Consider the following 128,927-nt stretch of genomic DNA (forward strand, 5'->3'; position numbering starts at 1 on the left):
TTACCTCCCAGTTAGTTAGCATATAGTGCAACAATGATTTCAAGAGTAGATTCCTTAATGTCCCTTACCCAGTTAGCCCATCCCCTCTCCCACAACCCCTCCAGTAACCCTGTGTTTGTTCTCCACATTTAAGAGTCTTTTAAGTTTTGTCCCCATTTTTTTTTAATGTTTATTTTTGAAAGAGAGATAGACAGATTCTGAGCAGGGGAGGGGCAGGGAGAGCCAGAGACACAGAATCCAAAGTAGGTTCCAGGCTCTGAGCTATCAGCACAGAGTCCGACGCGGGGCTCAAACCCACGAACCACGAGATCATGACCTGAGCTAAAGTCGGATGCTTAACCGACTGAGCCACCCAGGTGCCCCAAGAAATAAGTGGTTCTTAGAAAGAAAGAAAGGAAGAAAGAAAGAAAGAAAGAAAGAAAGAAAGAAAGAAAGAAAGAAAGAAGAATGTCATTTTTATGTCTTTCACCTAATATTCTAGAAATAAGTAGTTCTGGGCTAGTAAAGAGGCCCTGCCATCCTCAACATGTGGCTTTTGTCTCTGGGTCCAAGCTGGCTGCTCTTGTCCACCCCACCCCCCCTTCACTTTTGTATCTGGACCAGAAGGTTAGAAAAAAGAACAAGTTGAAAGCATGTCAATTTTTTTTAAAACTTTTTTTAACATTTATTCACTTTTAAGAGACAGAGAGAGACATAGCGTGAGTGAGGGAGGGGCAGAAAGAGAGGGAGACACAGAATCCAAAGCAGGCTCCAGGCTCTGAGCTGTCAGCACAGAGCCTGACATGGGGCTTGAACCCACAAACTGTGAGATCATGACCTGAGCCAAAATCGGATGCTCAACCGAATGAGCCACCCAAGTGCCCCTGAAAGCATGCAAACTTCCTTGAGGAAAAGAGCGGGTAGTGACAGAAATCACTTCTCACGTTGCACTGGTCAGATTTAGAAAAAAATGGTCAGGTAGCGGTAATACTCTAGCTGGTTGGCCTAGTAAAAACTTCATTGTTTTTATTAAAGTACCATCATCAGTCTCTGCTCCATGTAAGTATGGTCAAAAGAGTTGATTAGAGTATCTTGTTTTAGTAGCTCTAAGAAAGACATTCCTCAGGAGCTAAGACTCCAGACTTTGAGAAAATACACTTCAGGAAAGGATCATAAACACCTTGAAGATGAAACCATGGTGACCCCACCTCAACAATGTGTTGTTTGATGATCAACGATATGCACCAGGACACGCTTGCTAATTCTTTAATTTGGAGAAGCTATACACTCTTACAACTAATAAAATTATCTAGGAATTTGCTTTAAGATGATCTGGGAGTGGGTAGGCGAGGAAAGAAGTGAGCATCTGTAAAAAATGAAGCAAGATTGATCCTGAGTTATTTTTAAACCTTTTGCATATGTTTTAACTTTCCTATTTTACAAAGGTTTAAGAGTCAATGAATAATAACTGCTAACATCCATATAGGGAACTGCAGATTTTCAAACCTGTTTCATGGGCATTATCTTTGTGAGATTTGATAAAATTCCACAATAATTTTTTATCATTATTCTCCTCAATTTACCTTGACGAACAGAAAGTATGGAAAAGGTAAATGCTACAAAAGTCTTTATGAAATTCAAAATGCATGTTAAAATAAAAAGTTTAAAAGTGTTTGAGGGTTGCCTGGGTGGCTCAGTTGGTTAAGCATCCAACTCTTGATTTCAGCTCAGGTCATAATCTCGGGGTTCGTGGGATAGAGCCTGCATTGGGCTCTGTGCTGACAGAGCAGAGCCCGCTTGGGATTTTCTCTCTCCCTCTCCCTCTGCCCCTCCCCTGCTCACACTCTCTCTTATTCAAAATAAATAAATAAACTTAAAAAAAAAATAAAAGTGCTTGAAAACATGTAACTTTAACTATTTTCACCAACTTCTTACTTGTATTTAAGAATAAAATTATATCATGCAATACCAAAGCATGTCCTAGGAAGAGAATAACATAATCTCATGAGTTAGAATGTGGTGTAGTATAAAGAGAAAGAGCTTTGGAGTGAGGAATCTGGCTAAGACCTTGCTCTACTCTACCAGCTATGGGACTGGGGCCATGTCATTTAATTCCGCTGCAGCTCAGTTTTCCAATTTAACAAATGGGATTAATATTTAAGTTGAGGTTTTTGTGAGGATAAATTCACAGTAAATGTAACTATTATTATAAATAAAGAGATAGAAGTGCTAATGTTTTCCTTTATGGCTTAGATTCCCAAGGTAGTGCTTTAAAGAAAAATACTCTCCAATTTTCCTTCTAGTTTTGATAGAATTCTGAAGGTGTACACATCTAAAAAGATGCCTATATGAACATTAGGAAGAAGGCAAAAAATTCATGTGTACTGCATTACTTATTGGCCAGTAAAATAAGTGTTAGGGAGAGCCTGTAGAAGACAGATGGATCTTGCAGAATGACAGTGGATTATTGTAAATTCAGTTAGATAGTGATTCCAGTTGTAGCTGCTATTCCAGATGTGTTTATGTTACTAGAGAACATATAAACTGAGGCCCTTATACAGAACCATTCCTTGAGGGGGATCTGTCACCTAGCTGGAACAGGTTATTATCAACATAATGTTGAACTACTTCCACTATGGGAAGACCAGCACTTTGTTCTCACTGGAATAGACACTTAATCTCTATATAGATTTTCCTTCTCTGTACATAAAGTTTATGCCAGAACCACCATCCATGGATTTATAGAGTGGCTTATCCACTGTCATCGTATTCTACACAGCATCACTTAAAAAATTTTTTTAAATGTTTTTATTTATTTTTGAGACAGAGAGAGACAGAGCATGAGCAGGGGAGGGGCAGAGAGAGGGGGAGATGCAGAATCTGAAGCAGGCTCCAGGCTCTGAGCTGTCAGCACAGAGCCCGACGCGGGGCTTAAACTCATGGAGTGTGAGATCATGACCTGAGCTGAAGTCGGATGCTCAACCGACTGAGCCACCCAGGCGCCCCCACACAGCATCACTTTTGATGAAGGAAGTCTTTGTATAGAAATGAAATGTGGTAATGGTAGTTTCCTCACAGAATTCACCAATCCTACTCTATCCCCCATCACCCTAAAGCCACAGATTTGAAAGAATGGTGGATTGGCTTTTTGAAGACTCAAATATGGTACCAGCTAAGTAACACATGGCATACTTTGTGCAGCTGAGGCAACATCCTCCAGGATGCAGTATATGTTCTAAATCAGATAATGTATGTGGTGCTTTCTCCTATACAGAGAATTCATGGGTCTGGGAATAAAAGGGGGTAAAGATGGGAGTGACTCCTTTCATTATTATGTTATATATATATATATATATATATATATATATATTATATTACATATATATATTTATTAATATATATATGTATGTTATATATATAATATTATGTTAATAGTATATTGTATATATTATTCATATATAATGAAAGGAGTCATTCCCATTTTTACCCCTAGTGATCCACTAGCAAACTTTTTGCTTCTTGTGACTTTGGGTTCTGTTGGTATACAGGTCTTAGTTCCAATTGGAGGAATATTTTCACCAGAGGACACAAGAATGGCTCCATTAAGCTGGAAGTTGAGACTGCTATCTGTTTACTTTGGGCTCCTCATGGTAATCAATCAACAGGCAAAGCAGGTAGTTACTTACTGTTCATGGTGTGGTGATTTGATCCTGACTACCAAGGGGAAATTGGGTTACTCCAGCACACTGGGGATAAGGAAGAGTACGTTTGGATTGCGGAAGGTCTCCATTTTACATGCTCTTACTCTTCCCATGTCAGGTGGTTTAAGCCAAGGGAGGAACTACAACAACTGAGTTCAAGTAGGATTAATGATCCACACACTTCAGAGATGAAGGTTCGGGTCACCCTACCAGGCAAGGAACCATGACCAGGTAAGAAGCTTGAAGAGGGCAAAGGAACTATGGAATTCATAGTAGTTATAAATACCAGCTACAACCGCATGACTGGGAGTAAAACTCAGGACTGTAATAGTCATAATTATTAAACTGAGAAAATTACTCTAGCCAAATCAGTGGTTATACAAACTTCTGAAGGCTTTACAGCATTTACCAACTATTTGAGTTTATTCTGGAATTTGCACTTCTAAAAGGAAAAGGATTTCTTAAAAGTCTACTTTTTTTCATCACCTACAAGCATATTATATAATATTAAATCAATTAAATGCTGTTCACTAAGGGTTGTGATTTACTATTTTACATACTCAAACTTAGTACACAGCTAAGGCAGTGATGACTTCCTGGTATTTGCTTTAGGCAGAGATTCCTAAGTAGTATTCATCACTTTATATTCTGGTTATTTATTCACTGATACATTTCCCAGGCTAGACTACAAATTCCATACGGGGATATTTTTCCTCTGTTTTATATGCAGCACCCATCTAATGCCTAGACCCTAGAAATAAGCCATGTGTGTGTGTGTGTGTGGTGGGGGGGATGTTTTCAGCATGTGTGGTTGTATAAATGAATGAACTAACGTTACAGGTAATTTGAGTAATTCTGAAGTGACTTCAGAATTGATGATTGTAAGTAAATGTCCTTATAATCATTTAAGAAAGGTATAACGAAATAATTTTGGTATCAAAAAGATGGGAGTCTGAATGCTGTCTTTGCAATTTGTTAGTTATTAAGCACTGGGCGCCTTAATTAGTCTCTCCAAGTCTAAATTTCCTCTTTTGCAAAGTAAGGTAACATTTTGCAGCATTGTTATGAGGGTTGGAGGTAATTTGTACACCTGACACAGGGCTTAGCTCAGAGTATGTGCTCCAACTTCATTAAAGATAGTTCTATTATTATTTACTACATGTGTCCAGGAGTAACTAAACAACTCTTTGTATGAATTAATAAACTCAAATTATTCAGAAAACAGAAAACAGTTTATGACATTCTGGCTCATAGCTGGAATTGTTTTAAAAACTTAGAATACTCTTATAAACCTTGGGAAATTTCCTCAAACTTTGGGTTTTGAGAAATCTTCATCTATAAAATTGGTATCTCAACACGTATCCTACCTATATTACAGAATTATTAGAAGAATGAAATATGCAAATGAGTTTTATAAACTATAAAATGCTAAACAAATGCTAATTATGGTTATATCTTTGACCTAAATGCTTCAACCATAATTGTCAGAACATTTTTTTTTTGTCATTGCACTATTATAGCAATGCATTTTTATCTCCTTGTCCATTTCCCAAAGAGAAATCAGAGCTGAAACTTGCCACTTGATTCACAAAGCTATCTTGAGGCCCAATGACCTAGTGTTTGCTACAAATTCATAAAACTCTCATCCTTAGAGACACATACTGCAACTGCCAAAAGAAGTTTTAAAGGCAAAATGTTACGTATTTTATATTCATCAGCGTATTCTGCTGGTTGAAAACCTACTGTTGTTTAAGTAAACTTAGAAACTTTAAAAAAGTCAGCAGCACATTTCATCAGCTACCTAATGTGCTATTGACTCTCCCCATAACCTTTACCTTAGAGACTTTAGAACAAGAGCTTTTTATAAACAAACCAAGATGGCCCTAGGCAGAATAGGGACATTGACTTTGTGTTTTTATGCGAAGTGGGGGTCATGTTGTTTTCTGTTTTTGTGTGTGTATGTGTTTTTTAATGTGGCTTTATAGCTAGCAGTTCCTAAATTTAGCTGAGTATCAGAATTGCCCAAGAATTCACCCCAGTTCTACTGAGACAAAATAATACAAGGAGGAATCCTAGAAACAGTATTTTTAACAAATTCCAGGTCCTTCACATGTAGTCACCTAAGTATCTCTGTCCATGGACCACTGGGAAACTGGCTCATCTTGCCTCAGTGTTGCTTTTCTCTTCTCCACTTCAGTGCTCTTTCCTTTGCTAGTGGTTCTTTACTCTCCAGGGTCCCCAAACGTCAGGATAAAATCTATCTGATATGTCATTAACACCCTAGTGTGACTTAGTTTAATGTGTCATTTCTTCAGAAATGCTAATGGTGTGATGTGAGAGTCTATGATAGGTTGGGGTGGGGGTGGTTGAGGGTGGGGAAACTTTGCTTCCTGGCCCCCAAAATGACTTTCTTAGACAATAGCTTCCTTTAAGGTCAGCCTTCCCATAAATAAAAACTTTTAAAAAGGCAGCCTTCCCATAAACTCAGTCCTATATGTAAATCACTATATGGAGATGAATTTGAGGAAGAGAGTGAAAATGAAGTCCAGTGAAAATGGAAAATGGGGATAGCACCTGGAATCTAGACTTGCAGGTCCCTATAAACCTTGCTGGTTTTGTTTTTTGTTTTTTGTTTTTTTTAAATTAGAGTAAATGTCTGTGATCTTTCTAAGGAAATAGTGGATTATTCTCACTAGAGTTATTTAACATGGGATGTATCTCCACTTGGCAGAGATGCTGTAAACAAGATTCAAATATTGGATCAGAATCTCTCAATAACCTTAAACTTTTTTCTATCTCAAAGACTTTATGTTCTCTGATATAGTAAAATTATTTTTTGGTTTGATATTTCCCCAGTTTGTAACAAGTTGGATTAAAGTCTTTACTTCTGATACATGTCTGTTAGCTCCTTTAGCTTGACCTTTACTTTGCAGCCTATGTCCGGGACTGCCATAAGGCTTATAGAGGGCACTTTCAGGAAAATAGGATTTCCATCATTAGTCAAGATAGGTCTCGGGGCGCCTGGGTGGCGCAGTCGGTTAAGCGTCCGACTTCAGCCAGGTCACGATCTCGCGGCCCGTGAGTTCGAGCCCCGCGTCAGGCTCTGGGCTGATGGCTCAGAGCCTGGAGCCTGTTTCCGATTCTGTGTCTCCCTCTCTCTCTGCCCCTCCCCCGTTCATGCTCTGTCTCTCTCTGTCCCAAAAATAAATAAATGTTGAAAAAAAAATTTTTTTTTAAATAAAATAAAAAAAAAGATAGGTCTTGAAACATGTATATACATGTTTATTGCAGTATTATATACTACAGTCAAGATATGGAAGCAATGCAATTGTCCATCAATAGATGAATAGATAGATGTGGTATACATATACAATGGAATATATTATTCAGCCATAAAAAAGAATAGAATCTTGCCATCTGCAACAATATGGATGGATCTAGAGGGTATAATGCTAAGTGAAGTAAGTCAGTCAGAGAAAGACAAATATATATAGTTTCACTCATATGTGGAATTTAAGAAACAAAACAAATAAACACATTTAAAAAGAGGCAAACAAAAACAAACTCTTAACTGTAGAGAACAAAGTAATGGTTACAAAAGGAGGTGGGTGGGGATGGGTGAAATAGGTAAAGGAGATTAAGAATACATTTATCATAATGAGCATTGAGTCATGTATAGAATTGTCAAATCACTCTATTGTACACCTGAAACTAATACAACACTATATCTTAATTATACTGGAATTAAAAATAAACAAATAAATAAATTTAAATCCTTAGATACATTATTAACAAATACATATTGAAGTAGTTATATGACAATTACATTTTGATTAAAAACATAAATAAATCCTGAGGTAAAATCAGAGGGAAGAAACAATTAAAATACAACAATAACCATTTCCTTTAAACAGTATCTAAGAAAATAAAAACACACAACTTACTAGGTTTTTCCTAAGTAGTAGATACCTCACAGTTCTATGTGGTAGTTAATGTTACCTTTATTTTTACAATTTGGGAAAGCAAAGCTCAAAGATTGACTAATGACCAGTTACACAGCTTGACAGTGACATAGCCAGAATTTTATGAGAATGTGACTCTGAAGTCTTATGTTTTTCCTAATTAAGCTATGTTGTTAAAGAGGAAAACATTATTCTACAAATATCATTGCTGATTTACCTTTTCCTCTCATACCTTTTTTTCCCCAGTGTCCTTTGTTTCTTGTGACAAGGATCTCATTGGTCTCTTGCATTTCCTTTTCCGTTAGCTCTCAGTTTAGGAACACACTGGCTTCAGAATATTCTCTTAGCAGGTGGAAAACTTGTCAAAATCCCAAATACAGCGGAATTACCAAATTTAGAAGTGAGGAAACTGCACCAACCATCTCTGAAAGGATATACAACAACAATATCTTTGAGAAGCGGATGACTAGAGATGAGTGGCTAGAGGCTACCTTACTCTGTGTGTGTGCATATATGCATATGTGTATATATAATCTTGCATGGCTTGACTGTTTTTTAAACACTGTGTTCATGTATTACCTATTTTAAAGAGGTGATTGTTCAGAATGATGCCTATTAACAAAGGCTTCTTGGTTATTTAGTATCTTGTGTGTCATTTGATGTTCAGAGACTGGGCTTTGGTTGTACCCTAGCTTTTGCCCTCCTAGGAAAAGCTAGTTGATGTGATTACTTCTCCTTAGCTGACTAGTAAAAACCACTACCACCTTATCTTTGTAAATATGGCCAGAGGCGGGGTGCATGAGTAGTTCAATGAAGCATCTTGATCTTGGCTCAGGTCATGATCTCACACTGTGAGTTTGAGACCCCCGCTAGTGTTCTCTCACTCTTTCTCTCTCAAATAAATAAAAAACTTAAAAAAAATACATATATGTATATATATACATATATATATACACACATATGTATATATATACATATATACATATACACACATATGTATATATATACATATATGTACATATATATATATATATATATACACACATATATGTGTATATATATATATATATGGCCAGAGGTGCTCTATTCCATCATTCCTCTTTCTAAATATCCCCAATGAGCTTTACGCAGTATCATCTCGGCATTCCTGTAGAATTCAGTTTTGTAACCACCTCATCTATTTGGATAAACAGTTCCTGTCAACTGTGTTGACAATGTGTTCTGAGAGCTCCCTCAGGAATATAGGTCACATTTCCAGTCTTGTTCATATTTGACATGGGAAAAATGGGCTATTATCAATATAAATCATACTCTTATTTTTATTTATATTACTATTTCTTGATAGTACATTTCATTTAAACAACAAATTTCTTTTCTAGAGACAAATCTTAACAAGCTAACTTTAACAAGTGCAGAAACTGTAGTATTTAGAAGTTTATTGGTCTGTCACGTGCCGAGCATAAAGGGTATATTTTATTTCTTGACAGAATGGTTTTCCAAATGCAATCTATGGGAGAGACCTAAACATTGTTTAGCATGGACTTGTTAGTAGTGTCAATTGACAAAGCAGACGCAAGAAACACATCGCTGCAGCAAAGACAAATTTTTGAGTTTGTGGCTCCAGTCGATCAATTTTCCTTGTCAGATAAAAGAATGAAGCAATGATAGTGGTGATAAAATGCACCTCTTTGTCTTTCCTTGGAAGTAACTTTCCTGAAGTTCTCTTGCATCTAGTCAATGTAATAAACTTCTTCCTTTAATCTTGGATGATGAATAGCATCTTAACCACAGGTTACACAAATGGGCACCATTTCTTTATGGTACTTCACTTCCATCCCTTTTCCTTTTGCCACCCTAGTCTTATTGACATCCTTGGTTCATGATTTTTTTGTTCCTTTCAAATGCAAAGAAGGCTGTGGGGTGGGACCTTTAAGATTAACTCCACTTCATTGCATATCAGAAGAAAAGTATGTTCACCTCCAAGAATTGAGGGGCACAGAGAATGTGTTCCTTCAGTTATTTATTAGTAATCAAACAATCATCCCCTTCCAGCTCCTCTCCCAGCTCACAATAATGTGCTCTTTAGAGTTAAGAGGACTTCTTTTGAAAATTCTTTCCTAGCAATGAGAGATGACTGTTTTTCTGTCCTCCTTATTCTCTCCTAAATCTAGTGTTTCTTTCCACCAATTTAGACTAGCTCTACCTCATAAATCCTTGTCAAAGAAATAGGTTGACACTCTGTCAATGCTACTCGGCATATAGTACTATAATAAGTGTCAAATGACCATACCCAAAGAACAATATGCTTTATGATAGAAACCATGGAGGAACTCTCCTCTATATAAAGCTAATCTCTGCACCAGAGCTTTGATGCCTAGTCCCTTTCACCCTTCTAGGAACACTCTCATCAATTATGCCTATTTTCTCCTGGTTACTCAATTAAATCCTTATCGACTGAATCCTTGCCCAACATCATTTCAACATGTTCTAATCGAACCCAATTTAATCCAAACAAAGCAAAATGAAACGCACTTTTGACCTATACTTCCTTTACTGACTTACCCCTTTTTCACCTACAAAATCAAACTTATTTTGGACTTCTATCTCCATTTCCTCATCCCTGCTTTATTCTGGCCTCTGCTATCACCCCTCCAAACAACTGTACACAAGATTCTTGAAGGCTTCCCATAGCACTAAATCTAAGATACTTTTTTCTTGTTCTCATCTCATTTGACAGGTAAGTAACGATCTTAGTAAGGACTTGACACTGGTGAATACTCCCTACTTCTTTCCAGAAATACTCCGTTGGCTTTCTTTAACTTGCTCTTAATTCTCTTACTGATCCTTCTCTCTTGCAACTTCATTTTCCTCTACAGGCCATTCAATATTGTAGTATCTCACTTCTTTTTAGGCCTTCTCTCTCTAACCTTGATCCTAACAATCTCATCCAAATCAGCAGTTTCATTTATACTGACAACCCCCAAATGAATATTTTTAGGACAGATTTCTCTGGCTTAACACAAAATGGGGTTGACTTGCTTCCAATATCTCTACATTGAATTCTAAACTTTCCCCACCCATCTCTCCCAACTCCAAATAACAATAAAATTACGGAAAACAATATTCCCCTCTCTAATGTGGCTTCAAATCCTGTTGATTCTACCTTCTAAAATCTCAAATCTTCCCTCTTCACTTCCATCATCACTACCCTAGTCAAGTCCCTCGGTGTAAATTATTTGTCCAAAAGTCTTTTTATTTCCATGATAAAAGTTTAGTCCTAGAAAGTGCTATACTTATTTGGGTTATAATTTTATTTTACTTTATTTTATTTTATTTAATTAATTTAAATGTTTATTTATTTATTCTTGAGAGAGAGAAAGCACCGTACAAGCAGGGGAGGGGCAGAAAAAAAGGGACACAGAAGGGGGCGCCTGGGTGGCTCAGTCAGGTTAAGCGGCCGACTTCGGCTCAAGTCATGATCTCACGGTCCGTGAGTTTGAGCCCCGCGTCGGGCTCTGTGCTGACAGCTCAGAGCCTGGAGCCTGTTTCAGATTCTGTGTCTCCCTCTCGCCGACCCTCCCCTGTCATGCTCTGTCTCTCTCTGTCTCAAAAATAAATAAAAAAAAAAAACGTTAAAAGAAAGAAAGGGACACAGAGAATCCGAAGCAGGCTCTGTGCTGACAGCACAGACTTGCCACTCGAACTCATAAAGTGTGAGATCACGACTGGAGCCCACATCAAGAGTCAGATGCCCAGTCAGCTCCCCAGGTGCCCCTAAAATAATATTTAATGCAACTTTTAAACCCTGGTGTTCCAGGGGTCCTGGGTTCCAGAGTAGCTCAGTTGATTGAACATCCAGCATTTGGTTCTGGCTCAGGTCATGATCTCATGGTTTGTGAGGTCGAATCCCGGATTAGGCTCTGTGTCGACAGTGTGGAGCCGGCTTGGGATTCTCTCTTTCCCCTATCTCTCTGCCCCTTGCCCGTGCTCTCTCTCTCTCAAAATAAACAAACTTAAAAAAATAAAAACCTGGTGTTCCATAAGTCATTAGTGTCCATTTACAAAACTTATTGTTCTTTTTATATTATCTAGACATATATAAATCTAACCATCACTTTGATATTTGGTCTGTAAGCCTATTATTATATCCCTGACTGCACAGGGCATAGCATCATGCCCAGAACACAAAAAAAACACTTAATGATTATTAGATAAATGAATAATTGTTAAAAATTAGTTTCTATTCTCCCTTATGTTCTATTTTAATAGTGTTAAATATTGGGTGTTACTCCTGATTATAATCTGCAAAATTTCATTCTATGCATTGAGGTTGCTAATCCATTCAGATTTGTGTATTATGGAGGATGGCTTCAGCTATTAACAAAATGAAGGCAAGAGTAAATATGGGCAGAATCCCTAACATGTTCACGGACTGTGAATTCAGATGAATACTGAAAGGGTGATTGACATGATCCTTGGGGTTTGCTTTAAAATATTCCAGCAAAGAAAAAAAATTGGGCGTGGTGGTGATAGATAAAACAAGACTGAAAAGTGTTGATAATTTCTGAAATTCTGTCATTTTATTATACTTTGAGATTTTCTTGAATAAACAGTTTTAAATCTTTCAGCTTTTCCTTTTTTTTTTTTTAACTCTCAGAACTCCCTTTTGGTTAATAATCTGTGATGGATCCTGGACCCTGGAGGAGGAAAACTTCACAACCAGTCCTTTTGCAAACCTCTGCCTGTCCACCTGTGAACACGCTAACTTATTACAGGAGGCTTTATTTTTGCTATATACATTATCAGCAGATAAGTATCTATACATTTCCTTTTGAAAAGAAAGTTGTGGGGGGCACCTGAGTGGACTTCTGCTCAGATCAAGATCTCAGGGTTTGTGGGTTTGAGCCCAAGTCGGGCTCTGCTCTGACTGTGCGGAGACTGCTTGGGCTTCTCTTTCCTGCTCTCTGCTCCTCCCCTGTTCTCTTTCTCAAACTAAATAAATAAATAAACTTTAAAAAAAACAAATGAAGTTGGCCTTTGGCACAGATCTCAAATTTAGGGGGTACTAAACCTCCTCCGATATTATACCAACCTCTTTATAACCAGAGTAGCACAATTCCTCCCAGAAACGGCCCTGTTGCCCCTCACGTCACGCGTTTCGGGCACGGTGCGGGGGCGTCGCCAAGCTGGCGTTCCACGACTCGGCCCTCCCCAGAGCAAGAAGGCCTTCCCCTCGTCCACTTCGGGCCTCAGTTTACATCGAACGAAAGAACAACCGGGCGGTCGGACCCAGGCCCCGTGGCCCCTCCCGGCCCTCCGGCAGCCCCGCCCCGAGGGCGGAGACCGGGCGGAGCAGCGCGCTCTCCTCCGCCTCCTCCCGACTCGTTGCTGCCCCGGGTGCCGGCGGCGCATGTGCCTGGCACCCCCTCCCCGGCCCTGGATTCCACTCCCCCTCCGCTCGCGCTGCAGCCGCAGCCGCCTCCAGGCCCCGCGCCGCCTCCGGAGTCCATGGCCGGGACGCGCTGGGTGCTCGGGGCGCTGCTCCGGGGCTGCGGCTGCAACTGCAGCAGCTGTCGGCGCACCGGCGCCGCCTGCCTGCCCTTCTACTCGGCCGCCGGCTCCTTCCCCTCGGGCGTATCGGGCCGTCGCCGCCTGCTGCTGCTGCTCGGGGCGGCCGCGGCCGCCGCCTCTCACACGCGGGGCCTCCAGACCGGGCCTGCGCCCGCCGGGAGGCTGGCGGGGCCACCCCCCGCGGCCGCCTCCGCCGCCGCCGCGGCCGCGGCCTCTTACCCGGCCCTGCGTGCCCCTCTGCTGCCGCAGTCGCTGGCGGCGGCCGCGGGCCCCGCGCGGAGCTACAGCCAGGTAGGTGGGCGCAGCGAGGGGCCGCGCGCGGGACCCTTTCCCGGCCGCGCGCACGCGCTCCCGCGCCCCTCCGCGTGCGCCTCTCGTGCACGCCCGGGGATCCGCGGCACGCGCCGCGCACCCTCCCCCCCTTACCCCCGCCCGCCCAGTCCTCCTATTGGGCCCCAGAACAAGGGACGCTCTCCCAGGCCTCGGGTTTTCTCCTTGTTTTGTTCTCTCGAGTCTCTGGTCGGTTGGGCAGTGTAAGTGTGGCTAGGGGTGAATGTTGAGGCCTTGTTTCCCGCCGACCCATGGTAGGTTTTGTGAGGCTGTTGATGCCCCCACCCCGCATCCCTGTCGCTCTCCGCCCGCTGGTGGTGAAGTTGGGAGGCTGGACCCGCGGAGGGTTGGGAGTTTCCGTGCAGTCAGAGCACTAGGCCTAGGCGGCCCTGGTGCGCCTCGCAGCCTGCTGATGGGGAGGTTCACGCACAGAGTTACGTGGGCTGGGTTCGTGGGGAAGGAGCCTCGTCGCCAGCGCTCCCCTCTCCCTCGTGTCCCTGGGGAAAGGCGGGCTGCCCCAGTTTACTGAAGGTCACCTCTGCACTTCACCTCCTCTAGCCGAAGGTCCTTTGGGACCATGGGTCGCCGTCGACGGGAGGACGGTGTGGAGACTGAAATATTGGGGGAGGGGACCTGGAAGAGGGGACGCTTAGGGGTAAAGCCACGACTTGGGGACCCAGGAGGGAGGCTACAGTGTTTTCTTTTTTAAAGTCAGTGTGTGTCCTTTAACAACTCGGATTGCAAATATTTTGTGCCTTGTAGGAAGCTTTCTTTTCTGCTTGTTAACGTGGCGTCTGGGAAATATCAGCACACGTTTTGACTACCCACTCCTGATACCTTGGATCATATTTATCTAATTCAGTTTGTGCTTCTCCTTGAACTTAAGGGAAACTGGGAGGCTAATCAGCATGGCTTCTGTCTGCCAGTGGCTGAGCTAATGGATTTGAATCCTGGCCCAGTACTTTGTGCTGCCCTTTTCGTAAAAGCTTGTGATGCTTGTGGAATTCTGGGAAAATGGGGAATGTTGCCGTTATTAAAAAACACAAACTATCTCTAATAAGCCTTTGCTAGCTGGCTACTCTCTTGATTATTTTTCTGTGAAATTGACTATAGTATCTGTTGAGCCTTTACTAGTGTTGTTGCACACTGTGCTTACATTTATCATTGACTTCTTAAAATTCTATGTAAGTCTTCATGAAAATGAGAACATACAGAGGAGTGAAGTATCTCCTTAGCCCTATAGAGTGCAAGTCACTTGTCTTAAAACCTGAGTTGTCTTTCCACGTTGATAATTGTGCTTGTTGCATTTTTATTAAGTATGTAAGAGACTTCTGCTAGAGGTTTACATTTATCATTACTTCTTGCAGTTAGACGTAAGTCTTATTGTAAACGTGGGATGGTCCAAAGGAATCTCTTTCCTTAGGCCAGTAGAGTGCAAGTCTTAAAATTTCAGTTGTCGTTCCTGGTTATGGTTATAGTGCTTATTGGAATCTTATTAAATTCCAGCGTTTGCTTAGTATTGTAAAATAGAGTTCTTTGGGTATGTCTCAGGTTTCTGTCACCTTATACTACTACTGTCACCTTTTATGATCTTTCCCTTATTCAGTTGGTCGGATTTGCCATTTGACAGATTAATCTTTACACGCCTCCTGCTGTCTTGTTTTACCCAGTCCTATCTTTTATTAACTCCCCTTTGCCTACCAGGTTAAGGGAACACACTGAGCTTGACACTCAGGTGCCTCTGCTATATGTACCAAGTTCCTTTTGCCAGCTCATCTTCTTTGGCTCCTAATTGTCCCTTGCAGTTTAGCCAAATGGGATTATTGCAGGTTTGCAAATGGACTGTTGTTCATGCTGCTTCTTCCCCTCACCTCTCAAACTGGAATGCCCTATCTTTTATATACGGCTGTCAAAATTCTGTCCTTTCAAGGCCCGTCGTATATTATGTCTTGATTCTTCTGTTAATGCTCTGTTTTGAATTCCTCTAATAATCTTATATCTTAATTACAGCACTTAAAGCATCTTGTCTTGTAATGCTTGTCTTAGTTTAGATGGTAAGCTTTTTGAGATGAGGGCCTAACATGGCACATGGTGAGTAGGAGGCACTTGTATTTGTCAGATTGAAGGGACTCTTCTTGTCCTCCCTTAACTAAAATACTATTGTTATTGGGGCTGATGAATTTAAAAACAAGCCCAGAATAAAATTTATGTCCTGCCAAATCACTGGGATATACCTGCATGTTGCTTTAGAGTATACAATTTAACCAAAATAGGATGGGTTAGATTGGGGAAGTTTATTTCTTGCCTCTGAAATAGTAACTGTCTCCTAAGAATAACATTCGGAGTGTTAGTTTGCAGGAATAAACAATTTCTAAGTAGGTTGTCAGAGAAGTATTTTTACATTTTTCCATTTTTCTTGGAAGGAGTCCAAAACGACCTACCTGGAAGACCTTCCCCCTCTCCCTGAGTATGAATTGGCTTCGTCCAAGTTAGGAGAAGAAGTGGATGATGTTTATCTCATTCGAGCTCAAGGATTGCCGTGGTCGTGCACTATAGAAGATGTGGTTAACTTTTTCTCAGGTATATTTTATGTATGTTTGAAATATGTAATTTTGTCTGAGTTTTTTACTCAGACAGGTAGTCTCACAAAACCCAAGTTAAGCTATGCTATAGACGTCTTATTTGATATTTGGGAATTGCCTAGTTCTGACTGGTTTCATATCATACCAAGTAACACCATGTGTACCATTTGTGGCATATGCCAGGTTTAAAGACTTTATTTTTAAAAAAAAAAAATTTTTTTTTTTTTTAACATTTATTTATTTTTGAGACAGAGAGAGACAGAGCATGAACAGGGGAGGGGCAGAGAGAGAGGGAGACACAGAATCGGAAACAGGCTCCAGGCTCTGAGCCATCAGCACAAAGCCAGATGTGGGGCTCGAACTCACGGACCGTGAGATCATGACCTGAGCCGAAGTCGGATGCTTAACCGACCGAGCCACCCAGGCGCCCCAGGTTTAAAGACTTTAAATGCAACTAAGAAATGTGGTGTTCAAACTACATGGTAGAAACCGGTTTTCTCTGAAGTTCAAAAAGCAAAACCTGTTAACGGTAGCTCTTTATATGTAACACATACATTTAGAATACAGGATCACTTAGTGTCAAGCGATATAATTTCCTTAATAACATTTTTGGAATGTTTACATACCTACAGTTAGTTTTTAAGTTCTGTATCTGACTGTGATTTTTAATATTCCTCTTAAAAGACCTTTAGAAGATGCCACCTTAAATGTTATAAAATCATATAATAATATATTGTGTACTTTCATGTGCATAACATTGAGTGGGTCAAGTATTTTATGAAGCCAGTTACATCTTCAACTACTTGCCATTATAAGTATGCAGCATGGGGATCTTTTCCTTGGTAATGAAAAGGGGGCACAATCAATTATGGTAACAACATTATTCTTACATCATTTTAGAGTTCTTATAGTTAACGATTGTAACGAAAGAAAACACTTCTATATAAATCTAATCATATTTTAATTTTTTAAGTGATTTGAAACTGATTGTAGAAGCATTGGGAAGGGCATAATTTGTTCTGTGTTGAGCTTGTTTGCTGTTGTAATGATCAGGAGATTATAAGCTTATATGTTAAGGTTTGCTGTCCTTTTCAAGTGGAACATCTTCCAGACATCCACTTTATTAGCATTCGGACGCCTTCAGTGATGGGGGTTTCTGTAAGGAATATGATAGGCATTTTGGTTCATGCTTTGTTTTGTTGTTGGAATTGGAAGATTGCATTCTAGTGACTTTTATAATTGAAGTAAAAGTTTGATTTCTGGTTTTGATTTTACTCACATACTTCCAGACTGCAGAATTCGTAATGGTGAGAATGGAATACACTTCCTCTTAAATAGAGATGGGAAACGAAGGGGTGATGCCTTAATTGAAATGGAGTCAGAGCAGGATGTGCAAAAAGCCTTAGAAAAGCATCGCATGTACATGGGACAGCGGTATGTGGAAGGTACGTGAAGTCACGTTCTGGCTTTTTGCGATCAGTACGTTAGCCTATACTGTCTAAGGCAGTTCATTTGATCCTTAGCAATAATGAAGTAGTTAGATGTTAGGAATATACCCTTTTGTAGGCTGTGAAAATGAAGCACAGAGATAATCTCAGTTTCTTATTTATAAAATGAGGATGTTGACCAAGTTTACCTCACAAGATGGGATGTTTAAGTCACAGCTGGCACACAGTAAATAGTCAATAAATATCATTTGTTATTTTAAAATTCTTGGATGACCCAACAAGTGTGATTTTTTTTTTAATGTCTTCTTCTGTTATGTAAATTTGCGTACTTTTTGTGCTTTTACATTGCAGTTTATGAGATAAACAATGAAGATGTGGACGCCTTAATGAAGAGCCTGCAGGTCAAATCTTCACCTGCGGTAAATGATGGTGTGGTTCGTTTGAGAGGACTTCCTTATAGTTGCAATGAAAAAGACATTGTAGACTTCTTTGCAGGTGCTTTTCAGTTATATCATGTTTATGAATTATATCATGTTTATATCAGTATATCAGTTACATTATGTTCATGCCTTGTTTTTTCCTCCTGTTGTTTCCTTTTATATCTTAGATGAACCTTTTCTCCTAGGTAACTGCATTCAGTTATATTTGGTTCTTTAGGGGAGAACTCTTCACTCAGATTACCAATGTTTATAGATTATAGAAATGTTTTGACCTATCATGCTGATCTTTGGTGGACGCCACATTTCAAAATTATTTCATGTAGGTTTATTTTACTATTGAGAAAGGTAATCTCTCATAAGAGTGGCTGTATTTGTCTAAGACAGTAACAATTTATATGGTTTAAAAGCATTGTCATCTAATTTTACCTCTAAAAAATGTACCAATATTAGTCATGTTAGTCTAAATTCTTATTTCTCCTACAACACAATTAATGGCAAAAAAAGAGAGGAGAGATTGTGTGTTTTAGATGGACTGCATGGATTCTAAACATTCTGGAAATACAGATGTGTAGGTGTAGCTGGATAATAATTTTCTTCCCATTAGGCATGTATTCAGCTTAGAGACTAGCAAAATACACCTAAAATTTTAATAATAAAATTCAAAAAAATTAATAGTATGTGAATGAATGTGTTATATTCTAAGGATAAAAAAGACTCCTGTCAGCATTAATTTGTAATAATTTTTTGGTGTCCTAGGACTGAATATAGTAGACATCACCTTTGTCATGGACTACAGAGGGAGAAGAAAAACAGGAGAAGCCTATGTGCAGTTTGAAGAACCAGAAATGGCCAACCAAGCCCTCTTGAAACACAGGGAAGAAATTGGTAACCGGTAAGTGAAGCAGATTCTAATAATGTGGAAGTATCATACATTGGGTCATTTTGATGAATGCGCTGTGATAGAACTGTAAAATTATCTAAACAGCAGAGAGGATAGCATGATGACATACAAATGCCTGACACTTAGGATTAACAAATTATTAACATTTATTATATCTGTTTTTTTCAGTAGGCATCTTTAAAAAGCATTTTCTTATGTGATCTAAGTATTATCACATCTAACAAAATTAGCAGTAATTTATTATCTAATGCCAGGCCATAATCACTTTCCTAATTGTACCAAAAATGTCTGAGTTGGTGTTTTGTTTTTTTTTTTTTTGGGTGCCGGAATCTAAACATGGTTCACAAGGTGCATTTTGATTGTTATGTCTCCAGTTCTCTTAAACTAGGGCAAGTTCCCTTCTCCTTTATTTATTTATTTATTTTATTCTCTTCCCCTTTTTAAATGCAACTAACTTGAACTAACTTGAATAAACTGAATCAGTCGTCCTGTACAGTGTCTCGTGTTTTATATTGATCTTATTGCTTCTTCATTGTGTCACTAGTTTCTTTGTATCCTCTCTTATTTCCTGAAAACTGGAAGTTAAAGGCAAAGTCTTGATTCTTGATTCAGGTTAACATTTTGATATGGATACAATATAGGTGTTTTTGTATACTGCATATTACATCACATTAGAATGCATATGATGGATGGGTTCATTTGTGTCAAAGTTAGAGGAGTACTCAAAAGTGTCAAATTTTAGATTGCTATTTTACTGCTTTCTGGCTGTTTTATTTGGCTGCTTTGAGGTTTAAAAAAAAAAAAGAAAAGCCATTTTAAAGTTGTGTATTTCAGGATCTTTGTATAGAATTGATTCAAAGGTCTTTATTAAATTTTTAGATAAAAATATGTATGCAAAAATACCCTCTCCCCCCATTTTCTTTCAGTAGTTTTCATGTTTTCTTGTATGTCTTAGGACAAATACATCAATGTTTTTATGTGGTAATGTTATGGCAGTGTATAAATCTCTTCAATTAAGAAGTGGTGCCTATCTAATAGTTATGGATCTGTAAATACAAATGATTTTTGCAATTCAATCTTGATAACTTAATTTGGAAAAGCAGTCTTGAGGGAAAAAAAAAACACACAAAAAAACAAGCTGGTTCCAGAAGCTTGGATTTAATAGATAATCCCACTGCCAAGTAGATAGCAAGTCAGAATTGACATTTAGTTCATGAATCCTCATTGACATCTTGGTGTCGTTCTGGGGGAAGTTAACTCCTCATATACTGTGAATTTTTTAAAAAATAACATTTATTTTGAGAGAGAGAGTGCGATTGGAAGAGGGGCCGAGAGAGAATCCTAGGCAGGCTCCACGGTCAGCACAGAGCCCAACACAGGGCTCGATCACATGACCATGAGATCATGACCTGAGCCAAAAATCAAGAGTTGGACACTTAACCAGCTGAGTTACCCAGGCGCCCCTGATTTTTAATATCTTATACAGATATCATTAATTTTCACAGAATTGACTTGTGAGGCTTCAAGAGATTGATAATCAACTATAAAAAACAAAACCTTTCTTACCAGATTATTTTCATACACACAATTAATCTTTGCATAGTTGTCCTCATGAAGCAAGACAGAATAGAAAATACTGTTAAAGGGTGCCTGGGTGGCTCAGTTGGTTAAGCATCTGACTTCAGCTTAGGTTATGATCTCAGGATTCGTGAGTTCAAGCCCTGCATCAGGCTCTGTGCTGACACCTCAGAGCCTGGAGCCTACTGCAGATGTTGTGCATTCCTCTCTCTATACCTCCCCCACTCATGCTCTGTCTCTCTCTCTCAAAAATAAACATTAAAAATATAAAAACTAGATAAACATTAAAAAATTTTTTTAAAAAAGAAAGAAAATACTGTTAAAATGTATATGAAGAAAGCCGTTATCTTGGCAGGGATGTGAGAAAGATTGAATCAGTGACCTGTTCTGTTGAGAGTACTTTTCATGGGCTAATATCTATATCTTATCTTACTTTTCCTCCATCACTTGTGTTTCATAACACCTTTGTGTTGGAAATATATATGTATGTATTATTTTAAACGAGTTCAGTCTAAAGTTACTTTGCATTGCTTGTGCCTGTTTACTTTTGCTTTGACATAGATACATAGAGATATTTCCAAGCAGAAGAAATGAAGTCCGAACACATGTTGGTTCTCATAAGGGAAAGAAAATGACATCTCCTACTGCTAAGTATATAACTGAGCCAGAAATGGTCTTTGAAGAACATGAAGTAAATGAGGATATTCGACCCATGACAGCTTTCGAAAGTGAGAAGGAAATAGGTAAGGGCCTGCATCCTGTTGAGATTTAATGAATCTGTCCTGTGATACTAAAATATTTTTTATGAACATGTTGTATGAAATGATTAGATTATAGGACCAAGGAATTGAGTTGAAGATTTATCGGTCTTTGAGTGTAGTATGTACTTTGAATATGTGCAGCAGGGCTTAATTATTTCATAAAGTTTTTTTATTTAATCATTTTTGTAGATTCTGTATAAAAAGCTGGGTGGCACAAATATAAAAGGAAGTAAAATGTCAACATTTACAGGTGAGGGGTGCCTGGATGACTCAGTCAGTTAAGTGTCTGACTCTTGGTTTTGGTTCAGGTCATGATCTCATGGTTTGTCAGTTCGAGCCCTGTGTTGGGCTCTGCGCTGGTAGCGTGGAGCCAGCTTAAGACAGAGTCTCCCCCCACCCCTCCCCTGCTCGTGCTCTCTCAAAATAAATAAATTTAAATAAACAAAGATGAGAAAAGATGTGGGTAGAGAGCAGAAATGTTGACTGAATTAAAGAGTTTTGTTTGCCTCTGTATTTAATTATTCCTCTGATTCCTGACCACTAAGCAACACTGAAGTTTGATAAATCCTTTTTAAACTGGTGCTATGGGATTATCCCATTACCATATTTATTCTTTTTTAAGTGGCTATAACCCCCCAAATTTCTGTTGCCTCTATTTCTTCACTCATGATCATTTTTCTTCTCTTTGTTCTTATAGAAAAATCTGTAGTTTGTAATCTGGTATTAGTTTGAGGCACTAAATCTTTGCACTAAATCTTCATGGGGGTTCAGGTGATATTTGTTAGGTGTCACACATTTCAGATTATTTTTGCTTTTAAAATTAAAGCCCTTCCTGGGGCTTCTGGGTGACTCAGTTGGTTAAACGTCCAACTTCAGCTCAGGTCATGATCTCGTGGTTCCAGAGTTGTAGCCTCTCTGCTCTCAGCACAGAGCCTTGTTTCAGATCCTCTGTCCCTCTCTCTCTCTGCCCCTCCCTGCTTATGTGTGCTCTCTCTCTGTCTCTCTCTCTCTCTCAAAAAATAAAAAATAATTAATAAAATTAAAGCCCTTCCTTACTGGTTCAAGAAGAATTGAATAATTGGACATAAAGATTATGCCTAATTATAATCTGTTAATAAGAAGCCTTTATGTTCCTGATAGTGCTTTTTGTTCCACTTCCCAGAATTGCCTAAGGAGATGTCCGAAAAGCTTCCAGAGGCTGTTGATTTTGGAACCCCATCTTCACTACATTTTGTCCACATGAGAGGATTGCCTTTCCAAGCTAATGCTCAAGACATTATAAACGTGTGTGGCAGTAAGATACCCAATCTCAATAGGTTTGAACAAAAGTTCTAAAATTGAACTTATATTAATTTGGGAAAGAGAAGAAAATACCATATTTCTGAACTATCTTTGGACAGTAAGATGACATCTCCATTGTTGTAGAGGCTGAGAAGTGTGGGTTTTATTAAGGTCAAATGTATAATGATAAAGAGGATTTTACAGATACAAAATAATGTGGTATATGTTTAGTATTCTAATTAAGAAAGTTTGAAAAAACAAAACACCAAAAGACAGATAAACACAGACAAAAAAACAAAATAGGAAAGTTTGGGTTTTCTCCAAAATGGTTCATTTTATTCATTTTTGAGTTTAGGAAACAGACTCAGGGAATTTGTCACAAGGCAGTTATATACTAAACAAGAATCTAGTGTTCCTATGCTTAGAACCATGTAGGCTTCTTCGTCAGGATTCCCTAATTCTTGGAGAAAAGGAATTTTAAAAATACTCTTATAATAGATAGTATATGAAAACAAAAGGAAGCAATAGCCATATTGACTTCATGAACTTGAGGACATATACGTAAGGTAGATTCCAGCCTAGACTCTTCAGTTAGTGGTGGGGCCTCAAAATTGTCTTCATTATTTTAAAAAAACCCGATAGGAGTCATATCTTTAACCAGACGGAAGTTGCACAATCTCATTAAAGTATTACATTCGTGTTGCTTTGGTTTGAAATGATAACCATACTCAGTGTGGTAGCGGTTTATGTAGTGCTGGTAAAAAACCTGATTCACAGGTACATGTCTGATGAAAATATGGTAAAAACGAGTTATTAAGAAATGAAGTATATTTGATGGATGCTGTTTAGAAACAGGGAAGGATAAATTAGGGAGGAGTAATAAAAATAGTCCTTGTTGGCATAAAAAAGTTTGAGTATTCTTTGTGTAGTGTACTTATAGTTTACGTTTCCAGTGAACAAATATTTGAAATGTAACCTTGAGTTCCCAAAGGATCAGAAAAGCCAGAAGAGATGGTAGATGTGTAACTACATTGTTGCCTAAGGAGATTTCCTAAAAACAAATTTATTGAGCGTATGAATCAGAGTCTGAAAGAAAAAAATGCAGAACCTTAAGACTTCTAGAAATTGGGCCTCCTACCATTATGTTCCTTTTGGCTTCTTTTGTTGTTTAGTTTTTTGCTCCACTGAAGCCTGTTAGGATCACCATGGAATACAGTTCCAATGGGAAGGCCACTGGAGAAGCCGATGTGCACTTCGATACCCATGAGGATGCTGTTGCAGCTATGCTCAAGGATCGGTCCCATGTTCGTAAGTGCTGCTCATGGTTTCCATTGTCATTTTGGATGTCTGTCTTTGCTTACAAATGCCTTTCTGTATTTTGAGTTTACCTAGACTTTTTACTTGGGTAAACTTGCTCTGTTAATACTACTAAATTAAATGTAAAAAGGGCAAAACACTATATTGTAATGAAAAGCATTTGTTTGCTAATTCTGCATATTTCTATACAGAGTTAGGGTTTTTTTTGCTTGTTTTTTAGATTTTATTTTTGTTTTTAATTAGGAAAAGTAAGGACAAAGGGTTTGAGTTGCTGTCTGAACTATGAGAAAATGGCTGCAGTATTGTTTCTCCCTTTTTAAAAGCTTTATTTTTTTTTTATTTTGATTTTATTTTTTGAAGTTTATTTTGAGAGTGAAAGCACGAGTTGGGAAGGGGCAGAGAGAGAGAGAGAGAGAGAGAGAGAGAGAGTGAGTCAAGCAGGCTCCATACTGTCAGCATGGAGCCTTACAGGGGACTGGAACCCATGAACCCCTGAGTTCATGACCCCTCAGCCAAAGTCAGACGCTTAACTGACTAAGCCACCCAGGCACCCCTTCCTCTTCAGTTTCTTAAAATGAATCTTTTTTTGTCATTCTCAGACCATAGGTATATTGAATTGTTCCTGAATTCATGTCCAAAGGGAAAATAAGACTTCCAGGGACTCCAGATAATAAGGTAAATTTAAAATGTACAATTGTGGGAATTATTTTCAGTTGATAAATTAAGCATTAACTCATTTATAATATGGTGGAAACCATTTTTTTTTTTTTAATGAAGATCAAACTAATCATGATATTGAGCATCACAAAGAATCTTTTGGCATCATTCCTAATATTCATGAATCTATGTGCCTAAAATTAATTTTTTTTTTAATGATTTTATTTTTATTATTTTTTTTTCTGGACTTACCTATTTATTTATTTATTTTTTAATTTATGAAATTTATTGTCAAATTGGCTTCCGTACAACACCCAGTGCTCGCCTAAAATTAATTTTTACCTTTAATACCTATTAATTATATCACACTGAAAATGTGCTTACGTTAGTTTTTCTTCCTATAAAATTTAAACATATTTTCTCAGTTTCCAAGATATTAAGATGTTTAAAATGATTCTTCTGAAATTGGGGTGTACATTGTTATGTTCACTTAATGTAACACTGTCTCTTTTCCTAAAAAAGTGTTATGAAAATGGTTGTCCTAGGAAGTACATGATTTCGTAGTTAACCTATGACAAATCTAAATGTTTTGATGTCCCCTCCCTTGACTAAATGTTATGTGGTATCTTTTATTTCCCCCTAAAATCTTTTAATGTATTATAATCATTTTTTTTGTATATAGTGGTACATTTGAGACTGTTAACTAGAATGATTTCTTGGAAATACATGGAGCATTTCTTTACTATAGTTGTCATAGGCTATTTTTGAATATTAAGTCCCACAATCTTGTGATGTTAGATATTAGTTAAATCCATGTTAAATGTATTTTGTGCTTAATTGTGAAGATCTACTGTCTTCATACCAGGCTGTAAACACTAATGCCTAATAATTGTCCTTAACTTAATGGATTTGTCACCAAATGGACTTGCACTAAACCAGAAAGAAAAGAATTGATCATTTTAAATGGTCTGGGAATGGGTATGATATGGCAACGCTTTTTTTTTGTTTGTTTGTTTGGGCAACACTTTTTCATTGTGAGTAAATGTCCAACATTTTTCATTTTATTTTCAGGATGAAACAGGAAGCATTTCATTTGCACATCTTTCCTGGACGTGGAGTATAAAGTTCCAGTTTTGTAGCAGCAACTGCTAGAGAAAGGATTTGGGGGTTTTGGGTTAATTACTTATAAGACAAATTACATAGTGGACTATTTAGAAAGGAAAAGGAAAGTTTCAGTTTGGAATTATGAAATAAACCACAAATTTAAATTTTTGTTTAATCTTCAGGATCTGATTTAAAAATCTGGTTTTTATTTTATACGATTAAACACTTTCTTTTCATAGAAGTTATGTTACCCAGTATAAAGACTACATATTTTTTTTCAGCACTGTCCTTGAAAATCTTCCTCCCATTTTGCAGATGATCTGTTGGAGGTTTTGTCTTTTTGCCTATGAATTAAGAGCTCTGATTGTAAAACTTCTCTGGAATGAAATGCTGATTTATTTTAACCAAATAATCACCAAAGCAAGGAAAGGTTTCAGACCTTCAAACCATTATGGTTTGGCAGAGTAGTTATAATTTTAGGTGTATTAGATTACTTAGGTAGGGGTAGAAATTTAAAAGAAAGAATCAAAACAAAAAATAAGTACCACAGGTTAGTGAGTGTAAATGACAACAATTTGGCAGTTTTAGGTCTTTAGAAATGTTTTGCCTTTCTACGCCTTGTGCTAAAGGCATTTGACATTGGTGCCTGTAATACTAAAGGAGAGAATTCTAGTCTCAACTTAAAAGTTCACTGAACACCCACCCCCAACGTTTTTTGATTTTGGGTAAATCATAAGGTGTGTGTTAGTCTCAAAACTGTGAAGTGACATGTGAGAGAACAGTCCTGACTGGTGAGGACATTAATGGCTTCACTTGAATTTAAACCAGCTCCCTAGAGGAAAAAAATGTGTCTCCTCATTTGCTTTTTCAGTGGGATAGCATATCCCATATTTTAGAACAAGTAGGGGTGCCTTGCTTAAATAAAAATAGCATTTAATGTATAATTGTGTGAAGGGTTTATGGATAAAGCTGTACTTCTGTCACATTGTGACAGTACCTTCTGCTTAATATTAAACAGCTTGTTATTTAAATACTGGATCAAAATGGCTGGCTTCAAAATGTAGTCGTTAATAAACTAACTTTCTGTGCACCTGTGTAGGAGAAACAAAGTCCTGTATACTTTCTTTGCCTTGTTCCTGTTCTCAGGGTGACGACTGCCACATAGTTACCAGGAGATACAATTCTAGTTCTTAAAATTGAATTAGCCCAGATTTCTGAGAGGTGATATCTGGAAGAGAGATGATGCCTTCTCTCACCTAATACATAACCATATTTGATTACCAGCTAAGATATGAAATCACTGTACTGTAAGTAGTCAATAAATGAAGGCTTGTTTCAGGCTGCAGATTACGTAAGAGTATTTATTTTGGAGTGTGTGTATCAACCAAATATATTTTTTGTTACATCAAGTCGTGGTATAGTGTAAGAAGACATTGTTAATTTTCATTTGTGTTTTTATCATATGAGCTTGAAGTAACCATCTTAACATCTTCAGTATTACTACTTAAATAGAAATGTGTTTTCATATATGGTTGAGTGTATCAGGCTATCAGAACTGGTGTCTATAGTGGAGTGATCTATTACAATATGATCTTTTCTCTCTGTTTAGCAGTAGGTATCTAATTTGCCATGAAAAAAATCTGTAGGAACTGTTGGGATTGGGGTTGGTGAGAAATTCATTTGCAAATATTTTAAAGCCAATGAATTTTCATTTGCACATCTCTAGGAAAAGAATGAGAGCAAAGCTTATGTGGTGGGTAAGCATGAAGGGGTGTATCTTCCCACACTAATGACTGAGTACTGCGTACAAAAGGTGGCCGTTCTTGGGAAGTCATTTTATAAATTCAGACACTTTACTATACTCCTTCCTTGAATAGGTGATAGCTTGTAATTTAGGCTAGTAAACGAATGATTGCTGAGACGGCAAATGTAGTTACTGGAAGGGGAAGAAAAGCACATAATAGATTAAGAGTAATCTTTTATTCCATCCAATCAAAAGACATATTTCTCTCTCCTGAACTTTGACAAGACTGGATTTTGTATTATTATTAGCTATTGAAAAGAAGTAATGACAGTGAATTTCGCCCTTCTGCTTGGGTCCTTTTGTGTCTTTATAATCTCTTTTGTAGTAAAGCTATAAAAATAGCAGGTTTGGATATGGCCAGGTTACCCATCCTGCTTTAGATAGCTACTAGAATTGCAGGAGGGAACTCTGTGTAGACACCCAGGAGGAGATGGCTAAAGATCATGATCTGATTGATACACTCGCTGATATGAGAGAATGAAGCAGTGTCCCAAAGTGTTTGTCCTTCTGCCTGGTCGAATAAGGCTTCTGCCAGGTAGGAAAGGAGACTGTCCACTGTGGACTGGAAGTCTCTGTGGTGTAGGGAGGAGGAAGCAGGAGAAGGCCACTTACAACCACATGCCCTTTTGAGGCAATGGCCTTGCTCATTATTAATCAACATGCCCTATTGGCATCCTCTGCCATAAACAGTCCCTTAGCAGATTCTCACTTGGCGAGGTTTTTTTTTGAGTTACATTCTATTCACTAACATTCCATTGTTCTAAGAGTTTCCCCTAAATTATGTGAAAAGGTTCACATTCAATTGGCAGGACCTTATTATGGAGTAGAATGGTTTATCGACAGTAAAGTAGAGGCAGGCGTAAGTTCCAGGGGCTTTGAAAAAAATTGCTGTAATGTAGTAGGAATACATTTTCCCTCAATTCAGCAGATTAGAAGAGAATCTCTGAAGTTAGTAGGAAGGGAATAAAGCTGCTATAAACATTCATGTGTAGGTTTTTGTGTGTACATAAGATTTCAGCTCATTTGGGTAAATACCCAGGAGTATGATTGCTGGATCATATGGTAGGACTATGTTTAGGTTTGGAAGAAACTGCCAAACTCTTCCTAGGTGGCTGTGCCATTTTGCATTTCCACTAGCAATGAATGTGAGTTCCTGCAGCAATTTGTTCTTATCAGCATTTGGTGTTGTCACTGCTTTGGATTTGAGCTATTCTAATAGATGTGCGCTGGTTCTCTTGTTTTAGCTTACAATTCCTTGATGACCTAAGATGGTCAGCATCTTTTTATGTGTTTATTTACATCTTCATATTGCCTTTGGTGAGACGCCTTTGTTTTGGTTTGCCGCCCAGTATTTTAGTTAGGTGGTTTTCTTACTGGATTTTAGGACAGGGATATATATAGGAAGGTTTAGTTTGGTTCTTAAATCTGTATGATATGAAAATAAATGGTGGGGTAATTTGTAAATTGTTTATATTTTATTTTTTGAATGAAATAAAATCAAGAGATATGAAAGGGTAAACAGTGAAGCTCCCTCCCATCCTGTTCTTCAGCTACATAGATCCCCTTCTCAGGCAACCCTGCCATCAGTTTCTAGTGTAAACATCCAGTGATATTTACTGTGTAGATAAGCAAATATTAATAGATATTTTCATTTTAAAAATATAAATTTATAGTATACTATACATGCTGTTCTGTGCCATTTTTTTCCATTTAATACATGCTAAAGATCATTTTATATCCATATATAAAATCCTCTCATTTTTTAAAATGTACAGTATGGATGTACATAATTTAACCTGTCCCTTACTGGTGAACAGGAAAATTGCAATCTTTTGCTACTGTAATGCTGAAATGAATTACCTTGTAATAAACTTATGTCATTTTGTACATACATAAATTTCTCTAGGATAAATGGTCAGAGTATGTGCACTTGTAATTTAGATCTACAATTAAACTTATGTCTATAATTTGTTTTTTCTTAGTTTGCACCAGCAATGCAAGTGCCCATTTTCCCATAGCCTCATTAACACAGCATATTAGCAGTCGATTCTTGGCCAATCTTGAGAGGTTAAAAAAAAAACCCAAAACACAATGGTATTCTTCTGTGAGGTGGCGTTTCATGTTTAAGACTTGTGGGATTTCCTTTTCCGTGAATTGTCTTTTTTTTCTCTTAAAATCTCCATCTACTTATTCTCTTCATATTAATCTTAAAGCAGATCCAAGACATGGCATCATTTTATCTAAATATATTTCAGTATATATATTTTCTTTAAAAAGGACTTTAAAATAATACCACCATTCCTAAAAATACTAATTTCTTATCACAAATATCTGAAAAATAATGTTTTGAAAAGTTGATTTGAATCAGGATCTAAACAACAGTCCACACTCTGCAGTTGGTTATGACTTTCCCCTGTAATATTTTTATTATTATTAAAAAAAAATTTTTTTAATGTTTATTTATTATTGAGAGACACAGAGAGAGAGACAGAGCATGAGCATGGGAGGGGCAGAGACAGGAGAAGACACAGAATCCGAAGCAGGCTCCAGGCTCCGAGCTGTCAACACAGAGCCTGACACGGGGCTCGAACTCACAAACTGTGAGATCATGACCTGAGCTGAAGTTGGACCTTAAGTGACTGAGCCACCCAGGCGCCCGGCCTGTAATATTTTTTAATAAAAAATTTCAAGCATATAGAAAAGTTGAATTATACATATACCTATACCTACACCTAATAATATTTTGTCTTATTCTCTTCCTCACTTTATATCTGTATATTCATCAAGCTATCTTTTTTTCTTTATAGATGTCAAAGTTGCAGACATTGATCTTAAGCTTTGATTGATCTTAAGCATTGATCTTAAGCTTGATCTTAAGCTTTTTGGAATACATACTGTTAATTAGGGTTTTTTCTTGAAGTAAAATTTACAGTGAAGTGAACAAATGTTAAGTGTACCTTCCACTTGATGAGTGTTAATGTACAATTGTGTAACACAAACCCCTAGCAAGCTATGGAGCATTTCCATCACATCAGAAAATTCCTTTTCCCAGTCAATTCCTACACCACTCCCATCCTTTCTCCCTGTTAGAATTTTGTTTTCACCATAGATTAGTTTGGCCAATTCTAGAACTTCATATAAATGGAGTCATACAGTATGTATTCCTGTGTAAATTTTCACTCAGCATGTTTTGAGATTTCATTAATATGTTTCAGCTCTTTGTTCCTTTTCATTGCTGAGTAGTATTCCATTGTATGAACATTTCACAATTTAACCTTTCACTTAGCTGAACAAGTGGTGGACAATGGGCTGTTTCTAGTTTTTGGCTCTTATGAATAAAGTGCTATGAACATTCTTGTGCAAGCCTTTTTGTGGATCTATGTTTTAATCTTTCTTTTCAGTAGTAGAATATCCTAAATTGTACGATTGATTATCTTTTTAATTTTACTAGAAATTGACATACCTTTTTCCAAAGTGGTCATCCTATTTTATATAGACCAACAATATGAGAGTTCCAGTAGGCCCACATCCTCATTGTTTGGTGCCAGCTTGTAATTTTAGCCATTCTGTGTGTAGTGGTATCTTGGTTGTGGTTTTAACTTGCTGTTCATGAGATGTTGAGCATTTTTCATGTTTATTGGCCATACAAATATCTTCTAATGAAGATGAAGTGCCTATTTTCTTTGAATCCATGTTTCCCCATCCATTACTTTTGCCCTTATTTGAAGAAACAAGATTTATTTATAGAGGTTTCCACAAACTGAATTTTGCTGATTGCCTTTTTGTGTTTTTATATTGTGTTTGGGTTTTTTCTTAAAAGGAGCCCTTCTTCTTCTTCTTCTTTTTTTTTCTTTTAATGTTTTTATTTATTTTTGAGACAGAGAGCATGAGCAGGGGAAGGGCAGAGAGAGGGGGAGACACAGAATCTGAAGCAGCCTCCAGGCTCTGAGCTGTCAGCACAGAGCCCGACGCGGGGCTCAAACTCATGGAGCGTGAGATCGTAACCTGAGCTGAAGTCAGACGCTTAACCTACTGAGCCACCCAGGCGCCTCATGGAGCCCTTAATTCTTGCAAGGAGCTAACTCTATGAATACCTTTCCCTCTGGCACTTTGTCATTTTGGTTGCTTATCATGGTAGAAATTATTTTTATGGGGGCGCTTGGGTGGTTCAGTCAGTTAAGCATCCAACTCTTGATCTCAGCTCAGGCCTTGATCTCAGGATCATGAGTTCAAGCCCCTCATTGGGCTCCATGCTGGGCTTGAAGCTTACTTTTTTAAAAAAACAAAAATTATTATTATGTGGTGCAATTCTTAAATCTCCCCTTGTATGGCTTCTAGGTTTTGTGTCACAATTAGGACATCCTAGTGAAATGATTTTGAAAGTACCTGGTAACAAGGCATGAAGCCAAGGTGGATTGGAATATGGATGGACCTAGTGAAACTCACAAGGATCACCAAGATACATTTAAGAAGCCGCCTTCCAAATGATCCAGATTGAATTTGAAGTCCACAGGTGAAATTTCACAAGTATATTCAAAGACCCGTGATTGCAAAACATAACTGGTTCTAACTGAACTAAAGAGGCTCTCAACCTTTCTGCCACGTGACAGTGACATTAGGGAATAAAGACCAAGAGTTAAAGAGAAACTGAGTTATTCACAATTTCTGGTAGGCTGGCTGTAATTCCATCCATTTCTTGTCCTCTTGAGAAAGCAAATGGGGGAATACAAGCCCAATACAAGTTGGGCTAATTTTTAACCTTCTTTGACTTCTAAGAATAAATTTTTTTTTGAAGTTTATTTATTTTGAGAGAGAGTCAGTGTGCAAGCAGAGGAGGGGCAGAGAGAGGGAGAATCCCAAGCAGGCTCTGTGCTCTTAGTGCAGAGCCCGCGGGGGGACTTGATTTCATGAGCGTAACATCATGACCTGAGCTGAAATCAAAGAGTGGGATGCTTAACTGATTGGACCACCCAGGGGCTCTGAGAATAAATTGTTTTTTGATAGACCTTATAGTTGAATATGAATGGATGCTATTGTGTCGGAAAGCAGCACCCCCCAAATGGTAAGGCACTGTTGCTGCCTGGGGACTTGTATAGCTTTTCTACTGAACCTGCCTGTTGGAGGCCCGAGTGCTGTGTGTCTATCAAACTCAATTATTAACTTATTTTACATTTCAAGATAATACATTGTCTGAATAAAGTTTGCCTTTTATTCTAAAGTTTATTTTTTAATTTATCTTGAGAAAGAGACAGCATGAGCAGGGGAGGGGCAGAGAGAGAGGGAGAGAGAACGGGAGAGAGAACCCCAAGCAGGCTCTGCACTAGCAGTGGAGAGCCCCATGCGGGGCTCAAACTCACAAACTGTGAGATCTGGACCTGAGCCAAAACCAAGAGTTGGTTTCTTAACCGACTGAGTCACCCAGGCGCCTCCAAGTTTACCTTTCACTCTAGGTGTAGAAATGGTATTTCTCAGATACTTCATTTCTGATTTGATAGACTGAGATGCTTTTAAGATTCTCTTATACAAAAGTAGTTGTGTTAACAAAATTGTCCTCAGGAATGTTGACAATAAAAGATCTCAATAATTGACAAATCTTCAAGCCCACCAGCGTCTAAGAATCCTTGAGATTTGACCTGAGTCAAATCTCTTTAGGTGGATATATGAGGCTAAGTTATTTGAAAGATGTTTTATAATCAATCAAAACATGGTCACTTCTGAAATACAATTCCTTAAAAAAGGCCTACATTTTCTGTTGAGCAAAGCTGAAATGAGGTTATAATAGACAGTGGTCCTGAGAACTACTTCAAAATCACTAGTCTGTCGTTGAGTCCTTTCACAGAATGGTTAAGTTCCCTTTAAGAGTTTCATCATACATTTTTATTGACTTACTCTGAGGTATAAATCTGACTTAAAATCCTCATTCTGAGGAAAATTCTTACTCTATTTGGAAATAACATCTAGGGAGTTAAATTAAGTTCTATAAGGTTAGACTTAGGAGTATGAAAACACCCTTTTTTAAACTTTTAATTTCAGGATAGTTTTCGGTATACAAAAATATTGCAAGAATAGAATTTCTATATGCACCTCACCTAGTTTCGCTACTGTTGACTTCTTACATTGCTACAGATTTGTCACAACTAACATTAGTACATTGCCATTAACTACATTCCACACTTCAGATTTTTTTGGCTTTTTCTTCATATCCTTTTTGTCCCCAGGGCACATTACATTTAGTCATCGTGGCTCTTTAATCTTAGACTTTTTTATTTTGGATGACCTTGACAATTTTAAGGTATACTGGTCAGGTACTTTGTAGAATGTCCCTCAATTGGAGTCTTCTGAGGTTTTTCTCCTGGTTAGACTGGGGTTATAGGATTTGGGGAGGAAGAACACAAAGGTGCCATTTCACTACACCTTGTCAAAGATTCACGTTCTAAGCGTGACTTATCACAGGCATCAGTTTTCATGATCTTGCCAACATAGAGTTTGCTAAGTGACTATAAATTTCCTTTTATTTCTTTCTATATCATACTTTTTTGAAGCAAGTTACTAAGCATGGCCCACATTGAAGAAGCAGGAAGTTCCATCTTCTTGAGGAATAGTAGCTACATAAATCATTTGTAATTCTGTGTAGATGTGCCACTTCTCCCTTACTTATTTAATCTTTTATATCAATATGGACTCCTAAAGTTTTATTTTTTGGCTTATAGTCCTATATTACGTTATTTTGTTGCTCCCACTGTTTTTGGTTTTTATGCCACTTCCTTACTTTCTGGTATTACAAGATGTCCCAGACCTAGAATCAGCCATTTCTCCAAAGAGCCCTGCTTCCTTTTAGTGGAGAATGGTATTAGAAACCAAACTTAAGTTTCTTTTTATTTTTTATTTTTGAGAGAGTATGAGCAGGACAAGGGCAGAGAGAGAGGGGGACGGAGGATCTGAAGTGGGCTTTGCGCTGACAGCAGAGAGCCCAGTGTGGGGCTTGAACTCCCAAACCGTGAGATCATGATCTGAGCCAAAGGCAGGTGCTTAACTGACTGAGCCACCAGTCCCCTCAGAAACCAAGCTTTTGTTTCTTTTTTTTTTAATATGAAATTTATTGTCAAATTGGTTTCCATACAAAGATTGAATGCTGGGTTATGCCTGTTGTTACCAAGTGTTGGCTTCCAGGCCCTTTCAGCAGAGGGAGCTGTGTACCAACCCATATTCATCTTCCCCAACCGAAATTCTGTATCCACTTTTCCCTTCCCTCAGCCTTTGGCAACCACAATTCTACTGTGTCTGAATTCGACTGCTCTAAGGAGTCTTGCAAGTGGAGTCATATGTCCTTCTATGGCTGGCTTGTTTCACTTATAATGTCCTCAAGGCTCATGCATGTAGTAGTAGATGTCACAATTTCCTTCCTTTTTAAGGCTGAATAATATTCCATTGTATGTATCTACTGCATTTTATTCTTTCATTGGTTAGTGGACACTTGGGTTGCTTTTCACATTTTGGCTATTGTAAATAATACTGTGAACATAGGTGTATAAATGTGTTTTGAGTCCCTGTTTTCACTTTTGACTACAGTATACCCAGAAGGGGAATTGCTCTATTACGTCTTAATTTTAATTTTTTCAGGAACCATCACACTGTTCCACAGTGGCTGCACTGCTACCAACAATGCACAAGGGGTTCTAATTTTTCCATAAGTTAATTTTGATGAAGTCCAACCTCTGTTATTTTTTGTTGTTAACTGTGCTTTTGGGGTCTTAGCTAAATTTTTGCCAAATAGTTGTGATGAATTTTTTCCTCTTTTTTTCCTATGAGTTCTAGTTCTAGCTCATTTGTTTAGATCTTTGAACAATTTTGAGTTAATTTGTGTATGTTATGTAGTAGAGGCCCCACTTTTTTTTTTTTTTTTTGGCATGTGGACATCCAATTTTTGTCAACAAATTTGTTGAGAAGACTGTCCTTTAAGCCCCTTTTGGTCTTGGCACCCATCTCAAAAATCTTTAGTCCATATGTGTGAAGGTTTATTTCTAAGTTCTTTCACTTCATTGGTCTAGGTCTCTATGCCAGTACCATGTTGTTTTGATCACTGTAGCTTTGTAGTGAATTTTGACTTCAGAAGGGAGACCTCCAACTTTGTTCTTTTTCAAGATTGTTTTGGCTATTTGGGTGTCCCCTGAGATTCCATATGAATTTAAGACAAATGCTTCTATTTCTGCAAAAAATATGGGTATTTTTGATAGGGATACTTGGAATCTGTAGATGGTTTTGGGTAGTATTGACATCTTAATGATGTTAAGTCTTCCAATTCATAAACATGGAGTGTCCTTCTCTTTGTTGGTATCTTTAATTTCTTTAGGCAGTGTTGTATAGTCTTCAGTGTACAAGTCTTCTGCCTCTGGTTGTTTAGTCCTAAGAATGGTATTCTTGTTGCTACTGTGAATAGTGGAAAGAACAGTTTTTAAGGAAGACAGACCTATGAAGTCAAGCCTTTCATGACTTCATTTCCTTGCTTTTGTTGACAGCTACACTAATAACAGATCGTTGGAGCTTTGTTTCAAAAAGAGAAAGGGCTGGGGCGCCTGGGTGGCTCAATTGGCTGTGCGTCAGACTTTGGCTTAGGTGGTGATTTCACGGATCATGAGTTTGAGCCCTGCATCTGTGGTCAGCACAGAGCCTGCTTCAGATCCTCTGTCCCCCGCCTCTCTCTGCCCCTCCCCTGCTTGAGTGCTTTCTCTCTAAAAAAATAAAACATGAAAAAAATGCTAAATAGCTTATGTGTAAGTCTCAATAAAATCTCAGTGGCTAATTATTCTTCCTCATATTCCGTGTACAGAGCTGCCTCTTTTCAATTTAATTCAAAACTAATTATAAATAACTTTTGCTAGTTTAGGATAATTCCCCATATTATCTGTAGCACTTAGAACAGTGCTGAAAACATGTAGGTGGCCAAAAATAAGACGAATGAAGAACCACACACACACACACACACACACACACACAAATATTTAAAGGGAAAAAAACCAGTCAACAACCTAGGCAAGACTATTAGATTTTATTCTTTCCTAGTACTCTTATAGCTCAACTTCACCATGTAACAAGCCAGACTTCCTGAATAACAACTCTTTCCCAGGCTATAACCCTTCTCAGGAGACAGAATTTATCAAGTATCATGGTTCCAGGATGTTTTCACCCCAGAATTTTAAACCAGTTACAGAATCGTATCTTCTTAGGTCTTAATTGGAATCAAACAATCTAGGCACATGTAACATAATCAAAATAGCATATACCATTTCTTTCCTTCCCTTGTGGAAAGCACATTCCTCTTTTCCCCCAAAGGGTTTGTTATGAAGAGATGTTTGAGTGTCACGTTTTCCAAGAAACCTGTCTACCAGTTCAAATTCTTGGCTCAGAATAAGGTATCGCTTATTCAAGAAAATTTAATAAATATTCTGATCTAATTGTTCTCAGACATGGACAAATTTGTTTTACACGCAACTTAGCTTTGCTTTCAATAACTACTTGCAAAAGTCAAACCCTATCTTTAAAATATCTTACAATTTTCCTTAGGACTTGGGAGAGCAGGGAAGGATGAGGAAGGGAGTTGGCTTATTTTTTAGTAGGACATTCTGAAAAGGGCAGATATTTACTTTTGAAGTCATTAAGTGGATAAACTGTCAAGTGTTTCTCTTGTTCTGATATTGAAAACATTTATAGCCCAGGGCCTTTCTGGTCCTGAAACTATAATAAATTATAATATTGTTTTAAGTACATTCAAAATTTATATTACTCTTTAATTTCTTTTCCCTGAGTTTGGGTTCACAGTTTGGTAGAGATACTTGAAAGAGGTAGTTAGTGGGGGTGAAGAGGAAACAATGTTTATGTCTAGCAGCACCCAGGGAAAATATATAATATCTATTATTTTGATCTCAGGTAACATTTATCTTTCCCCCTTGAATCTGCACAATAGAGGGAGATAATCATTTTCCTTTTCTTATCTGTTGGACTCTCTTTCCTATTACATTCACCCCAGTATTATTATCACTATTCATAAAAATGAATAGCCCCTCCAAAGACAAGCTACAGAATTAAGCCTTCAAGGTGGGATTGTTTAGATTTAGAAGAGAGGGGCTCAACTGAGTAACTTTTATTCATACAGTCATTAGGGAAAATGAGCAAAATTTCCAGGACCCCCAACTACTCACTGCCTTTTCTCCCTGGACCTGGTTTATTTAAATCATTGCTATCAATTCTGGAGTTGATTCTAAGGTCTGGGTTCTAGGAAATCTTGACATCTAACACAGGTACAGACACTGGTCCAGGCCTTGGCTTCCAGTCTTACGATGGGCTGGCGGAATACTGTTTCATCAGATGCTCATGGCAGGGATTGCAAACTCGCTCAGGCTTGATACTCGAGGGAAGAGGCAGTTCATTTGTTGAGCAGGCATCACAGAACGTTCCTCTGCAGTTCTTACACATATGCTACAAGGAGAAGAGGGGGTTAGGTGGGGGATAGAGGAGCAGGGCATATAGATGCATGGAATAGAAAAGGCCAAATATGGTAAGTGCTCAATACCTAATTATTGACTAATGTCTGCTATGTGCCAGAAAGTATCTGACCAAACACACAGTTTCTGTCTACAAGGAAGCCTGTCTAGTTCTTAGATCTAAATGAAGAGAAGCAGTGCCACAGAATTCAAAAGAACAAATAATACACAAATTGCTTACTTTTAGAATGTTCCCACCCATTATATTCACTTTTATGTGGGCTAATTCTAAAATTAGTTTGCAAGTACTTAAGAATACTCCAAATAAGGCGGGCAGGCAGTGAGTGATCTAGCCATGGACTGGGTAGTGGTAGCCAGCCTAGGGTTAAAAAACTTGCTGAGCATGAAGTGAAAGTAGAATTCTTAATACACTGATGTGCTTAATGCTTCCCTGTAATACTCTACAGACATATCTTTTGGGATATCAGCGCAGCAGGAGGACAGCTTCCCTGCATCCTCTTTATAGGGAAATCAGTCTCTTTGTTAAGCATTTTGAATATTTAGTGGCCATGCAATGGGACAGCACGTGGGTCATTATGGCAGTGTCACTGGTAAGGCTGTGTGATAGGGTGGCACACACACAGCTCCAAGGGTCCCTAGTAAAGGCTGTGAAGAGTAATTCCCCCCGTTAATAATGCTGCTTTCTCCCAAACAATTCACCTTCCTGAGGATGCAGCAGAGGTAGGGGGTCACTTTTATTTGAAAGCCCGAGAGGAATTTTCCTCTGACATATTGTAGTTACTGTGCAGAATTAGAAAAGCCAGAATTAGATTCTCTTCCAGAAACAGACATTATTTCTGTAATTCCAACTCTATAAAGGCAGTTCATCTTTATCTGATTCCGTCAAGACTAGGTCATATTATAGTTTTGCTTGTTAAAATTCGGCATGATCACAAAGGGTGGCCTAGAGGCTGCAAAGGCAGAATTCGGCACATTTCCTCATCTCTTCCAAGCACTTGTTTCTTACAGTCATTTGCCCATTTTTTGAACATCTATGAACTGGGGACCACATGACATGCGGGTGGGGGGATGGATATTACTATGAGCAGGTCAAAGACCTGGCTATCAGAACACTTGCTGTATCTGAACACTTCCTTCACTCTGCCTACTCTAGCAAACTGGGGAAGCGCTCAAGCAGAGACCCTTGAGGATCTGAGGGGAAAACAAGTGGTTTTGGTGGAGAGAGCTCATTTCCCTCTCAGAGGCTGATTCTCCAAATAATTCAAAGAATCTCCCTTCCCCAAAACTGTCTGATTTATTCTAAGCAGGATGGAGTACTGGAAGAGTGCAGACTTTGGGGCCAAAGTCAGGCTGCAGCTGGGCCTTGCCACTTATGACTTGAGTAACTTTGAGAAATGTGCTTCACATCTCTGAGCCCAAGGTTCATCTACAAAATGATGTCACAGAGGAGATAAGCTTTACAACAGGGACTTGGTCTACGCTTTGCTCATTACTCTTTCTCCAGCACACGAGATAGCACATTCTACACAGCAGGCACTCAATAAACATTTATAAATTTGTTTTAAATTCTTTATATTTGTGTTCATGGGGATTTACTGACATGACATACTATGACTGAAAAAAAATGGGTACACAATAAATGCTTGCTCCTTTTGCTTTTTCTCCCCACTCTGCCCTCTACACAGCAAAGTCCCTGTTACTGAAAGGGACTAGTGGTGTAACGGACATCCTGGTGAAGAACCTGTTTGGTTCTCAGCATCGTTACCTTTGCAAGGCGGCCGTCTTGCTGGCACAGCTGACACATCTGTGGCTTTGCAGAGAGCAGCGGCTGGTCCTAAACCACATATTGAGCCAGTTAGTTTCTCTTGGTCTCAGAAACATGAATACTTTCAGAATACTCATTTTTTTTTAAGTTACAAAATTAATACAACCACGCTACAGGCTATCTGGAAACTAAAGAAACAAATTGTATACGGTCCTTGTGCCTTAATACAACTCTACTAATCCTATCACTATCCTTGGAGCTCTTTTCACTTTTATAATAAAGTAACATGTGATTTCAGTTATAAAAAGAAAATTCAAGTATACAAGTATGAAGTTTTAAAAAGCCCCATCCCTCTTTTCCTATCATATCATCAGGAATAGAAAGCAATATTCTATTTTTCTTTTTTTTTCTTTTTTTTAAATTCCTAACAGATAAATGAAAGGGGTGACTCAGTCATAGCAGCCTGTGTCTTCTCATGGGTTGTCATATCCTATTATATATGCAAAGTATCTTACAACCATTTATATTTGTTTATTTCCAAGTGAGCAAGAAGTATTTTTTCTGTTTTATAGAAGAGAAAACTAAGGGAAGAGGAGGCACTCTCTTAGGTCAAAGAGAATTTCTAAGAAGTGAGACGTGCCATTTCCTTAGTAAATTGCTCAGAGCTGTACTACTTCCTGTGAGAGTTTCAGGCCAATGCGTGTTTGTTGAGGATACTGTTAAAAGGACGGGGCACAGAGGCCTGTGTGCATTCATCTACTTCCCGTGCCGCCTGTGTTCAGCTAGGAATGGGACAGCCAACTACATCATTTACACGAGACGTTTGAGAACAGGAGACTTGGTTACCTGTTCATTCGCAGGGGGAGACGGCAGCCTACAATGGAAAATTAAAAACAGTAACAAACAGCAACTTATTATATTTTCATGTGAATCATTTCAAAAGCAAAGAAAAAGCACTACCATGGTTCTTTTATGTTGTTGGGACTGACATAATTATTAATCTTGACCTCCAAGGAGAAGAAATTTTTGTAGTTAAACCTATTACTAGAATCTGATCCTTGACCTACATTATGGTTCCTGTTTAAAAATGGATTTGGAGTTACATTTGTTGTTTTCTTTTTACTGCCAAGAAAATAGTTAGCACTTGTATCCCAGCCTATAAAACTCGAATGGCCAATGCTATACATTTTAAAAGTTTTTTTTTCCTGATATTATAGAAACCTATTATATGTCATGTATTAATCCCCTCTTCCAAATTTCTTAAGATGTGAACTTTAGCAAATTAATGAGGGAGAGAATGGATGAGTTTGTCACAGTTCTGGGGATAATGCACCACACATCCACAGTGGCTCCAGTTCTCTTCCATCGAGTGGCAGGGCGACCACCAGAGTGACCAGGTTCTCAGCTGTTCCTTGGACCGTAATCCCAAGAAACCTGGGTATGTTTTAGGACTGTAGTTCAGGATCTGGGAGCTGCTTTAGACAAAGGACTTATACACAGAAGACATGGTAAGTAGAGGCAACTTAGGTGTGCCACCTTGCCTCTCTGCTCCTCAGTTTTTGCATCTGTAAAGTAGGAACAGATGATTAAACTTTCCTAAGAATTAAAATGTTAAGGAAATAACGAATGTGACGTGACACAGACATAAGGTAGTCTTGTCTTATATTCCCAGGGCCTAAATCAAAACCTGGTATGTAAGGTCCTCCTGATTGTAAAGTACTTGGTTTTAGGCTGGAATGGGGCTGATTCTGAAAGGCTCTTTTAAGTCCTTGTTAATTTTATAGCCTTTCTAGTTCCTTTCTGTGGCCCATGCTGATCTGTGGGGTAGTTCAAGGTTAGTCCTACATCAGACCATGCTCTCTTTGGGAGTAAACTTAAAGGCTTTGGAATCATTCTGGCCTTGGAGGCCAAGTGCCCGCATAATCAGTCTACTGCTGGGACTCTGATTTATCTTCTCCAGCAGCTACTTTGCTCAGGTGACACACGGCCTTATTCTTGAGGCATCAAAGCCTAGACAGGGACAGCTGCCAAAAATGTACACTGCATTGTTCTCTCCAACCCCCATTGTGGTGTCTTTCTTGTTATTAACCTTTGCTGTTGTTGTTGTTGTTGTTGTAACAGAGTGAATTTTGGAGCAGTTTTAGGTTCACAGAAAAACTGAGCAGAAAGTACCGACATTTCCCAGAAAGTATTTCCAATATACTTTACCGGCCCCCCATGCTCCCCCAATATCTACATTCTGTAACAGGGAAGGGGGGGAGGGGGTAGACAATGTTACAATCAGCAAACCTACACTAACACGTCATAACTACTCAAAGTCTGCAGTTTACATTAGGGTTCACTCTTGGTGTTGTACATTCTATGGGTTTGGACAAATGTAAGACATGTATCTAGCATTACAATACCATAGGAGTATTTTCACTGTCCTAAAAAATTTTTACTGTGCTTATCCATGCATATCCCCTAACCCCTGGCAATCACTGTCTCCATGGTTTTGGCTTTTCCAGAATGTTATACAGTTGGACCACCTTTGTTTTTATTTATTTTATTTTATTTTACTTTATTTTATTGTTTTATTTTATTTTATTTTTTCAATATATGAAATTTATTGTCAAATTGGTTTCCATACAACACCCAGTGCTCATCCCAAAAGGTGCCCTCCTCAGTACCCATCACCCACCCTCCCCTCCCTCCCACCCCCCATCAACCCTCAGTTTGTTCTCAGTTTTTAACAGTCTCTTATGCTTTGGCTCTCTCCCACTCTAACCTCTTTTTTTTTTTTTCCTTCCCCTCCCCCATGGGTTTCTGTTAAGTTTCTCAGGATCCCCATAAGAGTGAAAACATATGGTATCTGTCTTTCTCTGTATGGCTTATTTCACTTAGCATCACACTCTCCAGTTTTTTAATGCAGTGGCACTTTGTTTTTTAATGCAGTGGCACTGTGTAATATTTTGTTATATTTCTACTTGCTAAAATAATTGTTAAAAGTTCACTTCCTTGATATTATCCTAATACTTTTCATAGTGAGCAAAGCAGATGAAGAGTTAAGAAAAAGACAAAGAGTTAGGGTGTTTGAGACCCTTAAGAGAAAGGACACGAGGGAAATGAGAGGATTTATGTGAAACATAGCTGCCCTCCACTAGCTCACAAGTGGAAACAAGTCTTACTCAAGTACACTAAAGACCCTGAGAAATGCTATGACTTGTACTTCGTTCCTTTGTGATGCCGATCCAGTAAAGATGAAACATAATCTTTGAAGTGATCATGTGAGTTTGAGGACTAACCAGGGGAAGAGTCGGAGGACAGCTTGATTATTACCCTGCTTTCTTCTAAAATGGACTAAATGGGTTTGGTTTTAATACGTGCTCTCTGCTTGACTTGTTCATGCCCCCTTTGAAATAACTTGCTGGAGTATTACTATTACAAGTCAGTGTCTGGTCAGTGCCATTGCCCATATGTATCGAAAGGTCCCTCTTTCCACCCAAAATACATTTATATCTTAGTATTTTATTAACAAACACCTGTGGCTTTCGTCCAGGGGCTTTTTAAGTTTAGCATTTTCCTCTTGAATTTTTTGCTTCCCATCCTGCCAAAAGAAAACAGCCCAGTATATTAATTATTCAGAATGCTAAGCAGTGATGATACTGCAGACATTTTCTTCTGTATTGACTTAGCTTAGGCATAACACTAAGCAGCTTTATTATTATATGGAAGGAATTTACCTTCCAGAATATTTCCTCATTCTTTGCTCTAATTACTTTCTTAACAAATTATTTTGATAGGGTTTGCAACAAATGATTTTCAGAGTAGGTATTCTCCTTAACTCTTGCAATTCAAATAAAATTCAGAATATATCCTATTTACTTGCAAAGTGAGCTCAAGGTATCAGTTACTGCTTAGGGTATCTTAGTTACTTCTGTCTATCTCTATATATCTTCACCTCCCACTCCCCACTGAGCTCTGGATAACTGGTAAAACCAAGCATGGCCATATATAGCAGACTATAACCCTGTGGACACTCAGTCAAGCAGCTGCCACAACACCGTAACAACTTGCATAGCCTAGACACTTGAGTTTTGTATTTTGAAGGACCAATGTAAAGTTCCAAACACCCACTCTACCAAAGTGTGTAAGCCCTGCCTAGGCAGTTTTCAGTGACAAATTCTTTCTGTGGACACTGCTGTCTGCCTTGAGCTGCTGTCCATCAGCCTCCAAAAATAGAATGCACATTCTTAGACCACTCAAGTGTCAAGGAAAGGAGGTTAATGCAACATTTACACTCCTGGAACCCCTACCGCAGGACAATTCCAGATTGAGAAACTTAAGGCCTCACTGGAAAAGCAGGGTAAAAAAGGCCAAGAATTTAAGTAAATCTCTTTAAGCCCTTCTAAGTAGATTTTATGTTTGCTAAACTAAAATAATGAAGTTGGCATGCTACAAAAGGAGTGGTATTTTGTACACTTTAAATTGCAGTGAATACTACTACATAATAAATTTCTATTTACCATTATTTTCTGCTCTCCAGCAAATTAGCATCTCTTTCTCTAGCAATTTTAAATTAAGAAGCTTATAAATTTGTCCTGCTTTGTTATATATGATGTAAACAAAGAAGATAATTTTTTCCCTGTGTTTGTCTTTGACAGAAAATGTATTTCATACGTTTCTGATTTTATTATTTAACGACATTGGCTCCCGTTTCATGGATCCCAGAGATGGACTTTTCCATTTTAGCTTCCTAACCACTACAGGAGCTGGGAGTCTCACTCCTAAGACTGTCCTGTAGATATGTCTACTCTTGCTCTTTAATCACTCTATGTTCCCTCTTCTAATTTCCCAAGAAAAGTAAAACTGGAATCCTCATGATTCTGAAAATGGTATACAGAAGCAAATCCATATTTAAGACAATTCTGTTAAATGGAAAATCAGGGTGGGGAAAGATTACTATAACATATTATTGAAGATGTTAGCCAAGGAACTAGCCAAGAATCCCAAGGAACACCAGTTTTTGTTAAGATACCAAAACAATCTTAAAGCGAAAGGGATTAAGAGGGTCACTGGAAATCATGGTTATTAATCTTCTTTTCCAAATGAAATCAAGTCAGAGAGAGTGTCCAGAGACAGACTGAGAATCAAGGCCTTGTGTTTACCCCAGGTCTTGTCTGCCATCTACATACTCAAGGACACAGCAATTAAGCTCATGTTCCAGGAGAGAAAACTGTCCAGCCCATCGAAGTAGCCTCTAAAAATTAAGTAAATGAACAAGGGAATAACAAATATTACCGTTTTGGGTTCTGGCTTCTGAAAGCCCTTTCCTGGGATGTTCCTGTTGTTTTGTAACCTTCTTTCTCTTTCCTGTTTTAGCTCTAACTCAAGCTGGTGCCTGGGACAGATGGGAGAGGAAAAGGATGAAAATTTGGGTTTCTGCACTCATAATCTCTAAAGAACGCCCAACCCTTTTCTTAAAGCTCAGCAATTTTAATACTTAATTAATAAAAAGGATACTAGATATATATGGGCAATCAGGTTTTAAGGTGTTAAAATATAATACAGTAAAACCAGTAACACTAAAATACAGACATTTTTTAAATCTTTCTTGGGTAATTAAGAATGTACTTTAAGATCTCCTAGTACCCGAGGGTCACCACTCTCTGAATATCAGTATTAATATTAACTCTTTTTTTTTAAGAGTCTTACAATATTTCTTTAACATTTATTTATTTTTGAGAGACAGAGAGAAACAGAACACCAGTGGCGGAGGGGCTGAGAGACAGAGAGGCAGGCTCCAGGCTCTGACCTCTCAGCACAGAGCCCAATGCGGGGCTCGAACCCATGAACCGTGAGATCATGACCTGAGCTGAAGTCGGCCACTTAACTGACTGAGCCACCCAGGCGCTCCTAATATTAACTGTTAGTAAAGAGTTGTGGTCAACTGAATGGCAATTAGTAGGATTTGCTATAATGAAAGACAGTATTTACCAATTTTCAACAAGAAACAATATGAAAGCACTAACACTGTAGTCCCATTTCGTTTTAATTAGCTGGTCTCTCTTTACAGTTATGTGTTCAATGCCCAGTTACATCATCAACCACTAATGTCCTTAGTAGCCATGTGCTTTTATATCTAACAACAAAGTTCTCTTTGTTTGAAGTCAGTGGCTTCTGCAGAGAATTGAGTCTCATTTGACAGATAATATGGAAGAGTTGTTAAGGACTTGGGAGTCAAGAGAGAGACAGGCTTTGAGAATGCTGCCACTGACTAGCTGCACTGTGTCAATCTGGACAAACTGAACCCATCTAAGCTTTAATTTCATCTGAAAATGGGGGGTAATATAGTCAACTACTAATAGGGTTGATGGGAAGATGTTAGGACAGAAAGCCTGTGAAGTACTTTGTGAAGTTTCTGCACACAGTAAAAATTTAGGAAATACCATTATTAGTGTTAGGTTGGCTATTAATTCTCTTACTCCTTTCTATTTATTTGGGACCTTGAATTCTAACTTCCTAATTCTTTGGTTGCAAAGCATGTTGACAAGATTTGGAAATGTTGATACAGGTGAAGCTTTCTGAATCTAATTCCAGAGAAAGGACATTACAAAGACAGAACAGAGGGGGCTAGATCCTGGGACCTCCTAATCTTGTGGCTAGCCTTAGAATTACCCACGACCACCCTGTCAGCTCCTGCTGCCCTCTCTTCACCGCTGCCTGGTGAGCGCCTCCACTTCCAGCTGCAGACTGTTTATCTTGTCTCCGAAGTCCTGCTTGAACAGCCGGTTGTCCAACTCAGCAGACTGGCGGTCTCGCTCAGCCTGGCGCAATCTGGATGTGAGCCACATGAACTTGTGATAAAAAACAAAAGCCATGGTGGGGAGGAAGACCAAGTTTACAACACAAAATAAAGCAACCCAAGGAAGAAGGCATGGAGAGACGTGGCGGGGTGGGGTGGGGTGGGGGGACAAAAAGCTTTGCAGGACACAGGGGAAGAAATTATATGGGGGAAAAAAGATGGAGAAGAAACAAATTCCAACGAAAAGTAAGATGAAGGTGAACCAGGCAGAGGAAAAGTTGATTTTCCAATTTTTTTTTTTATTCTAGTACTACAGTTTACAGCCATTAGATGATAAACAATAAAACATCACTTTTTAGAAAATCCATATCCAAAGCCAACCTCAAGTACACAGTAATTAAAGTCAAATCCACCTTTTGTTTGTGTTTATTTCCTAATAGGTTTGGTACTTCATATTTCTGCTTTACACACATAACTGGAACTTGCAAATGGGCAACTACCTTATTATATGTGGAATTAGAACATGTTCTTGGTCCTTTCCCTAAACCACAAATTATATTAAATCACGGACATTACACATTAACCCTTACCAAGGCTTTTCGGGTGTTTCTATAAGGAAAAGCCTTTGCCAGAGTTTGGCCATCTCTTTCCTTTTCCATTCCCACCAGGTTGTGTGTGACTAAGTGGACAAACAACTCAGCACCGGGCCTATGTAAGATTCCTGATCGTATTCTCTGGAGAATTCTAATGAATGTTTTCTTCTATATATCCCATAACTTTGCACCTATAAAGAAGCATGTTCTAAAAGGTGAAACCTCTGGGGCTCTATATAATAGAATTTGAAAGCATGCTATCTGTAGTCTTTAAAATGTTTTATTTTAGTGTTTGAGCACTCCTCCCAAATGCTCATAGAAAAGGCAATTCATCACCACAAAAGGTTGATGAAAATAAGAACAGGTGCAAAATTATAAGAACTAAAATAAGTTCAAGAGCACAGGATATTCCATGAGGTTAGTCATATGCTCTTTGACTTGACTTTGGTTCAAGTCTGTAAGGACCTATAGAAGCACAAGTGAAATCTATCTTACTCTCTTAATTCTGGTTTTTCCAAGAAGAAGGTAAAGAGTTTCAAAAGCTGGAAGCAAAGGGGGGTTATCTTTGTTCCCACCTAAGCAGCTGAAATGCTGCAAATCATACCAAAATGAGAAAAAAACATTTTTTTGTCAAGACTTTTTGAAGGAATGAAGGCTTATGTACAGCCTGTTCCCCCATATCAAAAGTCATTAAAAAAAAATCCAAGTATTTATAGGATTATTTACAATGCAAAGCCTAGAAAGGGGTAGATCTGGGGTCACTTAGAAAAAGAAGCCCTGCTAATTAATCACTCTTGTGGTTATCTACTGGGAATGTTTGTTTTTAGACTAAATAATAATAAAGAGTTTTTTATGTATCTATTTCCTACCTTGAGATGGTTTTCTAATAAAATTAGATAGTTAGTTTCCTAGAGACTAGCAAATCCCCATCTGAACAGAAAGTAATAGAAGCTCTTAAGTCAATGTTTCCAGCAAGGAATGACAGGTGGGGAACCATCACTCATGTCTATACCTTGTTGTCTTTGCTTCAAAAGGAAAAGCAAGATAGATTTGAAAATTGTGTAGTGTTTTTTTTTTGTTTTTTTTTTTGTTCTGTTTTTTTTTAATAGACGAGTTTTTCATTAAAATTGTTCTCTCTGAGCTACCTAAATAGGAAGTGGCACTGCAGGAAAATGGCAGAGGTAGAAGATGACAAATATTAGGAGGGTTTTCCAAGCTTCCACATTATTACGTTATCATAAGTTACCTAATCACTACCTTTATCTCTATGTACTTTAAAGAAATGTAATGATGCGGGTTTCCCACCCCCTCCCCCCCCAAAGTCACTAAGGCAAAAAAGTTGCAAGCAATCTTGGTTACTGAGAATAGAACTGTAGTGAGATGCTAAGTACTTATCCGTGGCTTGGGGAGTAAACCTACACAACAGAAGTGGAAAGGGGCCAGGGCCTAGGAGACACAGAGCTATTTTAGGAGAGTGCTAGTCCATACGCTGTCACCTCCTGTTCACTACGTCGCAGTGGCCGAGCAGGCTTGCTGGTACACACAATGCACCTGGAATCTGATATGGTCAGGGACTGCTTGTAAAGGCATCAATAAAATCTGCACACTGGGTTTTAATTAATTCCCTAGGCTTTTCTTGTGTGTGTTTTTTTAAATGGTGTGTTTATCGGTCAACTCAGAAGTAATTTCTCAAAGTTTATTTGGCAATTAATTGAGAACTTATACTAAGGTTTCTAACTCTGGGGAGAAAATAAAGAAGAAAAAAACCCACAGCCTATATATCAAACTGGTTTTTTTTTCCTTTCTTTTTTTTTAAAGTCCCAACAAATTCAAAGTCAATTTTTGGTGACATTTTATGTAGAATCAGAGCCTAAATGTAGTAACTTCCAGATTTCTTTCTTTACAATTAAGTTGTACGTCAGACTTGCGAGGTGACCACTTGCAAAGTGCCTAATGATGTTTGGGGATCAGTTTATTCGCTGCACTATTTAAGGTCTTTGCCTGTTTCACCAAATCCTTTTCACTAAATTAGTAAGATAAAAATAAAAATGGAGTGAAAGGGGAATGAGAAAATGAATAAACGGGAAAGACAAAAATAACAAGAGAAAAAGTCAGCTTAATATATGAAGAAAGAAGTCATTGTTTTAGTTCTGTCTACTTTAAGTGCCACGTCAAAAAACTATCAAAAAATAATTTGCACAACATTTCAAAAATACAACTTATGAACACCAAAATTAATGTTAAATCATAAACATGTAAGTGCTCATGAGCAAGCACTTAGAGAATGTCCTAGTTAGACCTGATACTCTTTTATTAAAAACCAGTCAAACCAGAAGTTTCAAACTTATTTGCTCATTTGCAATTAACTTGTGAGTTACCATTAATATGCAGTGCCATTTAGGACCACCCCCTGGTCAAGCATCATCTGAATAAAAGAAGTAACCCATTCATCCTTTCATTCACGCACCAGCTAAGTGAACATCTTGCATGTTTCATGGCACTGAGGCAGATCCAACGAGGGAACTTAAAAAATTCATTAACTAACCCTGAGAACTCACACTCTCATCAGAAGGTACACACACACACACACACACACACAAGGCTGTAACGTGAGGCAGAAAGTGAGAAGTAAGCATTATGGGCAGGTATGGATATAAGGCTCTGGGAATTCCAACAAGGGCAAATGGGTAGATTACTGTTATCAGAGAAGTATCAGAGGAAGCTCTGGAGAGGTGGCATTTGAGTCTGAATGTAAAAAATGTATGTCAAGGGGCGCCTGGGTGGCGCAGTCGGTTAGGCGTCCGACTTCAGCCAGGTCACGATCTCGCGGTCCATGAGTTCGAGCCCCGCATCGGGCTCTGGGCTGATGGCTCAGAGCCTGGAGCCTGTTTCGATTCTGTGTCTCCGTCTCTCTCTGCCCCTCCCCCGTTCATGCTCTGTCTCTCTCTGTCCCAAAAATGAATAAACGTTGAAAAAAAAAAATGTATGTCAAGAACAAGGGAGTGGGAAGAGGAAGGGCATTTCTAGTTGGTGGGTCCACTAGGGAAGGAATGGATGGGGAAAGTGGAAGCATGTGCAGGGACCAGCAACTGTGTAGTTTTGCTCAAGTAAAGGAAGGGTGACCAGTGGGTGTTAAAGGTGGCATCACGGGCTGGCAACACAGAATGACCGTGGGTGCCACAACTCCTTCACAAGAGGACGTGTTTCGGGCAGACTGAATTGTAGGTACCAGTTGAAACAGCCAGTCAGAAGACAAAAACCCAAGACTGGTCTCCAGAGGGGACAGAGCTGGAGGCAGACAAATTTAAGATAGCGGGCAGGGGTGACAGTGGGCACACAGAACCGCTCAGAAGAAAGGAGAGACAAGAGGGAGATGGTGGGGAGGAGAGAAAGGAGCTAAAGCATTAGAAGGGCCCTCAGTACCCCTGACATCACTAGCACCAACGCATTCCGAGACTTCAATGATGAAGAAGAAAATAACAACTGTAAACATATTTAAAAGTGCTTTCATCCTCACAGGTTATCCCTCCTCCAACACGACACTGAAATGGGATTATGGAAGAGGGTTACTGTTCTGCTGTTCAAAACAGTCACAAGAGGCTGATATGTTTCTTAAAAATGTTTTCAGTGACATCTTAGAGAAACACAAAATTTAACTGGCTTTCTACCAGCATGCCTGGTGTTAAGTTGGGAGAATCTCATACACTTTGTTTGCCAAATGCAGAGCACACTTCTCTTACTTCCAGCACTAAAAGCCCCAAGTGTTTCACTAAAGAAACAGCACTTTTACCTTTGTTCGAGTTGTTTGATGGTAGCAGCCATCTGATTAGTCTTCTCTTCCAAGCGACTGTTTAATTCACTTTTCTGTTTCACTCCTAAGTCGGAACTCTGTTACAGAAAAGAAGTATGAGTGATGTACATATAACATAAAGTCCTGAAATAAATCACACAGGCCTCTTGAACCTTACGAGTAAGTGGGAAATAGAGAAATAGAAATGCTCATATATTTGTATACCAGTTAATTTCCTGGTGGAGAAGAAACAAAAAGCAATGTTTAATATTAATATTGCTGTAAGCATCTTTGCCACAAAAATGAACATCAGAAGGTTCATCAATTTATCACATTTCAGTATAAAAGCTAATGGAATACAGAACTCAGTTGGCAGGTTAGGCTGGAGAGTAGAAATTATCTTATGGATGTAACAGACCCCCTTTCCCATTACAATCTGAAAAGTGACCATGGCTTTCCAGAACAGCAACACGGGACCCTGCAATGGTCTGATTCTTAAAGTGGTTTATTGGCAGCTAGCCTCAAAATGAGATGCGACTCTGGGAAGCCCAGGGATCTTGGAGAGCCAGTGAGCCTATTCCTCTTATTCCCCCTACCTGCAGCTTAAAGGCAAGTTCATGCTTGAGAGCCCTGAGATCATCCAGCTGCTGTCGCAGAGACACCAGGGCGTCCTGCTTCTCACAGACATCCTTCTCCAGCATCTTCATAGCCAATTCCATCTCCTGTCGCATGCTGATCTGGATCTCCAGTTCTTTTTCAACATCCTGCCCCCAAAGGTAAATAAACTGCTTATTCTCTTTCATCAACTAAGTTCAAACTCTGCAATTCCAAAGGAAAAGGTGTGAACTCTCAGGTCTGAATATTTTGGCAAAATAGGTAGAAATTATCATCCAATGCAGAGACATTAACAACAATAATTAGGATCATCACAAAAATATTTACTCAGTAATTTACAAATCTGAAAAACTTGGTAGGTCAAGATACTGCTATTTAATCTGTGTAAAATATGCACATACTTGAGACACTCCGTGATAGTAAGAGAAGGGATGTCATGTCCTATTATGGAAATGTATATAGAGTGCTACAGTAGCTACCAATAAAATGAAACAGATGCAGTTCTCTTCAATGTGGATGTTACTGACATATTCAAGAGCTCAAGAAACCCAAAAGATACTTTAGGTCCCCACCATAAACATCTCAATAACGGGGAATGATCGATATGGCTAACTGAATTTTTATATTCACTTAACATGAAACCCATTTTTGTTTCAACCATTATTAGTGCAACATTATTTGGATGATCAAAGATACAAAGACCTGAGGTTCTTCTGCATCCATGCTGTGCCTGGGGCATATCTAGGACCTACTTGCTTGGTTTCTTTTCTTTTTTAACAAACATGTATCTTATTGTGACATAAGGAATGTGGAAAATTTTGTGTAAGATTTTGATTTTGATGTGCCATCTGAGGTACTTCTTTGTGCATGGGTAGCATGATTAAATGAGACTGCTTCTTAAAATGCTGACATATATTATTTCTAGAATCTTCCTCATAGAAAGTGTTTTGAGCTCTAATCCATAAACACATAGAAGGAAAATGATAGTCATTTCAAGGATACTAAGATTATATTGCTGTTTTCTCAGAACTCCTGAAATTCTATTCTTACACTGTTAGTTGGTGATAATTTTTAGTACAAAGCAGGGCACCTTTATTTGCAGGCTCTTCCCTATTTTCAGAAACACTATTGGTGGGGGGAGATCCTTTTGTCTGTCATATTATCAAAATTGCAGGAGTTAATATATCAATATCATTGATATATTAATATTAATATACTAATATTAATATACTAATACTTATTAGTATAATAAGGGGTGTCTTAATATACTAATACTTATATAAAATCTATTACAAGAGTATTATTCATTATTATACATTTATGCACACACACACACACACACACACACACACACACACCCTCTAAGGAGACAAATCAGAATCTTCACAGGGGCTTGGATCATAAAGTTTAAAAAAGTAGGTCCCATATACCTTATGTTCTTGTAACAGAAACTATAAAACTACAAAAGCTGTCTCTGAAAATGGACTGAGAAAGCATTATAGGGAATATGGGTTCAAAAAGAGTGAGAAACGGGGCTCTGGGTGGCTCAGTTGGTTAAGTGTCTGACTTCAGCTCAGGTCATGATCTCACAGTTTGTGAGTTCGAGCTCCATGTTGGACTCTGTGCTGATGGCTCAGAGCCTGGAGCCTGCTTCAGATTCTGTGTCTCCCTCTTTCTCTCTGCCCCTCCCCCACCCATGCTCTGTGTCTGTCTATCTGTCTCTCTCTCAAAAATAAACATTAAAAAAAAGTGAGAAACGGGGCGCCTGGGTGGCGCAGTCGGTTAAACGTCCGACTTCAGCCAGGTCACGATCTCACGGTCCGGGAGTTCGAGCCCCGCGTCAGGCTCTGGGCTGATGGCTCAGAGCCTGGAGCCTGTTTCCGATTCTGTGTCTCCCTCTCTCTCTGCCCCTCCCCCATTCATGCTCTGTCTCTCTCTGTCCCAAAAATAAATAAACGTTGAAAAAAAAAAAATTAAAAAAAAAAAAGTGAGAAACATACACCTGAAACTAATGTAACACTGTGTGTGACCTACACTCAAATAAAAAATTAATTAAAAAAAAGAAGTCATAGAAACAACTAATTAAAGTATCATTATAAGAGTCACAGAAGAGCTCTGTATGCACAATATTCTCATTAGCAAATATTATGATATGAAAAAATCCACGCTAAGACTTAGCTAAGAGGGTTTTCTAGATGTCATTTTAATTGAGTCAGATAATTAAAAATTTCCTACCATTTTTAAATATCTTATTTTTTCATTTAATTTTTTAAATGTTTATTTATTTTTGAGAGAGAGAGAGAGAGAGAGAGAGAGAGATAGAGGGAGAGAGAAAGAGAGAGACGTGAGTAGGGGAGGGGCAGAGAGAGAGGGAGACACAGAATCCGAAGTAGGCTCCAGGCTCTGAGCTGTCAGCACAGAATCCAAGGCGGGGCTCAAATCCACAAACCCCAAGATCATGACCTGAGCTGGGGCTAGATGCTTAACTGACTGAGCCACCCAGGCGCCCCCCAAATTTCCTATGGTTTTCTAATATGCACTGTATTAATCAATTAGCAGCTAGCCCTTCCTATGGAAGAAGGTAATATCCTTGGTTAAGAGTGTTTTATACAACTAATGCCCAGTGAAGGTAAAAATCAACCATATGAAAACTTGCCTTTATGTAGAACCATATTCACAATAAACATACTCAAAATTAAAAAAAGAAAAAAGAAGAGTGAGAAACAGTTTTTTAGGATCTACAAAAATCTGTTAGGTCACTATTAATGTTCCTGACCCTGGTCTGTAAGATCAAACCTCTCTAAGTGGGCCTTTATGTTTAATGGGTTTCTGAACTACTAGAACGTAAGTGAAGTTTACCAGTCGCAACTGTGTCTCCTCCTTTAAATGCTTTCTGGCTTCACTCAGTGCTTGCCCATCTGAAGTTCTGTCCTGCTTAGGACCCTTGAAGAGATACACGAAATAGTAAATATATTTAAGGATTAAAAAAAAAAAAAAAAACCCTGTACAGCGTTAGCTGACGCTAGTACTGCTGTTTAGTAAGGAAAAATGATTATATGTGGTTAAACGGGTGTAACAATGAATGAAGACAACAAAGAGATTGAAGAAGCTTAGTAAATAAAAAATTCTGTTCTGAGAAATCACATTTGTTTTCACAAAGTCCACACACTAAAGCCAAACCCATTACTCACAGCAAATGACTTCATCCCCACTCAGAGCCTAGTTGCTTCCTTTTTAGAATAATTTTAATTACTATGGATATTTGGATTCTTAGGTCACAGAAGGTTAGAAGTATGAAGATAAAAGGGAGTGTGGAGACACTAATACTTTCAGGGAGAAGCAACAGATGTCAGTGACATCATAATAGCAGAGAAAAAGCACCCAGAGCAACCTGGAAACATTTAAGTATAGGTGCTAGAAGCTCTATCAGTTCCAACAGTCCCTACGGTAGCATCACTGTAATTTAGTACAGAATTGCCACTGTTGGTAATTATGATTTTCAGTCATCATAAAGGGCTAAATGTGTTAAATTATGTCCTCTATCTAAGACTGCTTAGAATTGTGTAGTACATAAAAGGTTTGCAAAAAAATCTGTATAGACATATATAAAAAGTTTGATACTTTAAGAGGTTGAGTTATCTGGTAAACTCATGTACATGGTAACTCCCAGTGGTACCAGATAAACACTTCTTACAAAATAGTACCACGGACTAAAAACAATGATATATTTAATAGAATAAATATAACCCTGAACTACAGTGCAAATCATTAGTACAAAACAACAAGAAATTGAATGAGACCTGTTCTTGGAATCTTTAAACAGATGTAGGTGGCACAGAAGCCAAGGAGCATCTGTAGGAGAAGGGGCCTCACCCTGGCATAACCTCCATTATTCACTCGATTCTACATGGAGTCTTAGTAAAAACAGCATGCTATATGTCAAGTAGCTATACGTTTGCTACTTCCAAACAGTCCTCTAGAGTACAGGCCTTCCCCACCGCCCCGCTAACACATTAACACATCTCTAGGAATGCTTTATAAATCCAGTAAGGTTAACCTTCCGATTGGATTCCAATATGTAGGAGCTTTCCTCTTTAACTCGTTCCATTTCTTCTTGCAAGGTAATAATCCTGTTGTTTGCAACTGCAAGCTGTTGAAAAAATTTAAAAGATAATCTTTTATTTTTCTTTTTTAACAGAGGATAAGATAATTCATCATCTGCTAGGACATGATTTTCAGGCTTGAATATTCTTAGAAGGAAATAAAGTTATCTATGACTGCATAAAAATGTTCTCATGGTGTGGGAAGTTAGGAAAAGTATTTTTAAACTAGGTTAGGTAAAAATAAAAAATATCTACTGTTGCTTTTTGTGTAAACTCTTTTTCAGGACCAAAATGTTAACTTAAGATGGTTTACCTCAAGGGTATTCTCATGGGTAACTTATATTTTGTTATAATACCTATTTCTAAAATGTTTAATAAAGAGGTCACCTTGGGGCACCTGGGTGGCTCAGGTGGTTAACTGTTGGACTCTTGATTTTGGCTCAGGTCACGATCTCACGGTTCGTGAGATGGAGCCCTGCGCGGGCTCTGTGCTGACACCATGGAGCATTTTTGGGATTCTCTCTCTCTGCCCCTCCTCTGCTCGCACACACGCAAGTATGCATGCATACTCTCTCTCTCTCAAATAAATAAATAAACATTATATATAAAAAAAGAAGTCACCTCATGCCTTGGGATTCATCTTATAAATGATACATAAGAGCTTTGATAGATGATTTTTAAGAGTAAAGAAATGAACTAAGTCCTTGCTCTAAAAGATACCATTAAGTATCAAAGAGACTTTTTTATTTCAGCACCTAAACAGGTAAGGTAATGTTATTAGCAGTACACTGCTAAGGGGAAACATTTATATCCCCATTCCAACAGGAGGGGATCTCCTCATGAGCAGTGAGCATAGGTTCTGCTTAGTTCTGGTTCTAGTGCGTAAGTACAGAGGAATCTGGGCTCAGGCTGCTTTCTAGAGATGGGTCTGGAAGCCCATTTTTCCCTCTCCTCCATGGGCCTCACGGTACATAAAAAAGTTAACTCTGGACAAGTGGGTCTGCTTTCTAGATCCAAAGACACCCTCAAATGGGTTCTTCCAAGATTTTAACATCAGAGAAAGTTTTAGGAAACTATGTCTGTATCTCCAAGTGGGCCTTCTAATTCAGCTTTATCAATAATAAAGTGGATATTTTTATATCATCATCTGTTTATAACTTCTCACTTTATCACACTGATTCATTCAGGAAAAGAAAAGAGGGTTTTTTTTGTTTTTTTTTGTTTTTGTTTTTGTTTTTTTACTGGCCCTCTTAAATCCAAAATATATGGAAAAGAGATCTGGGTGGAATAGACATCCAGATATAGATATATGGAAAAGAAATGAGACATATGGAAGAAACAGATCTGACTTGCCTTTTCTATTCTTTATAAAGCCTATACACAGTGCTTACCTATCTCTACAAATCCAAGGTTTCAATAAAATAAATGTTACTGGTAAAATAAGTACATGAATGAATAAATTAATATTGCTAATAAAATAAATCTAGGTCAGAAGGACAAGTCTTGTGACTGAGGGAATAAAATTAATAACTATATTTACTGGGTGCTTATGATGTGTCAGACACTGGTCTAGGCCTTTATGTATTACCATTTAATTCACACAAAAACCTTACTATTATTTTATCATCCCCATTTTACAGAGAAATAGATCAAGAAATAGAGGCTTAAGTTATTGGCCAGGATTAGAAAGTTAGCAAGTGCCAGAGCTGGGACATGAATCCACGTAGCCCAGCTCTAGAGACCATGCTTCACTGTTGGGCCTTATTGCCTCAACAGAGGAGCAGCAGAAACACGGCAGAAAATTTCTATGCAGAGTATTTCAGAAACTTTGTAGAGGGGCACCTGGGTGGCTCAGTCAGTTAAGCCTCCAGCTTGGGCTCAGATCATGATCTCACAGTTCATGAGTTGGAGCCCCACATCACGCTCTCTACTCTCTGCTGTCAACACACAGCCCGCTTTTACTCTGTCCCCCTCTTTCTCTGCCCCTCTCCTGCTGGCGTGTGAGCATTCTCTCTCACTCTCTCAAAAATAAATAAATGTTAAAAAAAAAAAAAAAGCTTTGTAGAGTAAAATTCTAAGGACCGTTTCCTTTAAGTTTTAATTTAAGAATCTATATCCAAAAGTGAAGCCCACAAGGCTGAGAAATAAGGAAGGTGTTTGAAAGTTGTAACAATGAAAATGTTCTGAAGGAAAATGTTTAAACAGCATCTTCCCAACCAGTGCTTGAACTTGGGTTTTATTTAGACCAAATCTATCTCACAGTATATAACAGGGTAGTTATAATCAGAAATACATAAGAGAAAGTCTTTGTCACCAGAAAATTTTATGTAACATTTTTCATAGAAACATCTAATGCTATTGAAGAAAAAAAAAATATGTGGCTTAGCCGCTGGCAAGTTAAAAAATGTCTTTACTAATCAGAAGCGAAAATGAGGTTAATATTTATTCTTATTTTGGGGACTTTCCTAAGGATTTTCACATATATATTCTCCTGTGATCTTCAAAGCAACAGTGAGGCTGAAAGGGGAAGTATAAATACCCTCATCTGCCAGTGAGGGATGGGGCCTCCTGGAAGTCAAGTGACTTACTTGCTCAGAAGCACATGACTCGTAAGCAGTGTGACATACAAGAAGGGAATGCTGGTGTTCTGACCAGAGCTCTTTGTATTATCTGCACTACCACCCCAAGGAGAAAATGAGATCCTTGAGGGTGGGAGCTTGCCAATCTGGCACACATCAACCAATGCACACATAAATTTCTCTCTAGCTCTAGCACGTAAGCAGTACCAAATGTTTGTTGAGTGAACAAACGAACATCAAGCTATATGCTAAAGGTTAACTCTAGGCTAGCCCAGACAAAACATTCATGCAAAAGAAAGCAAGATATCTGATGGGCCCAGGTTCTACGCCTTCATAGTCCAACTGGATAACAGACACCCCTGAGATAAGCCAGCTGGCCATTCTCAGTCAGAACAAGAGATTATGTCCTATTACAGACATTATCTGAAAAAGCCAAGTCCTTTATTTTCAAAGTTCCATAGAAATGACTGGTTCCACTAATGCACATTATTAAATTCTATGTCAATCAAAGTGTTTCCAAAACACTTACCTCCTCTGTCAGTTTAGTGTTGGATTTTTCTAATGCATCCACTTTTGCCTGAAGGTTGTTTACAGTAGCACTATCAAGAAAGGAAAAAAAAAACAAAAAACCATAATGGTTTCTCTTGAAAAACAGAACAATATCTTGTACTTTCCATTTAAACACCCATCGCATTTATCATTCATTGTCTAAAGTCCACAATTCGTGATAGAATTGCAGGTTCTAAGACAGTTTACAAGTGGCTGTGTGTCTTAACTGTTACATCCTGGCCACTGAAGCTTGTATTTAAGAAGTACTTGTTGGATGAAATTAAGGAGCTGATGCACGGCACAGTATATAATAATAAACTACATGAATTAAGTGCTTGCCATACACTGAGCACTTTTCTAAATTATTTTATTTGCATTATTTCATTTACTCCTTTCAACAACCCTATGCATTAGGTATCCCCAAAGACAGATAACGAAGCTGACGCATGAAAGAGTAAGTAATTGTCATGCTTCTATTTCACTATCAAATGTAAGCATACTTCTGCTTGACTAATATCTCCATTAATTCACTGTAGTCATTATTAGTTCTTGGTCTCCAGAGAAAATATACTTAAACTGCTCTTGAATTTTCTAGCTGGAACCAAGACTACTCAAAATTTATACTGATACTGGTATAATCATATAATAGGTCTTACTTTATTAAAATTGTTATCTTTTTAAAAGAATTGTAAGCAAGATAATAGTTAATGGATGGAGAGATCAATTTTTCTGAATTATTCAACAGTCTTTATAGCATAACAAGAACATCAATGTACTTGAGAACACCAACAGAATTTGGATCGCTCTCCTCACGAAAGAGGAGATGGTTTCATGTTCTGGAAGTTCTGAAAAATACTTAGTATTTGGGAAAATAATGGTAGTGATGGCAAAGAGAGGGTAAACTAATACTATCAATTCAATGTATAAATGTCAAATCCAAGGGACCAACAAGATTAATCGAAAGGTCCCAAGGCAATGAGTGGATTACCCAAGATCACTCTTGAAATATGCGGCTGGATCTACTGAACCAAGAAGGCTGCTAGTTTCAGCAGGGTATGTCACATGGTTAAGAATTTTTAACTGAACATAGTCAATCACTAGAGTTATAATTACATACTAATCTTAAACTGCCTTTCACTAAAGGTCACCCAAACAGTTAAATGCCATTTATTTAGTGCCTAGCTCAGTGCCTGGTAAGCAGGAATTCAATTTATTTTTATCGAGTATTGCCTGAATTTATCTCATGGCTCATCAGTTTACTCTTTCCTTCCTTTGCAACAAAATCCCCAGTAAAGTAAAAGTATTGATTCATTCTTTACTTTAGATGTCTGTTGAGTTCCTCTACATAGTTCTTCTGATCCAGAATTGCAGTAATTTGGCCATCTCTGGGATGGGAGGGGAGAGTGGGAGGAAAAAACAGAAATAAAATAAATAACATTAGAAACACCAAGATCCTCCCTCCATTAATCTTTTCATATAACAGAGAAAAGAAAATTGTAGCACAGAAACCAGAAGACAGACCTGATGTATAATGCCCTCAAACAAGAAAGACTCAGAGATTTAAAAAAGAAACAAAAAAATTCTCCATATTAATAAAGCCTTTGCTATAGCTTAAGTCCCTTAATAACTCAGGTTATAGGTATAACACTATAATTTATCAGAGGCATTTAAAAATAAAAATTTTCATCTCACAACTGGTAGCCTTTTTAGCTTTGCTGGTATTATAACAACAACTCTCCTGTGAGATCAAGACCTGAGTGGGGATCAAGAGTCGGATGCTTAACCGCCTGAGTCACCCAGGCGCCCCTCTGAGGTCTAATTTCTAAGGGCCATGTGGATATTCTGAAGTAATTTTACACTTACAAGAGCTGTAAAAGCAGTGCTGAGTTTGCGTTTATTCTTCACCTCATTACCCCGAATGTTAACATTGTACATAACCCCATATCGTATGTTTAATATTTCAAATTTTAAGAAATGGAGAATGCAATTTTCTGATCAAGAAGGCCACGTTTTCAAACACTACTTCAAGAGAAGGAGCAAGGGATTCCTTTTATAAACCTTTTTATTTTATTTTGTTAGCCCCTGAACCACACAGTAGAAAACCACTTAACCAAAACCCTTTTAGGGCTTAGCATGCACAATAGTCAGATACTTTTGGCAAGATTCTATTAAAGCTATATCATCGGAAATTCTTCCAGCAAGTGTGTTAAAGCACTACTGTTGTAAACATTAAATGCTATTGAAGAACATTAAAGAGAAAAGAAATTTAATTTTCTTTGTACATACCCTTCACTACCTTTACTGCTGTTCCCATCCTTGAGATACATTGAAAAATCTATAACTCCAACCTACAAAGAGAATTTTCAGAATTTAACATAAAATTAGATACTTTTTCCGAGGCATAATACAATATCTCTTTCTGGGCACTCAGAACAGCAATGAAGTCATGACAGTTATTAGGAATTTTGATGAAAATGTAATGTTTTACTTTTATAGGACCAGAAGACCAGATCATGCAAGTCAACAGAAGATTTTGACAAGAAAGTCAAGAGAATGCTTAATATAAATTTAAGGTTTAAAGTTTCTTTCTCTTTTGTGTCTTTCAAGTATTTTGCTACTGAATCCCTATTCACTTACAGGAATAATAGTTTAAAAATGATAATTACAAAGAGAATGCACAGTTCCTTAAAGAAGTTTTGGAAAATACAGATAAATAAAAGGATGTAATACAAAACACCCATAATCCCAACCACCCAGATAGGACCACTGTAACAATTTGATATCTATTCTTCCAAACTTTCATTGATGCATTATGTCTAAATTTTTCAGGACTGCTATTTCATTATTCAGTTTACTTATTTTTTTAATACAGGTCAAAATATCATATTTCCTTTTCCATTTTCTTAGAGTAAAACGTAACAGAAATTTGCTGCAGTATTTCATAGAGAAGGGGTGAGAACGAGTCAGAATGAAAGCAACAGCTTTATTTAGTAAGCAATTAATACGTGCCAGGCCCTGTACTAGGTGAATTACGTTACTAATTCTTTTATTCCACACAATAACTATAAGACATAGATACAGATACTCTTTTTTAAATCCCTGTATTTCAGCTAAGAAATGTGAAGCATCAAGAAACTACAAAATTTATTCAGCTAGGAAATAAACAAGCAGAATCTGAACCTAAACAGTTTGGCTTCAGTCTGTATTCTTTTTTTATTTTTATTTAAAAAAATTTTTAATGTATGTTTATTTTTGAGAGAGACAGAGACACAGTGCGAGCAGGAAAAGAGCAAGATGAGAGGGAGACACAGAATCCGAAGCAGGCTCCAGGCTCTGAGCTGTCAGCACAGAGCCCCATGCGGGGCTAGCACTCACAAACCGTGAGATAGTGACCTGAGCCAAAACCAAGAGTTGGACGCTCAACTGACTAAGTCACCCAGGTGCGCCAGTCTGTACAAACTATTTTAAACAGGGGTCACAGTCAAGAGAAAATTTGAAAAACACTCATAATACATAAATGAGTCAAATCAGAAGAAAAAACAAAGTAATTGCTTATATTCACATCAAAATTTTTACAAATACTATTCATGACTCACAGAATTTCTCTTAATTTGGTTGGTGTAATCTGATCAACCCAAATTCTGAGCTAACAAAACTCAGAGTGACGCACTTTGTAACTGAGCACATTGTGCATACCTGAGAGTCCAAGTCTTCTCCTTTCATACAGAAATTGGCATCAATGACGTTGAGACCCACCAAGAGACCAGCAATTATGGCTCCTTCTTCTTCCATCATGAGGGCGTTGGGTTCATAGAATTCGCTGTAAGAGAAATCCACAGAATGCTCTGTTGTAACAAAATCTCAAGAATCCAATGATGTAATCATGAGACAAGCAGAAAATGCTGGCCTCATAGTTGAATATGGGTACTATGATAATAGAGAAAAGGTTAAAAAAAAGAGGGGGGGGATAGTCTGAATACTTTATTTTAGATAATAGGTGCATGAATAGACTCTAGATAATAGACAGTCTAGCTGAAAGAGAAGTGACCAGAATGGTAGTTTCACTGAAGTGATTATTTATACTTTCCCCACATATTTGTATTTGAGATGCAAGGGATGATTTTTCCATCTTTAATGCATCTTTAAAAAATGGTTTTTTAAAAATTTGCCTCGGAGATCTGCTTTATTTGTAGGTGGGTGTGTATCACATTGTTGTTCTAATTTGCACTTACATGATGGCTAGTGAACTTATGTATATATATATAAATATATATATTTTAAAGTTTATTTTAAGAGAGGGAGAGAGAGAGAGAGAGAGAGAGAGAGAGAGTCCCAAGCAGGCTCTGTGCTGCAAGCATGTGGGGCTCAATCCTATGAATCATGAGACTGTGACATGAGCTGAAATCAAGAGTTGGATGCTCAACCCACTGAGCCACCCAGGTGCCCTTACATTTATATTTTTTTAAAGTAATCTCTATGTCCAACATGGGTTTGAGCTCACGATCCTAAGGTCAAGAGTCACATGCTCTACCCACTGAGCCAGCCAGGCACCCCTCTTTTTAATGTTTACTAGCCATTCTGATTTTCTCTTGTGAAACGCCTGTTCAAATCCTTTACCCATTTTTACATTTGCTCATCTATCCTTTTTTGAAAAAAAAAGAAATTTTTTTTAATGTTTATTTTTGAGAGAGAGACAGAGCACGAATAGGGGAGGGGCAGAGAGAGAGGGAGACACAGAATCTGAAGTAGGCTCCAAACTCTCAGCTGTCAGCACGGAGCCCGATGCAGGGCTCACACTCACGAACTGCGAGATCATGACCTGAGCTGAAGTTGGAGGCTTAACCAAATGAGCCACCTGAGCGCCCTTGCTTTTTTCTTACTGGATTGAAGGAGCTCTTCACATACCCTGATTCATATCATTTATTCAATATATGTGTTACAATTATCTCCTTTCATACTCTATGGATTGCCTTTTAATCTTGTGTCTTTTGATGAATGAAGTTCTTCATTTTAATGTAGACCAATGTATCCATTTTTTCTTTAACAGGGAGAATTTTTTATGTCTTGTTTAAGAAATTTTTGTCTACCTTATATTGTCTTCTAAAATTTTTACTGTTTCCTCTTTGCCATTTGTGTCTATAATCCATCTAGAATTTTGTGTGCTGTTTTTAAATTTAATGTAACATGTCAACTTCCTGTCTTATTGCATCTGGGTAAATGCTAAGGTTGAGTCAAAAGCCTTTCCTGTTTTCTGGGGGTATTAAGTTTTAGCCTACCCTGCAAAGGACCATATATATGCCACAGTGACAGACTGAACACATGTAATAAGCATCTATTCTTGGGTATGTGTGTGTGAGGTATGGGAGGAAGTATTAGTTGAACTATGTGAAATTGTCATGAAACAACTATTTTTGATCTGCAAAAACAGCAAATTTATATGATTTGACCTCATATAAAATATAGAACATAGCAAGAAAAGAACAAAGTTCAATAAGATGTTCATACCTGAGAAGTTCCTTCTTATTGATCAAAGCTTTCATGTATTCTGAGAGTTTCTTTTGCATTAATGCCAAACGAAGCCAGGCTCTTCCTCTGCCTACTGGTGTCCTACAGAAACACATGAATCCAACAACTACACGTAGCAGAGATAGAGGCCATAGTGGGACAGATTCACTTACTCTTGTTAATAGTCCCCAGTAATAACATGCACACTGAGGTGCTCCTTACAACCTATTCTCCCACATTCCTATGTGAGGAGTTCTGTGTGGGCTGGTGGGACTAGGGGTGTGTTTGGGACAACTGCTCTTGTGAAGAATGAATTACTGAGACTACAATTTGAAGATTAAAACCTCTGGGAGTCCCAAATGAAAATGTCCTATCACATTAGCATCGGTAAATCCTCATAAACTTAGTGTGGATCATTTAAGTGTCCAAATACTCGCAATGTGGACACAGTCCATTCAGGCCTCTATCTGATTAAAGTTAAACCAGTCTAATTTGAGAAAATGATCAGTCCTCTTTTTGAGTTCTGAGGCAGGTTCCCAGTGTCAGTTCCTGAGGTCCACTTGACAACGGTTTTAATCTTGGCTCTTAAAACTTCATTGAACACATTCTTTTTCTTAGTTGGGTCTAGCAACCTCCCTCCTAAGAGCTGATTTCTTGAGACTCTAACTGATTCCCACAAGTACTTTTAAAAAAATAAGAAAAATTTTGGCATTTTAATATGAATACAACCTCTTTTAAATTAGTGATAATTATCCCTCACAGACACACTTCTCTTAATATTCTATATTAGCAAGTCTCTTGTAGTAGTACATATTCATAAAAACAGCATGCATTCTGGACTGTTATGAAATAAATGATTATGGTCATCATTATCTTTAGACTTGAAGGCAATGGTTAATGTTTTCCTAGCAGAATTCTGGACCTTAAACTTACTTAAGTCCTGGAAGATCTTTAACACTTGCTGTTATCTCTGCAGCTTCTGGAACAAGCTTTTCTACCAGTTCTAGAGGCCCCCAGAAGGATTTATTTTGTCCAAGAAAAGTTTTCTTAGCTAAGGTGATAAAAACAAAGCAATGTTTTAATATCCCTTGCAACATAAACATGCCCTCCACACACAAACACATATACACACTTCTCTCTCATCTATTTAATCCTTTTTATCAGAGAATTAATTCTGCATTATCAGACAGTTCTGAAATTATTCATGCTTTCAGAACAGATAACATTTTGTAAAAACCAAAAATCCCCCACTCCCCAAGACTCAGTCCTTCTTCTTTCAGGAAGAATTTATAACTAGACCTATAATAATAACAATAAAAGGCTTTAACAATATAGTACTTAAAGCTGTGTGGTATTAGTGAAGAAAAGAGTCCAATGGGAAAGAATATGTAACCTGGAAACAGGCTATTAACGACTGGGGAGGGAGCAGGAAAGGAAGCAAAGTGAACTAGACCAGGTTCTGCCCTCAAAAGCTTATGGTCAAGTGGAAGAACACAGAAGCAAGACTCAGGAGATATGAATTCTAGCACTTGCTCTGCCCCCACTCACTGTGTGACCTTGGGCAAATTACCTCCCATTCTAGGCCTGTTTCCACCTGTCCAACAGAACTGCCGTATTGGACTAGATACTCGTAATGTCCTTTCCAGCTCTAGCATTTAAGGATTTAAGCCCTGCATGTCTTTTAATTCAACCACATCCCTGTCTCCCTGTCTGTGCTCATATAGGGTGCGTTCCAATAGATTAATATTATTAATTCAAGCCTCTTATTCTTTGGCTCCAGAAAGAACACTTTTCTTGAGCACGTATTGCTAGAAAATAGCTGCGTGCACATTTGCATTCTGGGGTCATGGCCTACCCTTCAAGCCGTGTTTCAGGCAATGTTCCATCACCACGAAGAACTGCTGGAGGGGTGCATAGTCTGAGTCCAGAGTTCTTCCCAGGTTCAAAGCTGATTCAATCAAGCCCTTGATACTCAGCTTGGCCATGTTCATCAGGTTCATGCGTTCGTTAGCCATGAGATAATTAGGATCTACGGCCAAAGAGGGAGAGGATGGAGCCTGGTTAGTGGAAACAGCACATTTAGAAATTCAATGTTTCATTGTGTTGACGTTAGCATCGAAGGTGCAAAAGCAATGGTGGGTAGGACTGTTGGGTGTCTTGGCAAGAATGGAGACAGTGGTTTTGTATTCTCTGCCAAGTACTTGCTGTTAAAAAAAAGAAAGATGCCAGTTTCCTTTAGGAATATCCTTGATGCAACAGTGAAAATTGCTCATTTTATCAAATTTCAAGTATTGAGTACAGTCTTAATAATCTCACCACCACCTCTGCCCTAACCTAACCTGGGTGCCCATCCTAGCTCCCTCACTATTGCACAACCTTCACACTGGTCTCTGTGATTCCACCCTGGCCCTGCCCACCTCGTTCTCTACATAGTTTGTGAAGTGCTCTAAAAATTAAAGGCAATGTAGAAAAAAAAAAAAGTACTTAAACTTTGTTCCAAGTATACGATTGACATTATTAGTATTACTATTTATGTTAATTAGCATTATTGTTATTTAAACTAAACATTACATAAACTAAAAATAATTAACCGTATTAACTACCAAAATTTTAAGACTTAGCATAGGGTGTGATGAACTATTTGATGAAAGGGACTAAGTACCACATTTTATCCGACAGAACTCGGCACGATCCAGGCACCTGCTACCTTCACTTACTGGGGCCTATGCTGTGCCAGGTACTGTGGGCTGCTTCTGACCGTTACAATTTCAATCCCTCCTTACGTCAGGCTGTGAGACAGTTACCAGTAGCACCAACTTACAAATGAGGCTAAGCGTGTGAAAGAGCCAGTCCCTGGGCCCAGCCAGTAAGACACAACAAGCCAGAGTTCCAACTATATAAATCTGGCTTTGTTGTGCTGTTCTCTGAGGTAGTAGTTTTAAAGAAAAAAAAAGTCAGAATTGGTATATATATTGCCATTAATTCTTCCTTGCACAACAAATCCTTTAACACCAGGCCTCAAATGTGACTCTCTTTCCTCAGGGCAGGTAAGTGTTGAGACCAGAATAAGCTCACAAGGTAAAATGCACAACAAAACTACCCCCTAAAACATAGCCGCTAAAACCAGTTTTATCAGACATTAATTCCCAACTTTGTTACTGGCATTTATGTGCACTCCAGTGTTTCTAACCTCCCATAATCGCTGGAAGAAATGAATGGGATAAACGTGTGTGGGTGTGCATAAATGTTTGTGGACAGCAACTAGATTCTGTTTAACCTCCCAATAGATGGCAAGAAAATGTCATTGGAGAGCTGGATTGGAGACTCTTGCCAGAATGGTGATGTAATTTACACTTCTACATTGCCTCATGTCATTCTTCTTACAATCAGTAGCAACATGTTCAAGACATCTGTTTGTGGCCTGGGGTGCATAAACCATGCAGAAAGATGAACTAATGCCTAGGGAAATTAAATTCCTAATACCTCGGATGACTTAGTATGGTGCTATACCCTATTGAACTAATCTACATCAAACACAAACAACCCATCCATTCTTTAGAAAATACTGCTCTCAGCTTCTGCACTACTAATGTTTTGGCCAGATAATTCTTTTTTTTGAGGGGGTGTGGGGTTGTTCTGTGAATTAAGTTTAGTAGCAACCCAAGCCTTTACCCACTAGGTGTCAGTAGCATCCTCCAGTTATGACAACCAAAAATATCTCCAGATACCGCCCAATGCCTGTCCCCTGGAAGACAAAATCAGGTTGCTTCCCCACTGAGAACCACTACTCTAAACAAATAAAAGAAGGTCAAACAAAAATCAGGGTAATTTGACATTAGGCATAAAAAGCTCAAAAGACTTCACTGCTCATTATTAATTATTTAATGCAGAAGGTAAAATGTTTATTATTTAATGCTTATTATTATCATTTTTGTGAATAGTATATAAGAGTATGGGCATTACAAATCATTTTAATTACGTTTCCTGGTTAGTACGAAATCAAACTACTGAAAATAATTCGCACTTAAAATTAATTATTTCTTTGTTCCATTTTGTAATGTTGGGTACTAGTAAAGATCACCAAATCACTAATTTAATTTGTCACAAAATAAAAAATAATCTATTCAATCAGTTTGTTACTTGTCTTAAATCGTACTCGAGTGTAAAATGATTTTGTGGAACGAATATATGCTGTTAAAAAGGGTTGCAGCAACCCAAAGGGAGCATGGAAGGACTTCTGGGGTTCTGGTTTTTGGTGTGCAATTGTTGAGTGTGTGAAAATTCATTACACTGAATACTTACAATGTGATATTTCCTGTATATTTTATACTTTTAACCATAAAAGTTTTCATTTTAAAGTTTTGTTATATTGTATAGCCCAGAAATTTTTTTTTTTTAATGTTTATTTTTGACAGAGACAGAGACAGAATGCGAGTGGGTTAGGGGTAGAGAGAGGGAGACACAGACTCCGAAGCAGGCTCCAGGCTCTGAGCTGTCAGCACAGAGCCTGACGCGGGGCTCAAACTCACGAGCTGTGAGATCATGACCTGAGCTGCAGTTGAACGCTCAACCGAGCCACCCAGGTGCCCCCCAGAAAATGGTTTTTAAAAGTGCATGGCTTTCAGGGGTGCCTGGGTGGCTCAGTTGCTTGAGCGTCCGACTCTTGAGTTTAGCTCAGGTCGTGATCCCAGGGTTGTGGGATCCAGCCATGTGTCGGGCTCTGCACTGAACGTGGAACCTACTTAAGATTTCTTTCTCTCTCTCCCTCTGTCCCTCTCCCCCGCTCGTGCATGGGCTAAAAAAAAAAAAAAAAAAAAAAAGTGAAAACAAATGCATGATTTTCACAATGTTATGTCATATTTTTTCTAGGAGAAAAATAACTAAAAACGTTTAACAATGCTAACATTTAACACTATTATTTCAAAATCTGAACTTCTGTTCATTCATTCATTTTTTTCTATAAATAGTGACCATCTACTTGGTGTTAGATATTTAATGCTGGGATTCCAGAGATAAAAGACCTAGTTCCTGACATCAAAGTGCTCACTATTTATCAAACTTGGTTTACACAAATGTCTGGAGAACGAAAACAGGGCAACTTACAGAGAACACTTGAAATTTCACAATAAACATTACCATCTTTGACAAAGATCAATTTTATTTCAGAACAAATAAAATTAAAATGTTTTTATATTAGGCCAAATATCCTCTTTCTATGGAATCAAATGTAAATTTTATATAAATTTTAAGGCTAAGATACTAGATGCGATATTAATGTAAAATTTCAGACACACTGTATACAAGTCTAATACAATTTCTTCTGCCACTGGATGTGGAAAAGTTTGAGAGGCTGTGTAAACGTACTGTAATAAGAACACTAACAAAAGTATACACAGGATATTATGAGAATATGCACAGAAGAAAGCTACCTGACCTGGCTCCCTTTTTCCTTCGAAAGAACTTTTTTTTAAGTTTATTGATTTATTTTGAGAGAGACAGAGACAACGTGAGTAGGGCGAGGGCTGCCAGCACAGAGCCTGACGCACGGCTTGAACCCACGGAACTGTGAGATCATGATCTGAGCTGAAACCAAGAGTCAGATGCTTAACCGACTGAGCCACCCAGATGCCCCTTCCCTTCAAATTTAAAGGGCAGGTATGTATATATTAAGTTCTCAGAGATGAGGCTATTTGGTTTTAAAAAAATATTTATTTATTTTGAGAGAGAGAGTGAGAAAGAGAGAAAGTGAGAGACAGTGGTGAGGGGCAGAAAAAGAGGGAGAGAGAGAATTCTAAGCAGGCTCCATGCTGTTAGCGCAGAACCTGATTCGGGGCTCAAACTCACAAACCGTGGCTTGAACTCACAAATGGTGAGATCATGACCTAAGCCGAAATCAAGAGTCAGATGCTCAACTGACTAAGCCACCCAGGCACCTTGAGACTGTTTTTTTTTTCTCCAGATAATAAAATGTTTTTAGTCACTCTGTAGCATTTTAAGAAAATTAAGAAATACATATTAACATGGCTAATTCTGAACACTGTACTGAAAGTGGAAGAATGCAATTAAAGAAGATAAAGAAATTGGAGACATATAACCTGTGAAAGAGTGGGTCAAACATTACTCCTCTCACATGTTCTGTCTGATTCTACACCCAGAAAATCAAACAAACAAAATATGCAAAAAAATATAATTCATTAAGGTAACAGCGTACAAAATTAATATACAGACATTATTAGGTGCCATACACATTGGTAACAGAGGGTGAGACTTTTGAGTTCAGTCTTTTTTTTTTTAATTTATTTTTTTTTTAATGTTTATTTATTTTAGAGACAGAGAGAGACAGGGTGTGAACGGGGGAGGGTCAGAGAGAGAGGGAGACACAGAATCTGAAGCAGGCTCCAGGCTCTAAGCTGTCAGCACAGAACCCAACGCTGGGCTTGAACTCACAGAGTGTGAGATCATGACCTGAGCTGAAGTTGGAAGCTCAACCGACTGAGACACCCAGGCACCCCAATTGAGTTCAGTCTTAAAGGACAGAAAGACATTGGTTTGGCAAAGAGCTGGGAAGGGAGCAGAATGGAAGGAACAGCTGGGGCAAAGGCACTGAAGAATGAAAAGAACTTGGAACACTAAGAAACTAAGAACTAAGAACACTAAGAAAAATAAAATGGAAAAAGTGCCATAGTTTATGGTACATATGAGTAAATGCTGTGAAATGAGATGAGGGAAATAGGTAAAAGAGAGACTGCTAAGGATCTTTGTTAAGGAGTATGGATTTTACTTTATCAGTAAAGAGTTTAATGAGAGGTGTGATGTCACAGATTTGAATCTTATTTATTTTTTAAAGTTTTATTTATTTAAGTAATCTCTACACCCAGCATGGAGCTTGAACTCATGACCCCAAGATCAAGAGTCACATGCTCTTCCGCCTGAACCAGCCAGGCGCCCCACAGATACAAATTTTAGAGAAGCCATTGTCACAGCCACATGGAAGACAAACTGGAAGGGTGTTAGAACTCAACGCTGTGGAGCAAGGAAGGGTCTCCTGCAATAGTTGGGGAGAGAAACAATAAGGGAAGAGCCATCGGAGCTGTGGGGAGAAGAGGGAATTAATTAGCTTTGGGGGCTGTTCTAGGGGTAGGATGTCAGGATTTCAGGACTTGATGACCACTTAGATGTGAGAGGAGGAGGAGGAAGAATGGAGAGTAATTTTCTAGTTTTGGTGAATAGATGGGTAGGGGTACAAAGCACCATGGTGGGGAACACACCAGGAGCAGTGGACTAAAGAAACTACAGAAATGACTATAGTTACAATAATAAGCTATATTAATTGATTTTCAAACCAAAGTTCTTTCAAGCATATGTGTATGTTTATTATAGGTCTTCAAGACTGCTAATTTCTATATGAGGAAATATTAATGAACTTTACAGAGTAATGAGGCTCATTTAGTTAATAGTGATGACAAAAGTGAACCCAAAGTCACATAGCTAAGAGTGACACTGAGTCACACTGTTCTGCAAACCCATCATCTGACCAAGACCCCATTCCATCTCTTTAGTGAAATGACTAATGTTCATACAGAGAAATCTTGAAATATTTTAAGAATAATTGAAGAAAATTAAGTTATACTTAACATTTATTAATATTAAGTATGTTATATTGTACCCAATTCTGGGTAAGTTGGGAATAATTCGTATGTAACACAAGCAGTTACTCTTTAGAATTTCCTGGTTATTTGATAGATCAAAAATTTAGACTATATGAGAAACAAAAGTTGCCATACAGAGATTTTCAAAAGATACCTAAGAACATTAACATGAGATTAAAAACGACAAAATAACAAAGATATAGAGAGGAAAGCTTACTGTGTTCAGAATGTTTGAAGGCCAATAATTCCTAAATAAATCTATTTTGAACCTTTTCTGTAATATTTCTTTTTTTAACATATTTATTATTATTTTTTAAGTGTTTTATTTATTTTTCAGGGAGCACACAAGTGGGGGAGGGGCAGAGAGAGAAGGGGACAGAGGATCCAAAGCGGGCTCCGCACGGACAGCAGCAAGCCCAATGCAGGGCTCAAACCCACGAACCACAAAATCATGACCTGAGCTAGACAGACACTCAACCCACTGAGCCACCCAGGTACCCCTGTACTATTTCTTAAAAACTGGGCGTAAAATTGCTAGTCCTTGATAGTGAACAAATTACTGAAAGCACTAGAAGATCTTATAATAAAACACAATTTGACTATTCTAATGACACTTGAGAATCATGAACTTTGACTCAATCCTCATTTAAAAATAATCAATAGATGGGGTACCTGGGTGGCTCAGTCAGTTAAGCGTCCAACTCTTGGTTTCAGTTCAGGTCATGATCTCATGGTTTGTTCCAACCCCATGTTGGGCTCTGCGCTGACAGCATGGGGTCTGTTTGGGATTCTCTCTCTCTGTCCCTCCCCTCGCTCACTTTAATACATAAGTTCTCCAAATAAATAAGTAAACCTAAATAGTATTAAAAAAATAATCAATAGATGGGGTGTCTGGTTGGCTCTGTCGGTAGAGCATGCAACTCTTGATCTCCGGGTTGTAAGTTTGAACCCCATGCTGGGTGTAGAGATTACTTAGAAATAAAATCTTTTTAGGGTGGCTGAGTCAGTTAAACGTCTAACTTCAGCTCAGGTCATGATCTCACGGTTCCAGCCCCAGGTCGGGCTCTGTGCTGAAGGCTCAGAGCCTGGAGCCTGCTTCACATTCTGTGTCTCCATCTTTCTCTCTCTCTGCCCCTCCCCCACTCATGCTCTGTCTCTTTCTCTCTCTCTCAAAAATAAATAAAAACATTAAAAAAATCTTTTCAAAAATGTAAAAATAATCAAGAGTCTTAGGACCCTTAGATTATCTATGTACCCATATCTATCTATTCTCCTTAATGCCATTCCAAATACCATATAAAATTCTACTCGAGTAATAAAGAGGAAATACACTTAAGTAACATTTTGTCTGGTTGAAATCTTAAAGACGTTAGTCAAGAAAATTTAACAACAAATTTGTTTATCCTCATTGCTACCTTTCCTTGGTAATAGCGTAATCAAAGATGTGCTTCACTAAAATCCATCCTTATTATCAGGAACACTATATCCACCCACTACTCTTAATCTGTTTGATATTAATCAGTTCTTTGTACCAATTAACTTATGACACCAGGCAAGGAGTCTCATTTCTTTGGGGCTTCAATTTCCTCATCTGTGAAATGAGGGTTAAGCTTGTTCAGTAATTCTTTTATCTGGTGGAAACAACACACACCCATATCGATCCTAATGACTCCCTGCAGCACCAATTCTCAAGGGGTCGGGGGAGTATATTATTAACTCTGGAATGGAGAGAAACAACAGGTTTTGGAAAACCCGACAAATGACCCTGATACCAAAAGAACTAGATCCTTGCCACTGCACATGTAGCCCTGGCATCAAAATTGGCATCACCTGGAAGCTTTTGGAAATGGGAGGCCTTAGGCTCCAATGGTACTACTGAATCAGGTTCTGCACTTTAACTCGACCCGAGGTGATCTATATGTGCATTAAAGTTTGTCAAGGCACTGACCTACATGACTCTTCCAGCTCTAGCATAACTTAATTCCATGATTTCACAGAAGCTTCCTCAAGGGCAACCAATAAACACATATACCAGTGGAAAGCCCCAGGAAGAAGGGGTAATAAAAGATTAGAACAGAAATAAACAGCACATTAAAGTACTGAGAAAATCAATGAAACCTGAAGTTGGTTCTTTGATAAGATCAACAACTGACAAATATTTAGCTTGATTGACCAATAGAAAAAGACAGAAGACTTAAATTGCTAAACTGAGGAATGAAGAGGAGACATTGTTGACCTTACAGAAACAAAAAGGATTGGAAGGGAATACTACTGACAACTGTATGCCAAAATATTAGACAACCTAGACAAAATGAACATTTTCTAACAAAGATACAGATCACCAAAACTGACTTAAGAAACAGAAAATCCGTAACAGGTAAAGATACGGAATTTGTCAGTAAAAAAAACATCCCATAGAGGTGCCTTGGTGGCTTAGTCAATTGAGCATCTGAGTCTTGATTTCTGCTCAGGTCATGATCCCAGGGTCGTGGGATCAAGCCTCACATCAGGCTCAACATGGGCACTCTCTCTCTATCTTCCTTTGCCCTTCTCCCCTGCTCGCTCTCTCTCTCTCTCTCTCTCTCTTTAAAAACAAAACAAAACAAAACAAAACAAAACAAAACAAAACAAAACAAGAAAAGAAAAAAAAAAACATCCCACAGAAAAGAAGCTGGAACCAGATGGCTTCATTATTGAAATCTATCATTCAAAAAAATAAAGAATGAAAATAACCCTTCATAAACAATTCTAAAAAACTGGAAGATGGAACATTTCCCATTTCATTCTATGAAACCAATTATTACCTTAGATAGAAATCAGGCAACTATATAAAAAAACTATAGATTACTAAATACCTCTTATGAATACAGATGCAAAACCCTCAACAAAGTACTTACAAACCAAATCTAGCAACATATAAAAAGGATTATACAACATGACCAAATGATTTTTTAAATGACACCAAAAGTGGGGCACCTGTGTGGCTCAGTCGGTTAAGCGTCTGACTTTGGCTCAGGTCATGATCTCATGGTTCAAGGGTTTGAGTCCCACATTGGTCTCTGCGCTGATAGCTTGGAGTCTGGAGCCTGCCTCACATTCTGTGTCTCTCTCTCTCTGCCCCTTCCCCACTTGTGCTCGCTCTTGCTCTCTCTCTCTCAAAAATAAATAAATACTAAAAAAAAATAATAAATGACTCCAAAAGCACAGCAACAGAAAAAACAAACAACTGGATTTTATAAAAATTAAAAAAATTTGTGCTTCAAAGGACATCATTAAAAAGTGAAAAGAGAGCCTACAGAATGGGAGAAAAAAATCACATTATATCCAATATCTAGAATATACAAAGAACTCTTACAATTCAACAAAAGACAATCCAGTAAAAAAGAATGGGCAAAGGATTTGAACATTTTTTTCAGAGAAGATATACATATAAATGGCAAACAAGTACATGAAATAATGCTCATTAGGAAAATGCAAATCAAAAACACAATGAGATACCACTTCACATTCACTAAGATGGATGTAATTAAAAAAAAATTTTTTAAAGGAAAATAACAAGTGTTGACAAGAACGTGGAGAAATTGGAACCCTGGTTCACTGTTGGCAGGAATGTCAAATGGTACAGCTGCTTTGGAAAACAGTCTGGCAGTTCCCCAAAGGTTAAACCATAGTCACCAATATGACCCAGCAATTCCCTTTTTAGGTGTATAACCAAAAGAAGGGAAAACACATGTCCATTTAAAACTCATACATGCATGTTCATAGCAACTTTACTCATAATAGTCTAAACATGGAAATAGTACAAATGTCCATCAATTGATGAATGGACAAATAAAATGTGGTATGTTCAATGAAATGTCATTCACAGCAATAAAAAGGAATGAGGTACTGATACATGCCATGTTATGTATGAACCTTGAAAACACCATGCTGAATGTAAGAAGCCAGGCACTAAAGGCCCCATGTTTAATGATCGTTTACATGAAATGTCCAGAACAGGCAAATCTATAGAAACAGAAAGTGGGTGAGTAGTTGCCAGGACCTGGGGGAAAGAGGGATAGGAACTCAATGGTAATAGATATGTATAGGGTTTTTTTTGTAGGGTGATGAGAAGGAGAAGGCTCAGTAGCTCAGCACTGGTCTTGTATAGGGTGATGAGAATATTCCGGTAGTCGTGATGGAGGTACAACTTTATAAATATAGTAACTACTAAATGATACAGCTGAGAGTGGTGGCTCTTATGGTATTGTGGTATGACTCTTATGGTATGGTGAATTATATCTCAATAAGGCAGTTCTTTAAAAAAACTAGAGACTTGCTGGAGGGGAGGGGGGCAGGGGGATGAGTTAAATAGGTAATGGGTATTAAGGAGAGAACTTGTTTTGATGAGCACGGGGTGCTGTATGTAAGTGATGAGTCACTAAATTCTTCACCTGAAACTTATTGTTACACTCTATGTTAACAAACAAGAATTTAGATAACAACTTGGAAAGAAAAAACAAATAAATAAAATTAGGAAGATAATAGCAGTATTAAAAAATTAAAAAATAAAAAAAACTAGAGACTTAAGATATATAATAATGTATATTATGTATGGATCCTGATTTGAATAAACCAATTAAAAAGAGACATATTTAAGACAAGCAACCTTTGAAAATGAGCTGAATAAATAGTAGGTACTATTAAGAAATTATTGGGGCACCTGGGTGGCTCAGTCGGTTAAGCGTCCGACTTCGGCTCAGGTCATGATCTCACGGTCCGTGAGTTCGAGCCCCGTGTCGGGCTCTGTGCTGACAGCTCAGAGCCTGGAGCCCATTTCAGATTCTGTGTCTCCCTCTCTCTCTGCCCCTCCCCTGTTCATACTCTGTCTCTCTCTGTCTCAAAAATAAATAAACGTTAAAAAAAATTAAAAAAAAAAGAAATTACTGTTAATATCGAAGTGCTTACAAGTGGTAAGGAATACTGTTTGGAGTTTTCTTTAAAATGCAGATCTTCTGGGGCACCTGGGTGGCTCAGTCGGTTGAGCATCTGACTTTGGCTTGGGTCATGATCTCATGGTTAACGGGTTTGAGCCCCACATTGGGCTCTGTGCTGACAGCTCAGAGCCTGAAGCCTGCTTTGGATTCTGTCTCCCTCGCTCTCTGCCCCTCCCCCGCTCATGCTCTGTCTCTGTCCCTCAAAAATAAATAAATGTTAAAAAAAATTTTAAAAATAAAAATAAAAAAATACAGATCTTCTTCAAGATACTATGGGGTTACATCCCAACCAACGCATTTTCCATTGAAAATATCATAAATTAACACCTAACCTTTAACAGACCTAGCCTATCTTAAACATACTCAGTCACATTAGCCTAGAGTTGGGCAAATCATCTAACAAAAGCCTATTTTATCACAAAGTGTTGAATACCCCATGTCATTTATTAAATACTGTACTGAGAGTGAAAAATGAATGGCTGTATGGCACAGGATGGTTTTAAGTGTATCAGATGTTTACCCTTGTGACTGCGTGGGTTGACTGGGAGCCACATTTCTCTGCTATTGCCCACCGTCATGGGAAAGCTTGGGAAAAGGTGAAAATTCACAATGTGAAGTATGGTTTCTACTGAATGAATATCCCTTTCACACCACCATAAATTAAAAAAGTCCTAAGTTGGGGGTTGTAAGTACTCCAGGAACAAAAATATGGAAATTGATGAAATAAGATCAGCAAATATTGACAATTATTAAAGCTGGGTGATGGCAACTTTAGGCTTCATTACTCTATGTAATTGAAAACTTCCATAATTAAAAATAAAAAAGAGGTTCTGTTTTCTTTTGCTTCAGGTCAAGGTTTAACTGCCAACCTCCAGTGAGAAGACTACCTCTATACTGTTTTCCCATCTCTGAAAATAACCAAAAACCCCTTCTGATTGGCATTAATACTGAACTGAATGATCTTATTTGGTGATTTAATGTTTCCAAACCATTCTTTTATATACTATCACTCATTCTTGATAAGGCATTGTGAACTTTATATGTATATCCTGAACAAAGAGCTCCTAAAACCCTTAAAATTTCCTAAGTGATAAGAGCCATAGAAACATCTTTTGTTATATGTGGTTTTTGTCCCTGGCTCCTGAAATAGCTCCAGAGTTAAGGGTAAAAGAAGCATTTTTGGAAAGTTCCTAAGGATGGGGGCTGGTTGCCCAGGAGCAATAGCCATGTGATTAAAGGGTTGGAAGTTTCAGCTGTACCCCGCCTCCCAACTCCAGGGAGAGGAGAGGGGCTGAAGATTGAGTTCAGTCATCAATAACCAATAATTTAATCAATCAGGCCTATATAATGAAACTTGCATAAAAATCCTAACCAAAAGGGATGAGACAGCCACTGGGTTGGTGGACACACTGAGGTGCTAGGAGGGTGAAGCACCCAGAGAGAGTATGGAACCTCTGCGCTCCTTCCCACACACTTAGCCCTATGCACCTCTTCCACCTGGCTGTTCCTGAGTTGTATTCTTTGGTAATACACCATAATCTAGCAAGTAAACTCTCTTCCTGAGGCCTGAGCCATTCTGGAAAATTATCAAACTTTATGAGGGGGTCACAAGAACCTCTGATTTAGACCTAGTTGGTCAGAAGCAGAGGTGACAACCTGGCCTAGCAATTAGCATCTGAAATGAGGGGGCACCTTGTAGGAGTAACCTCCTAACCCGTGGAGTCTGCACTAACTCCAGGTAGATGGTGTCAGAATTGAACTGATGCTAGCGAATGGGTTGGTGTGGGAAAATCCCCCGCATAATTGGTGTCAGAAGTAGTGTGAGCAGTAAAGGAAAAGTGTTTTTCTTTTAGGCATCCACTATCTTTAATGTTTAAAAGATGTCCATTTACATACACTCTATTCCAAGAGTTTCCTATGAAAATGCACTGGTTTCTTCTTCATTAGGCTCCCATATCATAATATAATCAATTTTTGTTTTGGGAGCTTCCCGAACTCAACACCACAGAAGAATACCTAGAAAATTTCCGGGAACATTTATAAGTTAGGACAACAGTCAGTCGTCTCTGTTTTGAGGCAACATAAGAAATTTAGGAGATAAGTACAAACCCAAAAGTTCCTTGCTTTGCTCAGCTTATTCCATAGAAATAGTTTAAATGTTGAGGGCACCACTGTGACTTAGGACAGCTAGAGCTCTGATCTAGAAGAGTTAGATCTCCGTTTCTCACATTTCCTGATACTGGGAAAATTTCTCATTTCTTTATATTTTACCTGTAAAATGTTGGGAGAGACAATCCTCCTTGGCCCTCTTGTGCCATTACACATCTTTACTGGGTTGTATCAAGACTGCAACAAGACCCTGACCACTCTTTTATCTGGGTCATCTGTCAGGGCTGTTTATGCAGCTGATAGTCATGAGAGGTGAGGCTTTCTTACTGCTTCCTATAAAAGCAATGGGTTCTCCAAAGTCAGTGTTCCTCAGCTGCAACACCCACCCACCACATGCAGAGCATCTTGCTGAGCCTTATGGTGTCTACTAGGTGGGACTCTTGTGCAAGACACCAGTATGCTGATGTTCAGGCTGTTTGCAGTGTCATGAGTAATAAAGTCCTTTGTCTCCCACTAGGAGTCTTGTATCTTTTGCCAGTATCTAAGAACAGAATCAGGCTAATTGTTCAGCTTGTAAATAGGGTAAACTCCAGACCTGACCAAAAACCTGGAATAATCTCGATCTTTAGGTTAATGCCGGGAATACTGTACACCTGTGTTCCAAATAAGACACCACCAAATACTGTAGGATTTGAGGAAGACCCTCAAGGTGAAATCACAGAAAACACGGAAGAATGCATTCCAAAAGGTGGGAATGGGTGTGTGAAATGAGGTAAAGAGAATCGGAATGGCATGGGGAGAGCTGGAAAGCACGGGAAAGGTGACAGAGGTGACACAGTGAGAAAGGTGACAAAGTCAGGTGACAGAAGTCTCTAAAAGCAGACAGGTAATGAAACAGGTAATGAGAACCACTCTAGGTTTTGAGCAGAGAGGTGGTGTAATCAAAACTTTGAAGATGATGAGTCTGAGAGGATTATGCACAGTGAATTTGGGCGGGGGGCGGGGGGAAGAGGACCAAAACTGCCTGCCATGAAGGACTGTACCAGTTAAGGAAACAGAACAGTCACGAACAGCCAAAGTTTTTGCCCCGTGAGACTGGAAATGAAAATGAAAAAACTGAGTAACTATTTGGGGGTAAGGGGTAAAATCAGGTTGGTTTCAGATATGGTAAAGGACATTTATGTGGAAGTATTCTTAACATATTTTTTCATCACATAGCTGTAAATACAAATTAAAGTTTGAGGTTGGATAATCATTAGCATAGGGATAATAGTGGCAATTATTAGATGCTTTCACCAGAGGAGATGGTTTATACAGAAACAGAAGGATGAACGGTTAGTTGCCCAGCCTTTGGAGAATGACAATAATTGTATGCAGGAAACAGAATCTAAAATAGAGCCATTTCAGGAAGAGCTCTCTTTCTTAGAGCTTAGTACCTACAGCAGCTTTCAAACTAAAGGTCACACTCCTTAGTGGAGTATAAAATTGATTTACTATGTCTCACCATAGTAAGGTCATGTATTGATACATGTTCTAGAGGTCATGTTCTAGGTACATACAAATAAATGATGTATGTACTGAGTTTTGGCGAAAACATATTTTTACAGTGGGTCTTAAGTCAAATAGGTTTGAACTCTGGTGTAGTGGTCAAGGGCACAAGCTTTGGAGTGAGCCTGTGGGAGTTTGAACTCTACTTGAATTCTACCCTGTGCGATTCTGGGAAAGTTTATCTCTTTTTTCTCTGCACTTTTTTTTGAGATAATTGTTGATTCACATGCAGTTCTAAAAATTGTAGTGGTTGTGTGTACCCTTAACCTAGTTCCCCCAAATGTAACACTTTGCAAAAACTAGAGTACATTATCATAACCAGAATACTCATATTGAATTACAGTTAACACACACAACGTTGCCATCAACACAAGGATCCCTCATCTTGCCCTTTTAAAGCCAAACTTACTTTCCTCCAGCCCCCTACCCTCTCCTAACCCTTGGCAACTACTATTTTCCATTTCTATACTTTTGTCATTTCAAGAATATTATATAAACGTAATCACACAGTATGTAACTTTTTAAATTGGCATTTTTTTCCCCCACTCAGCATAATTCCTTATATTCATCCAAGTTGTTGGGTGTATCAATAGCTTGTTCCTTTTTATTGCCGAGCAGTATTCCACCTGGCAATTTTCTTCATGGGGTAGGCCTCACTTTCCTTATCTATAAAACAATACTAGGGTTTTGAAGACTAAACAAATTAGTATGTGTTAAATATTTAGAAATGCTTAGGACATGCTAAGAATAAAACATTGTTAGTGATTAAAATTATTATGGTTTTCCATAAGTATAAGTGCAACAATTTTATTTAAAATAAACCTTTACTCAATGACTATGTGACACAGTGTTACATGCTAAGACTATCTCTTAGATAGTTCTTTCCATTTTTCACGATGGCGGACATTAAGTCTTAACCCAAAAGAAAATGTCAAGGAACCAGTAAGCAATCTTGATCAAATAGTATGTCACAAAGGTGTATCATTTCCCTAATTCAATTAACATCCCAACTATTTCAATGCTCAGAAAGATGGGCAATAATCTGGACAACTGCAAATTCACTAAATCCATTTAAGAGGCTGGTAATGAGTACAGAAAGGAATTTAATATTTGAGAAACTAAAGATAGTAAATTATCCGCTTTTATTATTTCATTTAATCTTCATAATTTTCTCATGAGTTTCCAAACTTTTAGACACAAATTAATAGTGTATAATGAGATGGGATGCCAGATGATTGATCAGTGTTGTAAGCAAGATACATTTTCATCCTCAGAAGACATTTCATATTCTGTTAGGAGTGACAGACACACTGAATGTAAAACCAACAACCATCACTGTAAGAAATCAGTTTGCCAGAAGAAACTTCAATCTTGACAAAATTTAAAACAAAACAAAACCCAAAAGCTAATAGTTGTAATCTGCAACCTCCTAGAGTTTGTTATGTTAAAAAGCAAATTTTCAGGAGGCTGGAGGCCGGTGTTAACACTTCATCTATTAAAAAGTCAACTGTTATGACACATCCATAATAACAGATAAGAGACAGAATTGAAACAGTTCAGCGGTAAAGGTCTCCTGAAAAGATCTGAGTCTACATACATCTCAGCTTTCTCAGATCTGAAACCAGAACCCACCCCAGGCTCTGAGTTGCTAACTCTGTTACATGTGGGCAATACTCTTTAACTCATGTTTATTCTTGTAACAAGCACTTTTATAAAAACTCTTGTTATGTAATAACATAGTAAAACTCTAGCATTTTACATAACTGAAATGAGGCAAGAGAAGTAGAAAATGATAATAAAAAAGACAGGGATGAATGACTCAAAAATATTAATGAGTAAAGCCCCTTCCTTTCCACCATTCTGATTGTCATTTCTTTTAAAAAACTCCATTCCAGAAAGACTTTTCTGTAAATACATTCTTGACCAACATTACCATACACTACATGACTGGTAATTTACTACTATCATCAAAGTATTGACAGTTCACATCTTCTGGGCTTTTTATGTGCTATATTGTTACAATTCACCTCATTTCCCTTTCTGATTTCACCTGTGGCAATCATTCACAAAAATTCCCACACAAACAAGATGAAAAAGAGGAGGCTGACTCTCACAGTAGGCTTGATTCTTTCAGTAGTACTTTGTATTAAAGAAATGGAATTTTGTCAGGTTGAGTCCTAGGGAAGAAGACGTAGATTTTTTGGCTTTTATGCAGCTTTTTTAGTACCTAGTCTATTAAAGGAATCGAAACCTTATACCTGTGTGGTGCCTGGTAAATAATAGTAATAGCAACTAACATAATAGTAAACGCTACTCACTGAATGAATCAACACCCTCCTCTTTGTTTTTCGTTGTCTATGAACTGTCAATCAACTAGGTAATACTGATTTGCTTTTTCATCGAATTATATGTAACTGGTTATATTAAAAGATGGAATAAAGACATAGTTTGACTGTGGGAAATGAGGTGAAACTCATAATAATTTACTCATTCAAAGTAAAGTGAAGAAGAAACTACTGGGCATCAGTAGAGACAGAATGCCTTAGTCTTGTCTGGTGTGACCAAATGGACTGAGCACAGTACCACCCCAGATCTCACATGGACACCAAGAAGTTTAAGACAACCTCTGTTCAAGGATATTACACTTGAACTAGGACAATAAACACAAAAAGGAGAGAACAAGTAAAAAGCCTTAAGCTCCAAGTTCTGAAGAACTTGAGTGAATGGAGAAATGAACGTGGGCCACAGCTGTCAAGGAGCACGTATCTGGGCTAGAGGGCGGTGCCCCAAGCACAGCGGGGCGCAGGGCAGGTAAGGGAGAAGGGGAGTAAGTGCTCCGGGTGGAATGCTGCAGGTACAAGGCAGGAGAGGAGGCTGACGGCACTCAAGGCACTCAAGGCACTCAGGCACAGGCAATGAAAAGGCCAGTCTGCACGCAGGGCCAGTCTCCTGTGTGTGCTATGAGAGTGTGTGCTGAAGCTGGGGGACGTTTAGTGCCCAGGCAAAGTGGGAGAATGTAAATGACAGAGTGCAGTGGAGCCAAACTTCAATTTTTCTATTTTTATTATAAAATGTATAAATTACCTTGAGCTCCCTAAAGTTTGGTGCCGATTTCAGAAGGAAACTTCATATATTGGAGCATATGTGCTACTTTTGAAAGTAATTCCACTGGAAAGTAATGCTAATACGGGACCAAGATGAAAGTGCTTCATGTTATGGAAATCTACAAATCAGAACAACATTCCAGACTGGATACTTCAGATTCCTGGGATTGGTTTGTTTTTGGCCACTGTGGAATTCACAGAAATATATTTTTTCACAAATGATAAAAAAAATGTGTTTACATCTTCCCAACAAATGAAAAAACAGCCTAGAAAAATTTGATATAATTTTGAAATAAAGTCCTCTTAAAACATTTATTATTAAGATATTTAACAAATATCCTAAAGGAACAGCATAAACATATATGCTTTACTTGGAACCACAAGGATAAAGATTTTAACTGCAAGACTCTGAAAATCCTAATCCTGTACAAATGAAGTACCTGTATGGAAAATGTAGCAAATATTTTTATTACTCCAATTATTGCCATGGGAAATAAAACCTAAAGCTGACAGTCTCGCTTATGGAAAACAATCAAAAGGTGGTTAGAAATTAAAAAAATAAAAATAAAAAAGAAAGAAATAAAGAAAGAAAAGAAAGGAAAAAAAGCTGAAAGATGTTGGTGTGGCACGCACCTTCTGTATCATCGCGCATTTGCTCCACCAAATCTGTCAAATCCTCCCAAGAGTCTTTGCAAACGGCAAAAAGAAAGGAAAAGAAAGATAAAATGTCATGCAAGCCAAGAAAGAAAAGTGCTATTAAAAACAAGGTTTCAAAAGGATAACTGAAAGGGAGATTTCCTAGAATTCTTTCAGCTTAACCCAGAGATTAACAGTGAAAACGGCTGGAAATGCTCCTGAGAAGGGGTAGGACTCTAAGCAGAGACATTGACTACGACTATTAAATTTGTTTCAAAGCTAAAATCATTTCAAAGTTTCTAACAAAAGGAAACAAAGATTCATATCCCATAAAAAATAACAGATTTTTTCCCACTGAAAGGCAAGATTAGGCTCTTTGTATTTTAAGTGCACACAACATTGGCCTCATTCAACATTTGTTTTGGCCACTTCAGTGGAGCTGGAAAATATGTGGAATGCTTTTTAGAATCAGGCCAAATATGATACAAACTAGTGACTTTTCTTAAAATAACCACAGAAAAGTCCAAATACCTCTCTCAAAACCCTCCACCCATACAGTTCTTCCCCAAACCAAAAATAAAGGAAAAGATGCTGCTTTGAAGACAGACAAAATAAATCATTTATAATTCAATACAGATGTGCCTTCAGTTAAAAGTATAGTACTCTCTCCTTTTTCTATAAATTCAATATTCCTGTACACAGAATATTCCATGTGAGGGAGAAGGACAGGAAAGAATGCGAAGATTACAAATATAATAGGTACTTCTGTGTCTTAAAGCTGTAAGATGACTTTGGAAATAAGAGAACCTATAGAAATTTTTCAAAAAGTACACCAGCTTCATCGTTCAGTAATTCTGAAGCTATTATATTGTACACACCTGCAATATTCATATTCAAACTCACAAAATCAGGTGAATTTTGTGTGTGTAAATATGCAGCAAATAAAGGGACATTCTCAGAGGATGAAGCATAACAAAAATGAAAATGGGCACGATAAGCCTTCCGTCTTGAAAAATGTATCAGAGAAACCAGCACAGGATCTGAAGCAACAAGTGGAAATCACCATTTAGGAAAGGAATTTATCATTTGTCCTGCTTTTTCACTAGTTTATTATATCATCACTGTAATTCTTCAATTCAACTGGTTAATTTCTAGCTCTGCTGTGGTATAGTGGTTATTCAAGTGGGCTGTAAGGGCACATTCTAGTTAAATAAATAAATATATGATCACTTATCCTACAAAGATGTGCAAAAAACATACAAGTATGTAAAACATTTCAGTTTAAATTCAGAAAACAGGGAAGCGGATGAGGATGCAATATGTGATTATGTTGATATTGTGATGTTGTGATTATGATAATATGTTGATATGTGATTAAAGTAGCAATTTTTGAAAACTATATATAGATTGTTGGTTAGGCCAGACATGGGGACAGGCAATGCAAGAAGAATGCAAGTATCTATAACCTTTTACACTTGTACTGTCTCCTGATTAAAAAGTCTAGAAATTAATAATTAGAAAACCAAGCGCAGATGTAGGGCACAGGGAAATAGGATTAAATCCCTAACTTGCATCAACATCCCAAGGAAGTCACCTTACAAAGGGAGGCAGGAGAGCACAGTTCTGAGAGCAGATTCAGGATCACTGGGGCTGGCATCCCAGCTCCACCCCTACTCGCCCTATGACCTTGTCCCTGTACTTCATGTCTCTTTCCTCGGTTTCCTCATTCTGGAAAACAGGGAAAAGAACAGTACCTATCTGACAACACTGTTGTGAGGAGCAAAAGAGTAACACACGCCAAGTCCTTCATGTTAATATTTTCCAGCCAAATATATTTTGAAATTCAGATTATTTTTTTAATTTTAGAAAGGCAAAATGGTAAATACTGAGGCCCAAAACCCCCCACAAAACCATGCAGAACTAGCAGGCTCCAGGGCAGCACTTCACAATCAAGAACATTAATATTTCTGCAGGAAATAAATGAATGTTCAAATTAAATAGGATAAATAAAGACTATAAATAACCTCAAATAAATTCAGGTCATGTCTTAGCACCAAATGAATTCAGGCGAATTTATGAAAAATGCTCCTGGTTTTCAGAGCGTTTTTTGGATTCTGCAATTGTGTATATGTATGTGCAAAGCACTTAGTGTTTCATATAGAAAAAGCATAATATAAGTGCTAGTTACTATTATTTTATAGTAAATTAGTGCTAAGATACATTACATATAGATGTATTTCCATATATCACTTTCAATATCCTGACAATATGCTACAGATTTATATTACACAGGATTATAGGTTTATAAGAATGTACTTCTTAAAAAAATTTTTTTTTAATGTTTGTTTATTTTTGAGACAGAGACAGAGTGTGAGCACGGCTGGGGCAGAGAGCGAGGGAGAGACAGAATCTGAAGCAGGCTCCAGGCTGTGAGCTGTCAGCACAGAGCCCCATGCAGGGCTTAAACTCACGAACTGCCAGATTATGACCAGAGCTGGAGTCGGACGCCTACCGACCGAGCCACCCAGGCGCCCCAATAAGAATGTACTCTTAACCATCACATTAGTTTACAGACTTGCTATGCTCACCTTGTGAAAGTCAGCAAGGTGAATATTACCATTTATCCTCCATTTTCTTCACCTAGAAACTATATTTGTCACCTAATAAAATAAAAGTACCTAATTATCGAAATGAAATATAAAGATCCTCTGAGATTCGTGCACAGAAGAGCTCTGGAAAGTGAATTTCTCGGTAGGAATGGTTGGTGAGTACAAGGGACCTCTCTGACTCTCCCTTCCGTGTCCCATCTACAAGTTTCCCAGTCTACTCTGACCAGACATATTTTCTGTTTTGTTTTTAAAACAAAAAAGTTCTGAGTATCAGGGTGATGGAATCAATTTAAAAGAGCCCTTCTCCCCTGAAAGATAAAAGGCGTGTTTTCTCCTTCTAAAGTTGTTCTCCCCTTACCTCAGCACGCTCAGGATTTCATTGCAATAAAGAATGGATACTGTGCTGTCCTTTTACATTCCTCAAAGAAGGATTTACAAAATATTTTAAAAATTATGCTATCTGGAATATGTTCAAATTGTCAAAACAACAATGAAAGTGTCTAATACATGAATCAAAGAAAGTACTAGCATGGATAACTCTGGTCTTTTCGTCAGAACGTTTCATTTTTCTAGGGATTATACTTTGTTACATTCAGCATGTTTTTGCCTGATCTAAAAATCTATGGTAACTTTAATTTGTGTCATAATAATACATATTCACAAGTTTCAGAGAGCGGTAACCTAAAGGTTTGCTAGTTGCTACAGAAGATAGTCCTGAATTAAAATCTTGCTATAGATAATGAATAATTCAGAGTTGTACCAGTCAGAACTATGTCAAATGTACACTGTAAATGTTAAAGTAAATAGTAAAGGGAGCTTCCAAGGTTACTCTGGCTAAACAGACAGCCTCATTCCCACTCAGAACACGGATTCCTTATGAGTGCACAGCTTAGAAATGCCAAGTGGACTGTCACTGTGTGTGGTGCCCCAAGTCTGGTAATGAAACATCAGGACCACCACATCACTCTAAATGCTTGGATTACATGGTTAAAAATGGTGCACCCAACAGATTCAGGAGAAGCATGTGAACAAAGACATTTTCTAAAGTCAAGAAATAAGAGACAAGGCTGGAAGTGTACGAGGGCCCCGAATTAAGGAATCATAGCTGATCTGAGGTTAAATGAACTATTTTCTTGGCTATCGTTCTGTTTCAAGTCTAAGAATGAGTAAGTCAGCAAACTAATATATATGGCACTATAAATAACTAATTAGCAAGTACCGTAAAATATTTGCTCTTACAGAACAGGGTGACTCAATGGCAATGGCTGTGTGGCCTGGTAGGAGGGACCTTGGCTTTGGTACTGATATATATTTGGGGTAGGACCACTGCTCTCACAAAGCCTTGGGCCCTGTGTAGTTCCATCTTTTTTCTCTGATGAGGGAAGTAGCTAAAGCTCCTTCTCTCCTGAGAAATGCTTGAATGTGCTCAAAGTGCCTCGCCATTGTTTATGTATCCAGGGCTGTGAGATCTCTCTTCTTGATAGATTCTTTTTCCAGGAGTCTTATAACTATGGACAACAAAGTTACAGCCAAGTTTAGAGAAATATGTAACCAAGTTACATTGTCTCCTTGATGCTAGGTGACTCTGATTTAGAGTGTTATTTTTAAAAAGCTTATTAGTTTCTTGGGGGAAAGCCTTCTTGAAGCCCCAACTACTGATCACAAAGCACTCTTCAATGGACTGTTATGAAAATGAAAGCTAACTCATTTAAAGCACTTAGCACACCTTAGATTCAATGTGAACTTTACCTTTACAAGAAACTAACAAGCTGGATTCCACTAAGTATATTTGCCACAATTAAAAAAGAAAATAGGGGGAAGTGGGGTTAAATAAAAAAAAAAACAAAAAAACAAAAAAACAACTAATATTAAACAGGGTAAAAATAAGCCAACACAAGCAGACCAAATGACAAGTTTAACAGCTGAGATACTCTTAAACTAACTAGTAACATAATTAGCTTTAGTAATATAAAAATTAGTAAAGGAACTGCCAAACTAATTTTAAAAAGTACAAAGAGGTTCTGTTCTAATAAACCAGTAGTTTAGACCAAGATCTATTTTTTTCCCCACAGTAGAGTTAAAAACAAAAATATCAGCAAAGAAACACAAATGGTCTTGGAAAAAAAGTAATATTAAGTGATTGTGATCTTGTGATTTATAATAAATATCTATTTGGTCTTCTTCCCCAGTCCCTGGCACAGGGCTCCCGAAACCCCTGTAAATTCCTAAGTGATAAGAGCCCTACAAGCATCTTTTGTTCTAATGAGGTGACTCTAGGTGGGCTCCTGGATGGGGGCTGGTCCCCAAAAAGACCAAGCCATGCTTCTAAGTTTGGAATTTTCAGCCCCACCACTCACTTCTTTAGAGAGGGGAAAGGGGCTGGAAATGGAGTTTATTGATCATGCCTACGGAGGAAGCCTCCACAAAATCCTAGTAGTATGGGGTTTGAAGCTTTCCAGGGGGGTGCACACCCCAAATCCACCAGGAAGAAGCTCCTGCATTTGGGACCCTCCCAGACCTCGCCCTATGTATCTCCTCTTCATCTGTATCCTTTTTTCATAACCTTTAATAAACTGGCAAACTTAAGTGTTTCCCTGAGTTCCGTGAACTGTTCTAGCAAATCATTGAATCTAAGGGGAAAGCGGTCATGGGGACGTCTGATTTGTAGCCAAGTTGGACAAAAGTTGCGGGTAACCTGGGGATCTACTACTTGTGATTAGTATCTAGAGTGGGGGGCAGTTCTGTGGGGCTGAGCTCTTAACCTGTGGGATCTGACATTACCTCCAGGTAGGCAAAGTCAGAATTGAGCTAAACTGTACACCCAGCCGGTGTCACAGATTGGTGTTGGACCACCGGCCCCACACACATACATCTGGTGACCAGAAGTGTTAGAAGTGAGGCATCCTGAGTGAAAGGAGAAAGACACAAGAGAACTATAGGTTTTCCTAATACAGCTATCAACACTTGGGCCATTTAATACTTAGGCTTTATGTTGAACAAAGGCTTTTACTAAGGCAGATAGTACAGTGAGTTTGTACAGAAGTCACAAGTATGAAATATCACAGGCACTTCCCTTCAGAACTAAGTAACTGCGACATGAGGTAAACAGAGATTGGTATTAGAGAGATAAGAGAAGATAAAATGGATTCCTAAATCAGGTGAGCAGCTACATGATACTGGAAGGCTAAGGAGGACACGGCCTGATGGAGAGTGAGAGGATGAGGGAAAGGGGGCCTCCCCAAATTAGTAGAGCCTTTGCCACCTACCTGAATGGCTGCAATGGAAGAAATAATCATGAGGCGTCTGATACCTCAACTGGGAAGCTTGTTGCCCACAGGCCTAGACATTGTGGGATTCTCAGATGAAATGTAGTACACCCTGAATTTTACAGCTCTAGGAGAAAGAGAAATCTCAGCAGCCTTTTCATCCCAGAAGACAAACTCCAGCAATCAGAAAATTTCTCATTGTACATTTAACAGTAAAACTCATTCTCTTCTACCTAAGATATTGCCACTGGCTTAAAGAAAAAAAACAGATAAAACATAATCATGGAGTTTACAGCTGCTGAATCAACTGTTCTAAAAACCACAACTGTTTCATTTGGGAAGTTCAGATTTTAGTACTGTGAGAAACCACAACCAACTGCAGTAGCGAAAGACAAAAAGAAAAAGCTAATACGAAAGTTCACGATACCATGCTATTAAAATTTTTTTAAATGTTTATGGCAGCTTGGAAATGTGTATAAAAAATTAAAATATATTACTATTTGACCCAGAAACTCCACTTCTAAAGATGAAAATTGGTAAACCGTTCAAATTGTAAACATAATTTGGGTAAAAATACCCCAAATGAAAGTGGTGGCCAAATTTAGAAACAATCTAAACATCTGTAATAAGGAAGTCAAAGAAATTATGGCATATCCAAAAAACTGAAGACATTAAGTGAGGTGATGCAGATTTCTATTTACTGTGGTGGAAAGATACCGCAGAGGAAAAAAGGCAGGTCACACAACACAGGAATGGTACGATTTTGCATGTATAAAAACTGTGTGAGCTTGTAAGTGAACTGTGTGTATATATTAATAAAAAAGAGAATCTGGTTACTAAATCTTATTAGTGGTTATCAATAGGTGCTAGAACCAGGGCACCTGGGTGGCTCAGTCGGTTAAACATCTGACTTCTGCTAAGGTCATGATCTCGTGGTTTGTGGGTTCGAGCCCCGTATTGGGCTCTGTGCTGACAGCTCAGAGCCTGGAGTCTGCTTCAGATTCTGTGTCTCCCTCTTTCTCTGACCCTCCCCCACTCATGCTCTGTCTCTCTCTCTCTCTCTCTCTCAAAAAATAAATAAACATTAAAAAAATTTTAATTTTTTTTTTTTAACGTTTATTTATTTTTGAGACAGAGAGAGACAGAGCATGAACGGGATAGCACTTGCCCTTTCCAGCCACGTCTTACAAGTACCCAGGTCTGGGAATCCAACGACTTGAATTCCAATCTGAGCTCTATCACTGAGTAGTATCTAATCGGGTACAGCATTTACCTCTGGAAAATGATAAATATGTCAAAGAGAAGTTTAGGAGGAATGACCTTCTGCACTGGAAGCTGATAACCCAAGGAAGAGTCACTATAAACTCCATTAAGAAAGGCACAAATTAAAGATCAAAGAAAAAGCTCTGTTCTCAGAAAGGTCCAGAAAGGCTCACCAATAGAGCAAAGACAGTAAGGCACCGTGATTACGACAGTGCACTAATGTGGACACCAGTGCAGGCATTTGAAGGAGTTGGGAAGGAACTGGAATGGGAAGGAGAGTGCTGACTTCAGGGAGAGCACATTACATACAGTCAGCTCAGAGGCAGCACAAAGCTCTGCTGATATTTCTCTCCCAGGAAGGATTTTACAAAACTTGGGTAAAACTTACCTTGAAAGGGTGACCAGCCAAGCTCTTCCACAGCAGAGCAACAAGAAAGGGATGAACTTTGTCCAAAGAACTTTGCCCAATAGGCTTCCAAGATGGTATTACAAGCTACCACGTCCACACTTCGAAAAGTTCACAAAGACTGCCTTCTGCACACGTAATCACAACTTGGAGAACCTGACAATATAAATCTGAGGCTATCAGGGCTGGTGGCAACAAATGTTCCCGTAATCTCACCGAGGGCAGATTATAAAGGGAGGTGTGCCATACTGAAAGCCAAGAACAGTAACAGGATTCCGTTTGAATCCTAACAATTCAGGCTTTATTTTCTGAACACTTCTGAAAGGAATAAATCAAATGCTGTACCGAATGCATCTAAGTCTAGACCTTGTGGGTCACCTGGTGTACTGCAGGCAGCTTTTAGACAGCTCTGAAAACAAAGCATGCCAGTACACAAATACAGGCCTAGGACTCAGAAAAACTCAAAATATCTACTAGAAACATGAAAACAATTATTCTGACAATGGATGTGAAACTGTTAAGGAAAGTACTTATTAAATACGAGTCAGGCGGATGATCGCACACCTATACTGATATAGCCTTTTGCTTTAAAAAAGAGCATTTTTTTTTTCCTGATTATACTAATATACCCTCTTGTAGAGTATTTGGAAGACATTAAGTTTAAATAATGTCATAAAAGTCACCTGTCGTTCCACTGTCCAGAGATAATTACTTTTTACATATTTGGTACATTTTGTTTTACTTGTGGTGGATATGTACCCCTGCATTTAACACAAATTGTGGCCACAGTGTATGTAGTTTGGGAAACAGCTTTTAAAAATTATATTCTAGGGGCGCCTGGGTGGCTCAGTTGGTTAAGTGTCCAACTCTTGATTTCGGCTCAGGCTTTGGTCCCCCAGTGTGAGTTCGATCTCCACATCGGGCTCGGTGCTGACAGCGTGGAGCCTGCTTGGGATTCTCTCCCTCTCTCTGCTCCTCTCCTGCTCTCTCATTCTCTCTCAAAATAAATAAGTAAAATAAACTTTAAAAATTATATTCTAAACAATTCCCTATGCCATTAAATATTCCTCCACAATCATCTTTTAGGGCTTGTTGTATAGATGTTCTACAATTTACTGAACCACTTTCCTATTGGGCGACTCGAGTTGCTTTTAAAGGTCCTGCTACTATAAATCATTAAAACGGGGACTTGCCTGTTATTTCTGATTATTTCTTTAAGACAGATGTTTGGTATAATCACTGGGATTTAACTTGTCACGGCTCTTGATTCACAGGGTTAAGTGAACCCCAACAAAGCTGCACCCATGTGCACGTCTACCAGCAGAGCCTGTGCCCAATGCTTCCCCTGCTTTCATCAGCACTGAATAGTATTCTTGGATTTAGTAGAAAACAACAAGAAGAAACTATTACATTGTACAAAACTTCAACTTTCTAAGTAAGATACAGTGAATCTGGAATAGGAGATAAATGACTAAAAGAATTAAATTCAAAAAACTCAAGGGGCACCCGGGTGGCTCAGTTGGTTGAGTGTCTGACTTGGTTTCAGGTCATGATCTCACAGCTCGCGAGTTCAAAGCCCCACATCAGGCTCTGTGCTGGCAGCTCAGAGCCTGGAGCCTGCTTCCTAGTCTGTTTCCCTCTCTTTTTCTGCCCTCCTCCCGCTCATGCTCAGTCTCAAATAAACTTAAAAAAATATTTAAAAAACCTAAAAAAGCACAAATTGTGTGTGATGGAGGGAAGGTATTCCAATAATCTTTTCTTTCACCGCTGATTATTTTCTGGAGTTATGGGGCATTACTGCGTTCACCCAAAGTGTGTTGGACAGCTACCGTAAGCAGTACCTAGTACTACGAGGCCTTCTGAAGGATGCAAAACAAAGTTTTGCCCAAAGAACTTTCTATATAATTTCATAAATGAGGAATCACATAGATTAAAATGAATCACTGGAGAATGATTCCAAGTGCATTCAATCAAGTGGCACAGACACTACCCAACGATTCAAGGCATATGATTCAGGAGATGAAGAGCAATGGACATGCTAGAAAAGGCCTTCTGGATGAAGTCAAGGGGCCTTTCCATTTCTTGATATGATGTCAGCATGGAGAATCTCAAGAGGGGATAGTGTAACAGCAAGAATAATCAGGGTCCTGGCGAAGTGAGAATCTACAGCCTGGCTGAAATAGGTTAAGTATGGAACAGGAATATGAAAAAACATTAGATAAGCAAAATTACCCAAAGAAGGGCATGGAAATACTTGGCTAAAGACTAAGGATTCAATGTAGTTACTATTTCAATCCATAATCATGAACATTTCTCTTACCACAAACAGCTTTTCACGTCATTTTGTACATCTATCTGAGAAACATTTTAAATTTAGCACATAGGGGCGCCTGGGTGGCGCAGTCGGTTAAGCGTCCGACTTCAGCCAGGTCACGATCTCGCGGTCCGTGAGTTCGAGCCCCGCGTCAGGCTCTGGGCTGATGGCTCAGAGCCTGGAGCCTGTTTCCGATTCTGTGTCTCCCTCTCTCTCTGCCCCTCCCCCGTTCATGCTCTGTCTCTCTCTGTCCCAAAAATAAATAAACGTTGAAAAAAAAATTTTTTTATAAATTTAGCACATAAAGGTGCTGACCTGCCAGCCAGGTCAGTTTTAGCAGTGTGCCGCTGTTTGGGAGTATCTCTGCAACTATGTAAATATTTTCACGCACTTCATAAAAATGAGTGGAAAGAAGAAAATGAAAACAAGTGGATAAAAGCTAAGATCTCCACTTCAATTAATGGCAATCACCAAGCATGCCCCAACTGGCATGCTTTTGGCCTCATTTTGATGTTCACTGGACTTACACTGGCCACTGCCGTGATCAACTGTGTACAAAACTGCTAGAAATAGGTCACCAGAGTAGACGCCCTTTGTTACATGCAGGTCTATTGGTAGACTTACATTTTACTGAGTTTTGCTATAGGAGTGCCCCAAGAAGATTGAACTGTGGCTGCCTGAGTTTGAATCCTGGCTCTATCACTTACTACATTCCCAAATGTCAATTAGTAAAATGGGCGTAATAATCGTACCTAGGCTCAAAGAGTTGTTGCAATGATTAAATGACATACTATATACATATTACTTGGAACAGTTCTTGGCACAAAATAAGTGTTCAATAAATGATAACGTCTCCTCCTGTTCCAACACCATTACCACTTTTTCAGGAGTACTCTACATGTAATACAGAAGGCTGCCTGAAACAGGGCTCTTGTACAAGAATGAAAAGTTTGCTTTCATAAAGACTCATTTGGCAATTTTATGAAGAATGAATCAGTATAGGAAGAGAAATGGGTTTGGAGAAAAGCTGAAAGTAGGTGTAGGAATCTAGATGTGACACAATTAGCTCCTGGTAGTTGTACAAATGAAAATAAAAGACAAAATTAAGACTTTGTTGTGGAACACAGCACATATATCCTTCTTTTACGCCCTAACACATGTAGCACTATTTGCTTGTTTAATCATAGCAGAAAACTATAATAGCCAGATGCCTTGTGTGTCTACAGGTGTGTTAAATTCAGAAAGATCATTTATATATAGTTTAGCAAAGTGCTACTTTTGATACAAATGACATATATACACTTATGAAAATTGGAGCCTTGATTTTCGTCAACTTCAGTTAAAGTCATTTCACATAAGAACCTTTGAGTATTGCATGCTTATAATTTTCTTAGTAAATACATGTTCATCATCAAAAAGATAAATGAATGTTCACATATAAATAAGTGAAAATAGAAAGTCTTATCACAAATCTGCAGGTTACTGGGATTCAACATTAAGAATAATAGTTTTGGGATGCCTGGGTGGCTCAGTCAGTGTCCGACTTTGGCTCAGGTCATGATCTCGCAGTTCGTGGGTTCGAGCCCCACATTGGGCTCTGTGCTGATAGCTCAGAGCCTGGAGCCTGCTTTGGATTCTGTGTCTCCCTCCCTCTCTGTTCCTCCCCTGCTCATGTTCTGTCTCTCTCAAAAATAAATAAAGCTTAACAATTTTTTTTTAAGATTAACAGTTTTGTTCTTCTATTAATTGGGAGAAATGACTATTAAGTCTTATTCAGGAGAGCTATTAAAATTCACATATAATATATGCTTATTTTATTAAAGTATAGGAGTAAATGCACATACATAATGAACTTACTGTTAAAACACTTAAGATTTTAATGTTAAAAAATTAACATTATGCACAACAAGAAGGGAAAAAAAAAACCTACTACTTTCATCACTACTCCTAACATTTTGTTCCCAGTAAAGCATGTGAAAACTTACTGGAGAGGAAATTTGGAAAGGGGCTGAAAATAAATACTAACCACCTTTCAGTTCTGGCATTTGAGTCTGTGTAGTTCTTCCTCCCCATACCCACCCCTTAAGACTCCCTTGCCTCCAGTTTATGCCCAGATAACTCCTGCACATATTTTAGGTCTTAGCTCAAACATTACTTCAATTGGAAATCTTTTCTGGAATAAGATTTTTCACTCTGTACTACCGTACTGCAATGACTGTCATTTTACTTGCTTGAAGTACCCCACCCTACACCTCCCAACCTATCAAATAAGCCCAGAAAATCCAAAGGACCATACTTGTTCACTTCACTGTACTAGGACATAAATTATAAGTGTGGGGCATAAATCATAAGTAGGATACTTAAATGCATGTTGAATGAAGGGCCAAGGTCTGTATGATAAAAGCTGAGTTTTTAAAGCATTATTCGTTTTTCCTTTGAGGGTTCTAATGGACATTAAGGATTTTTCTACAGGAAAAAAATGTACAGATATAAAATTTTTTGAATGATAATTAGGATCACGGGTCCCAGGTTTAGAAGCTCTGCATTATAGTGAATTCATGCTCTGAAGTTTCTTGGTAAATAGCCCTTTGGCTTCCCCTGCCAAAACGCCCATTGGGACAGGCACCTTTTTCATTAAAACATACACATTTCACCCCAAGCAGGATGGGGTTATACTAGGGTGCAGTGATATAGATGAGTAAAAGTACATTAGTAAATGTCAATGGAGTGATCACAGCATGAGACACTTCCCACAGTCACTGAATAATAAACACTTTTCCATTACATCTTTAGGGGATTTTTCCTTGCTTATTATATCTTATCAGTAGAATATTCCCTATTGTATCTTATCAGTAGAGTAGTTCCTATCAAATGGAAAAATCTGATCACAAATCTGCACCCATAATCTACACCCAGACTGTCCTTCGGGAAATGTGAAGGGGTGTCTATTTATTTCTTAGTCCCTAGAACTGGACTTTGCATCAAGGAATGCCTAATAAATATTTCTGACCAACAGGCAGACCAGAACACGTCCTTGTATGTCAAGGACAGATGTTTCATATAAACTACCTCTTTATACATTACAGTAAAATGCCAGCTATTCTAATGAACACTGAAGCAAAATGACACCACCAGGGCAACTGCAGAGTTATGCAATAATAGCATGTATTAGGTCTGCCATCACATATAGTTCTCTACAATACCCGAAAACTATCGTGTCTGTCCAATATGTCACTGCCTCCATAGTCTGTCTCTTATTATCTGTATCTGAAAAGGAAGTTTCCTAAGTCAAAAAAGTAATTTCAAAGCTTATACCTGTCTTTGTAACCAGATGGCACATTTTACTGTATTAAATTGATCATCTGTGGTCATCATCTCTCACCATCAGATTCCCATTCTTTAAAAGGTTAATAGGAAAACAAGTATTGCTTGATAACTAAGTTGTATTTTTAATCAATTACTTTGTTTTATAGAGCTCCAAGAAAGGATAATGCTAAAACATGAATTTAAGCTACTAATGGTCTACTTTAGTCTGTCTAGTAAACAACTAGTTCAGAGTGCTCCAAAATATTAGACATAAAAACAAAAATATACATTAAAATGGTAATGTATTCAAAAACATGCTGCAGTTCCACCTAAGGCTCCATGAATAACTATTACACACATAAGTAACATTTATAGGGTTTACATTAATTATCTCAAATTTTCTCACCTACAATCAGATAATTACCACCCATAACTACTTGCTATTCTCCAGCTCGACCAGCTCACCATGTACTGCTGGAAATGTCCCCCCTCTTCACCCTGCATCTGCCTGATGATCACCTAATTATGTACAATGTCCAGGCCAGTCTCACTCATTAAATGAAGGCTTTCCTGAACCCTCTCCTCTTCTGTGGAATCGGTCTTGGGCTCTTGTCTTAGGGGAAATCTACTCACACAGATTTATAGATATCCTCCTGGTTTTAAAAAAAGGGTACTGAGAGAGAGATCACTTCCTTGACTACCAACAAGCACTGACATGATGACATGAATGTTTCTATTCCCATGTATTTTAGGGCTAAGCTAGGCGGAAACTCTAGGTCCAGGCCTGCACTGTGGGCTGCACAGTGAGAGGCATGAGCTGTTTTCAGAAAACAAAAGTTAGAAACTACAAATCTTCTAACTGAGGCCATGCCCAATCTTTATTCTTGTCTTAAGAGGGTATATGATGCTTTTTGTCCATTTTCTCTTGTGGGAGTCAGGGTGCCTCATTGCAGGATTTGTGTGGTTGGAAGGCTTTCCCTCCAAGAATCAGCTGGGAAGTATAATGTGAATCCTCCTGTGTGTCCAGGTACCAGGTGCTCCATTTTGTCAACAAGGTGAGAGATTCACAGTATCACTGGCCTGGTGATAACTGCTTACATGCTGATTGCTAAATTATACCTAATACTTAGCACTGGTATTAATATTAAAGCAGACACTTCTTGAGTCCAAATGACTGTTCAGACATCCTGAGTTAGCCAGTGGAGCAAGGAAATAAAGCTCTGAAAAGCACCACCTTGTTTCCCAGGTCCCCAAACCCACAGATGTCTGGACTTTCTTTTATTATATCCATTTCTAATCACTTGAAATTATTGTTTCTCTTGCCCACTTTAAGGCAAAATTCCAAAATTCAAGGACAGTATTTCCCTATTTTCCTTCACATCCTCTATAGCTGATTTTAAGGTATTGGGCAGTTCCTATTTGTCTCTTTTCCTTAATCAAAGAATGTGCCACTTAGAGCTTAGGCTGCAGCCCTCGTACAGATTTCCATCACAGATTTCTCCATGAAGAATTCATACAGAACCACTATAAATGCTTACATGAACCATGAGCTCATTTTTGCTCACTCATAGGAATACTGTTCAAAAAACAAATATAAATTCAAAGTACTAAAAATGTTAAAAATTATTTATGAAACACTAATATACAGGATTTTATAATTAAGGGAATATTTCATATTATATTACTTTCAAGATGGATGAGAGTATTTTTAAAAACAAAATATGTAAATTGAGGCATTCACTAAAAGATTTCTTGGTAGCCTTCTAAAAACGTATTTTTCTTCCCTAAAGATTCCTAAACCTTTGGGGGTTGTTTTAAACAGTATTGGCATTCTATGGATTTCCAGCTGATGTCTGCCAACCCCTGTGCACATTTCTGAGACTTAGAGCCAAGGAAGCTGTCCAACTGACAAACCAATTGTTAAAAGACGCAGCGGGTCTTAAAAACTACTTAAATATTGCCCTTAAAGACACACCCAAAATGACTGCTTTGTGTTCTGTGGTATTAATTCTCTCTAAAACTTTCTCAAGGCTAAGCCTAACGGGGGAAATAAAATCCTTTTCAGACATAAAGGGTGAGATCTGAGTCACGCTAAGATTGCAACACAAGGTCAAGGGCAAGGAATCACTTTTCCTAACCCAATCTGCTATGTGCAATTCACCTTATGCCCTCTACTCAGCAGATATGCCTAAATACCAGGCAGATGTTGATAAAGAATTTCTCATTTGTGAGCATTTCTGCATTATTTCAAAGCTGGAGAATAAACACTAGTTAAAAGGTCATTACATAAAAAACAAAATATTTGTAGCTATGACTTAAATTAACTCTCTTCCTTATGGCATTGACTTAAGAGAATTAAGGCTACAAGCTAAAAACCTGTGGTAATTTAGAAAAGGTTCTGGGAGAAAGTCACAAGTCAAGCAACCTCAAAGGTCTCAAAGGTACTGACAGTGGAAATTTCAAATGGGTCATCACAGTTACCACAAATAACTTATAAAAAGCAATGGCCAATAGATTCTATGGGTAGAGATTACCTTATTAATCATGTTTAACCTTTTTGAGGCATTATGCTTTCTAAAGCATCCATATTCATTAAACAAGCACTGAATGGAAAACTGCTTATCTACGGTCCATATTATTAAAAAAAGATAATGTTTGATCAACTATTTTCTAGATATCATAGCCTATTTCACAGGTTATACCCTGATATCCCTTGGTAAAACACCTCAAGTGCTTCAACTATGTCAAGTACAATCCTAAAGTCATGCTGTCTTAACTTAATCTATTAAGAATTATTGTAATTTCTATAATATTTTAGTATATAATCAATATTAATAGCTTTTTCATTATCAATTAGGGCCAAATGTGATAAGTGACCTCACATGTTCTCTTTAGGGGCTTAAAGACAAAGAGCTCTAAATAGGCACCAGCATCTTTTGAAAGGATACCTCAGGGGGCAGGGAAATAATATTTTTTCCCAGTAAAGTAGAGAAGGTAAACTGGGTGGTAGGTAAGGAAAAAAGGTTGTCATGGTTGTTAACAGGTTAGAGTACAGAGTATGGGTTCTTCCTACCTCTCCCTGACCCTCCCAGCTTACTGTAACAATGAGGACGCTGGTGAGACACTAGTGGACGGGTTCTGACCATACCTTCATGGGTAGGCTCTGGGTCAGGTGTAAGTGAGATGTCATCCAGCTCTCGCAGGCAGAGCCATTCTCCATCCATAGACACTCGGAATTTGCAAAGGTAGATGGTCTCCATGGCAGCCTGTGTGATCTTGTCAGTGGTGGGGGTTGGCATATCAGTTGGAGGCGTCAGAGCAGACATGATGACTCAGCTGGGACCACAACACACACACACAAACACACACACACTCACCCCAACAAAAATAAATAAAACCTCCTTACCCCAAAACCCCAAATCCAAAGCTCTGAAACAAAGCTCTCAGGAAAAGGGGTGGGGGAGATTAAAACAAAACACAAGGAAAAATACCTTACGGTTTAAGAACCAACTGTTCAAGACAAGCAATCCTCTACTATCTTTTCTCATAGATAGTTCCTACCACATAGCAAAATAAAATGATGCCTGTTTTCTCTAGCTTCTGTCCTTTTATCTTCTCTTCCCTGCCCCCTCCTTTTTCAGCTGGGCTATAGGCTTTAAACGTTGCACAGCCGATGCCACCTTAGCTGGCTTTAAAAAACTGGTCTCTGAATGAATAAGTGAAAAATCCTCCTTTGTGCAGGAAAAAAAATACCCCCAAAAAATCCCCAAAAATAAACCAATATTTTCAATTTAGCTTAAAAAATATCCTGAACTGCAGAAATCACTTCCAGGATCTGCTCAGATGAGCCGGGATGCTGAGTTCTAATAGGATTGGTTGTGCGCAGTAAGCAGGGTGTTGACCAAAATGGCTGACTAATGAACTGAACTGAAAATCCAGGCTCATGTGACCAGCTGCTCTGAACGTAGGGCGAGCAATTCCCAGGATGCTTTATAGATGCTGCTGATGCAGGGAGAGCAATTAAGCTGCTGCTCTCATCCTGTACAACCCACTTCCAGACTGTGCTAGTCAAACTGTGATCAGACATAACACAATGCACCTATCCTCATCAATTCCCTCACTTTGGGATAAAAGGGCTAGATAACAGGAGGACAATTAACACTGGGTAATACTTCATTGCAAAGATGATGAAAGAGGCAGTTAGATTAATTTAGTAAGCACATAATTCACTTCCATCTTTTACCCTCATATACCTAGCTATCAAAATTCTTTACTAAAGGTGGTGTTTTAAGAAAAGCCAAAGCAGATTTTCAAGTTAAATATCATACTCTCAGGCATTTACAATCTCCTTCTCCAAGGTACAAAACCTGACTTTTTAGACTGGATAGAAGTGCAAGAAAAAAACCTTGATGCTAAAAAAGTAAAATCCCTTCCAATTAATGGCAATCCCCTGCCCCACCCCCGCTTTTGAAGTTGTTGTATTTACCAAATTTCTTTTTTAATTGTTTTTAATATTTATTTTTAATAGAGACAGAGGGTGATTGGGGGAGGGACAGAGAGAAGGAGACACAGAATCTGAAGCAGCCTCCAGGCTCTGAGCTGTCAGCACGGAGCCTGCCATGGGGCTCATGAACCTTGAGATCATGACCTGAGCCGAAGTCGGACGCTTAACCAACTGGGCCACCCAGGCGCCCCTACCAAGTTTCTGCATAAAGTATGTATTATGTTTCTAAGTAAAAGATAAAACTATGTTATATTTTTAAAAAGCCTCCCATCCTGGAACATCCTAAGGGCATATTATCATATATTATCAACTCACCAACCAACCAACTCACCTACCCACATACATGTCTGTATTATCCAATGAGGCATTTATACCTTGATAGCAAAAAGTTAGGTGCTTCCTTTCTGAGCTGCAATAAATAATGAGATAAGGGATGATAACGATTTTCTTTGAAAATGTTTTGGACAATTTAAAACAAGTATTTTTTCTATTTAAGGATCTGGTTTTAAGGTGGAAGCTACAACTTCAAGAAATATACGCCAAGACGATTTATTCTATTTTAGGAATTTCATTCAGAAGGATACCTTGATTTTTGAAAACTAAAAGAAAAAAAATTCTCCTTGAATATTATAATGACATTTTATATGTATATTTACATACAAATATAATATTAAAATTTCACAAATGTTGCATCCTAACTTGAGATTGAGCCCAAAGAAAAAATGCTAAGAATCAGGTTCTGTAGGTAAACAGGCATTTCTCATACTGTTAGAGGGAAAGCAAACTGGTACAACGTAAAAATGCATATACGTATATGATTATTTACAATTAGGAAGAAAATCAGCAAATTACTAAGGAAAACAAAATACCCCAGGTTTATTCATTTCTATTTAAAATCTTTCAACATTATCCTACATCTGGACCCAAAGCTATTCATTCACTAATTTTCTCATTCAGTAAATATTCAGTCAGAGTATTCCACATGTCAGGCAGCGATCCAGGCACTGGGCATGCAGTAAGACAAAATCACCCTTTCAAAGAAGCAGAATTTATGTACCCAAATACTGAACACAAGTCTTCGTTTAACACATTCACATTTAATTATAGGTCGATTCCTTTCTAGACATACATATTTCCATCTTATACATTAAAGCTTAAAGGGGACAGTTTATAGTTTCACCATGCAATACTTTATAACCTAGTAAGCAGTCATTAAAATCTTTAAACTTACACTGAATAGTTCCTGGAATCACAATGCCAAAGAGCCCTGGCTTCTGTACGTACAACACCAAGACTGTAGGTCACTGACACATTCTTGAAATATAGAATAGTGAAAACAAAGAAAAATCTGGATGCTTTGAGATTTCCTGGTTCCATGAATATCTGAATTGAGCCTATCACAAACCATGACAATCTTTTTAGCAACCAATATGCATTTAATAACCTTAAACAGATTTGGATTGATTACAAGACACTAGCATACAAGAAAATCTAGGTCAATAAACAGAGAAAACCTGGTCAACATTCCTTCCAAAGGTCCTTCTCTCCAGGTAGAAGATATCAGGAGGGAAGCCCAAAGCAACTAACACTTCTGCCAAGGAGAGAAAAACCTTCCTGCACTGGTTATCTCTCAGTTTAAGGAGGCATTAGGAGTCATTTCAGAAATAAGAACTGTGGGTGAGCAGGAAAACCTGTCTTTCCACTATCTCAGTCATACCTGCTTGCAGGTAAACACCTTTGAGTCTTCAGTGTGGACACTTACTCACTGTTCACAGGCAATGAATTTCCTATGAGAACAAGCACTGTTTGTAGAAGACTAACAAATAATTCTAAACGTTGTTTAGTACTGTTTTTACATTTGGGTCTTTACTAGGTAAACATATTAGCTTAGGTAACATGAAGTCATCAGTGAGACAAACCTTGAACTTTTTTCTCATTTGATCCTACCTGTGAATAAAGGCACATCTTTGTAAGATGGTTGTGAGGAGGGTTGAGGTATAGTGTGTGGCCCTAGAAGCAGAACTAACAGGCCTAAGTGAAATTCAAATCCAAGGTGATGATCTGAATAATACTATGTTCTAGTTGCTTACACAGCCTGAATTTTCCATCTTATAATTGATTCAAAGCAAATGAGATTCACTGTCAAAGTCAGAAGTCACTTTTAAAGAATACTCAGCTACTATTATAAGACAAAGTCTGATTTGTCGTGCCCAATGTCCCTGTTATACAATAGAGAAAAATTACTTAAGCTAGCTATCATTTATTGAATCTCTATTTTCTGTTAGGTGCTTTAAAATTCTTTTAATGTTTATTTATTTTTGAGAGAGAGAGAATGAGAGAGCACGAGCAGGGGAGGGTTAGAGAGAGAGGGAGACAGAATCTGAGCTGTCAGCACAGAGCCTGACATGGGGCTCAAACTCAGGAACTGTGAGATCATGACCTGAGCTGAAGTCAGAGGCTTAACCGACTGAGCCACCTAGGTGCCCCTAGGTGCTTTATACATACTGTATCAAATCCTCACAAGAATCTGGCCAAGGAGATATGGTATGCCCTCTTTACATACAAGGAAACCAAAGTTGAGCCAAGTAACTGGCCCAAGATCACACAATTAACAAGTGGCTGATCTGGGATTCCAAGGTTTGTCTTAATGCCCTCAAACCAAAGTCCATGCTTTCTTTCACGCTCTGAAAAATCAGCACTCCAACCCAAGGATTAAATTTTACTTAGGAAAAACAAAAAACAAAAAGCACAAACAAAATAACACAAGCAATGTCCCCACAAAATTTCCCAAATATGAATTTGAACAAATTTAAGATTTGAGGAAGAAAAAAAATTTATTAGCTTTCACACTTTACAAACCACATATTCCACTTTCTCTTATACATTCAGTTCAGGTTTTTAATATGTGGGCATTTTCTGAGAAACTGGGATCCCAGCATAGATCTTTCCTGCTGTGTGCTGGCAAAGGGTAAACCAAATTCTTCCTGATCATAGTAAAGGATGATACACTACTTATTGTACTACCACTCTGAGGAAAGAGCAGGAAATAAGCATCTTACCAAGTTCCCGCCTCATCCACTAACTTAGTTGGGCATATTAAGAACACTTGAGGGGCGCCTGGGTGGCTCAGTCGGTTTTAAGTGTCCAAGTTTGGCTCAGGCCATAATCTCGCAGTTCGTGGTTTTGAGCCCTGCATCGGGCTCTGTGCTGACAGCTCAGAGCCTGGAGCCTGCTTTGGATTCTGTGCCTCCCTCTCTCTCTCTCTCGCTCTCTCAAAAATAAGTAAACATTAAAAAAAAATTTAAGAACGCTTAATACAGTCAGTAGTGTGAAAAGATTAATGAAGGGGAAATTATTTTCTCAAATGACTTATTCCAGAACTTCTTCAAATAGCAAACTTCAAAATATAGTTTTAATACTTTAAAAATACAACCAATATCCATGAAATCATTGCCTAACGGATGAAATGAACCAACAAATTTATGTGCTCCTTCTCTCTTCTGAATTCCTGCCTCCCCTTTTGAGGCAATTACTTCTGAATTTTGTGTATATCATTACCTCACTTAAAAAGTATTATTATGAATATATGGATGCCTAAACAATATATTTAGCTTCATCTTAACTGTATAGGAAGCGTTTCATGCTGTATGAAAGCCTTTCGCTCAACATTGCATTTTATTTATGTTTTAAATATTTATTTTTTTAGAGAGCACAAGCAGGGGAGGGGCAGAGAGAGGGAGACAGAAGATCTGAAGCAGGTTCTGCGCTGACAGCAGTAAGCCTGATATGGGGCTTGAACTCATGAAAGGTGAGATCACGACCTGAGCCGAAGTTGGACACTCAACCTACTGAGCCACCCAGGTGCCCCTCAACATTGCATTTTTAAAGATTCATCCACATTGTAGTGTGCTATAATTTATCTTTTTGGCTGCTGTATTATGAGGTAATATTCCATTGTATGTGTAAAAATTTTTCTGATCCATTTTCATGCTGGTGAGCATGTATGGGTTATTTCTAATTTTTTTTTGTTTTAAATAATATTATTTAAATACTTTTCAGAAATAGATTTTTTTTTTGAGAGAGAGAAAGAGAGAGAGAGAGAGAGAGAGAGAGAGAGAGGCGCAAGTGGGGGAGCAGCAGAGGGAGAAGGAGAGAGGGAATTTCACTTGGGGCTTGATGTCACCACTGTGAAATCATGACCTGAGCCGAAATCAAGAGTCAGACACCTAACCGAATGATCCACCAAGGTGCCCCCAGAAATAGATTTCTTGTAGGTACACCAATTCTCAACAGGTCTGAAGGTAAGAAACTATTTCACATTTCTTTTATAGGTAGTTGTCTCCTATTACCTAGTTCCTATTGGGCACATACTGGTGCTTTTTAAAACTTATTGACTTGTGCAACTAAATCAGCTTGTAAACCTCACAAGTTCTACTTCCCAAAGCCTCTGGGATCACAGTTTTACAATTTAAGAAAATAATTCTCCCACCCCCACCCCCACATTTTACTAGGTACTGTCAGCACAAAAGGGTTTCTTTGATGAAATGCCATCATGATGACATTGGTGGAAAGTCTAGATGCTTCTGCTAAAGTATAAGATTATTCAGTTGAATGATCATGATTTTTTCACATGCTCCAGTCTTCCACCCACTTCCGTCCCTCTTACTTCTTTCCCTCTCTCAGACAAAAATCTATTATGTTTACCTCTGATGCTGAGATTTCTACAATTGTAGATTTATACATTTGAAAGGCTCAGTATTACTTTGTAGATATTAACCAAGAATGATAATAAGTACTAAAAAATGATTATACCTGAGTTAATTATTTTGTTAGGAACAAAAACCACCAGGAGTATTACCATGTATAATCTTTTCACTTATTAAAATTAACCAGCATCAGGCTAGAGCTAACTCCTATCTTAGTAACTAAAACTGATTTCATGGCTAAGTGGCATTAGGTAATGATTTACAGATGTAAAGCTACCAGCAACTTAGTAGATATCTTTGGAAATTTATCCTGCTCCTGTCCTGATTTACTCAACTATAAAATGAAACTAAAAAGCTAGCTTCACAAAGCTCATGGGCTCCATGAGAACTTTGCCTGCTTTACACACCATTATACATCTGCTTAAAACAGGACCTACCAAGTATCAGTCTCAAAAGATACTTGTTGGTGTAGATACGTAACTCCAAAGCACTCTATACTCTTGCAATGGTATATTTTCACCCTCCTGTTTCACCTTAACCATGAAAACTTCCAAGTTCCTCAAAACCAAGCTATATTCATGCCCCAACAAATAAGTCATTCTAACGCAGGCTTTAGTCACTTGTACCTAACAGATTCATTCATTTAACATGCAATGGGCACCTACTATGTGTTAGTCACGAGGGACATAAGAACAAGGTAGTAGACAAAAAACAGGCAATTACAGGTGCACAGACGGCTATTCAGTGTTGTTTACATACATAACTATTGAATTTCACATTTATTTTTATTTATTTATTTTTTTTAATTTTTTTTTCAACGTTTATTTGTTTTTGGGACAGAGAGAGACAGAGCATGAACGGGGGAGGGGCAGAGAGAGAGGGAGACACAGAATCGGAAACAGGCTCCAGGCTCTGAGCCATCAGCCCAGAGCCCGACGCGGGGCTCGAACTCACGGACCGCGAGATCGTGACCTGGCTGAAGTCGGACGCTTAACCGACTGCGCCACCCAGGCGCCCCTGAATTTCACATTTATTTATTCGTTTAGGAAGTAGGGCCTCACTGAGCAGAATGAGGAACTAAAGGACTGCTGCTGTCTGAAAAGGAGCCTTCAGTTTAGGATGGGATTCCAGTAATGGGAGGCAGTAAAGGAGGCTGAGAGCATGTAGAGTCGGAAAGCCCACAGTGAATCCTAGATCCACCTTTAGAAGCTGAATAACTTTGGCATAGTATTTGTTTCTGTGCCTGTTTCTTCACTGACAGAATGGGGATAATAATATTAACTACTTCAGATTTCACGGAAGTAATGTTAAGTAAAATGCTTAGCATGGCACTTTGTACAAAGTAAGCAGTCAGTAAATACTAGCCATTATCATCATTATAGGTGCTTGAGGATTCTGGGGGGAAAAATGCTACCATCACATGAAGCGTAAGTCAGTAAGGATGAAAGCTCATAGGACTGAGGTAGAGGAAAGTCAAAAGGAGATGTGAGCAAAGGGGATGCTGGGGCATCTCTCAGGCCTTGAGGAAGGAAGACATGGGTCAGAACTTTACCAGGCATTCATATCAGGTGACCAGATTTCTTAAGTTCATAAAAAAGGCAGAGGAAGCAGATGTTTATGCCTGTAGAGTCCCTAAACAGATTCTAAAATTAGAGGAACCGTATTCTAAAAGGCAACATGCTCAAACAATTTCTGCTTTCTACATGCCTCTTGCTGTCACAGTCTGACAGGCTCTTTTCCTATGTTTTATGAGGTTTCAAATTTCCCCACCTCTGCCCCTATAAACTTCTTTTCAGTTTCCATGCCACTCCCTCTGACACATGCTGCCTGTCATGTCTACTTGGTACAGAACAAATATAGAACCAGTCAGTCACTAACAGGGTCCCTGCAATCAGGGATACCCACCTTGGTCAGCAGCCCTTGCCTGGTGGGCTTTAGGAAGACCATGAACCTTCCCATTATTCGGAAGTAGTTACAGTAGTGGGCGGGATCATACTGATACTCTCTCAAGTACCACCGCTCTGTAACTCTAAAAACATTTCCTTTCTCATAATTTTAAGTCATGCTATCTTACACTACTGACTTCCCAAAATAAATGTTACAGCTCACACTTGAGCCACTTTACCCTAGAGGAAGAAGTTTCCATGTTAATAAGGTTTGGGTGGAAAAACAACAGTTCAGATATCCTGCAAAACTCATTAAAATTTTTTTTTGTTTTAATGTTTATTTTCGAAAGAGAGACAGGGTGTGAGCAGGGGAGGGGTAGAGAGAGAGAGGGAGACACAGAATCCAAAGCAGGCTCCAGGTGCTGACCTGTCAGCACAGAGCCTGACTCAGGGCTGGAACTCCTGAACCACGAGATCAGGACCTGAGCTGAAGTCAGATGTCCAATCGACTGAGCCACCCAGGCACCCCTAAAATGGGGTTCTTTAGGGCGCCTGGCTGGCTCAGTCGGTAGAGCCTGTGATTCTTGATCTTGGGGTTGTGAGTTTGAACCCCACACTGGATGTAGAGCTTACTTACTTACTTACTTATATACATAAATAGGGACTCTTTAATTTATGATGGGGACCCATTACCTTTTGTATAATGGTAAAGAGGCAGCGTGTCTTTTAGGCAACACTTAATTATTTAAGGAATTTTCAAGTATGTTAGACAACAAGAAAATATCATTATTTCATCCAGTTAATTCTGCTACGTTATTCTCCCAGACTTTTTACTACCTATAACCTATACTAGAAGAATATGTTCTCTTAGCTTCTTTGTAAGATTCCATCTCTTTAACACAGATTTCTGCTAAACAAAAAGGAAAAAGATGCAAGACAGAATAAGTCAAGTGAATATGTTTTTTTTTAAATAGTAATTTTTTTTTTTCAACGTTTATTTATTTTTGGGACAGAGAGAGACAGAGCATGAACGGGGGAGGGGCAGAGAGAGAGGGAGACACAGAATCGGAAACAGGCTCCAGGCTCTGAGCCATCAGCCCAGAGCCTGACGCGGGGCTCGAACTCACGGACCGCGAGATCGTGACCTGGCTGAAGTCGGACGCTTAACCGACTGCGCCACCCAGGCGCCCCTCAAGTGAATATGTTTTGAGGCCAATACTAATCTTTTAGCTCCAAAAGTTGCTTTCTTTGCCACTTTTGCTCTGCTCTCTCTCTCACCAAACTTACTGCTTTCTACCTAAACTGATTTAATGCTTTGGTGAGGGAGCATACAGTGATTAAGAACATGAGCTGTGACACCACACTATGCAGGAATATGAATTCATTCTGTCCTTCACTTAAAAAGCTGCAATATAAACAAATATTGAATCATTATGTTGTATACCTGAAATTAATGTAGTGTTATACGTCAGTTGTGCCTCACTAAAAATAAACAAACAAAACACCTCTGGGGATAGGGCCAGAAATCTGTGCTAACAAGATGTCCAGGTGATTGACAGGTGCAAAATTTGAGTTAAGAACTATCCTAAAACCACAGAATCTGTGTCTCCAGATTTGCAAATGCAAATCTAAGGCTACTCTATCAGAATTTTTGTATTTTATAATAATTTAGATAAGTCATTTAGAGATACTGAACCAAATACTCTGCCAAAAAACATAAGTTGTATACATCTACTTATATGAGTTCTACATGGACTCATTTTTTTTCAGTTTTCATTTTTTTTTTTTATGTTTATTTATTTTTGAGAGAGAAGGAGAGACAGAGCACAAGCAGGGGAGGGGCAGAGAGAGGGAGACACAGAACCTGAAACAGGCTCCGGGCTCTGAGCTGTTAGCACAAAGCCCAATGTGGGGCTTTAACCCACAAACCGCGAGATCATGACCTGAGCCAAAGTCAGACACTTAACCAACTGAGCCACCCAGGCGCCCCATTCAGTTTTCATTGTTAAGAGAGTAGTTTTTAAGTATCAGCTCTTCTATCTGTTGCAAATTTTAATAAAAATCAGCACGTACTGATAAATGTGAACTTTTTAGCTCTTTGCAGGGCACATAAAAATATTCCATAAAATGGTAGCCACTAACTACTACTACTATTATGTTACTACTCACATTCTTTCTTTGTAGCTGTTTGGATTACAGAACTACAGTAAAGCGTCTTTCATCTAATGGAGAGGCTTTTAGGATCCTCTAGTATCCAAAATGAAGCTAAGACCAGAAATAAGAAAAAAGAAAACTCTGTCTATAAAGAATTAACCTACGATTATCAAGAGGGGGGCAGTCAAAACAAAGTCTCAAAGATTACATCTAATATTCTGAAATTGTTGTTTTGTCAATCAGAGTGTGAGGTTTTTGATAATGCTGGGCCAGAAGTGTAAGTAAAACAAATGAAAGGAAGCAGAAGGGGAGAAATTGGTTGGGAAGACAAACTGTGATAATTTAGACAGCAGTGATAATAAGAGCTGTGCATCCCAAAGGATGCAGGAATTGGGGGAATTGGGGGCATGAACCAGCTCCCCATACCTCACCAGGTCACTACAGCTGTGGGTGGAAAAGACCCACCTGTATTTAGATACTCTTTAGTTCTAAACTCTAGTTCTCTGGTAGTCACTAACTTACAATTAAACTGTCTGAAGATGGGGGCACCTGGGTGGCTCAGTCGGTTGAGCGTCCAACTTTCGCTCAGGCCATGACCTCACAGGTCATGAGTTTGAGCCCCTCATTGGGCTCTATGCTGACAGCTCTGAGCCTAGAGCCTGCTTCGGATTCTGTCCCTCTCTGTCCCTAACCCACTCGCATTCTGTCCCTCTCTCTCAAAAATAAATAAACGTTAAAAATTTTTTTTTTTAATTCTGAAGATGCTACATTTCTGAAGGGTTTTTTTCCTTTTCTATGGGTGTTTATATCTGTCATTTGACAAAATAACATTTAATGGATCAGAAAGTGATTCTTAACACAGATAAAGTATGCTTAACACAGTTGGAAAAGAGCTGAAAGCCTATGAATCACAGCATTGTAAATGGAGGAACCACTCTACGTCAATTATACCAAAAAGCTGTCTTTAAAAAAGTCACAACTCCATCTGCTATTCTAAAAACTACTAGTATAAAGATGAACCTTAAATACTTTTAGGTTTTCATTGTTCAATCCTTCCCCGAATACCTATCAATTTTGAGCAGATGCCGCTATATTTACAAAATAGAATGGAGTATTTTTGTCTTTTCAAAATTAAAAAAAACAATACATCAGGTCAACTAATTAATGTGTATTCAACTGCTAACCAGGTATAATGTTTTCTGGAGTGCTATTAAACAATGAAAAAAGAAAAGAGACACAATAATAGAAATGTCCATGGAAGATAAATTAAGATCAGAATATATACATATACACACATAAATAATATATATACATGCACACATACATATATAATATACACATCTTTATATTGTATATATGTGTATAAACCGAACATAAAACTATTTTTTCCCTTACTCATTACTGCATTTATACATAAATGAGACAGTTCCTTCCCCAACATGGGTTCTTAAAGTACATCTGTGAGAAAGCACATCTGTGAATGTTTCCAGAAACCCTCATTCTCTGCACTTTCCAGGGCTCAACAAGGCATTCACTATTAGCTATACTCAACTTTACAGTGGGTGGACATAGCAATGCTACCATTCCTTCCCACTTTTTTTCTTCCTTCTATTCCCCTCCTAGCCCTTCTACCATCTCACAACAGCACATACAAATACAGAAAGAAAGTTGCTTCTTTGTTGAGTGCAACTTTTTTTTTTTTTTTATGGTACATTGTTGGAAATGGAAAAGACAAAGTCAGAGATGTGGGTTTATTTGCATGTCATTGCCCTAAACATAAATGTTAGCTGTGGCTCTGGGAGTTGGAAGAAGAAACGAATCACTGTCAGTAGAAGCTGGTAACTATGCAGACAGCAGGAGTGCCTCTTCACTCCAAAACCAAGAAGCCATCTCTTACTCATCCATGAGAAGACTTTTAAAGTTAGGATGGGAAAGGGAAGCATTAAAAGCATTGTACCACGGCATGAAAGTAGATCCTTATATAATTTATGAGAAATTAGTGTGGAAGGTCATACACCAAAGAGGAAAAAGCCTCATGAAATATGAACCCATACATGTCTGTGAATGCATGCTAAAGTTCTGGAAGAAAACTCACCAAACTCAAAAGTGGTATCCTCAGAAAAGGGGGTAGGTCTCCTACCCAAAAGGAAAGTTCACTTTGTATTCAATGTACTCTTGTACTGTAAATATTTAAACAATGACAATAGATTTATGTGTTACTTGTAGTTTTTATAGATCAAATATTTTTTAAAAGGCATAGTAGGGGGGCGCCTGGGTGGCTCAGTTGGTTAAGTGTCTGACTCTTGATTCCGGCTCAGGTCATGATCTCATGGTTCAGGAGATCAAGCCCTACATCGGGCTCTGTGCTAACAGTGTGGAGCCTGCTTCAGATTCTCTCCCTCTCTCCCTCTCTACTCCTTCCCTGCTCATGTTCCCTCTCTCAAAATAAACATTTTTTTTTTTTAAAGGCATGGTTAGGAATTTTTATGACATTTAAAAGCTAGAAGCATAAAAAATTACCAGACTAGCACTCAAAGACTCAGAAAGGAACACAATCCAACACAGCAAATCAGAAGCCTTCCTTCCTGCTGTATTTAAACATGATGAAATTATATCTAGCACGATTTTACACTGACATAGTACACATTATGAACACTGAAAAGTTTAAGCTACATTCCCTACACACATTTTTGCTATTTTTTATCAGTGTCATTTAAACAAAGCTGAACTCAAATGTAAAGGTTAATTTTTAAAATATCTGAATACAATCAAGGTATCTACAATAAAAAAGATGGCATTGCCTTAATATACAACACCTCAAAATTATTATATTAAGTACTTTGGGCAAAGACAGTAACAAGAGTTAAAAACTGGGTGATGAGGAGGCAAATACTTATTGGGTACTGAGGTTGAATGAAAAATCTTTTTAAAACTGTTTCCTCAGGGGGCGCCTGGGTGGCTCAGTCGGTTAAGCGGCTGACTTCGGCTCAGGTCATGATCTCGCGGTCCGTGAGTTCGAGTCCCGCGTCGGGCTCTGTGCTGACAGCTCAGAGCGTGGAACCTGTTTCAGATTCTGTGTCTCCCTCTCTCTGACCCTCCCCTGTTCATGCTCTGTCTCAAAGATAAATAAATGTTAAAAAAAAAAAAAACAATTAAAAAAAAAAAAAAAACACCAACAACTGTTTCCTCAGGTTGCTCAAGTGAACAGCCAGGAGATGCAGAGTTCTGATATCCAAGTACAGTAAAGCCTTGTGACTGTAACTTGTTCTATGAGTGTTCCACAAGATGAGCAAACCGTTCTAATAAATTTTAACTTGATTAACAAGCAATGTCTTGCAATACAAGTAGTACGTGATGCTGAATGTCACATGATCACAACTGAGCCAATGGTTCTCTCTCTCTCCCTCTCTCTCTCCCTCTCTCTCTACAGGATTGTGGGGTATGGTCCCATGTCGGTCTCAGGCCGCAGTATTTGGCAGAAATTTTTGCATGTTGGAAGGTGCCCACAACTGGCACTAGTGTGTTTTTTGCCACTTCAAAGCACCTCTGGACGGTCCCTTGCTTTTCCAAACAAGAGTAAGCTTAGGAATGCTTTGCTTCATTCTAGGTCAGGCTGCATACAGACAGAGACCCCTTCCTCTGCCGCCTTCTTGCCAGACACATTAAATACCGTATATGACAAGAGTTTATTTATACTGTACTCAACATCCGTTAACGATAGTGAAAGTCATCCTACACAATGACCCTCCTCTCTCATCTCCCTTACACAAGCCATGAAGGTTTTCAAAGGTAAGTGAAGGTTAATTTATGCTTCTTTATATTGTATATTTTCTTTGTTATTTTGTATTATATTACAGTATTTTATTCATTTTCATATGAATGTTTTTGGGTTGTGGAATGAATCATCTGAGTTTCCATTATTTCTTATAGGGAAATCCGCTTTGATACACAGTGCTTTGGATTACAAGCATGTTTCTGGAACGAATTAGGCTTGCAAACCAAGGCTTGCATACTGTACATGATAGAAAGTAATACTGCATTGACTCTGCAGGGCAGCCACAAAAAAATCTTTTAATTTATTGAGTATTCCTTTTTCCAAGTATGCATGTGTTCTGAAGTACATATAAAAATAACAAGGTGGGGTGCCTGGGTGGCTCAGTTAATCCTCCGACACGTGATTTAGGCTCAGGTCATGATCTTGTGGTCACAGGATCAAGACTATGTTCAGCTCCATGCTGGACATGGAGCCTACTTAAGATTCTCTCCCTCTCTCAAAAAAAAAAAAAGAAAAGAAAAAAACAAAAAATAAGGTAAAAATAAAAACTCAGGACAAGAACTGCTCAATACATCTGCATTATAAGGTAGAGACTAAGAGATCACACCTATGAAGTTTCAAGTCTTCATTCCTGATCTTGATCATGCTTAGGCCCTAATTTTCTAACAATACTTAAAAAAAAGAAAAGCTAATCCTTAATAGGAGGAAGCATCAAGTAAACTAACTGAAATTCAGATAATCCCCACAGCTGACACCTCCACAGTTGAGCATTTGCTCTGTCCATAAAGTTTGTGGGATGCCTGGGTGGCTCAGTGGGTTGAGACTCCGACTTCTGCTCAGGTCATGATCTCGCAGTTGGTGAGTTCAAGCCCCGCGTTAGGAGCTGTGCTGACAGCTCAGAGTCTGGAGCCTGCTTTGGATTCTGGGTCTCCCTCTCCTTCTCTGCCCCTCCCACGATGCACCTGCGCATTCTCTCTCTCAAAAATAAGTAAACATTGAAATAAATAACTAATGGTTGTACCACAACCTTTACAGAATTATAAAGAATTGATAGGAGTGTCTTCATCCTATAGTGATGTGGTTAATAAGCAGATTACACAGAAATAAAATTTTAAGGAGAAAAAAGAGGCCATGCTTAAAGAACAAAGTAGAAAGCAGATTCCTTAGAAAATTGAAAGTAATGTTGTGAATATTATCTTTACTTCCCCTACTGATTAAAGGACTAATTTCTACCTTGATTAGGCACTCCCATCTTGAGATTAGCACATACTACTCCAACACACAACCTATGGTTTTACTAAGACTTTTTGTCAGTGGTCAGTGTTGGCCCTCTTTCTAGGTAAGTAACAGAAACGGTGACACTGGACTATTACCTCCAGCTGAACCCAATGGCTCCTAACCTAAGAGAACCATGCCCCCAGTTTCAGAGGTTTGGTGTTTGTTTAAGGAGCACGGGCTTGGTAGGCAAGGAATCTGGGTCAACTTCAGTCCTACTCTAAAGCTGTTACTTGGGTCAAATCATTCAATAATACTGATCCTCAACTTGATCTGAAAACGTGGCATCCTATTTGTCTCACAGATGTGAGGATTAACTATGATAATCACAGCATACGCACACAGAAAACATTTGACTTTTAATGTCATAAGGGATGGATTAGGGGTAGAAAAGACAGTCAGGATTTCTTGGTTGTGTAGAGCAGTTAAAAGGCTTGCTCTGGTGAGAAAAGAAGTCTCTAGCTCTATTTCTGGGAAAGAGATTCCCTCATCACCTTAGGCAAGTTTTTCCCCCTTTTCAGAACTCATACAACAAAGTACTTGGCATTTACAGCATGCCTTGTATCCTCAGCCACATTTTCATACTGTAAGACCCTGTCATGTTAAACCAGATTTAACACTCCTCCAAGTCTTTTTACACACACTGCCTACTCTAGGACCCCGCTCCTGGCAAGTAGCAACGAACAGCTGTTGACTGATAAAGCACAAAGTGAGGTCCGCTGCACTCAGGGGGCTCCCGAGGCGGTGGTATTAAAAGGTGGAGGCCTCTGCCTGCCAAACGATACGATCTCGGGAGGGGCCCCTCCAAAACCACACATTCCATTCGTGTCAACTCGCGTACTGTTCCTGATTTCTCTTCTCAATCCCTTGGACGCATCTGTGATATTTACGGGTGTGGCGTGAACGCTCGTAAAAATTTTAGTGATACAACCGAGGCCGCCCGGGCGGCGGCGGCGCAGCAGCCACACCTACTCCGCGGCCCCAGCGCCTGGAGCTCGCAGAAGGCGGGCCAACGAGGCTGCCGGGTCTCTGGGTGCCGCCCCCTCCTCGGCTCCTCCGGGAAAGGCACCCAGCCTGGGACCGGGGGCTGGGACCCGGCGAGCACGTGGGAGGCTGGCGAGGACGAGCGTCCGGCCCAGGAGGGGAGGGGAAGCCGAGCCGGGTGGGAGCCAGCGGCCTGGGGAGACTCCGAGGTAAACAGTCCGGCGCCCGGACCGCGGCAGCCCCCCTGCACCCTTCCCGGCCGAGTCCCCCCTTCCCGCCGCCACTCACGGTGCTTGCCGCCGCCGCCGCCGCTCGGGTAGCTCAGTAGCAGGAAAGGCAGCGGGGAGCCCGGCGACGGCGGGGTCCTCCAGGAGCGCTGTTGCTGCTGCGGCGGCGGGCGCGCTGCGAAGCCGGCGCCTCCATCGCCTGGGTAGAGCAGGAAGAAGGGGGCGGCCACTGGTGAGCCGGGATCCGACTGCCCGGCAGGAGAGGCCAGCGGCGGCCCCGCCTCGCCCTCTCGGTCCGCGCCCCCGGCTGGAGCGCGGCTCGGCTCCTCCAGCAGCTGCTCCCCGCCCCTCGCCGGTTCCTCGCTGCAACTTTCCGCGCCGGCGTTGGGCGGCGGCGCGGTCTCAGCCATGCTCGCTCCTTCCTTCGCCGCCGCCTCGTACTCGCGCCCGGGCCTGGGCCGGGGAGTAGAGGGTCACGGCGGCGAGCCGCCGCCTCGTCCCGGCCGCGTCGCCGCCGCCACCTTTCTCCTTGGCCGCGGGCCGGCGTCTGGGCTCCGCCGCGCCGTCTACAGCCCGCCCCGCCGGGGTCCGAGCCAGCTGGTGCGACGGCCCCGCCCGACGGAGCGGTCTCCCTACCGGCCGCCTCCTCTCGCCCGCCCCTCCCGCCCCGGCCCCCAGCCTGCGGCGCGGCTCCCCTAGGGGGCGGCGTCCTCCTCTTCCCACTTCCCACCTTCCGCTTCCCTCCGCCGGCGTTGACCTCCCTCCCGACCCTAGGGGAGGAGACGGCGCCCAGTGCGCGTCCTTACCCGCCCCCGGCACGGCCCTCTTAAACTGTCAGGTGTGTTTGCCCTCCCCAGTGCTTGAAAGGTGGGAGACCTGGCGAGATAGCTAGCGGCGTTTTGTGTTGCAGCCTAACTTCAGCCGTAGCACGGAGGCACAAAGATCTGGGTGGGAGAAGAGGACAAAGCTAATTTTAAAAAGGAACCTCCCTCCCCCCCGGGTATTAAACTGTACCATTTGCCTTTCACACACTAGAACTTTAACCGTTGATTCACGGTTTTGATTCCTGAGCTTTTTATGTGAGAAACTAGAGGTGGGTGTCTTCCTTCTACCACCTCTTTTGTTCCCTCTCTTGTGCGCCCTGTAGAAATCTTGTATTTGCTTTGACTTCAACTCCCTGGTTTTCCGGTGTTCTGGGTGCGCATGAGTGCATTTTAAGCCAAACAGATCAGAATTTATACGGCAAGCGCCTATTATAGGTCGGCAGTTTTCACTTTCATAGTGCTTCCGTCTCGCTAGTAATTGGCCGCTGTTGCTTTATTCTGAATGTTTGAATCAATGATTACTGATCCAGTAATTCCCATAAGTAAACATTTCTTTCTCTAATAAAGACAATTTGCAGTATTATCGTTATTTCTTACGCTGGATTCTGTGAATGTATCCTTGCATTTCCTAGCAGATTAGCTTTGTGTTCAGGTTGCAAAATGTTGGCATAGAATCCATGTTGACTTTTAATTAAAAATCACTGTTGTGTAACATTTTGCCCACTTGCTTTTCTCTCTCTCTGGTCCGTCTTTCCCTCTGTAGAGAAAGTTATACTTCTCTAGGAAACTAAATCTTTTTACTGTTAATATTCTCTGAAAACCACTCTCGAAAGTACAAGAAATTAACATGAAACTTCTAATACTCTTTTCCGTCAAAACTTTTAAGCAAAAAGTATTTAAACAGATGTTTACAAGAGGCTGATTTCAAGGAGTCTGACAATTTCTTAGTAGCTTTTCAGTTTCTGGCATTTCACTGACCTGTGGATCCCAGCGCTACTGCCTGCTTGAGTTGTCTTTTGAGCCAGGATTCCTCTTTTGTAAAAATTATTCTATTACTTACTCATAGAGATGCGGGGATTAAATAAGAAATATAGGGAAAGCCTTTAAAACAAGATTTGGCATAGGGTAAAATAATTATTATAAGCTATATTTCATCATCGTGGCAAAACAGCATATAATTTACAGTAGTAAAACAAAACTGAGGGTAAAAAAAAACAACTTTTCATTGTATCTTTAGGTTGTTTGGACCTTTTCATTTAAGTCTTGGTGAAGGTGCGAGTCTTAATAAAAACACACTTGCCTTTTAGGAATTACAAACTGTAATACCTTGAAGAGAAAAACAAAGATTCCAGATGTATTGCATGGTTTTAATGTCCATCCTTCACTGGATCTTTTATCTTGTTTTTGCGTGCAGAAAATTTTAAGTATTTTAGTTCCTTCACAGGGATGTTTTGAAATGTTTCAGTAAAGAATTTGACAAGAATATACACTTACTCCTTTGTAGGTAGAAGAAAAGAGCAAAGTCCTCACAAATCACAATCAGCCAAGGGAGTCACCGAGTTAAAGTGTGAAATACTATCTAGTCTAAATTGCCAGCTTTCTCCATTCTAGTTTGTCAAGGTCCCTAGAGGTATTAGAAATATCGACATGCTGTGGAATTTTGCAGTGTATTGTGTGTGTGTGTGTGTGTGTGTGTGTGTGTACCTCTCTGCATTTAAAAGCAGTTATATTTATGCTTTATGTCATTAATTAAGTGGCAGTGTAATGAATATAGAAAACCAGTTGAAGTATGAGTCCTTTAAAATTTATAGGTAAGGCTGTTTATGAGCCTTTTCTTTAAAGGTAGATGCTACTCCAAGTTCCTAGTTGCTTATGCTTTTAGCTTTTGGATCAATAATATAGTCACAGCTCTGCATAAACTTTAGTGCAATAAGAGTCGATTCAGCTGCTACACACATTTAGGGAAGCCAAGATTATAAAAACAAGCCTAAACATGTTACTTCTTGAAAATCCACAGAACATCTTACTATACTGTTTTAAAGTGACAAAATCCAAGCCACTGTGAGAATCAAGCCTTATTAATTTTCTTCTGAAATAAAGCAAGACATTCTTTTCAACTTGCCTACATTTTCTTTTTAGTTTTCCATCTTTGATTTTTTTGAAACTCTTTGGTGATCTTAAGGATGGACACTTAGACGATAGGACAAAACTTTTTAGAGATCAATGTCATGGGTGTACTTTTAGCATAAGCTATTTATTTATTTGTTTATTTTTAGAAAGTGAGAGTGTGTGCGAGTGGGGGAGGGGCAGGAGGGGAGAGAGAGAGAGAGAGAGAGGGAGAGAGAATCTCAAGCAGGCTCCATGCTTACCTTGGAACCGGCATGGGTCTTGATCCCATGACTGCAAGATGATAGCATAAGCTTTTTAGAGCTATGATAAGAGAAAAAATACCTCTTGGAAACAGTTGAAACGGTTTTGTCTTTTTTTTTTTTTTTTTTTTTTCCGGTGTAGTATATAAGCTTGTTATCATTTAAAAATAATAGTTTCCTTGAGCTGTTTATGTTTCATTGTGTGGTACTTGGGAAAAGACTTATTTGAAAATAATACACTCAATTTAATACTTCATGTTTAACTTCTGATTTTATTTTTTTAAACTTTTTTTAATGTTTATTTTTGAGGGAGAGAGACATAGCACAAGCAGGGGAGGGGCAGAGAGAGAGAGAGAGAGAGGGAGGCACAGAATTTGAAGCAGACTCCAGGCTCTGAGCTGTCAGCATGGAGCCTGACATGGGGCTCAAACTCATGAGCTGTGAGATCGTGACCTGAGCCAAAGTCAGATGTTTAACCGACTGAGCCACCCAGGCGCCCCAACTTCTGATTTTATAAGTGCAGAAATTTATTTATACCATTTAATGTAAAGCCTCAGTGTGAAAGCTCTCTGTAGAGCCTACTTAGCTTTACTTTTCAATCACAAGATTTTGATCACTGTTACTAACTTACTTTGGCAAAATATTAATTACAAAAATACTTCAATATATATGTTCTCTCCATGTTTATTTTATCTCTAATAGTCTTAGAAATATAAGCACTACTTGTAATGCAATTTTTTTTTTTTTTGAAAGAGAGAATGGGAACTCGAGCACTTCGGGGAGAGGGGCAGAGGAAGCAAGAGGGAATCTTAAGCAGGCGCCACTATCAGCGCAGAACTGGTCTGGGGCTCCATCCAACAACCCTGGGATCATGACCTGAGCTGAAATCAAGAATTGGACATTTAACCGACTGAGCCACCTTGGTGTCCCAGAATGCACTCTTAAGAAATTATTTCTCTTAAGCAATATATTTAACCTAGGTCACACAATGGCAGTTTTATTTGGGTGGGAGAATCCATTTTTCTACTTTCCTGTATTTGCAAGTAGTCTATAATGAATGCATTACCTTTATCATAGAAAATAAAACATGTTGAGGGATGATTTGGGTTAAGTTTGATAATTATACTTTTTTTTTTTTATGAAGATCTAATAGCAAAGAGCAAAGTGGTGTTCCTTGTATTTGCTGTGAAGTAGAGTTCAACTGCCTTACGGTAGAGAAGCTTATCATATATATTTTGTGTCAGCTTGGAGTTTTAATATCTCAATAGTGTTGTTGAAACTATCTGGTTGTTTGCTTTTCTGACCTATGACTTTATTCGCCATTTGTTCTGCTTCTCATACATTCTTTAAATTCTCTTTTAAATTTCTGTGAAATATGTCCCTTAATTAGTTTTCTCTGCTTTAACTGAAATCTTCTTTTCTTGCCTTTATTATTGCAAAGGACCCCTAGCTGGTTTTCCTGTCTCTGTTTTTAATCTATTCCCATCCCATTGCTCTATAGCAGTTAGAATGAGTAATTATCTGAAGGTTGATCTAATTATGTCACACAGATTCTTAAAAACCTTGCTTGCCTTCTCCATATCTGGGATCCAATCTAAGGTCTGTCATGATTTAACCCCTCCCCATCTTTTCAATATTATCTCCCAACCTTGCTTTGCCCTTGTTGCTTTGGATTAACTTAAATGTTTGGCATTACCCATATTGCTACACTCACTCTTCCTCCAAGATTCTATCAAGTAGAACTTCTCTGCCTTCCTTATGTAAGAGGTACATGCCTCTTTTGAGGTTCCATAGCATACTAACTAAGCAGTTAATCACTCCAACTGCAACATGTCCATCTCTTCCACCAATGTATCTACTCTCAAGGTTGACATCTTTGAGTTTCTCCTTTTTACAGCACAACAGGTTTGCTCCTCTGGTAGTTCTCAGGCCACCTCCCTCACCAGCAAGAAAAATCCCTTTCCTCTTTCTAAAATCTTCTTAAGGGGGACCTGGGTGGCTCAGAAGATTGGTTGAGCTTCCGACTTCAGCTCAGGTCATGATCTCACTGTTAGTGAGTTTGAGCCCCACATTGGGCTTGCTGCTGTCAACCTGTCAGCGCAGAGCCTGCTTAGGATCTTCTGTCCCCCTCCCTCTGTTCCCCCGCTTGCACTCTCTCAAAAACAAACATTTTATTTATTTTTAATGTTTTTAAATTTACATTTATTTATTTTTGAGAGACAGAGAGAGACAGAACACAAGTGGGGGAGGGGCAGAGAGAGGAGACACAGAATCGGAAGCAGGTTACAGGCTCTGAGCAGAGCCGTCAGCACAGAGCCCAACGCGAGACTCAAACCCACAAATTGTGAGATCATGACGTGAGCCGAAGTCGGATGCTTAACCGACTGAGCCACTCAGGCTCCCCAAAACAAATAAATATTTTAAAAAATAATATCTTCTCAAAATTCTGTGCCATCAGGACCCTGAATAAAAAAATGATTCAGAGAAGTTGGACTCAAAATGAAGTCTAAGGAATAAACTTATTTATTTAGCCTTAATTTCCCTTTATGTGTATCTTTGAATGTGGTGTGATTAGAAATGTAATGGGGTGCCTGGGTGGCTCAGTTGGTTAAACATCCGACTTTGGTTCAGGGTGAATTGGAGCCCTGTTTTCAGGCTCTATGCTGACAGCTCAGAGCCTAGAACCTGCTTCAGATTCTGTGTCTCCCGGCTCTCTGCCCCTCCCCTGCTCATGCTCTGTCTCTCAAAAATAAATAAAACATTAAAAAAAAATGTAAGTACAGTTGACCCTTGACAATATGGGTTTGAACTGCGCAGGTACTCTTATCTGAGGATTTTTTGAATAAATTGAGTCCAGATTGGTGAGTGTATTTTCTCTTCCTTTTCTTTAGCTTACTTACTTTATTGTAAGAATATAGTATGTAATAACATATAACATAAAAATAGATGTTAACCGACTGTTTACGTTATCAGTAAGGCTTCTGGTCAACAGTAGGCTATTATTAGTAGTTAAGTATTTGGGAATTCAAAAATGATACATGGATTTTCAACTGTAAGGGCAGGAGGTGGGGCGGAGGCCAGGGAGTGTTGGCATCCTTAATCCTCCTGTTGTTCAAGTGTCAACTGTATGTCTAAAAGAGCTCATTTAATAAGTATAAAAAATTATGGGTGTTAATAAAGTTTTGTTTAGTCATCTACTTATTCTGAATATACTCCTGTCCCACCCATGGTAAGGTGATCTCCTAATATATTAACATAGGCCATTTAACATAGGCCATTTAAAGCAATGCTTAAGGATAAAAGGAACAGTCCCCTAGTGTAAAGTTTCCTGAGGCCCAAGGACTTCTAGCTTCAGAGAGTCCAGGAACCCACTTGTGGTATGTAAAATGTGATTAAGCCTATGTTATTGTACTGAGGGGCGGGGGACGGGGAAGGTCCATTGCTTTCAACAGATTCTCACGGGACTAAGTTTGAGGTTTCGTAGTCCCATGTTAATACCACCCCATATTTCATTCTTGTAATTAATTTCAGTCATGTCCCTGTTATTAGCTAAGAGAAACCTAAAACTGGTGTGCCCAGGGCAGTGTTTCCCGAAGTGTATTCTGTAGACCATCTGGATCAGGATCATCTGAGGTCCCTGTTAAAAATACAAGTCCCTAAATCACACCAAGTCAGCTAAATCAGAATCTGTGATAGTAGGGCACAGAAATCTGCTTTTTAAACCTACCACATTAGGCACTCTGGATTGTAGCACTGTGATATGATAGATCCAAGGAGAAAATTAACTCAAGTGGAGTAATTTTTTTAAATGGATTAACAGTAACTAACACTAAGCACTTAACTACCTGCCAAGTGCTATTCTAAATGTACATTATACGGTTTAACTACTTAAATGGCTATAACATCATATATTATCCAATGTGAGGAAACTGGGATGGAGATTAAGTAGGCCAAAGACACACTGTAAGTGGTGACCCTGGGATTTAAACAATCTGGCTCCAGAGGTCAAACTCCTAATTGCTACCCTGTATTATTTAAGGCAGACCATTTTATTCGTTTCCTCCAGAGTTTTTTGTTGTTTTGTTTGTAGTTTTGAAAATATTTATTCTTAGTATTTACTATCACTTAAAGCTTTACATAGAAACCCATGTAAAAAAGTCATTTTCTTCTTCAAAAATGAATAAAGGAATCCAGAAAACATATCTGCAATGCATAGCTAAAGTAACTACATCAAATTAAAAACTTTGATATTAAGAAAATATACTTTAAGCAAAATTGATTAATTTTTTTTTTTTTTTTTAACATTTACTCATTTTGAAGAGACAGAGTGTGAGTGGGGCAGGGGCAGAGAGAGGGAGACACAGAATCCCAAGCAGGTTTCAGGCTCTGAGCTGTCAACACAGAGCCTGACACGGAGCTCGACCTCATGGACCGCAAGATCATGACCTGAGCTGAAGTCAGATGCTTAACTGACTGAGCCACCCATGCACCCCAAACTTTAAGCAAAATTTAAAACATACATGTTAATGTTTGTTGATTTGGGTGGTGTTAAATTTTTTATGTTTCTGTGTTTACACATTTAATGGCAAAATGCAAATGTGTTAAAAAGAATCACTACCTAAAAGAATTTTTTAAACTATGATTTATTACCTGAAGCAACTTTCAGCTTGAATGATTTGGAACTTTAGTTGAATCCTACATGATTTGGGGGGATCATTTATTATTCAGACAGTGGTACATGTTCCTCATTGTTATCTCTGAGATGTAAATTATACTGACCTTCACCTTTCTTGAATTACTTTGGTAATGTTAACATATTACTGTAACATTAACTTAAAATTCTTTTATTTCAGACAAGGAAGGAATAGGCAACTCCAGCTACTCCTCAGAGATGGAATTTATTTTTTTGTGTCAGATATGTGAGTATAATTATTCAAGTTACCGAAGCTATTTTTTATGTTTAGGATCACAAAAAGTAATTTCCCAGTTTGCCAAAAGCTTTGACCATTGAGGTCTGATAAGCAAATAAATTTATTTCTACACAAAAATTAAAGGATACATTAATTCCTTCATAAGAATATAGGTAGGAAACTGTGGCTTAGAGAAACTATCTCAAAGCTAGTCAGCAGGTAGAGTAAGTCACTGGATCACTAATTTGGTATTTTCTTCCACTTTAATTTTTAATATTTTTATTATCAATAGTTACCCATAGCTTAACATGCTGACATAAAACAGGTTGTTGCCTTGGACTGATGCCAGAAACCAGTAATCTATTTTATTGGAACTGTTACCCATGAGACTCCCCGAAGTTCACAAAGGAGTCACTATGGTAAGTGTTCACATTGAGTAGTTAGCAATTTATCATTCCCGTGTTATGACGATACCCAGCACATCTCAGTTCTCTTTGAGTAAATACAAAATTTGGGTGACATAAATATCATATACAGCAGTCTTTGTTACTTCATTAGCTATCAGTTCACATCAGGCAAGGTCATTTTTTATGTTCGGAATCAGGATAGCACCATCTATGGCCTAGCTTTTCCAGAATGAATTAACGTTTATAATGTATTGTGAGGTCTCTGAAGGAGTACTTGATACATTTGGGGGAATATTTAACAGGCATAACTTTTTTCCACTTTCCTAAATGGAAGGCTTTTCTTCCTTTAAAACATTTTTTCCTCACCACAACGTTGTACATCTGGCAGGGATTTGACATAGAAAATCTTTTTAAGTCTAACTTCATTTCCTTGCTTTTTGTCTTGTGCCAGATTTTCTGTATTTCAAGTCACCCAATGCTCCCCTCTTCTTCTAAACTTAGGACATTACATTTCTGAATCACTTTTACATATATCTACACTTTATTCTCTGTATTTGTGCAATGATAGGAATCGCTATACTATTAGCTACATTTCACTCAGCACCTGTGTGTGAGATGTGTTAATTCTCACACTATAGTAAGAGCCAACACTTGTGTTGGATTATTGTATAACAGGGATTGTTCTAAGTGCTTCACATTAATTAACAATTTAATTATATTAATCCTCATAAAAACTCTATGAAGTAGGTACTACTACTACTAATTGCAGTTTATATGAAAAACTAAGGAATGGAGAGATGAAGCAACTTACCCCAAATCATAGACTAAGTGATGGAACTGGGTTAGGAACTTGGATAGTCTAGTCTACCCTCGAATTGGGAAAACTGTTTTACACCTGTTTCTCCTTTACACTAGTTATACTCACAATACTTCTGACACCAGATGTGAGTCCCCCCCCCCCCCCCCCCAAGCAGTTGTGTTGGGTGTTGTACAATTTAACTCAATTCTGACACTCTCTACCTGGAGATAATTCAAGTTGTTACCGTGGTTCTGACTGATAAGCTATAATCTGAGGTTCCCATGACCCCCTTCCTGGGTCCAATTAATTTGCTAGAGTGTCTCACAGAACTCATGCAAACACTTATGTTTATTACCAGTTTAAAGGTATAAATGATATCTTTATGATATGGATAAAGGATACAGATGAATAGTCAGATGAAAAGATGCATAGGGTGAGGTGTGGGAGGGTGCCAAGCACAGAAGCTTCTGCCCCCATGAAGTTGGAGAGCATCACCCTCCGGTGTGGATGCATTCACCCATCTGGAAGCTCCTTTGAACTTCATACTATTGGGATTTTTACGGAGGCTTTTTCACATAAGCATAATCAATCATCAGTTCCATTTCCAACCTCTCTCCTCTCTCCAGAGAATGGGGAGTGGGGCTGAAAATTCCAAGCTTCCAATTATGGCCTGGTCTTTCTGGTGAGCCATCACCATCATCCAAAAGTCATGCCAGGAGCCCACCCACAGTTACCTTTCAGCTTAGATCATTCAGTCGTGGGATTGAGCCCCAGGTTGGGCTCTGCAGCAAGTGTGAAGCCCACCTGAGATTCTTTCCCTCTCTCTCTGCCTCTCCCCTGCTCATGTGTGTGCACTCTATCTCTCTCAAAATAAACATTAAAAAAAAATAAAGAACAAAAGATGCTCCGAGTGCTCTTATCACTTGGGAATTAACAAGGGTTTACTGTTCCAAGAATCGGGACAGAGCCAATACATCTATTTTCTATTATCTCACAGCTCTTAACCATTGTTATATCACCTCTCCAAGGTAGGTATAATAATTGTACCATGCAGATGAAGGAGTCTGACATCAAGTAATTAACGCAAAAACACCCAAACTGCAAAACCTTTACTTTTTCTACTGTATCAGAAAAGGAAGTGTAGGATGGGGCTTTGAAGCCAGAAAAGCTGCATTGAAATCCTGACTCTACTAAATAGCTATATGACCTTCAGAAAGTTGTTTTTCTGGGTCACAATTTCCTCATCTTTAAAATATGGCTAATAGAATTTACTGTACAAGAGTTGTGAGGAATAAGAAACTAAGTACACTAAAGTGCTTACAAAAGTACCTTAGCACTTAATGGGGCGCCTGGGTGGCGCAGTCGGTTAAGCGTCCGACTTCAGCCAGGTCACGATCTCTCAGTCCGGGAGTTCGAGCCCCGCGTCAGGCTCTGGGCTGATGGCTCAGAGCCTGGAGCCTGTTTCCGATTCTGTGTCTCCCTCTCTCTCTGCCCCTCCCCCGTTCATGCTCTGTCTCTCTCTGTCCCCAAAAAAATAAATAAACGTTGAAAAAAAAAAATTAAAAAAAAAAAAAAAGTACCTTAGCATTTACTAAGTTTTCATTTTATTTCCAACCAACCTCTTTATGAGGAAACAAAAGATAAAGTTACTTGACACGTGCTACTGAGAAAGCTATAAGCCAGAGATAAAGATAATGAAGGCTCCTATTAAGCCTGTCTGGGTCCAAATCCCAAGTGTGTGTCCTTTATAAAGTTAACCTCCTGGAATTTCAGCATCCTCATAAATGATACATGGAGAACAGTACCACGCCTCAGAAAGTTATTGTAAAGGTTAAATTTGGTGACACACAACTGGTACATGGCAATTGTCTAATAAATATTAACCAGTGATCATCTCTGCATCTCTAGCAGCTAGATATTATTTAATGAGCAGTGTCATAGTTACATCTTTTGTGTGTTCCTTCTCTAGTCCTGTCATTTCCTTTCCTGGCATCATCCCAACTATTTTTCATTTCACCATCTCATGGGCACCTGGGTGGCTCAGCTGGTTGAGCATCTGACTTCGGCTTAGGTCATGATCTTGTGGTTCATGAGTCTGAGCCCCACATCGGACTTGCTGCCGTCAGCCAGTCAGCACAGAGCCGCTTTGGGTCCTCTGTCCCCCTCTCTGCACCCCTCCCCCCTTGCACTCTCCCCAAAATAAATATTAAAAAAAATTAGTTCACCATCGCATCTCTTTCCTACTGTAAAAACCAGGGTAACTAAAGAAAAATGTAACTTTTTTACTATTTAAATTTGTCACTTACCTAGCAGTAAAACTACCAAATTTTCAGCAAATGGAATATACAAACAGCAACTGCTACAAGTCACCAGTACAGTATGGAAAATGGAATTTTTACCTTATTTACCACATTGACTATTAGAAATATTCACAATTAATGTAATTAAAGCATATCTCTTTCTACTTTTAACCGAAGTTCCTCTACATTCCTAAGCTTTTACTACACACAATGTACACAATCTTTAAGTTGACAAACCTATTAACAAGTATCCTGCTCATGAATTACACTTAGGTAAGTGAAATGTGTGTCAGAACTGTTTTACAGACTCTTACAAATAAGACGATTGCAAAGGTACATTCTTTTCACTTTACAAGAAAAATGATAAAAGTGTTCTAAGTTTGACTGTTGCTTCACAACCATCTGTGAAATTTTCATAGACTA

The 128,927-nt window shown here is 38.7% G+C and overlaps 2 protein-coding genes across 11 annotated transcripts; one reads left to right on the forward strand and one right to left on the reverse strand.

Annotated features, from left to right (window-relative positions):
* Positions 1-13,007: 13,007 nt before the first annotated feature.
* On the forward strand, positions 13,008-26,962 carry GRSF1 (G-rich RNA sequence binding factor 1). Of its 2 annotated transcripts, none has more exons than XM_045473810.1 (10): positions 13,008-13,504; positions 15,967-16,123; positions 17,415-17,570; positions 17,925-18,068; positions 18,770-18,905; positions 21,054-21,235; positions 22,416-22,537; positions 23,707-23,842; positions 24,451-24,526; positions 25,580-26,962. In XM_045473810.1, exons 1-9 carry the CDS (start codon positions 13,151-13,153, stop codon positions 24,498-24,500), a joined length of 1,437 nt encoding a protein of 478 aa, XP_045329766.1. In that variant the 5' UTR covers positions 13,008-13,150; the 3' UTR covers positions 24,501-24,526; positions 25,580-26,962. The 2 variants fall into 2 exon arrangements, with proteins under 2 accessions (XP_045329766.1, XP_045329767.1); XM_045473811.1 differs by lacking the exon at positions 13,008-13,504 and adding an exon at positions 13,600-13,797.
* Positions 26,963-36,443: 9,481 nt separating this feature from the next.
* RUFY3 (RUN and FYVE domain containing 3) lies at positions 36,444-117,564 on the reverse strand. Of its 9 annotated transcripts, XM_045473816.1 has the most exons (20): positions 100,876-101,414; positions 100,533-100,756; positions 84,218-84,271; positions 66,054-66,227; positions 65,132-65,249; positions 64,199-64,300; positions 62,390-62,513; positions 60,980-61,041; positions 60,013-60,078; positions 58,674-58,743; positions 55,520-55,612; positions 54,322-54,405; positions 51,444-51,611; positions 50,848-50,945; positions 46,377-46,496; positions 44,961-45,060; positions 43,202-43,266; positions 40,527-40,554; positions 39,681-39,749; positions 36,444-37,889 (listed from the first exon to the last, which is right to left on the reverse strand). In XM_045473816.1, the coding sequence occupies exons 2-20, from the start codon at positions 100,708-100,710 to the stop codon at positions 37,746-37,748; spliced, it is 1,917 nt and encodes a 638-aa protein (XP_045329772.1). In that variant the 5' UTR covers positions 100,711-100,756; positions 100,876-101,414; the 3' UTR covers positions 36,444-37,745. The 9 variants fall into 9 exon arrangements, with proteins under 9 accessions (XP_045329772.1, XP_045329771.1, XP_045329768.1 ...); XM_045473815.1 differs by having other exon boundaries at positions 100,533-101,414; XM_045473812.1 differs by lacking the exons at positions 84,218-84,271; positions 100,533-100,756; positions 100,876-101,414 and adding an exon at positions 116,957-117,564.
* Between the last annotated feature and the right edge of the window lie 11,363 nt (positions 117,565-128,927).

The sequence above is a fragment of the Leopardus geoffroyi genome, chromosome B1, assembly GCF_018350155.1.
Source record: "Leopardus geoffroyi isolate Oge1 chromosome B1, O.geoffroyi_Oge1_pat1.0, whole genome shotgun sequence".
NCBI classification, from domain to species: domain Eukaryota; kingdom Metazoa; phylum Chordata; class Mammalia; order Carnivora; family Felidae; genus Leopardus; species Leopardus geoffroyi.

What these genes read in the sequence shown, in the direction of transcription:
- GRSF1 (XM_045473810.1), top strand. Translation starts at nt 13,151, where the DNA reads ATGGCCGGGACGCGCTGGGTGCTCGGGGCGCTGCTCCGGGGCTGCGGC. An exon ending in CCGCGCGGAGCTACAGCCAG is followed by an intron (nt 13,505 to 15,966) that starts GTAGGTGGGCGC and finishes TTTTCTTGGAAG; the next exon opens with GAGTCCAAAACGACCTACCT. An exon ending in GGGACAGCGGTATGTGGAAG is followed by an intron (nt 17,571 to 17,924) that starts GTACGTGAAGTC and finishes TTTACATTGCAG; the next exon opens with TTTATGAGATAAACAATGAA.
- RUFY3 (XM_045473812.1), bottom strand. Translation starts at nt 117,305, where the DNA reads ATGGCTGAGACCGCGCCGCCGCCCAACGCCGGCGCGGAAAGTTGCAGC. An exon ending in GAACTCAACAGACATCTAAA is followed by an intron (nt 58,744 to 60,012) that starts GTAAAGAATGAA and finishes CTTTCTTGATAG; the next exon opens with TGCTACTGTAAACAACCTTC. An exon ending in CCCCTGGACGAAAGCCACAG is followed by an intron (nt 40,555 to 43,201) that starts GTGTTTGTTAAT and finishes TTTCCATTGTAG; the next exon opens with GCTGCCGTCTCCCCCTGCGA.